Below are 144,179 nucleotides of genomic sequence, written 5' to 3'. Positions count from 1 at the left end.
TGTTCTGAAAAGGGGAAGTAAAATATTCCTAATACACTCTGAATAGTATAACATCAACGGTGCTGTCCTAGTAGCTCAGGCAAAGGACAGGTATACTCATTTCCAAACATTTCCTTTTGGATGACTTCTGTTCTCAGATAGGAAAAATATATCACTTGATCCATGGAGGTCACCATAATTTTAACCATATCCTTAGCCTGTCTAATAATGTAAATTATTTGAAAAAAAATATATTTATGAATTCAATCAGTGGAGACTAAGCTAATTGTCTTACCTCTCCATATTATGCAGCTTGCACAAAAATGGCATTCATCATGTCTCTAAGCCAATATTGTAGTGTCAGAGTCCATTTTCTGCAGCTATAATAGAATACCACAGACTACGTAATTTTTGAATGATAATAAGTTTATTAGCTTATAGTTCTGTAGGCTGAAAAATTTATTAGCTTATAGTTCTGTAGGCTGAGGAGTTGACATTGTCTAATGGACTTCTTGTTGTAGTATGTTGTAGTGGAATGTGGAAGGACAACAGATCGTAAGAGGGACAGACTTGTCCTTACATGACAGCAGCAATGCCATGCATAAGTTGGACCCCTTATGACCTAATTGGCTCTTAAAGGTCCTACTTCTTAATACTGCTACAGTGACAAATTTCAAGATTAGTTTTGAAGGGGACAACATTTAAATCATAGCTTTCTGCCTCTGATTCCCCAAACTCATGCCGTGTTCACATAAAGACTACATTTATTCTATTCCAATAATCTCTAAATAATTCTTCTTCTTCTTCTTCTTCTTCTTCTTCTTCTTCTTCTTCTTCTTCTTCTTCTTCTTCTTCTTCTTCTTCTTCTTCTTCTTCTTCTTCTTCTTCTTCTTCTCCTTCTTCTCCTTCTTCTTCTTCTTCTTCCTCTTCTTCTTCTTTCTTCTCCTTCTTCTTCCTCTTCCTCTCCTCCTCCTCCTCCTCCTCCTCCTCTTCCTCCTCCTCCTCCTTCGCCTTCTTCTTCTTCTTTCTTTTTCTGACAGAGTTTCGCTCTTGTTGCCCAGGCTGGACTGCAATGGTGAGATCTCAGCTCACGGCAACCTCTGCCTTTCGGGTTCAAGCAATTCTCCTGCCTCAGCCTCATGAGTAGCTGGGATTATAGGCAACTGCTACCACGCCCGGCTAATTTTGTATTTTTAGTAGAGACGGGGTTTCTCCATGTTGGTCAGGCTGGTCTCGGTGACTCCCAACCTCAGGTGATCCACCTGCTTTGGCCTTCCAAAGTGCTGGGATTACAGGTGTGAGCTACTGTGCCCTGCCAGTCTCTAAATTCTTAGCTGAATCCAGTATCAACTAAAATATCCAAAGTTCAGAATTTCATCTAAACTGGATACAGGTGAAACTCAAGGCACACTTCACCTTGAGGCAAATTTCTCTCCAGCTGTGAGCTTGTGAAATCAAACCAAATTACATATTTCCAAAATAGACTAGGAAAACATATATAAGATAGACATTACTATTCCAAAAGGAGAAAATGGACAAGAAAAAACCCCAGCAACTTGTTCCAAGTAATTACAAAGCTCAACGGGGAGAACAAGATTAAATCTTAAGGTTGGAGGACAATCTTTTTTGACTCCGTGTCCCAACCTCTGAACACAATGGGGTAGAATTGGGGTCCACAAGACATAAGGAAGCCCCATCACTACAGTTTTGCCAGGCAGAGCTCATGCCCGCAGTTATCATACACTGAAGGCAGGTGCCTGCAGCTCTCTCAGGCTGGAACTGAACACTGGAGACTCTACATTTCTGTTGTCTCAAGGGACGCCCCATTCCAACAGCTTTCCTCAGCCCAATGGAGATTCGCTGTACGGATCCAACTCAAAAGTTTTGCTAGGTATTTCTCCAATAGGAGCTTTTTGCAGTGGTTCTGCCCTTATAACAAGTCTTTTCCCAGGCCACCAGGCTGTGAGCAACATGCTATGAAATCCAGGTGAAGGAAACCATTACTGGCACAGCTCATGTGTTTTGTACCTGCAGACAATACCACGTAGGTGCCACCAAGATTTGCTGCTCGCGCCTTCTGGAGAAGTGGGTGGGATTGATCCCCAGCTGTGTGTAGCCGATCCTGGCAAGCCTGAGATGAGGCTGGGGCCGCTGATGAGCCCTGTACTAGAATGTAGGAAACTGAGACTTGAGTTGGCCCTGGGCAGTAAGTCCCAAGTTCCTGAGAGCACCTGAAACCTCTCCTTTGACATGTTTCCTTCAGTCAGGCCTTGACACTCTGGGTCTGTGATGGGAAGGGTCATACTTGTAAGCGCCACAATGCCTTTATGGCCATTCTCCCATTGTCTTGATGAATAGCTTCTGGCTTTGTTCTATTCCTACTAATCTCCTTATCAAATAGGTCACTTGGCCGCAACCTTGGATTCCTCTCCTGAAAATGGTCTTTTATTTTCGACCACACCACCAGGCTCAGAATACTTCAATTCCCTAAATTCTGTTTTCCTTGTATTTATTTTTCCATTTTCTATATGCAGTTAAAAGAAGTCACACATCATCCTGAATGCCTTTCTATTCAGATATTTCTTCCACCAGGCATCCTAATTCATTGCACTTAAATTCTGCCTTCCACAAAGCCCTCTGGCATGGACACAATTCAGCCAAGTGCTTTGCCACTTTATAACAAGAACTGTCTTTACTCCAGTTTCCAATACCTTGTTTTTATTTCTATCTGAGACTTCATCAGAATTACCTTGACTGCCCATATTTCTTCCAACATTCTGTTCACAACAACTTAAGTAATCCTTAGGAAGTTCCACTTTCCCTAAAGTTCTTCTCTTCTAAACCCTCACTAGAATTGCCCTTAATGCTCTGTTTATGACAATATAGGGTTTTTCTAGCCTACTCCTCCAAATTCTTTCAACCTCCACTCACTATCCACTTCAAAGTTGCTTTCACATTTTTAGGTATTTGTTAGAGCAACAGCCGCACTTCTCACTACCAATTCATTATCTTAGTCTGTTTTGCCTTGCTATAATAGAATACCACAGACTGACTTATTGTTAAGAACAGAACTTTATTGGCTTACAGTTCTGGAAGTGTGAAGTTCAAATCAAGTGGTCATCATCTGGCAAGGGCCTTTTGCTGCATTATCCCATAGGAGAAGAGTAAAGAGATAGTGAGATAGAAGGAAAGAGAGCGAGAATGGGATGAACTGAAGTCACCCTTTTATAACAATACCAATCCCACCTCAAAGTGTGAAGTCTTCATGGCCTAATCAGGTCTTAATAAGGTCCTAATTCTTAATACTGTTACAATGGCAATTAAATTTCAACATGAGTTTGGAAGGAGACAACATTCAAACCATAGCATGTAGTAACCTGGGATTGAGAAATTAATGAAGCTAAGAGCATTTTGAAACTTATGTGTTGGTGAATGAAAGTGCACTAAGCAAGTGCATGAAAATCAATATGGTAAACAAAATAGCAAAATAAATAACAAATATGAGATGTAAAAATTCACCTAAGTGATGGAAAAGGGCCTGTGGCATGAATTAAGCCAGGTGATATTTGAAAAGTACTATAAATTATAAAATGAAAAAATAATTTACATATAATAGTCTTCTTATGTATACTTATCATATGGAAAGCCGAAAGAGAGACAAAGGATACAAGAGATAATCTAAGCCTAAAGCCACAAACAGTCCACAAGTGTATTAATGGCAGAATAAATAAGTGTTGATTTATTTATTCAGTAAATTGTATTAACTGTACAATTTCAGCAAACAACTAATACGTGTTGTTGCATCTGAGTGAAAAGGTATAACACTCAAAAAAACCACACATTGTATAATTTCATTTATCTAAATTCCAAAGACAGTCAAAATGAATATATGCCGAGAGATTATTTATTGTTGCGTAATTGACTGGAAAGTTTACAGAATTATTCTAAATCTTGTTTAAGGTGATAGTAACATGGTTTTCTATAACTGACAAACTCATCAAAATGAAAAATTATAATCTATGTATTTTGTTCTGTGAATATTATATCTTACTAAAATCATTTAATTCATTAACTATACATGTCTTTACCTAACTTCAATGTAAAAAGTTAGGCATTATGTACACTTTTAAAAATTAATAGGCCCCGATACTTACATAATATTTTGCTTTAGAGATACATAACAAATGTATTACTTTACTTAATAACAAAATAGGAAATTAGATTTGTTTGATGATAGTATATATTTTATACTAGGGCCTTCTCTTTCATATTGATAATTGCTATTTCTAGTGTTGATATTAAAAGGTAAATATTTTCACTGATGCGGCTGTTGGCTTAGCCATGCAGAACCAATACATATGCACGCATTATTCGAATGAGATTTTGAACCATTTCTGGCTTCTGTTTGTTTGTGTGTAAAATTGGCATTTTACAGTAATTATGCAAATACAGTTTTTCAGTGAGAATTTTTTCATTTTTATTCTATCCTTTAAAGAATTTTATGGAAAAGTTTTAACCCATGATAATTTTTTAATTGAGAAAAAAATGATGCATTACTTTCTAGAATGTGAAACTATGTATAAGCTTAACTTCTATGTTTCTATTGTAGTTAGTTTAACCCACATTAGTTTATCTCTTCCAAAATGTACTTAATTAAACATTTTATGTACCCTTTATTCTAGTTCTAAATCACACACCCACAAATTAAATTCTATTTACTGAAAGGCAAAACATGTTCAGTCATATTGCTTCCAGCAAGATGTAAACAAATACTGTTAGAGGAATAAAAACTGGAGAAAGGAGGTATTCAGGAATGGTCAATAAACACTATTAGCTATTTCACTAGGCATAATTAAAGAGGAAGAGCTTTAATTTTAAATTTATATTTATATTCTGAAACGAACAAAATAGAAACCAAGTTTGGATTATTTTGAAGTGCAACAATAAAAGTCTTTATCTTTTGTCTTTTGCACAAAAACATTTCTGAGGATCTGTATTATTAAAAATAAATTATAAATTTAAAATACATTTAGAAAAAAGATAAAGAGATAAACATTGTGCAAATAATATGAAAGAATGTAAATGTTCCAGCCATCACAAAATTCACAAGAATAAAACTGGTTATTTAATTAAAAATATTTTGTGTTTACATTTTAAAAATTCATTATTACGTAATTTACAAAAGATGTGCCTAAAATATAAAACCTGAGTTTTTAAAATAAGTTAAAAATTAATTTACATCATGAAAACATTAACACAGGTAAGCTGATTCAAATTAATATGAGGAAAATTGACCTTAAGGCCAAATATATCGGTAGATACAAAGAGGTTGCACACAGCAAGTCCTAATTTATCAAAGACTTAAAAATACTAAATGTATATAATAAATTTGTGTAGCTCCAATTGCATAAAACATATAACTCAGAAGTGAAGTAGAGACTGAATTATCTAAAACCACTCTAGTAGTTTTAAGCAATCTCCTTAGGTAGTTTCTAGATCATGTGGACAAAACTATGATGATGCCATAGAGTAATAATTTTAATACCACAATTAAAAATTGCTGTCTAAAATATATGTATGTATGGTCCTGGTACAATTAATTCCCAATCTTCTTAAATGAATAAATTCTGTATTAATGTTGACCAAATTCCAGAAAAGAAAAAATATGTAGAAGAACTACTGTAGAAAAAATAAAATAAAATAAAAAGACACAGACTTAAACAAAATTAAATATCAAAATATATAAAAATGTTTACTGGATTCATCCGTAGATGACTCAATATAATATTTCTTCCAAAACTAACCATAAGTTAATCAAATATTATTCACAAATGCATTAGGGCTTTGTATGAAATGTGATTGCATTGAGTATTTTTTAATTGTAAAATGTTATTTGCCACAAAATATTTAGCAAACTTTTGAAATTGAAAGAGAAAGAAGTAGTAGAAAGAGTTTTGGAAGGAAAAGGAGAAGAATGAGTGAGAAGAAGAGGGAGAAAGTGAGAAGGTGAAGAACATCAGGACAGCAACAACGTGTCTTAGAGACATGTCTAAGAATATTATTATGTTCATTGTTTGTCGTAGCTAAAAATTCAGAACAACTCAAATGTCCAAAAGGAAGAGACTGAACACGTACACTGTGGAGGGTGCGATATGCATAAAGGAGCATTAATGAAAGCAGGAAAGAGAGAAAAGGAGAGGAAGAAGAACAATAGCAAGATGTCAGGGATAATGGTGTACCGGACACCTCTATAAATCTTAATTAATTAAGTTAAGCCATGTAGTATAGGTACAGAATGAAAAATAGAATATTGGAACAAAGCAGCTGAGAAACAGAATTACAAATATTAACAAAACATCAATTTATGAAAAATATAAGGGTCAAGATTTGTCCATTAATATTGCTTAGACAGTTCTCTAGGAAAAAATAAACCAATCTTATAATTTCTGTAAAAGCAGTATCAGTTCCCTGATATTAAAGAAAACCAATTTTCTGCCATTTGAAGTAATTAAAAACCCCATGATGCACACACATAAATACACACCCTCTTATAGATCAACTAGACAAAGACAAAAATTTTAATGGCCGTCCTGTGGAATTCCTCTCCAACAGAAGAAATATTTTTGAAAAGACAATGAACAAAATGGGAAACTTAGTTACAAATGAATATATAAAATAATGATCAAATGCCAAATAGGAAAATGCAAAATAAAACTGCAAATGGATATCATTTTACAAACTTCAGATGAGCAAAGATTTTAGAATCTGACAATATCAAGTAGCATGAAGACTGAGAATATTAGAATGTCTTATTTATTCTTGTTATTAGTATGTATTGATATTATTTCACAACACTCACTCAATTATGAAGACATGCCTAAAATATGATATAGCAATTCTGTGACCAAACGTATACTCTAGTAAAAGGTTCATGCATGCTCATGGATACCAGTTCAGGAGTATTATCAGATGTAAAGCTTGTAATAGCTAAAAATTAGAAGTAATTAAGAAATCTAATAGCAAAAGATTGAATGTGTACATTGTGGAAACAGATGACACAATGTGCACAGTATTATTGAAAACAGGTGTGTTAGTTCATTTGCATTCTGCTATAAGGAAAGGCAGGCAGGCAGGCAGGCAGGCAAAGAAAGAAGGAAGGAAGGAAGGAAGGAAGGAAGGAAGGAAGGAAGGAAGGAAGGAAGGAAGGAAGGAAGGAAGGAAGGAAGGAAGGCAGGCAGGAAGGAAGGAAGGAAGGAAGGAAGGAAGGAAGGAAGGAAGGAAGGAAGGAAATTAAAAGAAAGAACTGCCCAAGACCAGATAATTTATAAAGGAAAGAGGTTTAATTGACTCATAGTTCAGTGTGGCTGGGGAGGTCTCAGGAAACTGATAATTATGGCGCAAGGCCAAGCAGAAGCAATGCACCTTCTTCACAAGAAGGCAGGAAGGAGAAGTGCCAAGTGAAGGGTGAAGATCCCCTTGTAAAACCATCAAATCCTCTGATAACTCACTCACTATCACAAGAACAGCATGGGGGAGACCGCCCCCCGATTCAACTACCTCCACATGATCTCTCTCTTGACAGGTGGGGGTTATGGGGATTCTGGAGATTACTATTCAAGATGAGATTTGGGTGGGAACACAAAGCCTAACCATATTAACAGAATAGTAGCATTTATATATATATATATATATAATAATATATATAAAATATATATTATATTACATTACACCATATATATGTGTGTATATATATAGTGTTAAAACATCTAGTGAGACCCTACACTTTGTTGATAGATATATAAATACGAAATTAGAATTTAAATTAATACATGAGAATGATTAATAAAAATCTAGGATAGTGATATCTTGTGGAGAAAATCCATTATAAAAGGGAGCACATTTTTTAATGCTTTATTTTTTAAGATTGGTGGTGTTAGATACATCACTCATTGTAACCTCACTACATTGGAAATAATATCACACATTTTTAAGTTGATGAGCCTCCACTTTTTTTCTTACTTGTAGCTCCTTCAGTGTTTTTTTTTTTTTTTTTTTTTGAGGCGGAGTCTTGCTCTGTCGCCCAGGCTGGAGTGCAGTGGCCGGATCTCAGCTCACTGCAAGCTCCGCCTCCCGGGTTCCCGCCATTCTCCTGCCTCAGCCTCCCAAGTAGCTGGGACTACAGGCGCCCGCCACCTCGCCCGGCTAGTTTTTTGTATTTTTAGTAGAGACGGGGTTTCACTGTGTTCGTCAGGATGGTCTCGATCTCCTGACCTTGTGATCCGTGTTTTTTAGTAAAAGTTATCTACACCTTTTTTACAGTTCATATTTTGATAAAAGTAATTTCACTTGATCAAACCAAATCAGCATACTTATTGAACAAAACAGGAAACTTAGTTACAAATGAATATATATAATAACGTTTGAGCTCTATTTCTCTGCTCTGAAGCTTGTAAGAGCCATTTACTTAGTGACTGAGTTTTTCACTACATAGGTATAAAAATTTCGTTATTTCTATTAAAAAGGACCATAGTATAAGTAGTATAATGTCATGCTTCCGAGAAAGAATACAACAACCAAAGGAAATTCACAGGGTGGTTTGGTGGGTAACACACACATATTTCTAAAGTTAAAAATATTCACTCTAATGAAAACAGTAACATTTTAAAAATGGACCAGGCCTGGCAGCTTAGGCCTGGTGGCTTACTCCTGGTGGCTTATGCCTGATGGCTTACACCTGTAATCCCAGCACTTTGGTAGGCCAAGACAGGTGGATCACTTGAGCCCAGGAGCTGGATACAGGCCTGGGCAACATGGCAAAATCCTATCTCTGCAAAAAAATACAAAAATTATCTGGGCATGGTGGCATGCACCTGTAGTCCCAGTTACTTGAAAGGCTGAGGTGGGAGGATCACTTGAGCCTGGGAGGTGGAGGCTCCAGTGAGCCGAGATGGCGCCACTGCACTCCAGTCTGGGCAACAATGTGAGAGGCTGTCTCAAAAAACTAAACTAAAATAAACTACACTAAGATAAAATAAAAATTAAAAACTTTTTGAAAAACAATTTTTTTCTGAATTTTATTTCAGAGTTTAATAACTCAAACTTTATTGTCAATCTTCAAAAGGAGATATAATGTAGGGCACCTCCCAAATTACCTGAAAAGAGATTATTTGGGTGGAGAGACAGGGTGTCAATTTCGAACACAACCTTGGAAGTAGTGCTGTGGAATTGCAAAAGAGGAAGTGTTTTTTGTGCAGCTTCATGAAAACATGATGGTTTTTTATGAACACTTCGGAGAAGAAAGGATAAACATAACAACAATTTCTGACCATTATTGGTAGACTAATTAAACATTACATAAATGTCAGAGAAATTAAACATATCCAGCAACTTTTCCGTAGCAAATTAAGCTTAAAATATGTGACTTCTTGTCATTACATTCTCCAAAACTTATTTAAAATTTAACATCTTTAGATTATTATATTTTATCACGATGAAAAGAGTTTTCTGTGCAATATTGACTAAAATGTTAATATTTGACTAGAATATTATATTCAAAAGGAATAATATAGAGACAAAAATATTTACTTTGTTTTCTGATAAATATCCTTTGGGATTCATGGGTATGTCTGTTATCTGTTTTTTTCCACTTATTTGAACATCTGTTTGCCTAGGTCTCTTTTTTTTTTTCTAATAAGGATTCTGAACTTGGAAAGTAAACGCGAAATGAAGGACCAACTGTTCGTAAGACACTCAAGCCTGTTTTGGAGACCCTCTGGGACACCAGGGCGTGTGTTGCTGCTTCCAGGCTGCAGACAGCAGAAAAGCTGACAGATGTTACTGTTAGTCCTTAGATTACTCCTAACAATCACACACCTCCAAAGATGCCAGTCCTTGTTTTCTTTAATGGATTAAGTGGAAAGACAAGAAAAATAAAATGAGAATGTTCAGCATCTTATATAAACTGCCTGGAATGTAGATAAAGCTAAGATATGAACCATAGATTGTCTTCTTAAAATTTAAAATACATCAAGAACTGCATTACACATCATCTTGGTATTATTGTGTGATCATTAATAGCTTTTGGATTTACTGAGATCTATGGGCATATCAAAGAAAGAAAATATACATATCACTCTCCTATTTACTCTTCTAAGGTTGATTTCTTCAGCTGTTTAATCAGATAATATAGTTTCAACACACTTAAGCAACGTGATTTAAGACAGAAGTTCTAAGGAATAGTCCATTTTTCGAATACACAATTGACATTTGATTAAGTTAAAATTATTTAAAATAAATTCTGTTTATATTAATCTTCATGATCCAGATAACTATTACTATTATCACATCTTGGGAAATATAGCAGACACATTTTAAAACTATAAGTCAAAAGTTCAGTAATTAATTCAGTGGGCTGTCACATATAGCAACATCTTTTGTAGGAACTTCTTTTAAGAAAAGATTTTTGTAGTTAAGTGAGAAATGAAACTTTATTTTATGAACATATGCCTGGGTGATATTTTCAATTATTTGGAATTTTAAATGTTTATCTTTGATGAGGGAACACAATGTAATATTACATAGATGTAACTTTTTGCAACTTCAAAGTTCTTTCAGAATTTAAGTTTTATTTAAAATTTATAATACCCCATGGTAGATGTTATTCTTCTCCATTGTAATTATATAAAATATTAGGCCTAGCACTATGAATAATGAATCAAGTTTGCATAGTTATTTTAAAAAATGAAAAATTCATCTTCTAACTGCATCTTTTTTTTTTTTTTGAGACGGAGTCTCTCTGTATGGCCCAGGCTGGAGTGCAGTGGCGCGATCTCAGCTCACTGCAAGCTCCGCCTCCGGAGTTCCCGCCATTCTCCTGCCGTAGCCTCCGGAGTAGCTGGGACTACAGGCGCTGCCACCATGCCCGGCTAATTTTTTGTATTTTTTAGTAGAGACGGGGTTTCACCATGTCAGCCAGGATGGTCTAGATTTCCTGACCTCGTGATCCACCCGCCTCGGCCTCCCGAAGTGCTGGGATTACAGGCGTGAGCCACCGCGCCTGGCCACAGCATCATTTTTTATAGCATTAAGATTTAATACCTTCCTATATTCTTAATTTGTCAAAAAGCACTGGGCCCTTTCTAGTAGCTGACTTTTAGAGGCACATACAAAAAATAAATAAATAAATAAATAAATAAATAAATAAATAAATAATAAATTAAAAAAAAAATAAACACCAGGACCTTTCGTGGGGTTGGGGGCTGAGGGAGGGATAGCATTAGGAGAAATACCTAATGTAAACGACGAGTTCATGGGTGCAACAAACCAACATGGCACATGTATACGTATGTAACAAAACTGCACGTTGTGCACATGCACCCTAAAACTTACAGCAAATTAAAAACATAAATAAATAAATAAGTGAAAAAAATTAGTAGTCAAGAAGAGAATATCGAGAAAATTCCAATAAAACCTCCTTTTTCTTTCATAAGTTAACACAAGGGAACTCATCATTGCCACCAAAGTAAAAAGTATTCAGGTGAGTTGTAGATTATAATTCTTATTTTTGAAACTTTAAAAAAGTGTTTTGAATATTATATTTATATTAAATACCACAGTAGTTTCCAAATGTTAAAATAGTTAAATTAACTAGAAAACAGAAAATATAATTATTGCATCGGCAATGCTGCCATATCATTAATGCTCGTAGAGAATCACTCATTGTTTTTTAAATGGAGGTTTTCTCCTCCATACATTTTATAGGTTATAGATTTATGTTTTAAGCTCTTTTTCCAGTATTGAACTTCTACGTACATTTACAGTTCAGAATGTCGACAGATTCCAGACAGCTCATTAGAATGAAAATGAAATTTGGACATTTTAAAATTTACTTATCTTTGGACTTCATTAAAATAACCTTATTTAAATGTTTTACAACCAAGACTTCCCCTAACAGACTGTTTATACCACTAAAATATAATTTATTAATTTAACACATTAATATTTATAAACAGAAGTTATACAGGCAAAATCAAACATTTAAACATATTTTATTTGTTAATGTCCCTTTTTTTTTCTATTTTTATTTTAGATTCCAGGGTTTAGATGCAGGTTTAGATGCAAGTTTGTTACATGAGTAAATTTTTTTTTTGTTTTTGAGACAAAGTCTCACTCTTGCCCCCCAGGCTGGAGTGCAATGGTGCATTGCAATCTCGGCTCACTGCAAGCTCTGCCTCCCAGGCTCCAGCGATTCTCTTGCCTTAGCCTCCTGAGTAGCTGCAATTACAGGTGCACACCACCACGCCCAGATAATTTTTGTATTTTTAGTAGAGATGGAGTTTCACCATGTTGGCCAGGCTGGTCTCCAACTCCTGATCTCAGGTGATCCTCCCGCCTTGGCCTCCCAAAGTGCTGGGATTACAAGCGTGAGCCACTGCGCCAGGCCATAAATTGTATTTTGTTGAGGCTTGAGGTACAATACTTACCCAGATAATGAGCATAATATCCCATATATAGCCTTCCAACCCATGCCCCCTTCCTACCCTCCCCTCTAAAGCAGTCCCCAGTGTCTACTGTTCCTATCAGATTCTAAGAATTTTAAATATTTCAGCAAGCAAATAAAATAAATACAAACCATAATTGGATAAATTATGACCTCTCGTTAAACCTGATTAAAAGCCCTAACGCACCTAATTCAGGTTTTTCATTGCCTCTGTGCTCATCCTTGTTTTGAACATAGAGACAATAATTCCTCCCAGCTACTAAAGCTGGTAGAAATTTTATAGGATATTACCTTTATATCTGTGTATGGTGCAGTGCTTTATCTTACACAAAAGAAAAACAGGAAAATAAATAAATAAACAAAACAACCCAAAACACCATTGCAGACCAGCCAGTCCAAGGTTGCAGGATCTGAGGTGTTAACCAACTGAAGCTTGGTTAGAGAAGAAAACTGTTCTACTTGGTAAATTTATTCAACTCTATGCATGAAGTCATTATTTCGTTGTTTCTACTGTGGTGTCAAAAGAAAATTGAAGTCCCTGTTTTCACAGAATTTTAGTTTTGAAGATTCGGATGTGTAGTGTTTAAACAACGTAAACCGAATTCATCTTTAGCAGGACTGTGCCCTGCTAGAATAAGAGAAAGATATCCTACATATCCACTAATGTTAACCACATAGTGTTATATATGAATAAGTAACACAGACTTTTAGAAGTAAAAAATAAATGAAATCTGATGAATCACTGCAATATTTAAATTTGCTTGACTGAAAATACCAACCCATATTGGTATTCATATCTATAACATTATATTATTTTAGTAAAATGCATGCACATTCAACTATAATATGATTTAAGTGATACATATTTTATCACATTTACATAATTAAAGATCCATTACATTTTATATGTGAAATCTATATTCTACATTACAGGTTGGCAATGTACATTCATTTACATATTGTCCCTGGCTGCTTTTGTGCTACTTTGGCAGGGTTGAGTAGAGATGACAAAGACCATTTGGTGTGCAAAGCCTAAATGTTTACTTTCTTTAACTTTGTAGAATAAATTTGCTGACCGAGTCTCTCCTATATTACACAGATTTATATAATATTCATGTATATTACATAAGCACATATTCTCCCTCTCTTTCTTTCTCTGTCTCTATCTTTCTCTCAAGGTAAATTGAAATGGAGACCAGGCCTGAAAAATCCTTGAGCACACAAAGCCAATTAGGCCTTTAAATTAACCTTAATCTTACTTGAACTGCAAACATAAATGACACTTACTTTAGTTATAAGTTACAAATATTTACAAGCTGTTTCTTGTAAATATTTGTATTATAGAAAAACTAAACTTAAGCTCAACTAATCAAAAACACTCACTTACGGGGGCGGAGCAAGATGGCCGAATAGGAACAACTCCAGTCTCCAACTCCCAGCGCGAGCGACACAGAAGACCGGTGATTTCTGCATTTTCAACTGAGGTACTGGGGTCATCTCACTAGGGAGTGCCGGACAATCGGTGCTGGTCAGCTGCTGCAGCCTGACCAGCGAGAGCTGAAGCAGGGCGAGGCATCGCCTCACCTGGAAGCGCAAGGGGGAAGGGGATCCGTTTTCCTAGCCAGGGGAACTGAGACACACAACACCTGGAAAATCGGGTAACTCCCACCCCAATACTGCGCTGTAAGCATACAGGCATTCCAGGAGAATATATCCCACACCTGGCCGGGAGGTTCCCACGCCCACGAAGCCTCCCTCACTGCTAACACAGCAGTCTGCCGCGATCTATCCGCAAGGCAGCAGCGAGGCTGGGGGAGGGGCGCCCGCCATTGCTGAGTCTTAAGTAGGTAAACAAAGCCGCTGGGAAGCTCGAACTGGGTGGAGCTCACAGCAGCTCAAGGAAGCCTGCCTGTCTCTGTAGTCTCCACCTCTGGGGACAGCGCACAGCTGAAGACCAACAGGGGAAGTAGCGGGAGCCGGTGCAGACGCGAACGACTCTGTCTGACAGCTTTGGGGAGAGCCGCGGATCTCCCAACGCGGAGGTTGAGATCTGAGAACGGACAGACTGCCTGCTCAGGTGTGTCCCTGACCCTGAGTAGCCTAGCTGGGAGAAATCCCCCACTAGGGGCAGTCTGACACCCCACACCTCACAGGGTGGAGTACACCCCTGAGAGGACACTTCCAAAGGAAGAATCAGACAGGTACACTCGCTGTTCAGCAATATTCTATCTTCGGCAACCTCTGCTGCTGATACCCAGGCAAACAGGGTCTGGAGTGGACCTCAAGCAATCTCCAACAGACCAACAGAGAGTCCTTCTGACTGTCAGAAGGAAAACTATCAAACAGGAAGGACACCTATACCAAAACCCCATCAGTTCGTCACCACCATCAAAGACCAGAGACAGATAAAACCACAAAGATGGGGAAGAAGCAGGGCAGAAAAGCTGGAAATTCAAAAAATAAGAGCGCATCTCCCCCTGCAAAGGAGCGCAGCCCATCACCAGCAACGGATCAAAGCTGGTCAGAGAATGACTTGGACGAGAGGAGAGAAGAAGGCTTCAGTCCATCAAACTTATCAGAGCTAAAGGAGGAATTACGTACCCAGCGCAAAGAAACTAAAAATCTTGAAAAAAGAGTGGAAGAATTGACAGCTAGACTCATTAATGCAGAGAAGATCATAAACGAAATGACAGAGATGAAAACCATGACACGAGAAATACGTGACAAATGCACAAGCTTCAGTAACCGACTCGATCAACTGGAAGAAAGAGTATCAGCGATTGAAGATCAAATGAATGAAATGAAGCGAGAAGAGAAACCAAAAGAAAAAAGAAGAAAAAGAAATGAGCAAAGCCTGCAAGAAGTATGGGATTACGTAAAAAGACCAAATCTACGTCTGATTGGGGTGCCTGAAAGTGAGGGGGAAAATGGAACCAAGTTGGAAAACACTCTTCAGGATATCATCCAGGAGAACTTCCCCAACCTAGTAGGGCAGGCCAACATTCAAATTCAGGAAATACAGAGAACGCCACAAAGATACTCCTCCAGAAGAGCAACTCCAAGACACATAATTGCCAGATTCACCAAAGTTGAAATGAAGGAAAAAATCTTAAGGGCAGCCAGAGAGAAAGGTCGGGTCACCCACAAAGGGAAGCCCATCAGACTAACAGCAGATCTCTCGGCAGAAACTCTACAAGCCAGAAGAGAGTGGGGGCCAATATTCAACGTTCTTAAAGAAAAGAATTTTCAACCCAGAATTTCATATCCAGCCAAACTAAGTTTCATAAGTGAAGGAGAAATAAAATCCTTTACAGATAAGCAAATGCTTAGAGATTTTGTCACCACCAGGCCTGCCTTACAAGAGACCCTGAAGGAAGCCCTAAACATGGAAAGGAACAACCGGTACCAGCCATCGCAAAAACTTGGCAAAATGTAAAGACCATCGAGGCTAGGAAGAAACTGCATCAACTAACGAGCAAAATAACCAGATAATATCATAATGGCAGGATCAAGTTCACACATAACAATATTAACCTTAAATGTTAATGGACTAAATGCGCCAATTAAAAGACACAGACTGGCAAACTGGATAAAGAGTCAAGACCCATCAGTCTGCTGTATTCAGGAGACCCATCTCACATGCAGAGACATACATAGGCTCAAAATAAAGGGATGGAGGAAGATCTACCAAGCAAATGGAGAACAAAAAAAAGCAGGGGTTGCAATCCTAGTCTCTGATAAAACAGACTTTAAACCATCAAAGATCAAAAGAGACAAAGAAGGCCATTACATAATGGTAAAGGGATCAATTCAACAGGAAGAGCTAACTCTCCTAAATATATATGCACCCAATACAGGAGCACCCAGATTCATAAAGCAAGTCCTTAGAGACTTACAAAGAGACTTAGACTCCCATACAATAATAATGGGGGACTTCAACACTCCGCTGTCAACATTAGACAGATCAACGAGACAGAAAGTTAACAAGGATATCCAGGAATTGAACTCATCTCTGCACCAAGCGGACCTAATAGACATCTATAGAACTCTCCACCCCAAATCAACAGAATATACATTCTTCTCAGCACCACATCACACTTATTCCAAAATTGACCACATAATTGGAAGTAAAGCACTCCTCAGCAAATGTAAAAGAACAGAAATTATAACAAACTGTCTCTCAGACCACAGTGCAATCAAACTAGAACTCAGGACTAAGAAACTCAATCAAAACCGCTCAACTACATGGAAACTGAACAACCTGCTCCTGAATGACTACTGGGTACATAACGAAATGAAAGCGGAAATAAAGATGTTCTTTGAAACCAATGAGAACAAAGATACAACATACCAGAATCTCTGGGACACATTTAAAGCAGTGTGTAGAGGGAAATTTATAGCACTAAATGCCCACAAGAGAAAGCAGGAAAGATCTAAAATTGACACTCTAACATCACAATTAAAAGAACTAGAGAGGCAAGAGCAATCACATTCAAAAGCTAGCAGAAGGCAAGAAATAACTAAGATCAGAGCAGAACTGAAGGAGATAGAGACACAAAAAACCCTCCAAAAAATCAATGAATCCAGGAGTTGGTTTTTTGAAAAGATCAACAAAATTGACAGACCGCTAGCAAGGCTAATAAAGAAAAAAAGAGAGAGGAATCAAATAGATGCAATAAAAAATGATAAAGGGGATATCACCACTGACCCCACAGAAATACAAACTACCATCAGAGAATACTATAAATGCCTCTACGCAAATCAACTAGAAAATCTAGAAGAAATGGATAATTTCCTGGACACTTACACTCTCCCAAGGCTAAACCAGGAAGAAGTTGAATCCCTGAATAGACCAATAGCAGGCTCTGAAATTGAGGCAACAATTAATAGCCTACCCACCAAAAAAAGTCCAGGACCAGATGGATTCACAGCTGAATTCTACCAGAGGTACAAGGAGGAGCTGGTACCATTCCTTCTGAAACTATTCCAATCAATAGAAAAAGAGGGAATCCTCCCTAACTCATTTTATGAGGCCAACATCATCCTGATACCAAAGCCTGGCAGAGACACAACAAAAAAAGAGAATTTTAGACCAATATCCCTGATGAACATTGATGCAAAAATCCTCAATAAAATACTGGCAAACCGGATTCAGCAGCACATCCAAAAGCTTATCCACCATGATCAAGTGGGCTTCATCCCTGGGATGCAAGGCTGGTTCAACATTCGCAAATCAATAAACGTAATCCAGCATATAAACAGAACCAAAGACAAGAACCACATGATTGTCTCAATAGATGCAGAAAAGGCTTTTGACAAAATTCAACAGCCCTTCATGCTAAAAACGCTCAATAAATTCGGTATTGATGGAACGTACCTCAAAATAATAAGAGCTATTTATGACAAACCCACAGCTAATATCATACTGAATGGGCAAAAACTGGAAAAATTCCCTTTGAAAACTGGCACAAGACAGGGATGCCCTCTCTCACCACTCCTATTCAACATAGTGTTGGAAGTTCTGGCTAGGGCAATCAGGCAAGAGAAAGAAATCAAGGGTATCCAGTTAGGAAAAGAAGAAGTCAAATTGTCCCTGTTTGCAGATGACATGATTGTATATTTAGAAAACCCCATCGTCTCAGCCCAAAATCTCCTTAAGCTGATAAGCAACTTCAGCAAAGTCTCAGGATACAAAATTAATGTGCAAAAATCACAAGCATTCTTATACACCAGCAACAGACAAGCAGAGAGCCAAATCAGGAATGAACTTCCATTCACAATTGCTTCAAAGAGAATAAAATACCTAGGAATCCAGCTTACAAGGGATGTAAAGGACCTCTTCAAGGAGAACTACAAACCACTGCTCAGTGAAATCAAAGAGGACACAAACAAATGGAAGAACATACCATGCTCATGGATAGGAAGAATCAATATCGTGAAAATGGCCATACTCCCCAAGGTTATTTATAGATTCAATGCCATCCCCATCAAGCTACCAATGACTTTCTTCACAGAATTGGAAAAAAACTGCTTTAAAGTTCATATGGAACCAAAAAAGAGCCCGCATTGCCAAGACAATCCTAAGTCAAAAGGACAAAGCTGGAGGCGTCACGCTACCTGACTTCAAACTATACTACAAGGCTACAGTAACCAAAACAGCATGGTACTGGTACCAAAACAGAGATATAGACCAATGGAACAGAACAGAGTCCTCAGAAATAATACCGCACATCTACAGCCATCTGATCTTTGGCAAACCTGAGAGAAACAAGAAATGGGGAAAGGATTCCCTATTTAATAAATGGTGCTGGGAAAATTGGCTAGCCATAAGTAGAAAGCTGAAACTGGATCCTTTCCTTACCCCTTATACGAAGATTAATTCAAGATGGATTAGAGACTTAAATGTTAGACCTAATACCATAAAAACCCTAGAAGAAAATCTAGGTAGTACCATTCAGGACATAGGCATTGGCAAGGACTTCATGTCTAAAACACCAAAAGCAACGGCAGCAAAAGCCATAATTGACAAATGGGATCTAATTAAACTAAAGAGCTTTTGCACAGCAAAAGAAACTACCATCAGAGTGAACAGGCAACCTACAGAATGGGAGAAAATTTTTGCAACCTACTCATCTGACAAAGGGCTAATATCCAGAATCTACAAAGAACTCAAACAAATATACGAGAAAAAAACAAACAACCCCATCAAAAAGTGGGGAAAGGATATGAACAGACATTTCTCAAAAGAAGATATTCATACAGCCAACAGACACATGAAAAAATGCTCATCATCACTGGCCATCAGAGAAATGCAAATCAAAACCACAATGAGATACCATCTCACACCAGTTAGAATGGCAATCATTAAGAAGTCAGGAAACAACAGGTGTTGGAGAGGATGTGGAGAAATAGGAACACTTTTACACTGTTGGTGGGATTGTAAACTAGTTCAACCATTATGGAAAAGAGTATGGCAATTCCTCAAGGATCTAGAACTAGATGTACCATATGACCCAGCCATCCCACTACTGGGTATATACCCAAAGGATTATAAATTAGTCTACTACAAAGACACATGTACACGTATGTTTATTGCGGCACTATTCACAATAGCAAAGACTTGGAATCAACCCAAATGTCCATCTGTGACAGACTGGATTAAGAAAATGTGGCACATATACACCATGGAATACTATGCAGCCATAAAAAAGGATGAGTTTGCGTCCTTTGTAGGGACATGGATGCAGCTGGAAACCATCATTCTTAGCAAACTATCACAAGAAGAGAAAACCAAACACCGCATGTTCTCACTCATAGGTGGGAACTGAACAATGAGATCACTTGGACTCGGGAAGGGGAACATCACACACTGGGGTCTATCATGGGGAGGGGGGAGGGGGGAGGAGGGAGGGATTGCATTGGGGAGTTATACATGATATAAATGATGAATTGATGGGTGCTGACGAGTTGATGGGTGCAGCACACCAACATGGCATAAGTATACATATGTAACAAACCTGCACGTTATGCACATGTACCCTAGAACTTAAAGTATAATAAAAAAAAAAAAAAAAAAAAAAAAAGAAAAAAAAAAAAAAACAAAAACACTCACTTTATAAAAGCCTGTCCAATGAGCTTCCTCATCAGAATCCAAAACCCCTTTTGGTTGGTGTTTACCAATTCATGAAATTCTGTTTGCTCAAATAAACCTTTAAAAGGTTTCTTTGTTTTATTCAATCCACTTATCTATTTATCTTTGTATCTATATATCAATCTGTCTGTCACTTATCCAATTAGCTATCTTTTTGGGAATACATCGAGAAATGAAATACCAGATTTCTTGAGTCATGACATTATATTACCTGTACTATGGTCCTTTTTAATAGAAATAATGAGATTTTTATACCTATGTAGTGAAAAACTCAGTCACTAAGTAAATGGCTCTTACAAGCTTCAGAGCAGAGAAATAGAGCTCAAAGGTTATTATATTATTTTATCCAAAACACAAAAACAACTTTCAGAAAACACTTGATTTTGAAACAAATACTACTAGAGAAAATAATGTATCTACCATACTTGATTATTCCTTAGTCACTTATTCATGTGCTCTTCCAGTTATTTTATATAGACTTGTATTAATAGTTAAAAAATTATAATCACCACAAAAACCCTACTTCTTACCGTAAGTGAGAAAAAAAGAATAAATTGGGGAATACAACCACAAGAAATCTGCATTCAAATAAGAAAACAACACCGACATCAAAACCCACAAGACCATGCCTAAAAAATAGTATACAAGGCTACCATTTCAATATTTAAAATTACCAACAGGAATTAAGTTTATATTTGCATATATGTGCAACAATTTTTATCGATTCTTAGCTTGTATGGCTATACACAAATGAAAAATGACTCTGAGGATGCTATTCTCTGTAATATATAAACAAACGGATCGGAATGGGCTTCTTTATTGTGACTTGATTGGCTTCCATTGCTTTACAATCTTTTTTAACTCTAGGGAAACTCTAAGAAAATCAGTTTGCCTGAAATGAATGTTGAGAATGATTCTACAATTGTATTGATACAATGAGTCTGATACAACAGAGATTAGTCTGATACAATAAGATGATACAACATCATCTGAGAAACATTTGTTGGGGTGAATATTTTATTCCAAATCTGATATCACTTCTGCAACAATATTTGTGGCACTCCTTTTAACTCCACTGCCAAATCATCCTGGCCAAGGTCCTTCTGGATCAACTGTTGTGCAACCAGCCATTACCAGCAGGTCGCAGTGGCATTACTCCAGGGTGAATTACAGTAGATCAGATATTTCCGTGTAGCAGACATAGAGAAAGCAAAGAAAGCAACACAATGATATCCAGATTAAAATCATTTAACCTTACAAAGCATTTAATATCATCAATTAATAAGAATGCTGGTAAAGTTTAAGTCAAAGATTCATCCAGAGACTAAGATTTATCTCTTATCAAGTTTATTGTGCCTATATTTTTGAATTTACTGACTTTTACTGTATAGAAATACTATAGAGAGCAGGTGTTGGCTTGTAAATAGGGCTTTGGAATTTTTTATTTTAGTCATTAAGAATATTATTCAAATTGTTGAGATTCCCTCAAATAGCTTTAAGGCTTTGATAACAAATCTTAAACATAATTTTATGACTACTGATGGAAGCACACATATAGTAAACAACATAAGAGAGAGTTGGATTTCTCTGTAGAGGCACTGAAAGGTAATAGAAAAGATGGATAATCTTCAAAAAATACAGAGATTACTGCAAGGGGCTATTATTGCAATAGAATTAGGCATGGCTGGGCTGAAGGTTAGGAGATTTGTGAATAGCTAGTGAAGGGCAAGATTCTCTTTCTTCATTTTATTCTAGTCAGAGCCTATTTTCTTCCTAGGTTTTGCCTAATAGTCTGTGTTTCTTCTATCCTTTCCACGCAAACCTTCTAGGACCACGTTTCTCACCTAAGTCCCTGTAAGAATCATTGGCTGTCTAGTATTTTATCTTTCCCTTTACCTCACCTCCAACATTGGAGATTAAAGGTAGATATCTATATTTTAACTCCTATTCAGACATTTCTGTTGTGTAACATGGCTGGTGGCCATTGAGAAAGGAACAAAGATACTCAAATGTTCTCCAGGTAACTTGGAAGTCAGCAATGGTAGAAGCATCTCCACTTTTAATAACTTAATTAAGCTTCATGTAAATTATAAAATGTCTCAAATTCCAAAGTAGACAAATAAAACACATACATTACCCTTCTGTATACCTAGGTAATTTTTTTTTTATTTTGGGATTAATTAAGTTGCCAATATGAGATAGAGTTTGGAAAGTTTCCACAAAGGTGAAAATTCATGTTGGGTAGAGAAGACCTGATTATGGACAAAGTTTACTGTGTGGTCTTTGTTACAAATTTCACGTGTGAGTCATCATCTAAACCACAAATTATAGAACAGAATCAACATCTGAGTAAAGGTCAGATAATATACGATTGGAGCCATGGAGTAATTAATCCTGCTTGGCATGTAAATGCCTTCACAAATATTGTTATTTTGGGGTTAACTCTACATTGAAATAATAGCCTAACTGAAGATTAAATTGTTAAATTATATTTTCTCCTTAGGGAATACACTCATTAAACTATTATTAAGATGAACTAAATGGAACAAAAAACCAATAATAATAATAATAATAGCAGTTGTAGTCATCTCTTCAGGTAATCTCCTTTATATATACATAATAAAGGGCATCCAGAGGCTTCTACTAAGTCTGAGAAATTGTTCTTTGCTTTGCACTTGCATATATTACACTTTTTAGTTCCTATAAATATCTTATAGTGTAATAATTAGCAATTCTGTTACATATTAGGAGACCAAACCTGCCAGGGACTGATCGAGTAGTTAAAATCCAAACACATGTATGAATGAAGTGGCTGGAATTTAAATCTAGGACTTCTGAATCTTAAGCCCTTGATGGGTCTCTTGAGTAAACTGAATGACTGAATGAATCAGGGTCATTGTTCTTTGTGGGAAATGCAGACTGTGAAAGATCATGAGCTTGCACATTGGCTCATGCCTGTAATCCCAGCACTTTGGGAGGCCGAGGGGGGTGCATCACCTGAAGCCAGGAGTTCAAGACCAGCCTAGGCAACATGGTGAAACCCCATCTCCACAAAAAATTAAAAAAATTAGCTGGACATGGTGGTGTGCCTCTGTAATCCCAGTTACTCAGGAGGCTGAGGCACGAGAATCGCTTGAATCCAGGAGGCAGTGAATGAAGATAGTGCCACTGCACTGCAGCGTGGGTGACAGAGTGAGACTCCATCTCAAAAATAATAATAATAATAAATAAATTTGACTAGCAAATAAGACATTTTGGGTGGATAGAGTGGTAAAAAGCAAAGAACATACATCTCAGGCAAATCAAGAACATCTGATAACAGGTAAGATACAGGCTTACAAAATGCTATAAAATATGAATGGTGTTGGCAGACACTGGATTTGAAGGTTATATCAAAAAAAATTGCTGTAAAGCGATTGATCAGACATAAAGTGTAACCAGATAGAATCACAAAAGCTAGAGGAAAAAAACCGAACTTTAAGAAGAAGATAATGGTAAACAGTCGTAAATATTGCAAAGGGACTGAGCTGCATCAGAATGTGAAAGAGGTCGCTATGTTTCTCAGATAGAACGTAGGTTATTATGTCTGAAAAAGCAATATTGTAGTCAGAGTGACATTTTGGGAGTGAATGAGTGACTATGTGATAAGAGAGAGCAGTAAAGATAGAATCACCAAAATACTAGCAAATATTAAACAATCATTTTTCAAAATTGCCAAATATATTGCTCTATGACTTTTACAGCATTTCAGACAAAATATTTGCAAAAAGACTAAATTTTCTTAAATGATATTCCTAATGTATTAGTTTTGAATGTCACCCTACATTATTTGACCTTTCAATATATTTGGCCATATAATTTTTACTACCTACTTTTTCTCTAAGAGTGAATGTTTTCTTTTAATCCTAACATAATGTTACATGCATAACATTGTTTAACTAAAATGTCAAATTGTGTTAGCAATACTTGCTCTTACCAAATCTACGTCTACTTGCACAGGTGAAAATATTGGGAGCAAAAGAGACCAAAAAATTGAAATATAACTAGAAAAAAAAAAAGTAGGACTCAACTTCACTACTTTCAAGGTGAAGCTGAGGGAAAATGATGTACTGGGCCACCGGGCTTAAGATAATACAGGTTTGAAAGGGAAATTAGAGTCCATTTATCGAATTAGTTAATTTCCTCTCTTACATTACTACCTAGACATTCTCTGACTTCTGTTTGTACCTCACATTAGACCCCGGCTCAGGATCTAATGAATAAAATTGAGTTATTATATGTTAACCAGAAGCTGAATAAAAATAAGATACTGAGAGAAAAAATGTTGCCATGCTAGAAACAAAGTCAATTTTTAAAAATAGTTTAGAGGTTACATTATAGACATGTAATGGCAGATGTAGTGCAGACCCAAGCTTTAACTGGCACCTGAGTAGAAGAAGCCATCTTTAATGGGAAAAAAAAAATCAGTCTGACATTTCCTTGGACACCTTCCCCCCCGCCCCCCCGCCCTCGCCCAGACTATGAGCACATGGAAATGAATCCAGCCTCCCACGGATGAAAAAGGCAACAAACATAATCCCTTTATGAGGAAGATTTGGCAAACAACGTGCAGAGGGAAGGAGTAGTAGAGGAATTTCTATGGGCAATGGATTTTAGCCTGTGCATTTCTAAATATTAAACTTTATAAAAGTTCATTTGCTGAGTTTTTCTTTCCTAAATAGCTCCATGCCTTAATTTTCTTTCATCTGCAAAGCAGCTCAGCCATGGAACGTGGGGACAGTTGTGACTCCCCTGGGATGGCCCAGCCTGGGCACTCTAGCTGCAAGTGGCAAGACGGAGCCAACAGTCTTCACTGATCAAGAACTCTGTGCTCTAAAGCTCGCCATTCTATCTGTGAATAGCTCTTTTAATAAAATACGTGTTTGAGCCAAGTCTTTCCTTCTGCTACTTCTAATAATTGGACCTAAACTATATACGTAGCAAATAAATATGGCTAATTCATGTTCCAAATTTTTACGTTAGATGACAGCACTCAAACACCTTGAACCATTCTTGTCTCAACCAAAAATAAGACTATTTTTCTCTTCCCTTCTCACATTTAATGCCTTTGAGGTTTTTTTTAAATATAATTCTGGATTCCCTTCTCTACATGCATGTGTGTCTGTGCATGAGTGTTTCAGGTCTTTTTTAAAGGCTGACACCAAGACAGGTACAGTGGACTACTCTATGTCCTGCATGTCTTAATGAGAACCCACAGCGCCAGAGGAAAGATGTCCATGCAATCTAGAATAGGAAGGCTTGAGGTCTCTAAGAAGAGTAAGATATTTCTGCTGCAAAAGCAGCAGAGCTGTATAACCTTGACATGCATTTCCAATACTAATTGCAGTCATACAAGTCAGAATTTAGATGCTTGACTTACATTAAATGGCTTCTTGGGACCATCATCTCACTGGTGAATTTTATTCTACTCCAAGTGTCTAAGAAATGTTGCTCAGATCAAAAGCAGATGTGTAGATGTGTTGAGTACAAATATGTCTCAGTGTTTTATTTACTGGCCATAATAATACAGGGCTCTTCAGAAACACTGTGAGCTCTCACAATATGAAATATCAGACCTGAGCTCTTCCCATTCCATCATCGGTATCCCTCTTTTCACAGTCTGAACTTACTTTCTATCTATAATAATATACCCACAATCTCTATGTAATTACTTATCTCTGTCATACAGTCATGAACCAAATAATATGAATCCATTTTGTGCTACATAATTGAATATATTAGTTGACTATTAAGTAATTGGTTTACTTTTGGGATGTCAGAATGCTTATTTTTGTTTTAAAATAATTATCTTAAAATCTGATTGCATCTTAGTTCTGTATCTATTATAGTATTGCTCCTCTGGTATTCTTGATACTTCTTAGCATGATAACACATCTTAAATCTAAAGTCTAACTTGATGTACACAATAGACCAAGACTTTATTTAAATAACCACATTCAAAATATATTCATACATATATATGTATACACACAGATCTATGTATATTTTTCTCATCTCAGTCAAGGAAAATGCCAGCAAACTTGTATCAAACAAAACTGGAGATTCTGCTGTTTTCTACTCATTTCTTACAATCTTCATCCCAATTAAGCTTATTCATGGCTAGAGCTTTGGATGTTTGCCAAATACCAGGCTGTTTGTAGGACACTCAAAATGCTTAGGTGCCCCACATGTGCTGCAGAGTGTTTGGATTGAAGTACCAGAGCTTGTGATTCACAAACAGCGGGCATCTGGACCAGTTACTTATAGACTTGGTCTTTTTGGAAAGTTAGACTCAGACTTCAGTGCATGGATTAGCCAGTTCTCAATTACCCAAAGAGGGAGACAGAAAACTCAGTATATGGTTTGCTAAGGGGAAATTCCTCTATACCCAGATGGAAGCACAAAGCAGGGTGGGTTGGCTAAAGGAAACATGGGTGCTTGGGTGGGATTGGGATGTGAAAAAAGCTGGGAGGGTGTGTGGAAATAAAATTGTCTGAAACATCTCTCAAGACAAACATGCGACAATTAAGAATTAACCCACAGTATGTCTCTTTTGAGTATAAACCTGCCAAAGTTCACTGCCAGTCCTGGAACCATCATTTAGCATTGGCGGGGCAGGAAGCTTATGGGTACAATGTTATGATGCCAAAGAATCATAAAGGAGTTGACAAGTGAGATGGCCCAAATGTCAGCTGAACCCAGGCTGTCCTCTCTTCTTACTCAGTCCGTGTAGCTGTATCTCCTTCTGTTCAATACAGTGTCCTTGGGCAACCAACTAGCAATGTGTTTCAGTATCTTACAGTAGTTTTTCCATTTATTTGACAAATACAAAATCACTACTCTCAGATGCCCATCAGAGTAAGCCTAGAGGGTTTATAAGGATGAAATGTATCAAATATTTTTGCAATATTTATTAGATGATCTCATTCTGTTGTTTTCTTCTGTTTGTTGGCCAGTGTACATAAACTTCTGCATGTTTGGAAAAATGGCAGCTTTTTCTCTTTTATTTCTCTTCGAAGAATGCCCCAGTGATCCCACCTCCTGATATCCTAGAGGTAGCCCCCTCCCCTTGAGAGTGGGCCTATGTGCCAGACTCTCTGTTAAGTCCAATTCTCTTACACACCACAAACACTTAAAATACAAAGCATGTGCACTGCCAGAAGTGAATAAAAACGCCATGAGTTAGTTTGAAAGCAATCGAGAGATAAAACAAGGAAGCAAGGATTTGTAGCGTACATGGTTCACAGAGAATGTGATAGTGCTATTTTCCTCCAGATAGAACAAGCACCTTCTCCAGGGCTCATAACAATTCCAGGCCACATTGATCCTTAGTGGATCAAAGGAGAGTCACGGAGCACACATATTTTGTTACAGGGGGTTACACCAATTTTTACTTCCACCAGCAATGTAAGAGAATTCCTACTGCTTTATCCCTTCAACAACACTTGATATTATCAGTCTTATTTAAATTCTTGCCAATATGATTGTGTTAGTATCTCATTGTGTGTTTAGTTTGAATTTAGCTTATGAACAGTGATATGAAGGACTTGCTGTCAACATTTGCATGCAATTAAATTATCCTCTTTGTAAAGTGTCCATTCAATAATTTTGCCCATTATTAAATTATAGTCTTTTCTCATTCATGTATAGCTATATTTTATATATTCTGCATATAAGCCTTTGCCAGTTACATAAATTGCATATGTTTCTTTGGCTCTGTGATTTCCCTTTTCATTCTTTTAATGTAGCTTGCAGATGAAAAATAATTTTTCATTTTAATGGTATTAATTTTATCCATCTTTTACTTTGGGGCATTTTTTTTTTTTTTTTTTTTTTTTTTGAGGTAGAGTTTCACTCTTGTTGCCCAGGTTAGAGCGCAATGGCACGATCTTGGCTCACTGCAACCTCCGCCTCCTGGGTTCAAGAGACTCTCCTGCCTCAGTCTCCCGAGTAGCTGGGACTACAGGCATGAGCCACTATGCCTGGATAATTAGAGCATTTCATCTTTTTTAGAAAATATCTTCTTCATGGCTAAACCAATATAATTATTATTATTTCAAGGAGGGTGATTTCTTTTCTTATTTTACATTTAGCTTTCATGTTTAGGTCTATGATCCCTTTCAAATTCAATTTTGTCTATGGTGTGGAGTAGTGTTTACAGCTTACTCACTTACTTTTGAGTGTAGGTATCACTATTTATTAAAGTGATACAGCACTATTTATTAAAAATAAATCTCTTGCCCACCAAAATGCAATAGAGTTTCTTCTCTATTATCAATCAGGTAGTTGTTTATGATCAGTTATGCTTCTTGACCATATATTGAATTCATTTTACCAACTCATTAATTGATATCTAATACCACAATAACTTAATTTACTGTCTGTAAGTTAGTTATGCTACTAGTTACATATAACGGTACATTTTTTTCCCCTTGATACTTAATGTTTTTGAAATGGCTCTCTCCAGCTCTCTTAATATTTCTTCCCTTAAATCTCCATTGTCTGATCTTACTATAAGAGTGTGAGCTTTATTTTGCTTCTATTTTTCATGGCATTCTTTTCCTATTCTATTATTTTGCAATGTTGTGTTTTTAAATGTAAAATATTTTTCAAACTCTATGTAGTTTTTCTTTCAATCGGTTTTGATAACATTTGTGCTTTAATTGTCCTTGGGATACTTAGGCAGAAGTCATTAAGCCTTGGGGCCAAATCTCTTCAGCTGCTTATTTTTGTAAATAAAGCTATATTGGAATACATCCATGACCATCATTTTATGTATTTTCTATGGCTGTTTTTACACGACAGGGACAGTGTAGGGTAGTTGAGACAGAGACCATATGGCCCACAAGCATAAAATATTTACTATCTGGATTTTTACAGAAAAAAATTTGCTGGCCTCTGGATTAAAACATTTACATTCAATATAATACTGGTATGGTTTGGTTTAAGTCTGCCTTCTTGCTGTTCATTATCTCAGTCTTCCATCTGTTAGGTGCCTCAGGCTCTGTTCCCCAAATTAATCTGCAGGGATATTGACTGGCTCACTATCTCATATAAACCTTGACTACATTGTTGATATTATACAGCTATGAATGTAGAAAGCAGATGTAGAAGCTACCTGGTTGCTATATTTAGATGAATATGTACCAGAGACTGTTGAATCAGTCAATCCTATACAAATTTAGGATCTGACATTCAATGACTTTTCTGGAGTGAAACAGTTTGGCAAATTTTAGAATGCCCCCTTTGAAGATAAAAAACAAAAATCTGTAATTTAAATTCCTACCAATAAGAAAGCTAATGGATCATATTTTAGAATTAAAATATTTCACATTTGAGCATATGGCATTCATACCAAAGCAATGATCTCAAAGCAGGTCTAGCCAGCAGTAGAACAGTTCTATCACTTGACCTGGATAACCTCATGAATCCAATGCTTATTTAAAGTATCCCTAGATCTCTAGATATTAAAAGATCATCTCTAGATTATCAAGAAGCTGATTCTGCAATTTCAGTATAAGACTCCAGTAACAAAATTACAGAGGAGAAAGGGACAATTAGAATATTATAGCTGTGCTCATGAATGGTATTGAAGAAAAACAGAAGAGGGAAATCTCCCCCACTAGGCACAATTTAAATAGTACTCTTGATTAGTCAATTTACCAGTAAGACAGATGACCATTGGCATGGCTCAACAGTAAATCAAGATTAAAGCTAAGGGTTTACTTACCTGTTTAGGACATGAAAAGAGCAAGCATGAGAGATTCTTGACAAAGCAGTCATTTCAAGGGGTGTCTATGGACATCTGGAATTGGCTCATAAAAATTCACTGTAAAAGGTGTGGCTGTTGGTCTCTTTCTTTTCCAGTTACCACTATTCTTTCCAATAGTTACACATGCACTCAATCAAGACTAATCTTAACATCACAGGCTATGTCAATATGTCAGCAATACAGATTACAGCTTACGCTCTACATTTGCTTACCTCTAACAGCTTGACAGACTCAGAAGTCTCAAATAACTCAAAGACTACAAGGAGCATACTCATGAAAGGCTTTCAATAAAAGGAAATGATGTCGTTTAGCAGGAGAAAGAATACAACATGAGGGACCCGAGTGAGTTCCAGGCACAGCTCTTTAGAGCACCATCTTATTTACAGGATTCTCTTTGTCTCCAGAGTAGAAAGAACATATATTTTTGCAATGGACTTGGTTTCCAGAGAGCTCTGGCAAAATTTATAGCAAGATATTGTGTGCCATACTGGTCAAGTGGCCAACAAGGCTGTTTATTAGATTATTTAACCCGTTAGCCATAAATTAAAAAACAAACAAAAAGTCCCTGGATCCCAACAAAGAAGTTTTAAAGATTATACGCCTGTACTAGTTAGCTCCGGCTACCACAACAAAATACTACAGACTGGATTGCTTAAACAACAGAAATTTACTTCTCATAGTTCTGGAGACTGGAAAGTTCAAAATCAAGATGTTTTTAATTAGGTTTCCAGTAATGGCTCTCTTCCTGGCTTGCCTCTGGCTGCCTTCCTGCTGTGTCCTTACCTGGTGGAGAGTTATCTGATGTCTCCTCCTTTTTCTGTAAGTGTACCAGCTCCATCAGATTAGGGCCCCATTCTTATCATCTCATTTAACCTTTATCACTTCCTCGCTGGCCCTATCTTTGAAAATTTATACATTGGGGGTTGGGATTTCAACGTAAAAATGTTGGGAAAACACAAACCTTTAGCCCGCAACACCACCATATTGTAAAGTATCACTTAGTTTAGTAGCATTTGCCTTAAATAAGTATCAGTAGCAGTCTCCAAATGTTCCCAGAGATATGGCTTTCTCTGTCCAGTGATAAAATAACAGACATAATAACTAAGAGGACAAGTCACATGTATTAAACTAACTCCAGCAATTTTATTTGCTGAATATATAGTTAATTCTGATTATTTACTTGTGTTTTCTTTCTATACTGCTCCTGCCAACTACCCTATCAGTGAATATCTAACCCTGAATGCCTAATTTTCCATCATTCACTGTACTACTGAGGCGATGTGCTGATCCATCAATGTGCTGATGAGATTCACACGTCTTATCATTTACCCTATCACGAAGGAGCATCTAGTCTTATAGAAGAGCAGATATCAAATGGAAAATGTTTCTACCAGAAAAAGAATGTGAATTCAGAAAGCTAGAATTTAACTCTTCTTCCTGACCATGTTCATATATTCATTTCACCAATCCAGTAGGGAAAAAATAGGAGGACATCTTGTTAAATGGCAGAATTTACTTTATTTATCAAGGGGATATAATTTTATCACATTTTGATGGAGGCGGGGAGAAGTATTCTGAATCCCCATGATTCCATGGAACACATCCAAATATTCTGTATTTTCAAAAATAAAAGTTAATAGACTCATCCCGACATAAGTGGAAACACCAAAGGACACAGCTAGAAAGGTTCCACTATCTGATATGATATGTACACGCTAAGTCGATGCGGTAAGGCTACCGGAATAAGACAGTCTAAATGTAAACTACGAATTCATGACTAGTACACCAAAAGTACAGTAGGATGTCCCACAGTTTCTTCTTCATACTGATATGTGGTTCAATGTTCATGTTCCCTCTATAGATTTCACTAAAATATATTATGATTGGATTCCTCTCAGTTTAACTGTAACATTTCACCACTGACTTAGGAAATTCAAGATGAGATTGGGATTTAACTAGAAAATACACTGACAATTTATGAAAATTGGGGCATCGTTTTATAGAATTATTGTGCTTGTGTGTGGGGGGGTTGTGTGCATCTGTGTGTGTTTAGGAGGAATAGTTGCATTAGGCAGATAATGTTACCTTGATATTGATTTAAAGTGTGGATACTGAGTACTTAAGATGTAGGTTGCTGCAGATGCTCTAGATAAGTTTGCTAAACATCCATTGCATATCCTTTCTAAACTGGATCTGTACAAAGAAGTGGACATACTAATAATTACCTTTTCTACAGTCCCTTGTAGGTCAGCAGATGGGGTTCAGGTCACACCAAATGAATGTGCAGGAGATTAATTTGGTATTCTTTTGGCAAAATTGTCAGGCATCTATTTTTTTTGGCATATATTTTCAAGAGATGTCCTGTCTTGGACACTATCAGCTATTGGGATGGCTCCTTGATTAGTAGCAGGTATTCGGATTGAACAATTTATTGACTATGAAAGAGGTGGCATGGATGTGGGTTCAACAACTGAGGTTGGTGATGGGAGAGACTGGTTCTCTTGATGAATGTGGCGCATATGTAGGATTTTTTCTTTTTTTCTAGAATTGCCTGAGCTCTCCAATTGATTTTACACATCTTAGTAATTTAATCTATATGTTAAATAATGATAGTGAAATCTGATGTTTATAATTAAAAGCAGTTTGCAATACATAACCTTATACAATTCACTGATAACTTCTTTCCATTTTTGTCACCCAGTTTGGGCAAAAAAAAATTTTTAATTCCTCTCCCACTCACATTGCCTAATTGAACTACCTGATTCTCCATAGTCTTCTTCTTCTATAGACTCCAATTCCTACCTATATTCAAAAGGCATTTAGTTGCTTATTGCTTATATTTTATCTGACTTGTAGCTATATGTCTGAAGCTAGGACAGTGATATTAGTAAATATTATAGTAAAGATGACTGGCATATGCTGCAAGAAACTGTCAATGAAATGGATTTATTAAGTAAAATACAGAGCCCCTTTCAAATTCGTCAGTTAAATGTAAATTTGATTCATACTGTTTTTTTCTTTTAAATTTTATTTTTACAGACATTTCAAAACTAGGAATGAACTTTGTAACGTTATTGAAACCTATAGTGACATTAACTTAAATTCTATTCTAAACATTTCTTCACCTCTTGAACACTAGATTTTTTAAAATTTTGTCTGACATTTAGACTGGCTTTTACAATATCTTTTGGAAATGTCTTCATAATGTCTTTCGTTATTGTAAATATGTAGCTAATGGGATCATGAAATAACTCTCTGTGCTCTCATCTTTATCTCTGAGGCATTTTATTACTCACCAGATATGTAAGGAAGCCATAGCTGCACTTAATATGTTATCAGGTTCTTTTCCTGTTGACTATTTTAAATGCATGAAAGCAAACTTTTAAAAGACAAATACAGTGAAAGTCTTCAAAATTAAGTTTTTCGTTAAAGCATACAAGAAAGAATGTTGAGCACCCTCTCTGTTTTGTTAGCTAGGTGGTCCAAATAGAATAAAATTTATATTTCTTGCCCCAAAATATCTTTCACATTTTTCTGCTGTCTTAAGAGAAAAAAAAAAAAAAAAAAAAAAAAAAAACCAAAAACACAGACAATTATACTACAACACATGATTATGTGAAACGTGAGTCTGTCTATAATAAAAACATACTCAAATTCAGAAACCAGACCAGAGACACTTACTCTGTTTTAACTGTGGTTCCTGGAATCTTAGTGCTAACACCACCTGCAAATTCTCAGGCCTAATCACAGATATACTAAATTTAGATATACTAAATTAAGTAGTATGGGGATGTTTAAAAACCATCTGTGTTTAAACAAACCTTTCAAATAATTCTGAGGCAGGTTCAAGTTTGAAAACCACTGGCATAGAATATTATCTCGAAAGATTATCAAAGTCTGTAAATGATGTTAATTTAAATATATTAATTATACCAAATTATCTTAATTGGAATCTATAAATTATCTCATGTTCTGTGTTAAGATATTAAAGAGAAACTGGAATGACCTATAAATCATAATGATTCTAAGAAGTTGTGAATAGGTCAAGACTTTGGGACCATACAAGGAAGCAGAGTTGCAAGAGATAATGCTGAATCTTTGTTCCAATGCTTGTTTATGAAGGGTCTTTATGTTGTGGTAAAAAGCTTTAATGGCAAAAAGCTTTAATGGTATCATTTAGGTCAATGGGATTTATACTTTTGAATGCAATCCACAATGAACAGTAGTTTTTACACTTCTATACAGTACGGATGTGCATGTGTGTATATTCACAAAATTATTTTTACCTTTATTTCTTCTTTTTTAAAAATTTTATTAGTTTCTATTTCATTTTAAAAACTGCTGGTCTAGACACAATATAATTCCATGCATGTATTTTGTAATGGCTACTAACAATGTACAAGGGTTCCCTTTTTTCCACATCTTCACTGAAACTCTTTATCCTTTATCTTTTTTAAAAAGTCATGCTAATCACACACACCTGTGTGATTATATTTCATTGTGGTTTTAATTTGTATTTCCCTAATGCTTAGTGATATCAAGCATTTTTTTCATGAACTTGGCAGTTTGTAGGTCCTTTAAAATTTGCCCACATTTTAATTAGTTTATATGTTATTTTTTGATATTGAGTTGCTTGTATTCCTTATATATTTTGGATAATAACTTTTTGTTGTGAAAAGTGAAATGTGTGGCTTACGAATATTTTCTCCCACTCTATGAGTTGTGTCTTTAGTCTGTTGATTGTTTCTTTTGCTGTTTGGAAGCTTTTAATTTGATGTATTCACATTTGACTATTTTTGCATTTCTCGCATGAGCTTCTTGAGTCAAATCCAAAGTATCATTTCCCAGACCAATATTGTGAAGCTTTCTCCATTTGTTTTATTCTGGAAGTTTTATAATTTCATGTCTTATATTTGTCTTTAATTGATTTTGAGTTTATTTTTGGATACTATATGGGATAAAGATCCAATTAATTCTCCTACCTGTGTATATATAGTTTCCAAACACCATTTTTTAATGCTTGTCCTTTCTCCATTGAATATTTTTGGCACTTTTATTGAAAATTAGTATGATCACATCAATAGATGCAGAAAAATCAATTCACAAAAGTCAATATCTTTTCACGATAAAAACTCTCAACAGAATATGTATAGAATGAATGTATCAAAGCACAATAAAGTCCATATATGAAAAGCCCAGAGTCAACATCATATTCAAACGTGAAAAGCTGAAAGAGTTTTCTCTAAGATCAGGAAAAAAACATGGTTGCCCATTCTCACTATTTGTTTTCAACATAGTACTGAAAGTCTTAGAACAATTGAGCAAGAGAAAGAAATGAAAGGCATCCTAAGAGAAAAAGGAAAAATTTATTTTTTTGGGGTTTTATTTTTTTGACAATCTAGCATAAAAACTCTAAGTACTCAACCAAAAAAACCATTTTTTGACATTTTATTTTATTTATTTATTTTATTATTATACTTTAAGTTCTAGGGTATATATGCACAACATGCAGGTTTGTTACATATGTATACATGTGCCATGTTGGTGTGCTGCACCCACTAACTTGTCGTTTACATTAGGTAGTTCTCTTACGGCTATCCCTCCCCACTTCCCCTACCTAACAACAGGCCCCGGTGTGTGATATTCCCCGCCCTGTGTCCAAGTGTTCTCATTGTTCAATTCCCACCTATGAGTGAGAACACACGGTGTTTGGTTTTCTGTCCTTGCGATAGTTTGCTCAGAAGGATGGTTTCTAGCTTCATCCATGTCCCTACAAAGGACATGAACTCATCCTTTTTTATGGTTGCATAGTATTTCATGTTGTATATGTGCCACATTTTCTTAATCTAGTCTATCATTGATGGGCATTTGGGTTGGTTCCATGTCTTTTCTATTGTGAATAGTGCTGCAATAAACATATGTGTGCATGTGTCTTTATAGTAGCATGCTTTATAATCCTTTGAGTATATACCCAGTAATGGGATCACTGGGTCAAAGGTATTTAGAACTTATAAACAAAGGCACTAAAGTGATAGTATATAAAATCAGCATATAAAAATCAGTAGCAGTTCTATACACAACCACAAATTATTGGAAAAAATAATTAAGAAAGCATTCCCAAATAAAAAATAAATAAAATATTCAGGGTCAAATTTAATCAAGGAAGTGGAGAATCTGTATATTAAAAACTGCAAAACAATAATGAAAGAAATTAAAGAAACATGTAAGTAGAAAGGTAGCTTGTGTTCATGGATTGGAAGAATTTATATTGTAAAAATGTTCAAACTACCCAAAACAATCTATAGATTCAATGCAATCCCTATCAATATTCCATTGTCATTTTTCACAAAAATGAGAAAAACAATGATTAAATTTGCTTGGAACCATTAAAGACCCCAAATAGCCAAACCAATTTTGAGCTATAGAATAAAGCTGGAGGCATGATACTACCTGATATCAAAATCAACTACAAAATTACAGTAGTCAAAACAGCATGGTATTGGCACGAAAACATATGCATCAACAAATGGACCAGGATCTAGAGTTCATACATAAATCCACAAATTTACAGAAAATTGATTTTCAATAAAGCTGTCGAGATTTACCTTATCTTCATCTCATTCTCCTTCCAGTCTCATTTTTTCAAAATTATCTTATAAGAAGCTACATATCAAAGTCCTAGTTGCTAAGTTTAGTATTAAGGGTTGTGGGACTATCTCACATCAGATGTAGTACTGGCAACAAAGGGACATTAATTCTAGCATTAGATTCATAATTATTTGTATTATTATATTTTCAAAGTTTTGAAACCTTAGCTTAATCACTTGAAAATATCTAATAGGTTTATTGCATAGCTGACATTTAGACAATATGTGTACATGAGTCTGCTTTTAAGTAATATTAATATGTATAATAATCAGGAAGTAATTACCTGATACTAGTATCATTTAGATAAATTATCAATATTATACCATTATTTCTCATTTTTAACATTTTGATGTAATACAGAATCACACTTTTAAGATTTTACTAGGTCAACATTGATAATCCAAAAATTACATATTTGTTTCCTCAGATATTAATAGTATATGGATTTATATTGAAATTATTTTATTTTTAGTTATGTTCAGTTTAATTCTATCATTTCATGTAAATTATAATTACTTACATAATGGTTGTATAAATAAATGTATATGTATGCATAATTTATACAGAAATGTACATTGATACATAAACGTAATTTACATAGAAGTGTACAAATTATGTATAAGCAGACATATCAACCAATGAAATAAGAGCAAGGGTCTAGAAATAAATTCATACATTTACAAAAAATTGACTTTCATGTGTTTTATAATTGTATACATTATACGGCCACCAAGTGGTAAGCAGAATAATGTCTTCCAAATATGTGCATGTCTTAATTACCAAAACCTGTGAATGTTACCTTCTGTGGCAAAAGGAAGTTTACATGTATGATTAAGTTAAGGATCCCAAGATTGGAAGGTTTTTGTGAATTATCAACATTGGTCCTAAGCATCACAATGGTACTTACAAGAGGGGCACATGAGGAATCAGTGGGGAAGGTGATGTGATAACTGAAGCCAAGTGATGCCCATTCATGGAGGGATGACAAACCAAAGACTGCAGATGCCACTAGAAGCTGAAAAAGCTTGGAGACATACTGTCTCTTCAGCACCTGCAGAAGCAAACAGTCCTGCCGGCTTCTTGAAGTTAGCTCAGTAATTTTGGACTTCTGACCTCCAGCACTTTAAGATAATAAATTTTTTATTGATATATGTTACTAAATTTGTGAGTATGCATTTGTGAGTATAGCAACAAAAGGAAACCAATGCTCATCATAAACACATTCTTCTTAGGTTATTTGTAAACAATAAATCTGGAAAAATATTTTTCAAATAACAGATTAAATGCTGATTTTAAGTCATTTTATAGTATTTCCTGAATGTAAAGATCTTATATATTAAAGTTCATTTATTCCATTTACCAAGAAGTTTACTTTGACAAATACACTATCTCAAGGCTGAAGAGGTAACTTTTCTTATATGCATTTGTGTGGGCGTTTATATACATGTATGTATTTCTTTCTTTTTTTTTTTTTTTTTTGAGACGGTGTCTCACTCTGTCGCCCCGGCTGGAGTGCATGGCCGGATCTCAGCTCACTGCAAGCTCCGCCTCCCGGGTTTACACCATTCTCCTGCCTCAGCCTCCCGAGTAGCTGGGACTACGGGCGCCCGCCACCTCGCCCGGCTAGTTTTTTGTATTTTTAGTAGAGACGGGGTTTCACCGTGTTAGCCAGGATGGTCTCGATCTCCTGACAGCGTGATCCGCCCATCTCGGCCTCCCAAAGTGCTGGGATTACAGGCTTGAGCCACTGCGCCCGGCCACATGTATGTATTTCTAAGCTATACCATAGGTAGAAATATAACTCAGGGAGACCTGCTGCTGAAATCTGTTAGTACGAAGGTAAGCCTGGCAAAATGTCCTTAGGTTTATTCATTCCTATAGAGATTATAGTAGGGCTAACCTCTACCCGGTGGGCTGACACACACAGGGCTTTAGATTGAACAGTTTGAAAGGCCAAACAGATATAGATACCTCCTAAGAATGTGAAGTGGAGTTTCTAGAAGGACTTCCACGTCTTCACAATGAGAGTAGTGTTAGTGCAGCAGTAGTGTTAGCTTCACATTCTCCTAAGAATGTGAAGTGGAGTTTCTAGAAGGACTTCCACGTCTTCACAATGAGAGTAGTGTTAGCTGCAGCAGTGGTGTCTTGTGGAGGACTTGAGGAGAAGACTGGTCTGTACCCCTTACACTCAACCTTTGTACAGAAAGTTATCTCCTGGGATTAATACAATTGATAATCTTTGTCAGTATCCCATTTGTACAGCAGAATGTCATGATGATTTATTTAAATATATTGTTGAAAGAAACAATAAATTAATGCATGTAGATTTTCTCTTAATATTAGGGAACTTTTATAGGTCACTTTATTTTGGTTATTCCTCATGAACACCAAATGTTACCTAAAATCAGTATTTTATATCTAATATGATAGAAATAATTTTATTTCTGAGATTTAATGAGAGGATATATTTGTGTATGTGTATAAAAGTGTATATATGTCTATATAGAGAGAAATCTATTACTTTGAGTATGAACACAGAAATGTGTGTGTCTGTATGGATGTGATCTTTTGTGCATGAAGTTTAGTTTTGGAAAGCTAAGCTAAGAACCTGTCAAAGAATTGTTCTTGGCCGGGCGCGGTGGCTCAAGCCTGTAATCCCAGCGCTTTGGGAGGCCGAGACGGGCGGATCACGAGGTCAGAAGATCGAGACCATCCTGGCTAACATGGTGAAACCCCGTCTCTACTAAAAAATACAAAAAACTAGCCGGGTGAGGTGGCGGGCGCCTGTAGTCCCAGCTACTCGGGAGGCTGAGGCAGGAGAATGGCGTAAACCCGGGAGGCGGAGCTTGCAGTGAGCTGAGATCCGGCCACTGCACTCCAGCCCGGGCGACAGAGCGAGACTCCGTCTCAAAAAAAAAAAAAAAAAAAAAAAAAAGAATTGTTCTTTGCTCTTTTAAATCAGTAAAATCATATTTGTATATCTTGCAAATATGAGAACTGTGAAATGTTAAATGTATTTAATGAGACTTCACGTGTTTTCATTACATATTTTATGGCAATAATATGACATTCAATTATTAATTAATTTATGTATTCATTAATCTCTAGATACTTTTAAAATCAAGTGATTTTGCATCTCTCTAAAACATCACATTATATTACTGGATTCTTTTTTTTTAAGTGTCAAGGTTAGGCAACTAGATACTGCAGGTTACCTCAGCTAAAATAGGTACTAAAATGAGGCAGGAGAGGCAATGAGGAGAGCTTTATTAACTACAAGAGGCAGTTGACTGAATCTAGCTGGAAACCAAATAAAGAATATTAACTAGTCTGAAGGTTGCATCATTTTTCTTATCACCGTCAGAGAGAGGAACCTCTGAGGCCTGAGATGATTTAACAACAGATACCAACATCTAGGCAGGAAACAACATTCAGGGATGCATGCTGAAGCCCATAGTCTGAAGTCTAGGCAGAATGGCATCAAGGGTTATGAGTCTTATTAATGAACAACAGGAATTCATTGACAGGCTGCCATTGAAGGTCAATATTCAATATTCCAGCAACTTGGGGATAACCATAGCACAATATACAAACTAGACATTGAGTACTAAGCAGGTAAACAGGAAAGAACGAAATCAACAGAAGCAGACACTGCAAAACCTGTTCTTTTTTTTTTTTTTTTTTTTTTTGAGATGGAGTCTCTGTCACCCAGGCTGGAGTGCAGCGGCACAGTCTCGGCTCACTGCAACCTCCACTCCCCACTAGGTTTAAGCAATTCTCTGCTTCAGCCTCCTGATTAGCTGGGATAACAGGCACATGCCACCACACCCAGTTAACTTTTTTGTATTTTTAGTACAGACGGGGTTTCACCATCTTGGCCAGGCTGGTCTTGAAATCCTGACCTCATGATCCACCCGCCTCGACCTCCCAAAGTGCTGGGATTGCAGGTGTGTGCCATTGCGCCCAGCCTGTAAAACCTGTTTCTTAAATTAAGATCCACAGAAGATCTTGGGCTCAGAAATTTAGTGTAGGAAAGGGTGGAATGGTAGCAGTTCAATGAAAATAACCTCAGTGATCACAATTATACAAAATATTAAGCATCTGATTTAGATTAAAAGTGAATTATTAGCTCAGTGATTAGGGCTCAAACATCATATCACTTCTCCATCAATTTCAAAGGCAAGGTTAATAATAATCTTTCATCAAGCATTTCATTTACAACTCCAACCTGCTTAGTCTTTTAAAAACTGCATCCCTTTGGAAATAGCTCAAAAGACAAGACAATTTTTAATAAATGGTCTTGAATTCACTTTGGATAAATATAATAAACCATTACACTTTCAAATCTTCCTAAAACAGTTCCATACCAAGAGAATGTTTAAACCCACTGTAGAAGCTTCAAAATGGGCCATAAAAACAGAAATCTCTCCTTCCATAGTTTCTGCTCAGACTAGTCTATAGCTCTTTTCTGTGCTTTTTTGCCAAGTAATTCATGAGCATCATATTCTCACTGATCATCATTTATTACTAATACACACAGCTTTTTATAGATGCTTCATTAGGAAGTCGATGAGGACTTGAATATTTTACATATTACTAAATACGTTGTCATCAAAACAACTAATAGTGTATTGACTCCTTAGTAATATTCAAACAGTTTCCACAAGTGGTAACTTAACAGTACTGTTTTAGAGTTACAGGTTCACAGATTTACAGCCTTGAAATAATTTAGTGTTTTCATGTTGTGTGAGTTTTCACCACGTAAAGTCTTCCTTTCTTCTGAAGGCCTTGTTTTTTAATGTGAACTTGAAATGCTGCCAACTTCAAAAGGACAGAAGAACACTTTCTATAATCATATACATTTTATCACTGTAAGAAAATTTCAGACAAAAAAAATCACTTTTCCTTTGGATAAACTCAGATTCGCTCCCCTCAGTGTTTTCCCTACAGTATGACTGAGTCAAAACTGAAGAGTTTAATGTGTAACGAGAGCTTTTCTATCATCTCTTTTATGAAAAAAAAAAAAAAAGAAAAAAAAACAGTTTATAATCATTACTTGGATTCCCCAGGCAAAAGACATTTAAACTGAAAAGATGGATATTTGCAAAGAGATTAAACGCAACTAAAGAGACTCAAATCAACCAATACGGAAAATTATAAGGTAAAAGGATAATTTATTAAACTGCATTTGCAGTTTATAAGTTGAACTCCCATATTTCTGTAGTTATAGAATCAAGTGAAGCACAGATAGTATTAGATTTGTTATACATTATTTTTCATTATATTTCTCTATTCTCCTTTATGTTACCCCACAGGGCAATGAAATATTGTGGTGCACTCCAGGGTACTGAATGTCATAGATCATACTGTAAGCCCTTAGAGACAAGGGAATATTTAGTTTGTAAAAATAATCCAGAGACAAAAAGAAAGTCACGGTGAAAAAGACAGATTCTAATATATCTTTCCATATTAAAACACATTCAGAAATATGCACTTTCACACATGCCCCAAATAATATTGTCTGAAACTATATTAAAGCACATAAATATGTAAAGCAAATATTCATAGATCTAAAGGAAGAGATAGACTGCAGCACAGTTATATTGGGAAGTTCCAATATCCTACTTTAAACAATCAACCAGAACATCTAATCAGAAAATCAATAAAGAAACACCAAACTACAATTTAGACTAAATAAATTAAACAAAAATATACAGAGCATTCCATTCAAATGGAATTCTTCTCAAGTACACTGGACATCTCCAGGATAGATCATATGTTAAGTGACAAAGTAAGTCTTAACACATTTAAGAAAACTTTAATCACACCCAGTATCTTTTCTGATAAAAACGGTATAAAATTAAAAATCAATGATGGGAGAAAAATTCACAAATATGTGAAAATTAAACAACATGCTCCTGAACAAGCAATGGAATAAAGAAAACATTAAAAGAAGCCTTAAAAATATCTTCCTACAAATGAAAATAGAAACACAGCATAGAAAAAAATGTATGGCATACAATGAAAGGAGTTGTAAGAGGAAAGTTAATTGCAATAAAAAGCACCACCAAAAAAGAAGAGCTCAGACAACCTATTGTTACACATCACAGAATTACAGAAAAAAGAACAAACTAAGCCCAACATTGGTATAAGGAGGAAAATAATAAAGAAGTGAAGCAATAAATAAAATAGAGACTAGGAAAACAATACAAAATATCAATAAATCAAAGAGTTATTTTTTGAAAAGATAAAATAAATCTCTAGACTAGCTAAGAAAAAAAACAAGAGAAGATTTAAATAAATCATGAAAGATGAAGACATTACAAGTGATATTACAGACATACAAAGGATCATGAGAGACTACTATAAACAATTATATGCCAACAAATTGTAGAACCTAAAACATTGATATATTTTGAAAACATAAAACTTGTCAAGAATGAATCATGAAGAAATAGAACATTTGAACAAATTATTCAGTAAGACTGAATAACGGCTAAGGAAATTGAATCAGTAACAATTATTCCATCAAAGAAAAGCCTAGAACCTTACAGCTTCACGCTGTATTCTACCAAATATTTCAGGAACCGATACAAATCCTCAGAAACTTCCAAAAAATCTAAATGAAAATAACACTTCCAATGCATTTTCAACACGAGCATTACCTTGAGACCAAAGTTAGTCAAATACACCAAAAGAAAAGAAAATTGCAGTCCAATATCCCTGATGAATACAGATGTAAAAATACCCAGCAGCTATACATTAAAAGTGATCTATCACAACAAATAATCAAAAATCAATCCCATCTGCAATAGCTACACAAATAAAATAAGAACAAACTTAAAAAGATAAAACATCCTCACAGAAAATTATAAAACATTGGTAAAAGTAATTGAATAAGACAGAAATCAATGGAAAGATATCCCATATTCATGTATTGAAAAAAATAATTTTAAATTTTCCATACTATTCAAAGTGATTTACAGATTCAGTTTAATTTCTATCAAAATTCCAATTATATTTTTCATAGAAATAGAAAAAAAGATAAAATTAATATGGAAGTACGAAAGACCATGAACAGCTAAATAATTTTGAGCAAAGGAGCAAACCTGGCAGCATCACACTAATTCAATGTAAAGTATATGATAAGGCTATAGAAATCAAGATAGTATGGTACTGGCATAAAAGCAAGATACATTGACCCAGGGAACAGAATAAGGGGCTGAAATTCAAACATGCATACACCATCAAAATGATTTTCACCAAAGATGCCAAGAACACACAATGGAGAAAGGATAGTCTCTTCAATAAACGATGTTGGGAAAACTTGATATACACATGCAGACAAATGGACCTTTCACCAATACCTTACATTCAAAAAATTTCAAACTAAGTAAAGACTTGAACATAAGATCTTAAATTATAAAATTCCTAGAAGAAAACGTAGGGGAAAGCTCCATGACGTTAGTTTGGGTAGTAAATATTTTGAATTTCACCCCAAAAGTTCAGGCAACAATTGCAAAATAGACAAATGGGATTGTATCAGACTAAAATGCTTCTTCACAGCAAAGGAAATGATGAGCAGAGTAAAGAGAAAGCCTTTGGATTAGGATAAAATAATTTCATTGGATTAGGAGAAAATAATTTCAAACCATACATTCAATAAGGGGTTAGTATCCAAAACATATAATGTATGCAAACAACTCAATAGTGAGAAAACAAATAACCCAATTAAAAATGAGCAAAGCATCTCAGTAGACATTTCTTAATAGAAGACATACAAGTGATCAACAGGTAATATAAAAAATAATCTACAGCACTAATCATGAGGGACATTTAAATCACAATGTGTTGACGTCTATGGAGATGCCATATTATTATAATCTAGAAATGAAAATAATATATTATTAAATTATTAACTTATAAGACATTACTTTAGAAATGAAAATAATATATTACATACTTAATATAACTTATTAATAACTTATAAGTTCTATAAGCGACCCTCTTTGATATCCTCTCCCACTGCCCTTGCTTTGCTTTCTTAGCTCCAAGCAACCTAGTCTTCCTGATGTTCCTTGTGTACACCAAGCATATGGCACCTCTAGCCACTGCCTCAATCAATCACTAAATCTAGTTAATTTATCCTTTGCAACTTTTGTCGGCAGTCATTATTTTGATCATTTTATCACTGCTACAAATACAGATTTGATTAGTTGCTAGGTTCACCTATGCTTTCTTCCTTTTTAAATTTGTATGTTTCATTTAAAATTGTATTAATTGTGGCAAGAACATTTAACATGAGGTGAACTCCTTAACACATTTTTAAATGTACAATACAGGGTTGTTGTCTAGACTAAGAAAAAAAAGAAACAAAATCAGAAATGAAAGAGGAGACATTACAACTCATGCCACAGAAATAACAAGTATCATAAGGCACTGCTATAAATAATTACACACCAACAAATTGGATAAGGATAACTAAGAAGAAATGGACAAATTCCTAAAAACAGACAATATGTAATTTCTATTTCATGAAGAAAGAGAAAACCTAAACCAACTCCTAACTAGTAAGGTATTTTAATCAGAAGTAAATTATAATCATAAAATAAATACCAGAACTTTCTAACAAAGAAAAGTCCAGGAGTAGGTGGCTTGCTTGTTCATTCTTAATTCCTACCAAACTACTTGGCACCTAGAAAGTACTAATCCATGATTTTTAGAATAAAGGAAAGGATTACCGAACAAATGAGTGGCCTCGCTTTATCTCTCATAATTCTGCTTCCTTATCAGATTTTATCCTCCCAAATCTTTTTGGTATCCCAAAAAGTCCCAAACTTTTCTGCAGTTTTGTGTCATGAGTTTTTAGTATGTGATGCTATCCCTCTTCTTTTTTAGTATGTGATGCTATCCCTCTTCTTTTTACAAATTCGACATAGTTTTCAATTCCTAATAAACTGCTTTATCCTTTATGATCATTTTACTGACGATGGAGCAAAATGTCATTGCTTCATATACTTTATTTCAAAACTACTTTGCTGCAATTCTGATAAATTTTTTCTGATAAATGTCTACTTATGAGCAAGAATTATAAAATTCATATATTAGACTATATGAGTACTTAGAAAATATTTTTATTTTATTTAATTATATTTAATTATTGATTATTGAAATTAATAATTATTAATTGTTTTGTTTAATTATTTTAAAAAAATAATGAATTGCTGTTAAAGTAAACCTATTAGACTTACTAAAAATAGTGTGACTTGAAAAGATATATCCATATTTTCAAAGTGGACAAGCTTTGTGTTTGGTTTTTTGAGTTTTTTGTTTTTTTTTTTCTTAATAGGGTCAGAACTCTGTGGGTTTTGTTCTTTTTTTTTTTTTTCCATTTAAAACAGTGTTAAGCAATATGTTTCTCTGATTTGTTCTATTTTCTTAATCGATGTGATAAAACTACTGAATATATGTTAAATAAGATATGATTCAGACCCAAAATAGAAAGTGCATCCCTTGAGATAATAAACTCTTTAAATATAATAATTTTAATTTTTAGCAAGCCTGGAGTCCTTAATTTCTTTCTAAAAAACGCTCTTGCATAATACTATTTTTTGGCCTGGGCAAGAGGGCAAGACCTTGTCTAAAAAAAAAAAGAAGAAAATAGAATGTCATTATGATTAAATAATATAATGTAGGTAAAAATCAATGCAAGTGATTGCCACATGTTATGGATCCAATACTTATTATTGTGCTGATGGTATTATCATTGATTCATACTTATGAGTCAATTATAACTAAAACATATCTAATATAAATTTAAGTGGAAAATTGAATAGTATAAATTATACACTTACCAAAAATAATAGGAAAAATTGTTCTGAAGCAGTCAAAAGGATTCTTAGATGTTCAAACCAAAAGAGAATCTCAACACAGCCACATTAATAGGTCACGAGTATGAAGTGGATATATAAATAAAGGCAAACTGGATTTTTAAAAAGTAACTAAAAAGCAAATGGGAGAACTATTGTTTTTAATTTAACTACAATTTTAACCAGGATAGAAAACAAAGGAACAACGTAAAGGGGGGAAAATGTTTTAAATTTGAGAAGGTGTGTGCCAAAATAATGAAACAGACTAACCTGCTTACATAAGGTGATTTATATTATAAATAATGAGGTTAACTTTGGGTAAATGAATCCTGAATATGGAAGACCTTGAAATAGAGAATTAGAAGGATGAAATATTATTCAAGTTTATGGGAGGAAAGGAAGAAAATAAGGATTTAAGATTGTTAATTTGGTGGCAGGTAATAAAACACATTGAATTCAACAGCAACTGGAGATTACTTATTCTGTTAACTTGCAGACATTTGCAAGCATTTGAAGATATTTGTAGTAAACAATGGAGGAAAGCGCTACTTTAAATTAAATGTCAGCTAATTAAATCCTACAAGTACTCTAATCAACAAAAAGATGCTTTAATACGGTACCAAATTCCTGACCACCAGGAAATGTAAATAGAATGTCTTCTTAATTCTTAAGACGAGATTAGTTAAAATATGGGGATAAGAGGTACAGTGATTCAACAAAACTCAAAATCACAACTCAGTTAAGGTTATCATTAGAATCATTTAAGGAATTTATTAAAAATCCAGATTTCTAGGCCTTGAACCCTCTGAAATTCCAATTCATTAGGTCTGAGAGAAGATACAAAAATTGTTAAGTTAAATTATGTTCCTGAACTCTGATGCTGTCAATTTACTGAATACATTTTGAGCAATGTTGTCCTTGAGTTAAGAGTCAAGCCATTTCCCTAATGAAGTGTCAGTCTACTGAAGTTAGTTTGTGAATTTACTTAATTCTCTACTGGTCCCACAGCTCTTACTACTTTACAAAAATATAACATATAAATTTGGGAAAAAATACTATGGCATATTAAGCCAGAAATTGGAGGTATTTTATTATGTTAGGTTTTTTGAAATAGAAATAATGGCATCTTCACTTCGGCTAAACTTGGTATTTATTATTTTGTTTAAAACAGTTTACATAATAAATTTAATAATTGGCTGTTTACAACGTTCATGTTGCCCTTTGTACATTCATGTTTACTACTTGTGTATATATGGTTCGTTCAATATACTTCACATTCCTTTGTTATAGATTATTGATTCACTCATCAATGTGTTTGGAGCCTATTTAAAATAATTTTCACCACTTGGAAATAAAGGTAGGGAATCAGGGAAGTTGAAGTGGAAAGAACTTTCAACAGTTACATTCTATAAAAGCCAACTCAGTGGGGACTTGGTTTTCAATTTTAGTCCTGTCAGTACCAATGACTTTTCCATGTATTTGTAACAAAGAATAATAAATAAAAAACCTCCAGCAATAATAATCTTTTGCAGTTCAGCATTTTTTTCTAATCATATTATTTTTAAATAAATATAATAGTTTACATTATTTTGCAGAGTGAAATTTAAATGAAATGAAATTAAAATCTTTTAAAATCTATTGAATGTACTGAATCTTTCAGCAATATTCTCATAATAAAAGCCAAGTTCATGTTTAAGAGATTGCATATTTTTAATTACAAAAGCATTACACTAGTCCTAAAATGTTAGGCAATAACTCTACAATAAAAGAAAGAGCACACCAACCAACAAAATATTACTACCTAGAAGTATCCAATGTTTACTACTGGGAAACATTCTTCCCAACAACTTTTGTTGGTTTTTTGAAGGAAATATTAGAATTTACAATTTTTAAGTTATTTTTTAAATAATATTAAGTATCATTAATATTCAGAGCATGAATTGACACTGTCACACTCACTATTTGTACGTTAGGTTATCACATGTGTTAGATGTTAGGGAGTTACCAAAGGTAAAATGAAAGAGCTACAGTTAGGAAAACAAGATTCACTCCCTATCAGGTGTCTGAAATGCATTACTTTCAGACTACTACAAGTCACTGGTCTTTTTTGTGTGCATGTTAAAAGAAAAGACATAGACATTGTCATTTTGTTTGAAAAATATTTAAATGGTAGACTATTTTAATGACTAAATAATAACATGGAGAATTAGATTAAATTAACTTATCATACACAGACATTTACTGGCTGTACACACAAAAAAACGGTAAAACTTAGAAAGTCAGTCAACTATAGACGTATTCATGTCTCAACATTTACAATATTGTAAAATAGTATTTTCTAATTTGATAAATGAAATATATTAAATAAGACTGAGTAATATTTGACACTGGAGAAATGGAAATTTACTAACTTTGATTTTAAAATTGTTTTCATAGCTCGAAGTTGGAAATGGAGAATGAATGAGACCATTTAAGCAAGCACCACCAAAAAAGCTTTTGTTCCATTTATATTCAAGTGTCCTTGGAATATATTTTTTAGTTGTAATCAGAACAAAATTTTGAAATACACTGAAATGAAAATCACTTTCACAAATAATTATATTATCATCTTAAACTAAGTGTTTTAAAGATGAATTTGAATATATGATCATAACATTACATTTAATTTGTGAAAATAAAACATTTAAAATCGTACATTTATCTCAGTATTTTTAAACTTTAATACTTGTATCTTTTTATATTGTTAAAATAGTATTGAGAAATGACACGTACAAGTAAACATATGTTAGTGGCAAAACTCAATGTTTTCATATGTATGTATGTATTTATTTATTTATTTGAGACCGAGTCTCACTCTGTTGGTTAGACTTGAGTGCAGTGGCACTATCTTGACTCACTGCAGCCTCCACCTCCCGGGTTCAAGCAATTCTCCTGCCTCACCCTCCCTACTAGCTGGGATTACAGGTGTGAACCACCACACCCAGCTAATTTTTGTATTTTTAGTAGAGGTGTGTTTTCATCACATTGGCCAGGCTGGTCTCAAACTTCTGATGTCAAGTGATCTGCCCATCGTGGCCTCCCAAAGTGCTGGGATTACAGATGTAAGCCACCACACCCAGTCAAGCTCAGTATGTTAAAATTGATAGTAATGTTTTATCAGAATCACTTGGAGATGAAAATAACGTATTATATAATCCATTGCTCAAACATTCATTCTTTTTTTATACAATTTTGAAATTCCACAAGAAGTTACGATAAAATACCTCATGTAGCTAAAATTAGATATGTATATTCTGCTAAGAAATTTACATTATATTTTTTCACATAGGTTAAAAAACATAAATTTTATTTACGCAAAGTAAAATGTACACAGTTTTTACTGTGTGTTTAACATACTTTATATTAACAGTAAAAAGATGAGTACCTTAAAGTCGAGTCAAATTTAAAATTATAAGTGAAAGTTTCATTGTTGTTACCATAAAATAATGGAAAATAATTATTTGTTTCTTTCAAGTCAATGCTTTAATAAGATCCCAGCTTCAGCAGAATGAGGACTGTGAGGACCATGACTTCTACCACTTATGTAAGGTTTTCCAGTATGTTATGAGCACACTAAAGCTAACTGAGAAGGAATCACAAATAAATGATGCATCCAAAACCTTTCTAAATGGCTATGAATTTTGAATCCATCTTACCTATTATGTAAGTAATTATTTTGCTCTTTTACTCTATTTCATGATTTAATATTTGCATTTTATGTTTTCCAGATTGCACTATTTATGAATTCAAGTGGTCCTAGAACTTTTCTCTCAATAATTAACTTCTGTGTTGGTGTATCAACGAATTATGAGCTAAAAAAAAAGAAAATATGAGTCTGGGTAGATTAACCCATGACGTTTAGGTAGACAACAAGAATTTCTGATCATGAAAGAATGTATGCAAATATTGATTCATTCTTATTATGTATCCTGTTTTCCAGAATTATCAGTTTCTGCTTGGTAGTGCCATTTATCGAGAACCACAGTCTACAAATTTATTCCTATGAAACCTCCGGCATATAAAAAAGAATCCTGGCCACATATAGATATCTCTGATCAGCAGCAAGCAGTGTCTGAAACTAGTTAACTGTGTTCACTAGTTCAGTTTCTAGCACCTGCCTGAAACTGGGGCTATCACACCTGTAAATGGGCTTAACCTCACCTAATTAATTAATGAGTTGTCTTATTTACAGATGTTCTCATAGTAAAGCATCTTTTCATTCCTGGAATACATACCACTTGCCAGACAGATTATTCTATAAATATATATTAACCTAGGTTTGATGATATGTTTTGCATATATTTTGACAAAAGAAATAATGTATTCATTTTGTTATATTATTCTTAAAAGTTTTAGCTACTGATATTAGCTTTCAGAAGTAATTTATAACTTCTTGTATACTTAATATCTGTTTAGAGAGCATAAATTTTTTCTTTATTTAAATGTTTATATTAACCAGGCTATAAAAGTATCTGTAATTGAAGACTTGGAGGTAAAGAGATGAGGGGTGGGTTGCTTTTTCTTCTGTTTTGTTTTACTTCACTACAGTTTCATTCATATTTTTTCTTGTTTTAAGGTTAATTAGACTTCAATTTTTTTACTACATGCTTGAAATTTTGTTTTTATAAAACATGTCATTAATTCAGTCAAAATTATCTTCATAGATATAAAAAGACTTTTTCTTATGACATTAATTAATGTCATAAGAAAGTGAATGCCTTATATAATAGAGGCATTTTAATTATTTATATTATAAATGCAATGTATATATGCTTTGCTTGTTTGTTTGTTTTGAGACAGAGTCTTGTTGTGTTGCCCAGGTGAGAGTGCAGTGGTGTGATCTCGGCTCACTGCAACCTTTGCCTCCTGGGTTCAAGTTCTCATGCCTCAGCCTCCCAAGTAGTTGGGATTATAGGCATTCACCACCACACCCAGCTAATTTTTGTATATTTAGTAGAGACAGGTTTCACCATGTTGGCCAGACTGGTCTCAAACTCCTGACCTCTGGTGATCCACCTGCCTAAGCCTCCCAAAGTGATTACAGGTGTGAGCCACAGCACCTGGCCTGATAATACATATTTTTATTTTTAAAGCTTACATAAGTGGAAATAATGTTCCTTTAAAATTTTTCTCAGTCCAGTATGCTTCCCAGAGATAGTTATTATTATAGTACTGCTTGGTAAAATTTTTCCCAGTCTAGTATGTTTCCCAGAGACAGCTATTATTATAGTACTGTTTGGTTTCTTTCCAGAGTTTTTTCTACCTACACAATTACATATATACGCATATGTGACCTGAGATATGTCATTGCTTGGTGACAGGATGTTTTCAATACATTTATTATTTTAACACATAATAAATAGCTTTCTCCTTTATAGTATATCTCTTAATAGTATAGAGATATACTATACTATCTATACTATCTCTATAGTATCTCTTTATAGTATATCTCTTTATAGTAATTCTTAATATCAGTGCGTATGAATGATATACTCCATCCTATTGCATTGAAGTCTAATGGATAATAAAATCATGATATTGACAATCCTCAAATTATGTATTCCCCTTTGCTAATTATTTTTATCATCCTTTTCGGGGGTCATTACGAATAATTTATAATTAACCTCCTCCTCATGTCTATATTTGACTTGTTCTCGAATATAAAATAAGTAGAATTGCTAAGTTATGGAATTTGTGCCGCTGATATTTACTAGATTCTCTCAATCTGTTCCACCAAGGTGCCTTTTTGTTATGAATTTTATGACTTTGAGCAACAAAAAAACTCTTTTTCTGATGTATATGAATTTAGCAAGGGTAAAGAAGGGTTATGCAAAGAATATAAAACAGTGCATTTTACAAAATGAGCTCACAATAATTGTTAGCTATTATGGCATCCCACAGAACACTTTTTTTTCACATATTCTGCTAGATATAATTTAGTACCATTTAAAATAATTTTCTTAATTGTTTTTACTCCCTTTATGGAATAATACAGGCACATAAGATAGCTCTTAAGTTGTTAAATAAATCATATATTGATCTTGCTAAACTGTCTATGAGTACATTCAATTTGTCAGCTGATTCTTTAGATTTTTCAGACAATAATACCATCTGAAAACATCAAGGATTTGTTACTTCCTAACCAATTTGTCCTCCTAATTTATCTTTTTTTTTTTTTTGCTTTTACTTGTATGTTGGCTCAGAGTTTCAGAATGATAATGCATAATGTGGTTTATAATGGATGTTTTGCTTGTTACTGACTTCAATAGAAATGTTTATCCTATTGACCCTTAATTTGATGTTTAATTTAGACTTTTGCTAATATATTTTCTAGCTTATAAAAAGAAGTAAGGTTTTTCCCATTCCAATTTAATATTTTTATTATTTTGACTGTGCATTAAATTTTAGTGAATGTTCATTGTTTTAATCTACTGAGATTACCATGTGGCACTTTTCATTCCTTTAATATAGTAACATAGAGAACTATTAAATTTTCTAATGTAGGTGTACATTTGCAGTACTGCGAGGTCCTAAATGACACCTCATTCTCTTCCCCTAAACCCATTAATAGCCATTCCAAAGGACATTCACTTGCAAAGGGAGGAGAATAAATGGTCAGACATAGATTGGTGGTTTATGGAGTTAATATGTGTCAACTCTAGGTTTACAAATTATGTTATTGTATCAAATGAGATTATGTATATGTATATATACATACACATACACATATATATTTGATATTCATGCATACGGACATATGTATCCGTAAGTATATGTATGTACATTTGCATACATAAATTAATACACACACACACAAATGCATACACAGAGAATGACAGGGATATTCACATGTAAACTATTTGACCCCAGTGTTTGACATGGTATTGTTGTTCAATAAATATTAGTTATTATCCTCGGAACATCTGAGGATAATAGCAACTAATACATCAATTACATAATTACATAACTAATGCATGTTTATAAACTTTGATAAATGATTGTAAAGAAAGCTAGTGAGTGATAAGAGATCTTACAAAATTACAAGGGAATGATCCTGTCTCTGAAGTTGTAAGAGGGACCTTTGAGAAAGTGGGTCTCAAAAGATGAGTAGAGTTGACTGAACTATAGAACTGAAAAGATGTTACAAACAGGCAGAATAAACAACACTAGCAAAGTCCTTGGGGCCAGAGGAACCCACACATTGTAATTACATCGAATACTATAATTCTGACACCAATAGTGAGAGTACTGCTAGTTTCTATTGTATGTAAATTAGGCTACTGCTAATCAAAGTGTGGTTCTCATTGAGATTAGGAGAATAAGTACATTGCTTATTTCTCATTATGTTGTTTTTTAATAGTAAGTCTTTTCAAGTGAAAGAAGCAATGATTAATTTACATTTTGCTGAAAGCTACTTACTCATCCCAGGCCTATATTATTAATAGCACTTTTAACTGCAGTAAGAGAAAGAATCTCATTTGCTTGGTGCACTATTATCAACCCCCACATTAGTGAAATATCTGGAATAAGTTAAGCACACAATTAATACTGTTTTTGGCAGATATGTATAACATAAGCACCCAGTAAGTTATTTAAATTGTCCCAATAACTATTAGTTTAAGATACTATTTTAAACAATCTCTTGTTGGTCAATTGTATGAGAAATAACATGGTTAAAATCTTTCAATTAGAAAAATCTGAGGTATCATTTTTTAAAAAAAATTATAAGGATATTATTATTTAAAAATGACAGGGAGTGTGCATTTCAAAATAATCATTATATTCTAATTCATTTTTATAAATTATGCACATGTGTATTGACACACAAATTATTGATATACTGTGATTTGAGAGCATGAACTCATTGAACTAAACATGCTAATATACTACATACTGGCTCTTAGCTTAAATGAAATCCTATAGATGCAAAATACCACTATGGTCCACCTGCTATACACACACAGACACACACACACATGCACGCACACACATACTACACAAAACTTTTATCACCTGATCTTTGCAGATAGGGCATTTATATTAAGAAAAGTAAAGTGGACGTCCCCAGAAATACTCCTGCCTACTAAAATATTAAGCCAAAAACAATACTTTATTCTTGGATGGATTGCAAGTGCTGGTGTCCATCAGGACTTGCAGGACGGCTGGGCGCAGTGGTTCACATCTATAATCCCAGCACTTGGGGAGGCTGAGGTGGGCGAATCACATGAGGTCAGGAGTTTGGCCAACATGGCAAAACCCCTGTCTCTACTAAAAATACAAAAATTAACTGGACATGGTGGCAGGTGCCTGCTATCCCAACTACTCGGGAGGCTGAGGGAGGAGAATCACTTGAACCCAGGCAGTGGAGATTGCAGTGAGCCTAGATCGCACCACTGCACTCCAGCCTGAGTGACAGAGTGAGACTCCATTGAAAAAAAAAAAAAAACTTGCAAGATGTAAGACTAATTATTACTATCTCATGTCCATTTAACTCACCTACTTGACCTGTACAGACACTAGAATAATTTTGGAGAATAAAGACAGAATGTCATTAATTAAATTAACTGGTGATTTACATCACACTTGCCTGTCCCAATGTATCTTTACTAAAGCATACATAACATGCAAGTTTGTTTGCTTGTTTGTTTTTTAGACAGGATCTCACTCTGTCACCCAGGGTAGAGTGCAGTGGTGTAATCATAACTCATTAGAGCCTTGACCTTGGGCTCAGTTGATCCTCTCACCTCAACCTCCCAGGTAACTGGGACTACAGGCTCATGCTACAATGCCTGGCTAATTTTTTGTGCGTTTTGTAGAGATAAAGTCTTGCTCTCTTGCCCAGGCTGATCTTGAACTCCTGGGGTCAAGAAATCTGCCCACCTCAGCCTCCCAAAGTGCTGGGATTACAGGAGTGAGCCACTGCATCTGGTCTCATACAACTTTTAACACCTAGTGTATGGCTGTTGATCTGGAGAATGCTTTTGACTCTATGTTCATAAAAAACATAAGAGGCAGTTTGTTTCAGCTTTCAATAGGAGGAACACACCTTATTTGCCCAAACTTAGGGATAGATCAACTATCCTCCCCACTTTCACCATCTGTTCTCCATGGACTTTGAACATCTCTCCATTACCTGGAAAATCATGCTGGTCTATCATATGAATGATATCATGCTCCTCTGATCTTTTGAGACATCTGCATTCCAGAGGATAGAAAGTAAATCATATAAAAAATCCAGAAACTCTCAAGTTCAGTAACATTTCTAGAGCTTCAGAAATATGGAGCCTATCAAGATATTCCTTCTTAGATAAAGAATAAATTTTCTGTATCTGGTGTCTTCCAATAACAAGAAAGAAACACAATGACAATTGGACCTCTGAATTTGGGAGGCAACATACACTTCATGTGGGCATGCTACTCCATGTCATTTACTGAGTATCGTAAAAGCTACCAGTTGTGGGTGTTGCTGAAAGTAAAAGTTCTCTTCTGCTGTGCAAGCTGCTCTGCCCCTGGGTTTCCATGAACAGCTAAAATAGTTGGTGAGGTATCTATAGCAAATAACCATGCTCTATGGAGGCTTTGGCCAACTGTCATGGTAAAATACAGCACAGTGAGAGAAAAGATACGCCATTGTTTGAAGATAAGTATCTCATTTTTAGAAAAAGCATCTACCTTATTACTGAATCGTATACAGGCTTAACCATTCCCCACCAAGTTACCATGTGACCTGAGCTCCCCATCATGTACTGGGTGTATCTTGATCCATCACTCTACAAACTCTATGTGCACAGTGGCTGTAGCACTGGGTCACCACATGGTAGTGGCATATACAAGAGTCGTTCTTGAAGGTATAAGTAAATTCTGTGATTGAGAGTCTTAGATTATCTTGGTTCTGACTCTTACTACATTGAGTCCTGTTCTTCACCCTACATTTATAGCCTTTTGGAAACTACTCTATGACCGAATGACTGATAAAGCAAACCTTTAGTCCTGATTTACAGATAGCTATGCATACTATACGTAAAATGCTGGTACTACCAGAAAGTGGAAAATTGCCACACTACAGTCACACTCAAACACTGCCCTAGAAGAAAGCTGCTAGTGAAAAAAGGAAAATCTTTTCAAGGGCCAAAGCAGTAAACCTGATCATATGTCTTCCTTAGAAAGAGAGCCAGAGGTACACAATCATGGTTTGTGAACAACAGATTGAATGAGTTCACCATATTGGAAAATATAAAAATTAATATGTGAGTATTAAGATATTTTAAAATTTAGCCAGATTTATGAATATTAGGTGTTATTTGTAAAGACAAATGGCACATCATAATGAAATTAAAAATCAGGTAACATTGCAAGGCTTTCCAATAAATATTTTTTAAATAAAAGTATACCAAAATGAAATGTATGTTTTGGCTACAAGGAAGACAAATTAGTGGTTCAATCTTAAGGATTTTTAAGAAATGTCATAAACTTCTGAGAAGGCGAATTGAATCATTCAAGAAATATTAATTGAGCATTTTTATGCTGTTCTTTGTAGTTACGTGTGCATAGCTTTTTTTGGAGTATATAAGGCAGATTAGATCTCTTTCAGGTACTCTGGAAATCTTTTAACAATGAGTTTTAGTAAAGTTTAGATGTTTCTAAAATTTTTACTCTTTTAGGATTGAAAATATATCTACTTTTAAATATCATAAGAGTCTTGATATTTTTTTCTCTTGCTTGGATAGCTGTAGCAAAATAAAATGAATTTGAATGAAAAGTATTTTCCCCTAAGCCAAAAAATCACTCATACATATTGGTTCAATAAAGCATTTCAGAAGAAGTGAAGAATATCCATGAAAATAAAGTTCCCTGTAAGTTAAATAAAAGAAAATGTATTTTGTTTTGTAAAGAGGTAAAAAATAACTTTAAAATATTCATCTAACAGGCCCTCGGTGAAAATACTGTTCTTTATCTGGCTTAGGTGATGCCATTGTGTTGATTGAAAGAAAACCATTTGTAAAATATAGCTTGGGTATTCCAATATGAACTTATATATTCCAGAGATATGTGTCGCTTAAGTTCTATTGTAACAGATACTATAGAAATGCAAAATTCAATACTTGTATATGGAATATGTGAAATCAAGAATTTTTTACATATCTGGTTAGATTTTCTTAAATAAGCAAAGCAAGTATCCCTGATTTTTTATTTATTCTGCAACTACTATCATACTCTATATCCCTCTTCAGCTGTAAATGTCACCATCTATTCATGTAGTTTGCCTAAATTGCAGATATACCAATCTTGATAAGGGTCTTCCCAAATAATATATGGAATAATAAACCAAACTGAGTATTTTCTCTTTATTACAATTTTCTTGCATTTATTATTATAATCGCTGCTCTAAAACTTTGCCCTTCTTTCTTTTGTGTAGGGAACGATTGGGAATGGTGACCGGAAGAAAGAGCAGCATGGGAGAAGCGACAAGAACAGGGTAGCTAATAGTAGAGTGAGACTATGTCCACTGAATCAATTAAACAGGAACTAATACCTGCAATAAAGTGAAAAGCTAAGATGGATAGTTACATAAAAAGGTTTTAATGAGAGAATTATTATGACAATATTCTAAACTCAGCAGGCTACAGTCAGAAGCCAGAATGTAGCTCAGAATCACGGAATAAGTAAGGCCCAAAATGTTTATAAACTAGAAACTGAGGCAGAGTTTCTAAGACAGTAATGCTTTTCATAGCTCTAGGCTATCACTTTCTTACCTTTGCAGTGTTCATCTCAAAATAGCTGTACTAATTGGTAATTATCTACAACCCGCTGCCCAGATACCTTGCCAGAATGGCATATTTCTGCTGCTTTTAGTCCCTTCTCCCATTTCAAATTGTTGCCATGTGTATTTTGAGACTCAAGACTTCTTTATATCTAACACCTTTGTACTGTAATTTGTCAGACGCCCAATTCCTATGCTGCTCTTGTCTGAGCCTTCGTTGGTTCCAAATCCTTGAAGTGTTTTGGGGTTGATTTCGTTTATTGTTCATCCTCCACCCTGCACTCTGCTGGGTCCTATATCTCCAACAGCCAGCATGCAGACCATGCTGCTGATTTCTAAAGGCACCAAATATTTGCTTAGGAAAATGTTTCAATGTAGATAAAGGAAAGCATTTGAGGACTGTATTCAAACAGACGGAGAGACAGTCCAGGAGCTTAGAGTGGAAACTTAGATCGACTAGTACACGAAATCTCTAATCTTTAGTTTGTACATCTCTAAAAACTCAGAGTTATTACTCTGGTTTTTCCAAACACTCAACTGTTTTTGTTTTTGGTTTTATTTTTTTTCTGGGGGTGGTGGGGATTCATTGTCATTCCCACCTATGGAGGCATGGACCACTGTCTCCACTTAGCAGTGTGTTGTGTCAGACTAAGAGATAGTTAAGATAACATGGACTCTTGTATATGACAAAAACTTAGCAGTTTACGAGGCTGAGGAGAAGAATTTACATCATACTCATATGAGAGCAATGAATTACAAATGGCGTTTTCCATCTGAGCTAATGTCTATCCTCCTGAGGGGCTGAATGTCTAAAGCAGATTGTGAGGGAACTTCTCTGATTAAGATGGAGCTATGAATGCAATGGACAGTGACTGTACCTTCCATTCATGGAGGGAAATGCAGCATGTTCACAGAGTGAATTCTATTCATTGGCCAACTCTTCTTATAAGGCACCATAACATTGTTTAAATTGTGCTAATAGTACTTTGTAAGTGCTCTCAGTTTTTTGAAATGTTATTTCACATGATGTCATGGCTGGGAATTATTTTTAAATGGCCCATTAATGTGGTGTGAAGAAAACACATGAAACAAAACTGGCCATGTGTCAATAAGTAGAAACATGGGGATTTGTTACATAAAAATAAAATAAACAAAAGAAAGTAAAAGAACAGTCTGCAAATGACTGAAAATATTTGCAAGTTAGATATCAGATAAGGGATTACATCCATAAATATAAATAACATTTACAAGTCTACAATAATATAATACACAACCCAACTTAAAAACAAGTAAAGAGTCTTTATAAATATTTCTTTAAATAAAATATATAAATAGCCATGAAGCACATAAAAAGATGCTTAACATCAGTAATTATGGAAATACATCTCAATACTACAACGAGATATTATTCTAATACACTATCATGTCTATAACGAAAAGACAGACAATAAAAGGTGCTGATAACATGGTGGAGAAATTAGAATGCTCATACATTTTTGGTGAGAATGTGGAATACTTTAGACTCTTTGGAAAACAGTTTTTCAATTCTTCAAAATGCTAAACTAAGATGTTTATGGACACAGCAATTTCAGTCCTGGGGAGATTTTTGCAATATATGAAACCATACATTATTATAAAAACTTGTACAAAAATATCCAGAACATCTTTATTTATAATACCCAAAACTTTTGAAAAACACCCATATGTACATAAACCAATAAATGAATAAATAAAATGTGGTATATTGATTAAACTGGCCATGATTTTGCAACAAAGTGAATGGATGACTGGTATATACCAAAATATAAATGAACTTTGGAAACATTATGGTAAGTGAAAGAAGCCAGTCACAAAGTCAATATATTATATGATTCCATTTATATTTAATGTTCATAATTGGCAAGTATACAAAGACAAAAATGGATTAATATTTGCCTATGCTTAGTAATGGAAAGCACAATAATTATGAATATCTTTTTGGGGTGATGAAAACGTAAAATTACATTTTGGTGATAGTTGCACATTTCTATGTATATACTAAAAACTATTGAATTATATACTTAAATAATTTAGTTTCCTGGGATGTAATTTGTAATTCAGTAAAACTATTAAACAGAATTAAAAAGGAAAAAGATTACTAGCTGGATTGATAAAGAAAAAAGAGACAAGATACAAATAAGCATAATCAGAAATAATAAAGGTGACATTACAACTGATACACAGATATAAAAATGATCATCACAGAATACTGTGAGCATCTCCATGCACAAAACCCAGAAAACCCACAGGATATAAATATATTTCTGGAAAAGTAAAGCATCCCGTGATTAAATCAGGAATAAATAAAATTCTGAACACACCATTAATATGTGATGAAATTGAATCAGTATAAAAAAAAACACAGCAAAAAAAAGTTCAAGACCCAATGGATTATCACCCCAATTTTATCAGACATACAAAGAAAAACTAGTACCAAACATACTGAAATGTTTCCAAAAAGTTGAGGTGGAGGAATTCCTTCCTAACAAATTATACAAAACCAGTATCACCCCAATACTAAAACAAGGCAAGGAAGCAATAAAAAAAAGAGAACTGCAGAACAATATCCCTGATGAACACAGATGTAAAAACCCTCAACAAAATACTAACAAACTGAGTCCAAAAGCACGTAATAAAAGGTAATACTCCATGGTCAAGTGAGTTTTATTACAGGGATGCAAGGATGGTTCAACATACACAAAACAATAAATGCCGTTCACCACAGAAACAAAATAATTTTTAAAAATCCCATAAAGTCATCTCAGTAGATGCTGATAAAGCACTTGGTAAAATCCAGCATCTCTTCATGACTATCTTCAACCCTCACAGAATGCCACTGCTTTCACACATACACATATATTAAAAATATTATATAATGAAATCAAGACATATTTTAAGACATGCAATAAATCATATCGAATAAAATCAATCAAATTAGCATATAGTTTTAAGTCAAATCAGTCTTATGAGTTAATAACTCAAAAAGTGAATTTTAAATAACTTTAGCATGTATTAACAGAACAAAAGTTCTGAATGTCACTATTAAATTACCTAAGCATAAATACCTCAAGCATTTATTTAATAAATAAAAAATAATTATTTATTTTTACTTCAAATAGCTGTGAGATATTAAGTTTATCTGAAGAATTGCTAGAAAGGCAATATGAAATATTAATAAGCACCCCAATCGCTACTTGGGTACCAACTCATTATTTGAACTAGGTTAGCTATCCCCTAGTTTTCGGATTTTGTTATCTAATCTAGAAAGAAATATAACTCAATAAATTCACTGCTTTTACTGTTAAGATAATTCCCTGCCAAACATACTCTATTATGTCAACCTCACAGCCTTACAAATGGTGACTTGTAGTCCCCAGCTCTAGTCTCTATATCAACCAGTTAGTCAAAAGCCTTGATTTACATGCTAAAATTGAAAAAAAAAAAGTTGTCATCAAATTTATTTATGTTATCTTTGAATTATTTTGGTTTTTACTAAATATCATTTATTTTATTTGAAAATGGTAATTTGCTTTTGTTTGATATACTATTTGAATTTTATTTCCAACTTAAGCCTGAGGAGATTTGAAATCTCTAGTGGCAAAGAGTTTAGAATTCTCAATTTTAAAGCTAGGTTTGTTTAATCTTTCAAAAATAAGGAACTACAATACCACAAAAGCTGTTTAAAGCAGAGAATGAAACTAATATAATCCTGATGCCAGTTCCTAAGGAGTTAAAAGAAACTGAAGATATACCTAATGTAAATGACGAGTTAATGGGTGCAGCACATCAACATGGCACAACAAGTACATACATGTATACATATGTAACAAACCTGCAAGTTGTACACATGTAACCTAGAACTTAAAGTATGATAATAATAAAAAAAGAAACAGAAGAAAATTATACATCATTATTATGTTTGTATGAAATTGTTATATATAAACATATTGTTATATATTTATAAAATACAAATAAATAAATGAAAACACTCATGTTTAAGACTGTAATTAACAAGTAAGCTTCATTTGGTTTAATAGAAAAAGCCATCCTGTTGACCTTGATTTTGGCCCAATGACACGCTTTGTGGATTTATGTACAACTGTAAGTTAATACATTTGTGTTGTTTTAAGCCACTAAGTTTGCAGTAATTTGTACAGAAGCAAGAGAAAACCAGTACAGATGCAGAAATAATTCTTAAAACATTCAGAGAAAAAAGACAGCTTTCTACAAGAAAAAAATGAGTCAACTGACATTTTACTTGTGAAAAACATCAATGGAGTTCAAAAGTACGTGGAATAATATGTACAAAGTTCCAAAAAGCATATCTAAATCTAGAATTGGGAATACAGTGAATGCATCATTAAAGGATAAAAGCAAGTAGAGATATTTTCACATAAACCAGAGGCAAGAAAGTTTACCATTAAAAAAAAAATCTTAACTGAAGTAAATTTTCGGTAAAAATCTTAACTGATGTCTAAGCAGTGGTTCTCAAACTGTCATCTGTGGACTTTGGCATTATCTGTGAACTTCCTTGAGGTTAAAAGAAAATGATTAAGTAATAAAAAATAAAATAATTATAAAACTAGATACAGGAAAAAGTAACAGAATTGAGCTATTCACTCATGATAACAGCTTTCAGCAAACAAGGAATAGCAATGAACTCCATAGCTAGTCAAAAATAATCCATAGGAAAACTGTTGCAAATGCTGTATTTAATGGTAAAACTTTCCCATTCCTGTTTAAGACGAGGGATCAAGTTTGCCTACTATTAACACTTACGTAAAACAAACTAGAGGGCTTAGTACAAAAATTCACAACAAAAGGTGACATATGTTGGTAGATGATGTGATTATATTCATAATCACTGCACAAAGGAAATTGCTTCTTACTTTAGTGCATATTTCCAAATTAATTTCTAATTGTAATGAGTGCTTACACTGTATTCCAAGAAGTATTCCCTGTTCTCTTCACATCTGTGAAATGAAGAGACATATAGAAGAGAATAATTTTCCCCTAACTACCCCAAGTATCCTCTTGAGAGTGTAACTGCTCGACACTGTATATTCTAGTTGCTTTAATACTTATAATAGACCCTTTTCCACATGGTAACTAAATGAAAAGGCATGTAAAATCCAAAACAAAATTAAGTTACTTTCAAACTTGGTTAGGCAACAACATTGTGAATGCAGAACAAGGACTCTTAAAAACCTCCTTTGACTAAGAAAAGCAAGCCCCGGATGTTGTGAATGGTAAGTATGAATATTCAGTTGGATTGGTTTTTTGGTAAAACAATACTGTGGGGAATTCTAAGGAATGATTTTTATCCTTGAAAACTGTGTGCTTGTGTGTGTGTGTGTCAAGTAATTAGAGTGATGCAATTATTTAAACAAAGAAAACACGACTATTTCATCATGAAACTTTTTTAGATTGAAAAATCTATTCTCTTCTTGTGTAAAAATATATTTCTATTCTTGTGTAGATTCTGCTTACAATTTAATGAAAACTAAATATGTATAACTGTGCTTCATAAAAGTATAATAAATATTTAATATGGGATATACATCACATGAAACTGTAGATGCAGTTTGGTGTACAAAATAATATTTGTGGATATACATTACCTGTATTAAACACATAAATATAAAGGGCCATCCTCTGTTGTAGCAAAGCGGCAGGATTTGGGGCATTAATAAAATTTTAAAGAAAGCAAAAGCTTAAGGCTCAAATGCAATTGTGGGAATAAAAATCATACAAGTTCTTTCTCTGAGCAATTCTCTAATCTGGAACCCAGGAACAAAAATCTATTATTTTTTTTTCTCACTGGCATAAATATTTTAAAACTGGCATAAAAATTTTATAATTTTACGAAGACATCAGATATAGCTCTATTGTATAGATGGCTCCTGTAGTTATAATGTGATTGGGGTTGCCTTATTGGCACTGGTTAATTTGAGAGAGGTCAAGTTAATCTCTCAGTAATGCAATATATATGTGGTAATAAGAATCCATAGATCTAGTTCAGTAATTTGAATAATAGATGCTGAAAGTCAAATTCTCTAGTGGAAGCAATTATTTAAAGTATTGTGTAGTAAAAAGCTTGAGCTCTGTTATGTTACTAAGATAAAATTCACTCTTGCCAAGTATGTCTAATATCCTTTGTTCAGTTGTTTTCTTTATGGTAAAATATGTTTGCTATTTCCAAGTAATATCTATTTAAATTTGACATCTTCCATATAAAAATATGTTTTCATAAATTTTTTAATAATGTATTATATACTTTTTTGAAGCATAAATTACTGATAAAAGATTATATATATTTTGTCTGGGGTGCTGTTTATTTGGAATTACACTAGTGGCAGGAGAACTGTTTCATTAGTAGTTTTTACTTTAGAAAATGTTTCATCTTGGTACATGAAGGTGAAAATATAATAAAGCTGCCTTCTGAGAAACATTTCTGAATTCATCTGCTGAGTGAACTAATTACCTACTTGCAGACATCTCACCTAATTAAATCCAACAGAGGAATTTTCTAATGTATCACTTTTGGAAGATAAAGTGCTTGTTCAGTTTATTGAACTTCATTTCAGAAATGAAGAAAGTGAGAATTAATGAACACTTTAAAAATGGTTCTAAAAGATGAATGAAGTAGTCGGATTTAGGTTGCATTGTTTTATTTGTTTACATTCTGACCTGAGAGAATGTCACATTTGTGTGGACCTCTTCTAAGAGAAAGACGCAATAGTCATAAATCCTCTAAATTTCACAAATACAAGCAATCTTTCCAAAACAGTTCTTACAATTTATGTGTTATTATAAACGCATTTTTATCTCATGCAAATGCATAAAATTCAGTATCAAAGCATATAATGTAAGATGTTGTCACTGGAGGGGTGAGAGTTCTCCTATAAGATCTGTTTTTCATAGCAACTCCCCCTCATAGATGTCCTATTAGTCACAAACAGCAAGTTATTTTTATAAAGAGAAATTATACAGGAAAACAGAACACTGAAACTAGTAAACATCTTAAGAAACACATCCGTGTATTAAAAACAGGTAAACATTAATAAATTTACAAAGTTTTTTATTTAGCATATAAAAGAAAGGAATTAACTAAGTGTTCTTAGAGAAAGAATTTTCCGGAAGGAAAAAAAACTCTGCTTTAGAGATTGCTGGCATTCTTTGTTGAAAGTCCCCAGAAAAGGAACTGTCATTTTTGGGTAAGATAAATATCTATCTATCTATCTATCTATCTATCTATCTATCTATCTATCTATCTGTCTGTCTGTCTGTCTGTCTGTCTATCTATCTATCTGATACACACACATTTATACACACACACATCCATATATCTTTGAATATATAAGCATATATTAAATATATATAAGTACATCCATATACCTTTGAATAAATACATTAATATACAGGCACTCCAGCCTGAGCGACAGAGCAAGACTCCGTCTCAAAAAAAAAAAAAGAGTATGATTTCTTACTTTAACAGACAACCATTTTCATACTCAATCAAAATACTGAAGACATGTTTTATACTTGCTTTTCAGACTGAGATTGTGCAGTGCCATTACAGATTCTGAGATGGTAACAGTCTCAACAGTCTATTACTAAAATAAAAGCACTAAAATTTGCAGTTCAATGGCTGTCACTTTATAATTAACTGCTTTTCTTTTTTTTTTATTATTATACTTTAAGTTCTAGGGTACATGTGCATAACGTGCAGGTTTGTTACATATGTATACTTGTGCCATGTTGGTGTGCTGCACCCATCAACTCGTCAGCACCCATCAGTTCATCATTTATATCATGTATAACTCCCAATGCAATCCCTCCCCCCTCCCCCCTCCCCATGATAGGCCCCAGTGTGTAATGTTCCCCTTCCCGAGTCCAAGTGATCTCATTGTTCAGTTCCCACCTATGAGTGAGAACATGCAGTGTTTGGTTTTCTGTTCTTGTGATAGTTTGCTAAGAATGATGGTTTCCAGCTGCATCCATGTCCCTACAAAGGACGCAAACTCATCCTTTTTTATGGCTGCATAGTATTCCATGGTGTATATGTGCCACATTTTCTTAATCCAGTCTGTCACAGATGGACATTTGGGTTGATTCCAAGTCTTTGCTATTGTGAATAGTGCCGCAATAAACATACGTGTGCATGTGTCTTTGTAGTAGAATAATTTATAATCCTTTGGGTATATACCCAGTAGTGGGATGGCTGGGTCATATGGTACATCTAGTTCTAGATCCTTGAGGAATCGCCATACTGTTTTCCATAATGGTTGAACTAGTTTACAATCCCACCAACAGTGTAAAAGTGTTCCTATTTCTCCACATCCTCTCCAACATCTGTTGTTTCCTGACTTTTTAATGATTGCCATTCTAACTGGTGTGAGATGGTACCTCATTGCGGTTTTGATTTGCATTTCTCTGATGGCGAGTGATGATGAGCATTTTTTCATGTGTCTGTTGGCTGTATGAATGTCTTCTTTTGAGAAATGTCTGTTCATGTCCTTTGCCCACTTTTTGATGGGGTTGTTTGTTTTTTTCTTGTATATTTGTTTGAGTTCTTTGTAGATTCTGGATATTAGCCGTTTGTCAGATGAGTAGATTGCAAAAATTTTCTCCCATTCTGTAGGTTGCCTGTTCACTCTGGTGGTAGTTTCTTTTGCTGTGCAGAAGCTCTTTAGTTTAATTAGATCCCATTTGTCAATTTTGGCTTTTGCTGCCGTTGCTTTTGGTGTTTTAGACATGAAGTCCTTGCCCATGCCTATGTCCTGAATGGTACTACCTAGATTTTCTTCTAGGGTTTTTATGGTATTAGGTCTAACATTTAAGTCTCTAATCCACCTTGAATTAATCTTCATATAAGGAGTAAGGAAAGGATCCAGTTTCAGCTTTCTACTTATGGCTAGCCAATTTTCCCAGCACCATTTATTAAATAGGGAATCCTTTCCCCATTTCTTGTTTCTCTCAGGTTTGTCAAAGATCAGATGGCTGTAGATGTGTGGTATTATTTCTGAGGACTCTGTTCCGTTCCATTGGTCTACAGCTCTGTTTTGGTACCAGTACCATGCTGTTTTGGTTACTGTAGCCTTGTAGTATAGTTTGAAGTCAGGTAGCGTGATGCCTCCAGCTTTGTCCTTTTGACTTAGGATTGTCTTGGCAATGCGGGCTCTTTTTTGGTTCCATATGAACTGTAAAGCCGTTTTTTCCAATTCTGTGAAGAAACTCATTGGTAGCTTGATGGGGATGGCATTGAATCTATAAATAACCTTGGGCAGTATGGCCATTTTCATGATATTGATTCTTCCTATCCATGAGCATGGTATGTTCTTCCATTTGTTAGTGTCCTCTTTTATTTCATTGAGCAGTGGTTTGTAGTTCTCCTTGAAGAGTTCCTTGACATCCCTTGTAAGTTGGATTCCTAGGTATTTTATTCTCTTTGAAGCAATTGTGAATGGAAGTTCATTCATAATTTGGCTCTCTGTTTGTCTGTTGCTGGTGTATAAGAATGCTTGTGATTTTTGCACATTAATTTTGTATCCTGAGACGTTGCTGAAGTTGCTTATCAGCTTAAGGAGATTTTGGGCTGAGACAACGGGGTTTTCTAAATATACAATCATGTCATCTGCAAACAGGGACAATTTGACTTCTTCTTTTCCTAACTGAATACCCTTGATTTCTTTCTCTTGCCTGATTGCCCTAGCCAGAACTTCCAACACTATGTTGAATAGGAGTGGTGAGAGAGGGCATCCCTGTCTTGTGCCAGTTTTCAAAGGGAATTTTTCCAGTTTTTGCCCATTCAGTATGATATTAGCTGTGGGTTTGTCATAAGTGGCTCTTATTATTTTGAGGTACGTTCCATCAATACCGAATTTATTGAGCGTTTTTAGCATGAAGGGCTGTTGAATTTTGTCAAAAGCCTTTTCTGCATCTATTGAGATAATCATGTGGTTCTTGTCTTTGGTTCTGTTTATATGCTGGATTACGTTTATTGATTTGCGAATGTTGAACCAGCCTTGCATCCCAGGGATGAAGCCCACTTGATCATGGTGGAAAAGCTTTTTGATGTGCTGCTGAATCCGGTTTGTCAGTATTTTATTGAGGATTTTTGCATCGATGTTCATCAGGGATATTGGTCTAAAATTTTCTTTCTTTGTTGTGTCTCTGCCAGGCTTTGGTATCAGGATGATGTTGGCCTCATAAAATGAGTTAGGGAGGATTCCCTCTTTTTCTATTGATTGGAATAGTTTCAGAAGGAATGGTACCAGCTCCTCCTTGTACCTCTGGTAGAATTCAGCTGTGAATCCATCTGCTCCTGGACTTTTTTTGGTGGGTAGGCTATTAATTGTTGCCTCAATTTCAGAGCCTGCTATTGGTCTATTCAGGGATTCAACTTCTTCCTGGTTTAGTCTTGGGAGAGTGTAAGTGTCCAGGAAATTATCCATTTCTTCTAGATTTTCTAGTTGATTTGCGTAGAGGTGTTTATAGTATTCTCTGATGGTAGTTTGTATTTCTGTGGGGTCGGTGGTGATATCCCCTTTATCATTTTTTATTGCATCTATTTGATTTCTCTCTCTTTTCTTCTTTATTAGTCTTGCTAGCGGTCTGTCAATTTTGTTGATCTTTTCAAAAAACCAACTCCTGGATTCATTGATTTTTTTGGAGGGTTTTTGTGTCTCTATCTCCTTCACTTCTGCTCTGATCTTAGTTATTTCTTGCCTTCTGCTAGCTTTTGAATGTGTTTGCTCTTGCCTCTCTAGTTCTTTTAATTGTGATGTTAGAGTGTCAATTTTAGATGTTTCCTGCTTTCTCTTGTGGGCATTTAGTGCATTAGCAGTTAACAAAGCATTTTAGCAGCGAAGTATTGATGAAGATACACAGAACATCTTCATATTGTTTGTATGATAATTAACTTATGAAGAACTGCTCAAATATTTTAAATGTCATAACAATATTAGTATTTTTATCCTTCTTTTTTTTTTTTTTTCATTTCTGCTGTATGTTCTAGCACCATGGAATACAAAACAAAAAGAGACTTGATACTGGAAATCAGTTTAAAGTGAAGACCCAGCCATTATAACAATTCATTATTTACATGCCTTAAAAAGGATTGGCTCTAGTGGTTTGCTTGGTTGACTGACAAAAATTAAGCTCAACTAGTCCCACATTCAAGGAGGATGAGATACCATCACTCCCTTGGTAGCATACAGGGGAAGGTATCAAAAAATATAGAATTATGACAGTGGATTAATCAGGAGAGAACTTGTTCCCTCCCCACATTGGAGAGTCTGAAAGGTAGGTCCTTGCAAAACCACTGATACCTACACTATAATAACAGAGAGTTTTGGTGGCTCTCCTAATGGTGGAGGATGCTGCTGAGCTCCCAGGTATTACTGTACATGATAGGACCCTGGAGTTACAGAGGCCAGTGATCACAAGAGACAAGTTAGGCACAATGACTACCATGCATCGCAGAACAAAATGGAATCCAGAATGTTCGACATATTAGAGTCTGTGGAACAGGATCTTTTTTCTGAAATCTTAGGAATAAAAGAGATGGGAAACCTCTCATTGTACTAGTGAGTTTACTAATGTTTCTGGACTATTTTTTCTATTCCATTATCTATTTGTCTTTCCACAAATTTTACACTTTCTTAATTGATTTATCTCTATATTAAGTCAGAATACTTAGTAGAATATGCCCTCCTACTATGTTCTTATTCTTTAATGCTTTTTGGCTATCACTGACCTCATGCTTACCCCTACTTCCAAACAAAAAATTTCTATGGTTTCAAGGAGAGAACGGCATTTAATCTGTATATATATTTGGGGAGAAATAGAATCTCTATTTTATTAAATCTTCTAATCTAAAATTATAATATAACTCTTTAGAGATCTATGTCTGTGTAATTTCTCTTGATTTTCTTTGTATTTTATTTGAACCTGCCTCTATTTTGTTAAATATATCAATAATTTATTCGTATAAAATTTTAAAGTCAGCACAATTAACTTGAGTCCCACTCAAGTTTCTGGCACCTATAGGTTGTGAAAGTTTCGTTGAAATAAAGTTGTTTGTTCATGATGATATTTTAGTGAAAATCAAGCATATCTACATGTCTACACACACTTTGCTTCTGATTTTATATAGACAATATAGTATGATGTTCACATCTGTGATGAGTTTCCCACGTTTGCAATGACAAAAAAAGACACATCTAAGAATTAAAATATATTTATTCTGACACTGTCTATTGTTTGGAACTGTAGCAACTCTCATCAATAAACCATTGAAGCTTTTTTTAAGTCTATTTACAATTTCTTCTACTGTCTGCTTTAAAGAGTTGTGCTTTGTTCCTTTCTTTGCATTTCTTGTAATTTCTTATGTGCTTGGAGCAGTAGCAAACTTCTCCCCAAAGTTTCTATAAAGTCCTTGGTGTATTACACTTTGTATTAGTTCATTCCTTCATTGCTATAAAGAACTACCTGAGACTGGATAATTTATAAAGCAAAGAGGTTTAGTTGACTCACATTTCCAAAGGCTATACAGGAAGCATACCTGGGAGGCCTCAGGAAACCTACAATCATGATGGAAGGTGAAGGGAAGCCGGCATATCTTACATGGAGGGAGAAGGAAGGAGAATGAAGAGGGAGGTGCTACATACTTCTTTTGTTTTTTTTTTATTTATTTATTTTTTTTTATTTTTTTTTTTTGAGACGGAGTCTCACTCTATCGCCCAGGCTGGATCACAGTGGGGCAATCTAGGCTCACTACAAGCTCCGCCTCCTGGGTTCATGCCATTCTCCTGCCTCAGCCTCCCAAGTAGCTGGGACTATAGGTGCCTGCCACCAAGCCCAGCTAATTTTCTGTAGTTTTAGTAGAGACAGGGTTTCACAGTATTATCCAGGATGGTTTCGATCTCCTGACTTTGTGATCCGCCTGCCTCAACCTCCCAAAGTGCTGGGATGGTGCGACACACTTTTAAACAACCAGATCTCATGAGAATGCACTCTGTATCATGAGATTAGCAAGGGGAAGTTGGCCCCCATGATCCAGTCACCTCCCACCAGGTCCCTCCTCCAACAATGGGGATTGCAATTTAACATGAGATTTGAGTGGGAACACAAATCCAAACCATACCACACATCCTCAGATAATATTCAAGAATGCAAACCTTAAGATTTCAGAATGATTTATAGAGCTTTAGCCCTCATACACTCTTGAATATTTTAGAAATGTGTTTGAAGGCAAAATCATAAACAAAAAATAAACATGAACTGAATTTAACAGAGGTATTTATTTCCTCATATACCAAGAAATCAAGAGATAACAGCCCAGGACTTCAATGGTTTAACAATACCGTCTCCTCCTTCCTTTTGTGATCATTTTACTTAACAGACTATCTATCATTTAATGATTTTCCACTGAATCTTCTGAAAAAATAAAGGCAGGCTTTATTTTTTATTTCGTATCAGTAAAATGTGGTAAGAATCATCACCTACTTCAGGCTCTTGCTTTTATAAGAAAACAGAAGATTTCCTAAGAACTCTGCATCCTACCCCAGGAAATTTCTGTTAAAATTTCATTGTTTGTATCTGTTGTATGAAAACTAAAGGGGAAAAAAATTGGAAGGAGATGTATTTCAGCTTTTTCAGATTCCATTGTGTGGGCCACTAAGGAAGCATTTTGGAATTGGTATGTGATTAGCCAAACTATGCTATTAGCTGAAAGCCTTATGATCATTTACATAATATCACATGATTTTTTTCCTGTGGTCAGCTTTTTTAAGTAGCATTTCCTCTGTGTGGTAGTGCTGGGTGTCTCATTTCTACAAATTATCTTAATCCTTTCAATGTGTCTTTAGTTCTGGAAATGGTTAAAGATCAATTAACAGTCACTTGGTAAGGAACATTTTATTTTTACTTTTTGGAGACAGGGTCTTACTCTGTCACTCAGGCTGAGGTGCAGTGGCATGACCTAGGCTCACTGCAGCCTCAACCTCAGGGGCTCAAGCAAACCTTCCGCCTCAGCATCCCGGGGAACTGGGACTACAGGTATGAGCCATCATGCCTGGCTAACATTTTTTAAAATGTTTTGTAAAGACTGGCTCTCGTATGATGCCCAGGCTGGCCTCTACCTTCTGGGCTCAAACAATCCTCCCACTTAAGCTTCCTAAAGTGATGGGATTAAAGGCATGAGTGGCCATGCCCAACCAAGGAATATTTTTATACTTAATACGCATTTATTTCCAGAGTGTATGTGAAGCACCACCATCCACATTTTTCTCCCAGCAAAATTTGTACTTGGAGTTGGAAATAACTATAAATTGTCTCAAAAAAAAAACCTTTTCTTAATTTGCTATAGAAAATAGTATAAAAGTAGACAGTTACGTAATTCTAACAAGAATGTCCATATAGTCTAATAACCTTATAACTACTCAGTCATTTAGTCCTGTTATTAAACTGTACGACTGCAGCCACACAGAACTTAAGTGACCTGCCTAAGGTCATTTGAGTAGTACTTGGCAGGACCAGAGTTCAAACCCAGGTAACTTTGCTCCCAAGCCCACACTCTTCAGTACATTTAACTGCACTATATCTACATTATGTATAGCAGGGGTTCTATAATTCTTCAAAAGATGTTGCAGAGAATTCCCCAGAGTCCTATACTTCTTCAATGAACCTAAAGTGATTAAAAGGAATTTATGTCACACATACACTTTGTGGATATATGAAGAGAAATTTGAAGTCATCAAATGAAAACTAAATTTTAAACATCTTTCCCATTCTATTTTCAAGGGCATTAATGCAATACAAACATTCAGCTGTCTTTTCATGGCAGTATGAATTAATTAAACAAATGTTTCAAAACCCATTGGGGCAGATTTGGGAGTGAAAGAATCTGTTATTAATAAGTAAACCAAGACAAAAGTATAAAACTGAATTATCTCCCAGTAAACCAGGACTTTCATCACCCTAATTTTAAGTCCTCGATATATTCAGTAGAGTCATCTTATATTCTTTCAACAAACTGAAAATTCCAAATTAAATGATTCATCCAGGTTTTTCTGAAGCATAAGCTCAATTTTAGAAATATACCTTTCATTTCATGTACGTAAATAACTGTCACTCTATTCAACTAATATCCATAATTGTCAGCTTGTTTCTGATTGTCCTGTCACATTCCCTACTGCTATAATTGTATTCATTATTCAATCTCTGGGATGAGAATACAAGCAAACTCCTGGAACAGCACACTATGCGACGAAATAATGAATCTCCAGCTTTGAAAATCATGGTTTCAAGATCTCCTTAATATTTGTTTTCTGACACTGCCTCCACTTTGTACTGATGTGTCTATTACAGTGGGGAACTATTAGCATGGGTTTGTGGCTGCGGGTAATATTTCTTGGAGAAGTAAATACCTGAATAGTAATTGGGTAAACTAATATAGATTACTTAAGTAGACATATTTATGTTTTCCTTAGCAATATGCTCCCCAAACCCAGCCAGGCAGGCTTTTGTACTCTTCCATTCCTGGGAGAAGATGGATGTTGCAATACATAAAGCTCATCTCTCATCACATTGCTCCCCTGCTCAGAAATAGTGAATTCCAACCATCCGCAAATCAAACTTCACTTGTTAGCCAGACTCTCAAGTCTTTCACAATCAGGTCCTATTTAACCTTCTTTCGTAAATTGTAAAACATGCTTTTTTCCTACACTTTAACATTTATGAACAGGGGAAGAATCTCTCAATCACCATTGTTCAGTGGGAGTTTTTCTTTGCAGTTTAGAGTCTGTTGTTATGTTTCTATAATAAGTCCATTGATTTTTCCTCTGCTTTGTGTAATTTGCTGTTAAGAATATCCAATTTTTTTTTTTTTTTTTTTTAAGATGGAGTCTCGCTCTGTTGCCCAGGCTGGAGTGCAGTGGTGCCATCTCCCGTTCACTGCAAGCTCCGCCTCCCGGGTTCCCGCCATTCTCCTGCCTCAGCCTCCCAAGTAGCTGGGACTACAGGCGCCGCCACCACGCCCGGCTAATTTTTTTGTATTTTTTAGTAGAGACGGCGTTTCACCGTGTTAGCCAGGATGGTCTCAATCTCCTGACCTCGTGATCTGCCTGCCTCAGCCTTTCAAAGTGCTGGGATTACAGGCGTGAGCCACCACTCCCGGCCTATCCAATGTTAAGTGTATATATTCATGGGATACTTGAGATGTTTTGGTACAGACATGCAATGTGTAATAATCACATCATGGAGAATGAGGTTATCAATCCCCTCAAGCATTTATCCTTTATGTTACAAACAACCCAATTACACTCTTTTAGTTATTTTTAAATGTACAATGAAATTATTATTGACTGTAGTCACCCTGTGGTGCTATCAGAGAGTATGCCTTCTTCATTCACAAAAATTATAAATTAAAAAATTAAAAAACATAAAGAATACTCAATGTTATTTTTGAGAATTGCTGTTTCCAATTCAAGAAGTTTCACCTGCCTCCTTTTCATAGCTATCTTTTCTCTCCTACTACATTAATATTTTGATTTAAATCCACTATCATGTATATAATGACTATTTTGAAGTTCTTATGTTCCAATCGCAACATTTCTATCATTTCCGGTTTTGTTTCCAATGAATGATTTTCCTGTTTATTAAGGATACTATTTTTCTTATTCTTTTCATTGATAATAATTGCTATTTGATGTCAGTTTGCTTGCTGTATTTTTGAATGCCTACTCGATTGTATCTGTTTTTAAAGGTTTATGTTTTGTTTTATTTTGTTTCTGACATGTGCTTGAGTGGTTTGAGGATCAGATTGACCTTTTGAGACCTCTTTTCAAAGCTTTGCTTTGCAGGTCTAGAACGGCTTTTATTCTGGCACTACTTTATCCTTCACTGTTAATGCAGGATGCCTGCAGAGTATCTGCTAATGTCTTAGGTGTTTACCAAGGCCTCTCTGCTCACTCCTACTGGAACCTGATTATTCCTCCAGTGTACATGATTGCTGGGGAAAGCTACACTACAGCACCCAAGAAGTGGTTATTTTCTAGCCTCACGGAGTTCTCACTTGTCTGTGCAGCTTAGCATTCTGCAAAAACTTGAATGTCCTGTACAGTCTTGTATTTCTTTATCTGCATATTCCTCTTCTCTTTGGAACTATGGCCCACAAGTTTTAGCCATCTCAGCCTCCTTCCCATCTCTTTCTCCTCAGTGAGACTGTGTATTAGACATTTTAGGTTTCTTCTTACTGTTCTTCACCCTGGAAAGTCCTTTTAGGTTGAAAGCCAGGATAATCTTCAGGCTCAACTCATTTGTTTCAGTCTTCTTAGAGATCACTCTCCAAAACTATCTGAAAATAGTTGATTCATAGATGTTTTTCAGATTTCTTGTGTAAGGTGTAAGGAAAACTACAGCATGTTTGTTGGTCATACACCAAAGCAGAAGACCTCAATATGGTTTTAGTGGAAAAGAATTTCTGTCTTCAACGTAATTCCCTTTAAACATTTTAATTTACGGTTTGCTTGTTTTCTTGTTATTGATGATATACCGTTATTGATGATATACAGAATTTTGTTTCTTTGTAAATATTTTTATTTTAAATATTGTATTTCATACTTTTTAAATTATTATTTTCAATGTTCTAACATTATTACTAAATGTTAGGTTTTAATTCTTTGTGTTATTCTATTAAAACAATAATTTGTGTGTGTTTCTGTTTTTGTGTTTTGGGTTTTTTGTTTTGTTTTGTTTTGTTTTGCTTTCCAATATTTTGCATTTTCTCTCCTACGCTGCTTTGTGTCTTTTTTCTCTATCCAGGAGACTTCTGATTAGATTTGGTCCAAGGTAGGTCCTTCTGGGAGGTCAAATAGAATGGGTGAGACAAGAAATAAGCAAGTGTATTCACCTTCTTGTCACTGTTTCAGGTGTTGCCAGACACTGATGACATCTTTTTGGCTCCAGCTCTTACAGAAAAGCCCCCATTTCTGTGTTTCTTGCTCCTGTTTATAATATAATTTCTTCAATCTGCTGTCTTGAAACCAGCTGTGGTACTCAGCCTCTTCATCCATGTCAATCAAAGATGCATTTATATTTATCTTGTCAGATAATCTGATATGGCATAGAGCATTTAATTAGGTATCAGAATAATTTCATATTAATATGACAAAGTAATTGATGATTTTTAAAAGCAGCTATTTTCTTTTAATTCTTGCCTGTATTCTAAGCATGAGAAAATTACATACTGTTTTTATATCCAATTGGGCACCTTTCACGGTTCTTGAGAGAACAAATTCCTCCATAACATTTTAAAATCAAAAAGTGAAGTTACTTTGCAACACAGGAATCCATTATTTTCTGAAGTGATCCATCTCAAAGTACCAGTAATTCCTTCCACTTTTACTAAAAGTGTCATCAATTACACATTCACTGTGGAAACTCAATAAATTGAATATTTGTCTTATTATTTAATATAATTTAACAAAACATGAAAGATTTTCCTAATAATCATGAGGTTTGTGGAAAACTGAACAAAATTAATGTTTGAACCTTGTTACAATTTATACATAAAGTATTTTCAGGAAATCTCTTAAAGTTTACAATTATATGGGTAGTTTATTTCTTGAGAAATATCACAAATAAATAGTACAAATAAACCAAAAAGCAATTACTTAATTTGCTATAATCTGCAACAGATTATTGTTACTATGTCATATTTACATGCAGCTTTTTCTGAAATAAAATATATATAGCATTATATATAGTGTTAAATCCCCTTTGGAATCAAATCAAATTGCCATTTATATCACGGAGTCTCTCAAATCAACAACTGTCATGAAATTGGTACATGTAGTTTTGTATAGAGCACTTTCCATCCTTTCATAAACATTTATACTTCACATGAGCATGATAAAATATTTTTGCATTTTTGATGTTTTAATAAATCACCTCAGAATATGCATACAGTTTTGCTATTTGTTTTTACATTTAATATTATGATTTAATAATATAAATATATACAATAGATCTAAATCAGTATTTTAATTAGGTATATATTTTATAAATCTTTTATTTATGTCCATATTAATGAGTGAGTATGTTGGACCTTGCACTTAAAGGATACCGAGAGTCTATTACCATGTCTCATCTGAAATCCACTTTCAATGACCTTACATTTGTTGACTGAAGTTGACTATTTAATGGACTTCTTGGTCATTTTTATATCCTGTTTGGACAGATATCTATTCAGGTCTTTTGCACATTTTTAACTGGGTTATTTATTTTTCTGCTATTGTATGAGTTCTTATAAATCTTGGATATTAACTCATTATTAGATACGGTTTGCAAATATTGTTTCCTAATTGATAGGTCACAGCTTCATTTGGATGATTTTTTCCTGTGCTGTGCAGAAGCTTTGTACTTTTCTGTGGCACTATTTATTTATTTTTGTTTTGTAGCTAGAGGTTTTGATATGATACTAAAAAATTACTGCCAAGGCCAATGGCTAAGAACTTTCTCTTACATTCACATCTAGGAATTTTAAAGTTTCTGGACTTAAAATTTGATCTTTTATTCATTTTTAGTAGTGTTTTGTGCATGGTATAGATAACAGTCCAATTTTATTTTTTGCATGTGCAAATTCAGTTTTTCCAGCACCATTTATTGAAGAGACTATCCTTTCCCCAATGTGTTTTGTTTGTACCCTTATCAAAAATTAGTTGACCATATAAGTTTGGATGTATTTCTGGGCTGTCTGTTCTGTTCCCTGGGTGTATGTGTCTGTTTTATGTCAGTAGTGTACTGTTTAGAATACTATAGATTTGTAATATAATTTTAAATTTAAAAGTACGGTTCCTCCAACTTTGTTTTTCCTTTGCAGAATGTTTTTTACTCTTCAGGATCTTTTATGGTTCCATCCAAATTTTAGTACTGTCTTTTTTTTTTTTTTTTTTTTCTATTTCTGTGAATAATACTATTGGGATGTGGCCAGAAATTTCATTGAATTTGTATGTTGCTTTGAGTAGTATGGACATTTCAACAATATTAATTATTCCAATTCATAAACATGAGATGCCATTCCATTTATTTGTGTCCTCTTCAATTTCCTTCATCAATGTTTTGTAGCTTTTAGTGTATATATATTCAAATTCAACAACCTTCGTTAAAGTTATTACCTATTATCATTTCATTTGTTTTTTAATGCTGTTGTAAATGGGATGGTATTTTTAATTTTTTTAAATTAGGTCAAAATATTTGCATTGAAATGCTACTAAATTTCATATGTTGATTTTTTGACCTTCAGTGTTACTGAATCCATTTATTAGATCTCACAGTTTTTTGTGGAATCTTTGGGGTTTTTTTCATATAGGATTATGTCATCTCTAAATAAAGATAATTTCTTTAAAGATAATTTCTTTTTTTCTTTCCAATGTGGATGCTTTTTTTTTTCTTGTCTGAATGCTGGAGTGGCAGAGCTGAAAGATAATTCACATATACGTGAGCCCACATAGTTCAAACCTGTGTTGTTCAAGGGTCGACTGTAAATGTAAAATTAGCAGGAGTAAGAAAATAATAAAAAATAACAGATTCTTATTCTTTTATTAAAAATCAATAAAACTAAGATTTTTTTCGATACAGTAAACAAAATTAGCAAACTCTTGGCTGGTCTTAAAAAAGATCAGGCTTATAAAATCAAATGCCACCCCTCTTCCTCAGCCTTCTCAACCTGAAGATGGTGCAGATGCAGTTTGTTACAATAATTTGCTACCACATAATACATAGCAACTGTATTTTCTCCTTCTGATTCTCTTAATACCATTTTCATTCTCTAGGGTACTGTATTGTATGAATACAGAATATAATTACATAAAGTATGAAATATATTCTAATTGACTACTTATGTTATCAGTAAGGCTTCTGGTCAACAGTAGGCTATTAGAAGGTAAGTTTTTGGGGAGTCAAAAGTTTTATGTGGATTTTTGCTTGGACAGGGTGTCAGCACTTGAAACCTCCATGTGGTTTAAGGGTCAACTAGTTTTTTTTTTTTTTTCCTTGAGATGAAATCTCGCTCTGGTTTGCCCAGGCTGGAGTACAGTGGTGTAATCTCGGCTCACTGCAGCCTCTGCCTCTCGAGTTCATGTGATTCTTGTGCCTCAGCCTCCCGAGTAGCTGGTATTACAGGCATGAACCACCACGCCCATCTAATTTTTGGTATTTTTAGTAAAGACGGGGTTTCTCCATGTTGGCCAGACTGGTCTCAAACTCCTGACCTCAAGTGATCCACATGCCTCAGCCTCCTAAAATACTGGGATTACAGTCATGAACCACTGCACTAGCCTGAAGTTCTTTGGGTTTTTTTCCTAGTTTGTTGTGGCAAAACATTAAGCTATTTCTTAGAGATCTTTCTTCTTTTTTAATGTAAGAATTTTTTGCTGTAATTTTCCCCTTAGAATTGTTTTTGTTGCATTCCATAAGTTTTGACATCTTGTATTTATATTGTTGGCTGTCTCAAGTATTTTCAAATTTCCTTTTGTTTTCCTTTTTGATCCATTTATTATTCAGAAGCATGATGTTTAATTTCCACATATTTGTGAATTTTCTAAGATTCTTTTAGTAACTAAGTTCTAGTTTCATATTATTAGGGTCTAAAATAATATTAGGTATGAATTCAACTTTTAAACTTACTAAGATTTTTCCTGGGGCCTACCATACATTCTATCCTGGAGAAGGTTCCATGTGTGCTAGAGAAAAATATATATTTGCTGCTGTTGGATAGAACTGTGTTAGATTCATTTTATCAAAGGTGAAATTCAGTTCCAATATTTTGTTATTAATTTTCTGTCTGGTTGATTTATTTGTTGCTTATTCATTGTTGAAAGTAGGGTATATGAGTCTCCTACTCTTATTATATTGTTATCTATTAATCACTGTGGTTATTAGTATTTGCTTTATATATTTAGGTGCTCCAATGTTGGTTGCATATATATACAATTCATGTGTCCTCTTGACGAATTAACCTCTTTATTATTGAACAATGACAATTTGTTTCCTGGACAATTTTTGACTTGTCTAATAAAATGTACTTCATAAGCATAACCAAGAACCCTTACTCTATTATGGTTACCATTTGCATGGATTATCTTCTTCCATCTTGTTGCTTTCATTGTATGTGTATCCTTAAATCTTAGTGGATCTCTTGTAGGCAGCATATACTAGAATATTTTTCATTTATTTTCTCAATCCACTTAACCACTTTATGTCCTTTGATGGGAGAATTTATTTTATTTTCATCCAAAGTTGTTATGTATAGAAAGTGTTTACTACTATCTTTTTGTATTTGTTTTCTAGCTGTTTTGTAGCTCCCTTATTCTGTTTTCCTCTCTTGTCCACCATAGTGATTTAATAATTTTTGTAGTGTTAAGCTTTGATTAATTTTTCTTTGTCTTTTTTATATCTGCTATTTTCATCTGGTTTTGTAGTCATGAAGCTTGCATAAATAATCTTATATTTAAATCAACTATTTTAAGGTAATAACACCTTAACATCTATCACATATAAACACCAGAATTGTACCCTCCTCTCCCATTACAATTTATATTTTCATGTCACAATTTACATGTTTTTATATTGTATAATTGTTAAAATGATATTTTTACCTTTAGCTTATTTTGACTGCTTTGACTTTTAACCTTCATACCAGAGACGTACATAATCAATATACTACCATTAAAGTACTGGTATGTCCTGTATTTGACTATATATTTCTCTCTACCAGTAAATATTATCCTTCCATATGTATCCACAATAGTAATTTTCTCCTTTTATTTCTGCCTGAAGAACTCCTTTAAATATTTCTTATGGGAGGGATCCAGCAGTGATAAATTCCTTCAGCTTTGCTTGTCTGAGAAAGACTTTATTTTTTCTTAACAGCTGTGCTGGATATAGTATCTTAGTATTCTTGGCCTATAGGGATTGTTTTTCTTTGTTCTTTAGAATTTCAAGTATATCATCTCATAATATCCCTGTAGGAAGGTTTCAGTAATAATCTAAGGAGATTCCCTTATATGTGAGTTGATGTATCTCTCTTGCTGCTTTTAAATTTCTCTCTTTTAATTTGACAGTTTGATTTTTTTTTTTTTTTTTTTTTTTTTTTTTTTTTTTTTTTGAGACGGAGTCTCGCTCTGTCGCCCAGGCTGGAGTGCAGTGGCCGGATCTCAGCTCACTGCAAGCTCCACCTCCCGGGTTTACGCCATTCTCCTGCCTCAGCCTCCCGAGTAGCTGGGACTACAGGCGCCCGCCACCTCGCCTGGCTAGTTTTTTGTATTTTTTAGCAGAGACGGGGTTTCACCGTGTTAGCCAGGATGGTCTCGATCTCCTGACCCCATGATCCGCCCTTCTTGGCCTCCCAAAGTGCTGGGATTACAGGCTTGAGCCACGGCGCCCGGCCTGACAGTTTGATTTTAATGTGTCTTTGAGAGGACCTTGTTGGATAATATATGCTTGGGACCTTTTGGGTCTCATAGATCTGTGTTTTCATATTTCTCCCAAGACTCAGGAAGTTTTCAGCAATTATTTTATTAAATAAGCTTTCTGTTTACTTCTGTGTTTCCTTTCTTTCTGGAATTCCCACAATGCATAAATTAGATTATTTAATGTTGTCCCATTAGTCTTGTAGGCTGTCCTCCATCTTTTCATTCCTTATTTCTTTGTTTCCTCTAACTGGGTCATTCAAAAGGACTATCTTCAAGTTCACAGATTCTTTCTTCTAAATTTATTCTGCTGTTTAATCTCTGTTGTATTTTGGTTATTATTTCACTGAATTAATACTTAAGTTCCAAGATTTCTGTTTAGTTATTTTATATTATATATGTCTCTTTGTTGATTATGTTATTCAGATCATAATTTGTTTTTCTGATTTTATTGAGTCATCTATCTGTATTCTCTTGTATCTTGCTGAGTTTCCTTTAAAACATTACTTTGATTTTCTTTGCAGGCAATTTCTAAATTTCTATTTCTTTGGGACAGTTATTCAACAATTATTGTGTTCCTGTGGAGTGTTATACAGGAAGCTTGAGATCCCCATGGGGGCTGGGCACCAATTTAGTGTGAGCCTAAAAGGAGGGTGAATAAGCAACTGAAACAAGGGGATGGGGCAGCTTCCCACTAGGTTGGCCCTGTTAAGCAGGTCATAGCAGCAACTCAGGTCAGGGCAGGTGTGCTTTTGGGCGAGTGTGCTGCAGTGGCAGCAAAATCGCAATAATGGAGAGATGCAAGGACTACTTGCCTCTGAGATAGAATACACTCTACAGTGGGTCTGGTTTCAAGATGGTACAATGCAGTAGCAGGGCAAGTCACAGGGTGGAGGTGGGGAGGTCATAGCATTGACTCTTTCTCTGGTAGTACCACAGAGTGAGGACTCCAGAGAACTCTCTCACCTGGGCTCAGAGACTGTGAGGATTGCAAGAGTCTCTGGTAGCAAAGACTGCATGTGTCTGCAGTGGTAATGGAGTCTGCTGGGTTCCTTTTGCAGAAAAGAGTCTTGCTGATTCTGACTGAAGGTGGCTGGGTAGCAAAGGCAAGGTGTTTCCTTCCCTTCTCCACGTGGCCATACTCTGTTTCTGTGCTTTACAGAATTTGTGCTGATTCTTTGCTGTTCTCTGGAGCTCCCCCTGAGTTATTCTGGTCAAAATGTGGTATATTCATTTTTGTTTGTTTATTTGTTTTTTGTTTGTTTTATGGGAAGGAAGAGCACCAGAGCTTCTAGTCAATAATCTTGTTGACATCTCACCCCAAAAAACTTATTTTCTTTATTTTCCATTAATGATTAGTTCTAATGATCATTATTTATTAAACAAGCCTATTTATTTCCCACAGTTTTTAAATCAAGCTCTATCAAATGCCAAGTTCCTAATTCAGCTACTGAACTATTTATCTTTCTCTATACACATACACTGTTTTTATCTGTGGTTACTCTGTAACAAGCCTGATATCAAGGAGTATGATAAGCCTTTCATTTACTACTTTTTCTTACCTTTTAAAATTATATCAGTCTCATCATTCTTTACTCTGTCAAATGAATATTAGAATAATATTTTTAGGTTACATGAAAAATTCTAGATATTATTTTAAATAAAATTTATTAAAATTATATTAAAGTTACTAGCTAATTTTGAAAAAATTTACCACTGTGGTATTTACTCTTTTAATATTTGGATATAGTATTTTATATTTGGATATAGTATTTTATATTTGCTCAGATTTTCTGTTATGGCTATTCATAATCTTAAAAGTTATATTCACATTAATCATGAACAGTTCTTGGTATAACAGTAGGCACATTATGAGTTTTGTTGATATTAGTGATTTTGTTGCTCCATTGTTTATTGCTGATATATAGAAACAATGCTGATTTTTAAATATTGGTATTTTACCAAGAATCTGGCTGAACATTGTTATCTTTATTAGTTTGCTATTTTATTGATTTTCTTGGACTTCTAGCTAATTAAAATTACCTAACAAATTGACATAACTGTAGATTTATTTCTTCTGCTCAACTCATTTTCTTTGTTGTCTTGTTTTGTTTTCTATCTACTGCTTTTCTTAGAGCATCCAATTAAAATCAAATGTTGAACTTCATAGAACACATACAGTATTTTTTGAAAATGGCAATGCTTTATTATTTTGGTTTTTGTAAAGTTTATTTGGTAAATACTTTTTAAAATTTAAGAAACATATTAAAACCTTAGATTTTATGTCTTCAAATTATTATTTTATGATTATATATGTTATTTAATAAGTCATACATTGATTATAACTGTCATGTAGATGTTCTCCTTTAATCATATTAGTGGGTTTGGATGTACTTTATCTTATGTGAGGAAATGTATTTTGTTGACACTATTTTACTCATTTCTCTTGGGTTGGCCATCTCTCCTTGTTGGTTAACAAGGGAAATGAGAGTTATCTCTGCAGTAGACTGTCTGGATGCTTTAGTTTTAAGTCAACATTAAAGTGGTTACTTGGTAGATTGCACCTCTAAGTAATTTCCCTAGTAAGAAATGTAATGTCAACTAAAAACACATTTTTAAAATAACATAATTTATGACCTAATATGACCTGACTGGAGTTCATAGAAGTAAAAGGTGGTGTATTGTTTCCAATAATTTCCCCAAAAAAACAGTTTGGTTTCTCATATGTATACAAAATCCAAAAATTATCTTATTTTCTTTTTAATTTTGCCGTTCACACAGATTTCCTCAGGTTGCCTACCTTGGAATGGTCTTATAGTTCCATCTCCCAACGAACCATTTTAGATGGAAACACTGAGGTGCCTTATCATGTCTTTCTTTTAAAAAAAATTACTGCAGAATATAATAGTAATAGAGAACAGCCTGCTTTCACTAGCCTTGTATTATTATATTTTGTTAGCAGCCTATTTTATTTTGCTTTCTAAATAGAAAAATAAAACTTTAAAACCTACATTATATTTGTTTCCACTGTCCATCATACTTGATAATGCTTTATTATTTTCATAGTCTACTAGGATATTTAGTATTTAGTTTTGTGTTTCTGTGATATTGGTTGTTGGCTATATTACAGAACTGTACTATCTTCATAAAATAAGCAAATTATTCTGTTCTGCTTTTTTACTCTCTATTATCAAAAAAAGTTTGTATAAGATATATTTCTTCATTACTTGTCAAAACTTTCTATGACATTGAGACTATTTTATTTAGAATAGAAAGATTTTTGTTACCAAATAACATTCCTTAGTGGATATTATGTTTTCAGATATTGTGTTCCTTTGTCGTATTTATTTAATTTCCTCAGATAATTTACATTTGTTATTTAAAAATATTTGAATGTATTTATTATTTAATAATGATGTGTTTTGATTTTCCTCTTTAGTTTATTGAAATATTTTAATTGTTTCACTATTCCTACAAAAATGTTTTATGCTTTATTCCTTTTAAAAAAAATGAAAAATTATTTGTTTTGTTTTCTCTTTTATGAATTTTTGTCTCATGTCCCCTACCCATGACTTACTCTAGCTAAGTTACTCTTGTGTTTTTTAACAAAATCCTTTAATGTTTTTTATTTTTTATACATTTTGTTCACTTTTTTTGTTTTCTGGTGTTTCTTTAAAGATTCAAATGACTTCCTAATTATGACTCTACATGAATCTCATAAGTTTTGTTATATAGTTCTCATATTAGTGTTTTTTTTTTTTTCCCCACAGAGACAGAAGTAGTAGCAAGGGTACAGTTTTTCTGTTAAGAATGCCATTTTGGGGACTGAATACAGGTATGAAGTAAATGCCTCAATGACAGGGACATCTGTACTATAAGCATTTTACAAACTGTGTGATTGGAGAAACACATGGCCTCTGCTGCAGTGATCAAGAGTTGCACTCCAAGTCTCGGAAGCAACATGACATTGAAACTTAGCTTCCAGCCTACTTCTACCTAATCAGCATTCATGGCTGGAAAAGAATTGCCCACTTTCATGACCACAATAGCTGAAGGAATTTCAGCCAGGGTTACCTTTAGCAACTGTTTATAGCTGATTTCCATAGAGCTCTGTAGAAGGTCAACTCTCTGTGTGAGATGAATTATCTCTTATTATCATAAATACTTTGTAATTTCAGAATAATTGCCCTTTAACCTGTCAGCTAATATTGAGAGAGTTATATGATTACAAACTAGGAGTTAGGAGATATTTTATGTTACAATTGTATTGTTTATATATGCCACAAAAATAAAGCAAGGTAAATGGAATTGGAAGTGTGAATGTGATGTGTTTTCTTGTTTCTTTATTTTTACTCTGTCAACTAAGAATTTATACCTCTTATTTCAAGTTTCTATTGCTTATCTTAAAATTTCGAAATATACCTTCACAGTTGTATTGTGGTTATTTTATCACAGTTTAGGACTAACTACTGTGTTTCACTAGCATTTTAAAGAGAAGCTAAATTTTGTGCCTAATATGTGACACTATTACTGTATTTGTAATAGGATACTTATATGTATACTTATATATAACTACATATACTATTATATGTATAGTATATGTAGTTATAGTACTAGTATATGTAGTTATATATATATTTATTTATATAGCCTATCACAAATACAATATAACTATATATACTAATATATGTAGTTATATATATCATTATAGTATATATATAGATAAGTACATATAGTCATATATACTAGTACATACAGGAGCATATATATCCTATTAGTGTGTGTGTATATATACACACACACACACACACACACACACACATATGCAAGGGAGCTTATTAACTATTAACTTACACGATCACAGGGTCCCACAATAGGCTGTGTGCAAGCTGAGGAACAAGGAGAGCCAGTCTAAGTCCCAAAACTGAAGAACTTCGAGTCTGATGCTCGAGAAAGGAAGCATCCAGCGTGGGAGAAAGATGTAGTCTGGGGGCCTAGGCCCATCTTTCCTTTTCATGTTTTTCTGCCTGCTTTATATTCACTGGAAGCTGATTAGATTGTGCCCACCAGATTAAGGGTGGATCTGCCTTCCCCATCCCACTGACTCAAATGTTCATCTCTTTTGGCAACACCCACACAGACACACTGAGGATTAATACTTTGTATCCCTCAATCCAATCAAGTTGACACTCGGTATCAATCATCACAAGTCCACTCCTTGTCAACTTGAAACCACACACATCATCTGAGATCAAAGTCTTCAAATAAAGACAATAATGAGGCCATAATTAGGCCTAACATAATACAACTATGTTTCATGAAACAGGAAACACACTAATCACCAAACCAACTATTACTACATAAAGTTAACGATACTTAAATGCTGATATGAAGTCAATAAATCTTACGTTCCATGATAAAGGAAAAGGAAACACAATGAGGATATTTTCTTAGTACAAGTGTTTACATGCAAAAACATGTTTTTAACAAAAGAAGGAGGAAATACAGTTACAGTCCTCATTTCTGCAACTAGTCACCTGGTCAGCACTGCTAGTGATAACTGCCTTCTTCTACTATTCATTCTGCAGCCCCTTTGCCTTCAGCAAGCACCTCAGCAGGTTGTGTTTTTTTTTCTTTTTTTTCCCTAGTGGAGTGACCCAAACTTTCATTCCTGAAGGGTCTGCATCATTTTCAGTCCTGCCTGGCTTGGGATGTTGCCATTTCCCATTGACCTTAATCACAGTGCATGGTAATACTAAGAGACGCCCCTAATGGATCTCCTGTATTCCATGCATTCTCTTCCTTACTTCCATTGTGGAGTAGTAGACTGATTTCATCTTGATAGCCTGGGTCAATCACCCCAGTCAACACTGTAACTCCCTTCTTAGCCTGTTGACTTAAAGGTAGGAGGAGTGGTAATCTTAATCTCTAGTTTAATGGAATCATTGTTGTGTCTCCTGGTGGCAGCGTTCCTCCCTCTGGAATTAAGACCTGTAGGCCAGCAGAATGTAATGCTGCAGGAACAGAAAGCAAACATTTTGCTGGTGGATCACTAGGGGTGATGGTGATTGGTGCCACTTCCACTTCCACCCTTGATTCCTGGACCCATGAATTCTGGTTATGGGAGAAACAGTACCATACATTGGACACTGATTCACAGCATATATGGCCTTCTGGAGAACTTTGCCCGAGCTCTACAATGCTAGTTGGCATTGTAATTGTGACTTCAAAAGGTGATTCCACTATTCTATCAATCCAGCTGCTTCAGGATGATGGGGAACAGGGTAAGAACAGTGAATTCCATGAGCATGAGCCCACTGCCTCACTTATTCAGCCATAAGGTGAGTGCCTTGGTCAGAGGCAATGCTGTGTGGAGTACCATGATGGTGAATAAGCCATTCCGTGAGTCCATAGACGGTAGTCTTGGCAGAAGCATTGTGTACAGGATAGGCAAACTCATATCCGGAGTAAGAGTCTATTCCAGTGAGGACAAACCTCTGTCCTGTCACTGATGGAAGAGGTCCAACATAATCAACCTGCCACCAGGTGACTGGCTAATCACACTGAAGAATGGTGCCATATTGAGGGCTCAGTGTTGGTCTCTGCTGCTGGCAAATTGGGCACTCAGCAGTGGCTATAGCCAGGTTAGCCTTGGTGAGTGGAAGTCCATGTTGCTGAGCCTATGTGTAATCTCCATTCCTGCCACCAGGGCCCTTTGTTCCTGGGCCCATTGGGCAATGACAGAAGTGGCCGGGAAAAGGGGCTGAGTGATGTCTACAGAATGGGTCATCCAATCCACTTGATTATTAAAATCCTCCTCTGCTGAGCTCACTCATTGGTGAGTACTCACATGGGATACAAGAATCTTCCCAGTTTTTGACCACTCAGGTCCATCCGAATACCTCTTCTCCACATTTTTTTGGTCACCAATTTTCCAATAATGCTTCTTCCAAGTCCCTGAACATCCAGCCAAACCATTGACTACAACCCATATATCAGTATATAATCACACAATTGGCCATTTCTCCTTCCATGCAAAGTGCACAACCAGGTGTACTGCTCAAAGTTCTGCCCACTGGGAAGATTTCCCTTCACTGCTGTCCTTTAGGGATGTCCTAGAAAGGAGCTGTAGTGCTGCAGCTGTCCACTTTCAGGTAGTACCTGCATATTGTGCAGAACCATCTGTGATCTATGCCCTAGTCTTCTCTTCCTCTGTCACCTGATCATAGCAAACACCCCATTAGGCCATCAGTGCAGTCTGGGGAAGAGAAGGCAGGGTGTCAGGAGTGGAGACCATGGGCATTTGAGCCACTTCCTCATGTAACTTACATATGCCTTCAGGACCTGCTCAAGTCCGATCACATATACCATTTCCATTTGATGACGAAATGATGCTATGCAGACCCACTTTATGGCTAGATGGGTCAGAAAGCACCCAATTCATGATAGGCAGTTCAGGTAGCGTGGTGACTTGATGACCAATAGTCAAACATTCAGTTTCCACCAAAACCCATTAAGAGGCCAAGAGCTATCTATCAAAAGGAGAGCAGCTATCTGCAGAACATGGCAGGGCCTTGCTCCAAAATCCTGGAGTCCTCCGCTGTGATTCACCTATGTGAACCTGCCAAAGGCTCCAAACAGCATTCCTATCTGCCACTGACACCTCAAGTCCCATTTGATCTGCTGAGTCATATGGCCCAAGTGGCAGAGCAGCTTGCACAGCAGCCTGAACCTGTTGCAGAGTCTTCTCCTGTTCTGGACCCCATTCAAAACTGGCATGTCGGGTTACTCGATTTATGGGCTGAAGTAACACACCCAAATGAGGAATGTGTTGCCTCCAAAATCCAAAGAGGCACACCTGTCATTATGCTTTTTTCTTGGTTGTAGATGGGGCCAAATGCGGCAAATTATCCTTTACCTTAGAAGGAGTATCTTGACAGGCCCTGCACCACTGGACCCTTAGAAATTTTATTGAGGTGGAAATCCTTGAATTTTAATTGGATTTATTTCCCATCCTCTGGCAACAGATGTCTCATCAATAAGTCCAATGTGTTTGCTTCTTCATGCTCACTGGATCCAATCAGCATAATGTCATCAATGCACTGGACCAGTGTGATATCTTGCAGAAGCAAAAGGCAATCAAGGTCTCTTCAAATAGGATTATGACACAAAGTCAGAGAGTTGATATACCCCCGAGGGAGGACAGTAAAGGTATACTGCTGGCCTTGCCAGCTGACGGCACATTGTTGCTGGTGGATCTTACGGACAGGAACGGAGAAAAAGGCATTTTCCAAGTCAATGCCTACATGGCAGGTACCAGGAGATGTGTTAATTTGCTCAAGCAACGAAACCACATCTGGTACAGCAGCTGCAATTGGAGTCACCACTTGGTTAAGGTTACAATAATCCACTGTCATTCTCCAAGATCCATCTGTCTTCTGCACAGGCCAAATGGGAGAGTTGAACAGGGATGTGGTGGGAATCCCCACCCCTGAGTCTTTCAAGTCCTTGATGGTGGTACTAATCTCCACAATCCCTCCAGGGATGCAATATTGTTTTTGATTTACTATTTTTCTAGGTAGAGGCAGCTCTAATGGCTTCCACTTGGCCTTTTCCACCATAATAGCCCTCACCCTATCAGTCAGGAAGCCGATGTGGGGGTTTTGCCAGCTGCTAAGTATGTCTATGCCAATTACACATTCTGCCACTGGGGAAATGACCACAGGATGAGTCCAGGCACCCACTGGAACCACTGTAAGTTGGAGCTGAGCTAAAACTCCATTAATTACCTGACCTCTGTAAGACCCTACTTTAACTGGAGGACCGCAATGATGTCTTGGGTCCCCTGGAATCAATGTCAGCTCAGAGCCAGTGTCCAGTAGTCCCCAAAATGTCTGATCATTTCCCTTTCCCCATTGCACAGTTACCCTAGTAAAAGGCCAGAGGTCTCCTTGGGGAAGGATGGGAGAGAGATCACTGCATAAATTGACAGTAATGTAGTGGTGTCCTTCCTCAAAGGGTTCTGGTCTGTAAACTGGCTCAAGTCTGGAAATTGATTGAGGGGCCATGATTCTCGGTTTTTAAAATTCAAATTAGTCTTTTGTGTATTCAACCTAGAAGTTTTCTGCTTATATAATTTAAGTAGGAATGCAGTAGGCTTCCTATCAATTTCACTTCTAGGAACACCATGATTAATTAACCAATGCCAGAGCTCTACATGAGTCAGACTATTCTGATTGCCACTTTGCCTCTGCTGCCCGTTAAAGTAGCTACCCTTTCCTCGCCTTTGATGGCCGAGTGCTGCCACTTGGTCCCTGCCATCTCAGGGTCCAATTATTCCCACTGTATTTAATTTTATATTTGAGTGACTTAGGCTCCCACCATTAGATCTGACATAAAGAGAAGAGCAACTGCAGGCCTCTTCAAAGACACAGGTGCTTCTCTCACAAATCTATTTCACAAGGCATTGGTCAAGGGTGTATCCTCTGGACCCTCCCAGCTGGGATGAGTTGGTCTAAAGCGACTAATCCACTCCACCATCCCAAGCTCCCTAAACCTTTGGATCCCTTCCTCTGCATTAAACCAAGGGAGATCAGGTATTTGCAGCTCACTCACAGTGGGCCATCTTTTAATCCACATTTCAGCTAACCAAGCAAATAAACTATTAGAAACTTTTTTAATTTCCTGAGCTGCAACATTACATGCAGAGTCACTACCTAGTGGGGCAAAACCAATAAATTCAGCCTGATCCAACCCTATGTTCCTTCTACCATTATCCCATATCCTTAATATCCATCCCCATGCCTGTTCTCCAGATTGCTGTTTATATAAGTTAGAGAACTCAAACAGTTCTTTTTGAGTGCAGCACACCTCCTCATGGGTCACATTTTCAACCTCACCTCCAGGGCACCATCAGGACTTTAGTCTAGTTATAGGCCTAGAAGCAAACAGGGGTGTAGGGGTGGCCCTGAGGAAAATTTACATTATCTTGCCTGGCAACTGCCTCAGGGGAGACCATCACTGTTGCCTCAGCCAGCATAGGGTTTATCTCCTTAGACAAAGGTGGAAAGGGTGATGGCAGCATGGGTAGGGGAGGGGATGTTGCCACTACTGAGTATGAGGAAGCTGGGTATTTTGGCAAAAAAAGTTCATCCAAGTTTACAAACTCTTTGTCCCCAGCTTCATCAGGGTCCTCCCACACATCCCCATTCCCAGCTTCGGGGTCCCATTCTCTTCTAATCAATGCCCTCACTTTAACAGTAGGCACCTGGTGAGGCTGTGCATGCATTTTTCCTTACAAGTCAGCCACTCACAGGATAAGAGCTTCTGTCTGTTTGTCCACAATTTCAGCTCTTTCTCTAAAGGAGATAAGACTTTCACTCAGGGCAATCTTGGCAGATTTAGGCTCAGTATCTGCCTCTGAAGCTGGGAGACAGAATCCCTGAGTTCATCTTTTTTTTCATCACATTGTCCACTGAACTTAGGGGCAGCCAACCAGTTTCATTATGTTCCTTGGTTCTCCACACATAGTCAAAAGTATTATGTACAGAGTCACCATACTCCTTGCCTCTCACAAGTGGTGAATCAGGGGTGTCAAATGTATCTATTTTGCATAACTCTCTAAACAGTCCACAGAAAGGATTATCAGTGTTTTCCATATTATTAGAAGTAGAGTCCTTAGCATTTTGGGGTCTAATCATATTAAGCAACTAACTCCAGAACCCCCAAAACCAATGAAAGAACTCCATTATTAATATTCCATTCCTCTAGAACCACTTCTGTTACCAAAATCTGTATTTGTTAGGGTTCCCTTTGAGGGACAGAACTAATAGGATCTATCTGTCTGTCTGTCTATCTATCTATCTATCTATCTATCTATCTATCTATCTATCTATCTATCTAAGTATTAACTTAAATGATCACAAGGTCCCACAACAGGCTATCTGCAAACTGAGGAGCAAAGAGAGCCAGTCTGAATCCCCAAACTGAAGAACTTGGAGTCTGACGTTCAGGGTCAGGACACATCCAGCACGGGAAAAAGATGTAGGCTGGGAGGCTAGGCCCCTCTCTCCTTTTCTGTCTGCTTTATATTCAGCTGGAAGCTGATTAGATTGTGCACACCAGATTCAGGGTGGATCCTTCTTCCCCAGCCCGCTCATTCAAATGTTAATCTCTTTTGGCAACACCCACACAGACACACCGAGGATTAATACCTTGTATTCTTCATTCCAATCAAGTCGACATTCAATATTAGCTATCACAATTATTAATAAATAATGAAGTCAATTAACTTCCATATGCTTAATCAAATGCATAAGAAATAAGGAAAGATGGGTAACCCCTCTCAAAGATAAGCCATCTCATGAGAAAACACACAAATGTAACTCACAATGATTTTGTTTGCATAGACGATGACTTCATATAAAACTTTTCTAAATGCTAGGTTTATCTTTCATAATTGAAGGAAGTTTGTCTTGATTTTAAAATTTAAAGGACATATCTATAAACATATTGAGGATGCTAAATACTGTGAATTGGTTAAATTAACAGCAGATTTCTATTGATCTACTCAATTTAATTTTAATGAGTTCAAGTGTTTAAGTTTAAATTCTGTATGTCAAAATGAGGAGAATTGTAGCAGTAATTCTGACCAATAATTATGATATGTAATAGTAACATGCCATGTATAAATAAATTCTCTTGATATATAATTTTATTGTAGCAAAACATAAGAAATATTTCAGAATAAATAATATATTTAATATATTATTGTCAACATTTGTGACAATACTATATGATTTTGAATTGCTCTCTACGCATATGTAGTAGATATAATGGATAATTACTATAGTAAATGATTTTATATTGTGTGATTAAGTAGGATAGAATAAAGATGTCACACTCTTCTTCACAGGATTAAAAAAATTCTATCTCTGTTAGCAACAATTCCCTATATCCACCATAACCAAGACAAAATGTTATATACTACTAGAATTAATTGCATTTAAACCTCAGTGCCACAGATGCCACATTAAAGAAACGTTTGAACTATCATTTTTAATTGACTTACAGGCTTGGTGTTAACTGGATGTTCAAAACCATTAAAAAACATGAAATTGTATAAGAATCTTCTTATTCACTCACAAATATACAAAAATACTCAGATGCATTCCATGGTGTATTGTCATTGTTTCTTGAGGAATATGAGTATATGGAAGAGACGAAAAATACTTTCTGATTTTAAGCCTGCATTTTATTAGGGTGTGTGGGCTATAAACAGTAGAAAAGTTACATCAGTAGATTATATTATGGTTAGGAGGTTACATGTACTATAGAAGAATAAAGCCAAGTAAATGAATTTGGAAATGTCAACATGCAGAGGGATTGCAGGTTGCAGTATCAAATAGTGTGGTCAGATAAGCCACACTGAGAAATGACTTAAGTATAGATATAAAGGAGAGATAAGAGTTTGTTATGAACATATCTGAGGGAAAGATATTTTGGCAGAAGAAATAGCCAGTGTAAATACTCTATGGCAGGAGCATACGTGAAATAGCAAAAAAGAGAACACGCCTGGAATAGATGAGCAAAGGAAAGAGTGGTTTGTCAGATCAGGGATGTAACTGGAATTTCCATTATGTAGAGTGTGTAAGCTTTTGTTTTTACTAGGATTGAAATAGGAAGTCGTTGGACGGTTTCTAGCAAAGGAATGACGTAATTTGGCTTACGTTCAAATGGATCACTCTGGTCGCTCTGTAGACAATTTACCATACGGGGCAACAACGGAAGTATTGCAATCAGATAGAATGTAAAATAGGTGAAAGATACTGTCATTTTGAATCAAGATGGTTATGAGTACTTGAGAAATGATTTAGATCCCACAAATTATATAGAGAGTGTGAGTGACAATTATAGTCAAAGATGACCTCAAGTTTGGCTACCAGTGAAAAGATAAGCCACAGACTGGGAGAGATCCTTGAAAACCGTGTATTTGATAATGGTCTCATAAAGGAAAGACCGTAGAAAAATTAAATTTAGTGGAGTTTATCTGAGCAAAGATCATGTAGCACTCAGAGCCAGGAAAGCTTCATTCAGAGAGCTCCACTCAGCAATGCAGGCAGCCAGTATTTCCAGAAAGAAAAAGAAATTCACTTATAAAAAAGTCTTGATTGGCTAAACTTGGTCATTTGCTTTATTTGGGTATGATGTGTTAAAGAATTTTTTTTTACTTAAATGTACCGTGTTGTATCAGTTGGCAGCCTGTGATTGGCTGAAGCTCAGTTGCTATCATTTGCGGAGACTCAGCTATCCGTTAGAAGAATGTATATATTCATATATATATATTCATATATTCATATATATTTATATATTCATATATATTCATATATATGTAATATTCTCTCCACATATACATATATACGGAGAGAGAGAGAGAGAGTCTTTTGCCCTGTTGCCCAGGCTGGAGTGCAGTGGCACAATCTTGGCTCACTACAAACTCCACCTCCCGGGTTCAAGTGATTCTCCTGCCTCAGCTTCCTCAGTAACTGGGATTACAGTCGCCCACCACCACGCCCGGCTAATTTTTGTATTTTCAGTAGAGATGGGGTTTCACCATGTTGGTCAGGCTGGTCTGGAACTCCTGACCTCGTAATCCACCCGCCTCGGCCTCCCAAAGTGCTGGGAATCCAGCCGTGAGTCACCGCGCCTGGCCAGAAGAATATATTTTTAAGTTAGCTTGCGGTTTGTTTTACATACTAAGTTAGGTTGCAGTTTGCTACATATGGAGGCAGCTTTAGACCCAATTTAATTTAATTTAACAGGACATATATTCAGATTTTAAATACAACAAGAAACACCTCAAAATTTAGCAAAAAGACAATAACACAATTTAAAAATATGCAATATTTGAATGCCACTTCACCAGAGAAGGTTATGGATATCAAATAAGCCTGTGAAATGATACTCAATATCGTTCATCGTTAGGCAAATGGTAATTAAAACAAGTTTACATTGGACATATATTGACTACAACAGTAGCACAATTCTCGATTGCAAAAATATGAAACCAGCCTAAATGCACATCAATCAATGAGCGGATAAAGAAAATACGGTATATATACATGACGGAATACTACCCTTACATAAAAAGGAATGAAATAATGGCATTCACAGAAACCTGGATGGAGTTGGAGACCATTGTTCTAAGTGAAGTAACTCAGGAATGAAAAACCAAATGTCACATATTGTCACAAGTGGGAGCTAAACTATGAGGATGCAAAGGCATAAGAATCATACAGTGGACTTGGGGGAGTTGGGGAAGTCTGGAAGTGGGGTGAGGGATAAAAGACCACATACTGGATACAGTATACACTGTGTGTGACGGGTGCACCAAAATCTCAGAAATTACCACTAGATAAATTATTCATTTAATCAAAACCACCTGTTCCCCAAAAACTATTGAAATTTTTTAAAAATGAAAAAAAAAGACTGGTCATTATTAGTGGTGGCATGAAAAATAAAAACTGAAATTCTTACTCACTGCTCATAGAAGTGTAAAAACGTGCAACTATGAAAGCTAGAAGGACCGTTTCCATAATACACACACTTCCCACATGACCTAGACCCTTCCACTCCAAGGTATTTATCTCAGAAAGTCATATGTTAATGTTGATATTTATATTTGAATGTTCATGGTAAATTACCCATAGGTAAAAATAAGAAAAAACCAAAACTTTTTCATCCAGGCAGTTGGACAAATTTTAGAATATTACATCATATGATAAATACTACTAAGCAAGGTAAATAATAAATTACTTATACATGCATAAATCTCAAAAATATCTTGATCCATGCAAGAAAAAATAAATGGCTTCACATTGTATCATTCAACTTATAGGACATTCTTGAAAAGACAAAACTATAGAGACTTAACAGAGATCGGTTTTTTTTCTAGGAGCCAATAGCCAGAGTTGGAGGTGAGTTGAAGGTGAGCTGACTGAAAAGGGCTCTGTGGGAAGTCTATGGGGTAATAGGTGAATTCTGTATCTTGTTTGTAGAAAAAGCTCTGGAGCTGTATCTATTCATCAAAGTACATTCAACTGTATATTCGGAAATTGTGAATATTATTATATGTGAACTATACCACAATTTAAAATAAATATGCCCACGTTTTTGAGCAAACTATTCTTTCTCATTGAACTGCTCTTTGTTATATTGTGTCCTTATACTTTATTCTTCCTTCCTTTACATTATTATTAAAAGTATACTTCCTTTTAAAATCTGCCCTCTTCAAACAGAAAATGTAAGAATTATTTTAATAAAAAGCTATCTCAAATATCAATCTTCTTTTCTTACATGCCAATTTATCTGCAAACTCCAGCTTTTGTTAGTACATGTCAGACACTGCACTCAGTACAATGAGGTATTTCTCATTGTCTTAATTCTCTGTAAGATATATTTTATGATAATTTGTGTAAACCTTCAATATAAAAATAAATTGAATTGAGCTTGTTATAGCTCTATCAAAGAAGCACCCATTTGGAAAGAATGTTGGCTGAGAAGATAATGAGCAGGTACTTAGTTTGCATCACCATTTTCAGAATGATGCAGAGTGTTTTCTTTGATAACTATGAATATAAAACATAGTACATTGTTGTCCCATGTGGGAAGTATGATAGTTTAGATTCCCCATTATAATTTTTTCTCACACTACCTTTTTCCTCAAGATTAATAAAGATTAGAAACCTAATTTCTAAATTAAAGTTTTATGTAAACAATCTTCCAGTCATTTTTTCCATAAAAAACGTAACTTTGGAGTAGAGATTTTTAAAAATGTATAAATCAGCCAAACATTACTTTTATCACATTATACTCATCTAGTCAGTGTCTTTCTTTCTGAGATTATACTTCTATCTCCTGCAATAAGTAGCATGTCCTTCACACTATGATTTCCAAAAGAAAGGGGAAATGTAAGTCTGGTATAGATACAAAACAAATTGTATATAATTTATTTTCAAGGAGCTTGCTTGTGTATCAAAATTAGAGTGACATCGTTATACTTGGTATAACGATAAACATACAGATAACAACAGATAACATACGATAACATACAGATAAACTCTGTATGTTTAGAGTCAAGTTATTTGTAGAAGTTATTTTTGGAAAATATCTACATGATGCTTAAGGGACTTGAGGTGTTCTTAACACTAATCTTTATATTTGAGAAAATTGTGGATTCTTATTCAGCTATAAGAAACAATACAGAGGCATACTATATATCCTATATTTAGTTCAGAGGTAGAGCCCTTTAAAAGCAAGGTTGTCTTATGTTATTTTTGTTTATGTCTCTTAAGTCATTTGATCACTTATTGTTAGGTAAGACTATTTTCTGCTTCATGAGGTCTTTTGATAGTTGAAACATAGTTATACAATTACATACTGCCATGGAGCATCTCTTGCATTTTTCAAGAAAACAGGCATTAGAGAATCTCTCAGTTACAGGTGATTACAAACCCAATTAAATCTGACTTAAATAAATTTGGTTTTAGTGACACACATAAAACTAAGTGTAAACTGACTTCTGATTCATCTAATGTTGCTAATACTTCTGTTCTTTTCATCACTCAATTTTCCCAGTGCTGTGTTAATTATTAGTCAGACCTAGATTTTCATATTTACTCCTTAAATAACTACTGTAAAATTAATAGATTCACTTCTACAAAAGGCACTGACCTCCAGAGTGGAAACTCATCTGAGTTATTTATGTTTTGAGCATTTTTGTGATATAAAGGCTGCACCAACATATACATGTGAGAAGAAATTTGGCAATTAAGTTTAATAATAACATTTATTTCTATTTAACATGTATCCCACAAAACTGTAGGCATTTTTTCTCATTTAACAGGTATAACAAATCAGCCATTATTTTACAAGAGTTTAGGATTATAGAGTTTCTAAGTAAAAAACAAAAATCCACTATTGTTCACATAGGTCATTTATGTTATTATTTGTTAAAGTTTTTCATATGCCTTTTCTGGGACTGTTTGTCCAAGAAAATCATGATATCTCCATGATATCTTAATAACCTAAAATAAGATAATAATGTTACATTTTCATATATTTAACTGGCTGGGCATGGTGGCTCATGCCTGTAATCCCAGTACTTTGGGAGGCCGAGGTGGGTGGATTACGAGGTCAGAAGATCCAGAACAGCCTGGCCAACACGGTGAAACCCCATCTCCCCTAAAAATAAATTTAAAAAAAAATAGCTAGGCATAGTGGCGTGCGCCTGTAGTCTCAGCTACTCGGGAGGCTGAGGTAGGACAATAGCTTGAACCCGGGAGGCAGAGGTTGCAGTGAGCGGAGATCGTGCTATTGAACTCCAGTCTGGGCGACAGAGCGAGACTCTGTCTCAAATATACATACATACATATATATACACACACACATATATATATTTATGTAAATGTAACTAATCATTTGTTCTATATAATGTTATCTGTGTTTTGTAGGAAAAATACACAAATTCTCTTTTTCTTCACTAAACAAATGTTTGAACTGATCCAAAATTTTAAAAGAAGTTAATTTAAAGAAGCATCATATTTTTGGTCTGCTGTGGGAGCCCAATTCCTCCGAACAAGCATGAGATAACTATTTAAAGACAGGCAGTTCCTAATTGGGTTATCGGCCTTTGCCAGAGATCTTAATTTCTTGCCTTTACTTTCTGCTGAAAACCATGATTTTTTAAAAAGGAGAGGAATTTCTGTTATGAATTTTTTTTTTTTACTTCTTTCTATTCAATCCATGTTTATCAGTTTCATTTTTATCTCTGCATTCTCCTTCATATTTGTGACCTAGTTACTTTCTTTCTTATCAGAACTCCTCACTACTGTGCAGTATCTACTTTCTTGCTCTGTCAGTGCTTGAAAATCTAGATTGTTTTAATCAAGAATGCTGACAAAAACATTTTTAAAAATGTGGTTGCCATGTAAATTTCTGATTATGTCAATATTGTGATTTCGCAGTTGCAAATGCCAATTTTTAATCCTCAAATCATGCTAAACAAAATGTGAAATTTTAACTTTTAATAAAAGAGGCTACACTTAACACCCAGGTGTGAATTAGCATGAGAGATCAAGAGGTGATTGAAACTGGTTTAGAAGCAGCTGTCCTGCTGGGCTTCTGTGTAAATACAAGAAGACCAAATAAGTAATTGAAATGATTTTGTCTGAAGGCATCTCTGCTGGTCTCTTCCCTGGAACTGCACTTTAGTATATATCTTTAATATTAAAGAATTTAGACTCAAAAACATGCCAAGTGATAGGACTGAGGCATCCAGGTGCTTCTGCCTGGATGAGAAGCATTGGAGAAAGCACTGGAGAAAACTGGAGAGATTTTAAGGGCCAGGCTACCTGCTACTCAGAGGATGGACATGCACAATTTTCAGACAACCATCCTCAGGCCTGTATTAAGGAGACTAGAGGTGTGGATGTGGGTAGAGGTAGTCTTATAGAGACAGGGGATTATTTAAAAAATAAAATGTAAACTCCTATATATATCTACTAACCTCTCCACATACACGAAAACATACAAAACATACCCACAGATAACACTATTCTTTATAGTATTGTGATATTGTAATTTCTTTTATTTTTTTTTCAAATTTAGACATTACCTTAGCATTGTACACCTGAAAGTATTATAATGAAAAACTGAAATTTGCTGGCATTGTTTGGGAATACCACAGAGATACAAAGTATGAATTTAGAGAAATTAAATAGATTCATGTAAAATATTCTTATCTGAGCAATTTTTTTTTTTTTTTTTTTTTTTCTTGAGACAGAATCTAGCTCTGTCACCAGACAGGAGTGCAGTGGCACAGTCTCGGCTCACTGCAACCTCCACCTCCTGGGTTCAAGCGATTCTCCTGCCTCAGCCTCCCGAGTAGCTGGGACTACAGATGCATGCCACCACGTCCAGCTAATTTGTTTTTATTTTTAGTAGAGATGGGGTTTCACCATGTTGGCCAGGATGGTCTCGATCTCCTGACCTCGTGATCCGCCCGCCTCAGCCTCCCAAAGTGCTGGGATTACAGGCGTGAGCCATCAGGCTTAAGGCTCATGTTTCACTGATTTTCCTGATTTGGCATTTAATTATGAATTAATAAAAGATTCACGGATATTGTTCTTGCCTTGGTGAAAAGGTATTAGCTAAGATTATAATTTATTATTGCTGCTATACAAAATGTATATTGTATCACATATAAATATATATTAGTTCTATACTTGTGAAATATCAAGCTGTAGAGAAATAACTCGAATAAAAACGTCCTCATGTCAAATATCCTTGCCTTTATATTACTTTCACTCAGTTACACAGTATAAGCAGTTATGAGTAATACACTGTAGTCTTTTCAAATATTAGATCAAACTCAAAAATATATATTTATTTATGAATTTATGACATCAGCTCGTATATCTTTTTCAGAGTTTTATTGACTGTTCACTTTTAATGTAGCTTTTTTTTTGAGACCGAGTCCCGTTTTGTTGCTCAGGCTGCAGTGCAATGGCACGATCTCGGCTCACTGCAACCTCCACCTCCCCGGTTCAAGCAATTCCCCTGTCTTGGCCTCCCGAGTAGCTGGGATTACCATGCCTGGCTAAGTTTTTTGTATTTTTAGTAGAGACAGGAGTTCACCATGTTGGCCAGGCTGGTCTCGAACTCCTGACCTCAGGTGATCCACCTGCCTTGGCCTCCCAAAGTGCTAGAATTACAGGCGTGAGTCACCACACCCAAGCCTAATGTAGCTTATTTTGATAGCCTCCACTTGCATATGTTCTTGTCTATAATAATAATAAAACTTATTATAAATGATGTCTCCTTTCGAGCAAACTCATTTAACACATATATCTAGAAATATATCTTGGTGATTTGCCTATAATTTTGAAATATATAATGCATTACAATTAAGTGTAAATAATTTAATAATAAACACTTGTTTGTCCAGTCCACCTCAAAATAACAAACAAAAGATTTTCCTTTAAGAATAATTTGGTACTTCCTATTCTGTTTTTAAGTTCATGTTATTTTCTGTGAAATGAATTATCATTGACACATCTTCACATAGCAGTTAAGAAAAAATTGCACTGTTATTACCTATACCTACACACACATTAACAGACAGGTAATTATTGATAGCAATAAGCTTCCATTTTAGTTATTGTCCTTATTAAGCTCTTGAGAAAATATAGTGGACAATACAGGGAAATTTGAAGTGAGAAATGAAAGCCATCAGTCTATAATACAGCTAAAACAGCTCTGAACATCAGGCACAAAAACAGATTCTGCTGATTTGGCTCGCATATGCTCTAGTGTCACTTCAGCTCCAACAAAAACCATTTGAAATAATTTGAAGACATTCTAGAAGCTGTTTTTATCCCTTCCTTCCTTCCTACCTTCCTTCCTTCCTTCCTTCCTCCTTCCTCTTCCTCCTTCCTTTCCTTTTCTTTTTTCTTTCTTTCTTCTTCTTTTCCTTCCTTCCTTCCCCTTCCTTCCTTCCTTCCTTCCTCCTCCTTCCTTCCTTCCTTTCCTTTTCTTTTTCTTTCTTTTTCCTCTTTTTTTCCTTCCTTCCTCCTTTCTTTTCCTTCTTTCTTCTTCCGTCCTTACTTCCTTCTTCCCTCCTCTTTCTTCCTTCTCTTTCTTTCTTTCTTTCCTTCTTGCACCTCTAACCTTTCTTTCCTTATGTTCCTACTCTTGCCTTCCTTCCCCTGCTAATTTCCTTCTCTTCCTTCCTTCTCCTCCTTCCTTCCTTCCTTCCTTTCCTTCCTTCCTTCCTTACTAACCGCCTACTCCTTACCCTACTCCTCTTCTTTCTTTTTCTTTTCTCCCTTTCTTTCTTTCTCTCTCTCTCTCTCTCTTTCTTTCTTTCTTATTTTTCTTTCTCTCCTTCTCTCCCTCTCTTTCTTCCTTTCAACAGAGTCTTGCTCTTTCACCAGGCTGGAGTGCAGTGGTGACATATCGGCTCACTGCAACCTCTGCCTCCCGAGTTCAAGCAATTCCCCTGCCTCAGCCTCCCAAGTAGCTGGCACTACAGGTGTGCACCACCACACCCAGATAATTTATTATTTTATTTTTTTACTTTTTAAAAAATTTTCTGTCACTTATTGGGGTACAGGTGGTATTTGGTTACATGAGTAATTTCTTCAGTGGTGATTTGTGAGGTTTTGGTGCACCCATCACCCAAGGAGTATACACTGCACCATATTTGTAGACTTTTATCCCTCACCTCCCTACAACCCTTCCCCACAAGTCCCCAAAGTCCATTGTGTCATTCTTATACCTTTATTTCCTCATAGCTTAGCTCTATGCTCTACATGCATGCCATCAAGAGTCATTAGTTTTCTTGGCCTGTATATGGCAACCTTGGATTGTATTGTCTCTTCTCATTTTTTATTTGTGCTGAAGTAACATCTAAGATGCTGATTCTTGTCAAAGGCATTCCCTGTGCTGTGATGCTGCCAGAGCCACTTTCTATGCCAGCATCTCAGAAAACTGGACTACTAAGATGATGTCTGTGCTGAGGCACTTTCTTCAGAAGCCCAAAAAATACTGACACAGTGAGTATCCCCATTCTGCCAAAGTCCCCTCACAATGGTGTTTGTCAATTGTACCCTCAAACTTGCAATTTTTATTGAAACATTGTTTTGAGTTTTTTTAATGCTAAAACAAGTTTTAAACTTTTTACTTAAGTTTTTACTATGACTGAGGCATTAATCCACTTAGCACAAAAACTAATAAAGGCAAAAAGAATAAACATTATATTTTAAAAACAAAAACATAAACCTCTTCTGCAATGCCATTACATTAACCTTTATCAAAATGTCAGTATCCATCTGTTTTCTATTGAAATAAATTGTTTCCAGGGTGAATGTTTTCGTTTATATAAACAAGTCCCAAATGAACAAAAACAATCTAAATTCTAGACTTGCCTACACATGGCTAAGTGTACACAGTAGCAAAGTGTAGGTCAAATGTGTATTTCAGGTGTATATATAGTTATAATGAAGTGTATTTTGTTAGACTTTAGCAAAATTATTTCTTTTGTATTGATTTTGGAATGTGTAAATATGTTTTTGTTTGTTCATTGGGGAGAGAGGACTCTGATATCCTTTATTATTAGGACATCAGGCAGCTGCACACCTTTTTCTTCAGCTGCAGGGAGAAAGGATTTCTGAAACAATGAGCATCACAAGTGAGTATTTAGTACAGAAAAGAAATGTAAAACCCACAAATCTTCAAAGTTTCTATTAATTCAGTGGAATTCTAACTATCAAGAAGAAACGGCTCCTTTTAATTATTGAAAGAAATTATCCTCTTTAGAAATCCAATTTGGCAGAAACCCTCTAAAATAACTGTCTTTTATAGACAAATAAAACAAATTTGCATTCTATTAAAAATACATTTTAGGAGTGTATTAGCCCCATTTTCTGCTGCTTAGAACAGAATATCTAAAACTGGGTAATTCGTAAAGGCAAAAAATTATTTCTTACAGTTTCAAAGGCTGAGAAGGCCAAGGTGAAGGGGCTGTGTCTGCTAAGCGTCTTCTTGCTGGTGGGGCCTCTTTACAGAATCTAGAGACAGTACAGGGTAGCACATAATGATGAGGCTGACCACATTAACATGCTAGCTTAGGTCTATTTTCTTCTTCTAAACGCACTAGTTGTCTTCTCATGAAAACCGATTAATTTATTAATCCATGTATAGCTTAATCCATTAATAAGAACAGGGCCTTCATGATTCAATCACTTCTTAGAGGACCCACCTCTCCATACTGACACTTAATATGAAATTAAGTGTCAACATATGTTTGGAAGAGGACATTGAAACCATAGCACAGAGTATATCCACTCAAATAGAAAGTATCTGTCATTTGTGTTATATAAAGGACATCTATGAGATTCAGCATCTCCCTTGACAGCATGACTAGAAATGAAGTTTTGCTGTCTCCAGGGAAAAGCATTTTGGGTGCATGTTCACTCAAATAATGACCATACTCTTTTAGTGATTTTATTTTTATTTAATTTTTTTTTTTTTTTTTTAGATGGATTCTCGCTCTGTCACCCAGACTGGAGTGCAATGGCGTGATCTTGGCTCACTGCAACCTCTGCCTCTTAGGTTCAAGCGATTCTCTCACTTCTGCCTCCCAAGTAGCTGGAACTACAGGCACACACCACTACGTCAGGCTAGTTTTTGTATTTTTAATAGAGACAGGGTTTCACTATGTTGGCCAGGCTGGTCTCGAACTCCTGACCTCAGGTGATCTGCCTTCCTTGGCCTCCCAAAGTGCTGGGGTTACAGGCATGAACCACTGCACCGGGTCTTTTAGTGACTTTAAAAGGATTTCCATAAAAGCCAGCATCCCTCTGGACATTGTGACTGTATATCAATTTTTCTACTTGAGTGGGCTCAATCACAGTTTTGGAAGATCCACTGTGCCCTACATCACTATGAATATCAGAGTAGTAATTATTAATGTTTGAAAACTACAAAGAGTGGAGTAAATAGCAAGATCAAAACATATATATGTATTTACGTTTATGATATATATATAAATATATATACACACACACACGTATATATGCACAACCACACAAACACATACATAGGACTCAGAGAAGTTCACTGTGAAGATGTGAGCATTGGTTCTGTGGGAACTATAACACAGAATTTGCTGCTTTTCAGAGTATTTATTGGCTTTTGTACCTCAGAAATTGGAGGGAAAAAAAAATACACCAATAGCAAAAACAAGAAAAACAAAAATAAGAAAAAGTAAAAAGATGGGACATTTATTTTTTATTTACCAAAGTTGTTTGAAGGTAAACTTATCTAATATATTTGTCACGTCTCCTACTGCACATTAAATACTTTACAAAATCGATTTTTTACAACATTGATCATCGATGTTTTACAACATTGATATATTCCATGTGAAATTTAATTACTTAGGATATGTAGCTAATATTATGCAGGCATATCTGTCATAATGGAACTGGGCACTAGATCAGCTAATATGTTAATATTTTCTGCAACTTGACCTATAATATTGCTCCTATTTCTAAAAGTCTTCTCTCTTGAACAGCTATGGTAGGGTGGTTTCAGACTGTGATAAGGTGATTTCAGAGAGCACAGGGCCAAGGTAGCTGCTTCACACTTGCTAAGTCTTACTAATAAAACTCATAGGACACTTAGAAATATAAATTATAACCAGTCAAAGTCTTTTTCTGAATTCTGCCTCAAGCTGATGAAGTGATTTTGACCCTGGCTCTGTTTTAAAAATTTCACCATGGCTAAATACATAAATATTGCACTCAGTAAGCATGCAGTAATGTTTTGTTGTTGTTGTTGTTGTTGTTGTAGCCTTATGATTTCTGTTTTAATGACAATCAAGTTTAAAAAATCTACAGTTCCACTTACCCATACTATTCCTTTATAAAAGGCAGATTTCAGGTAAGCTTCTAAATGCATGCATAATGTAGAGGCTAATATTTTCTGGGAGTCCTTGTTTCCTGAAATTGAACTTCATATGTGTTTTAAACTTTTGTCAAAATAGTCATGAAAGATATGTTATTTTTGCATAATGAGGTAATATATCAGGGACAGGCACTCATAAGTATAAATCCACTTGTCTAAACTTGCATGAGGCTATGTGCATTGTAAAATGCCACAAAGAGTTTTAGGTCAGTGAATATTTTGCTGAAGGAATAACACTTACAATTAACTCAGCACTATTCTGTAATAAATACCAAAGTAGGTTTTTGTAGCTATAAACTGTGTACCCAGATAACTACAGGCTGGTCTGTCATGGAGCTAAAAGTTTCACCTGGGAAACAGAACCCACCTCTTTGCTAATGTTTTTTACTTCTCAATCTGTTTGTCATTGGTGATTATTTTAACAGAGTTCCCAAAATTTCAAAATATTATTATAACTCAGAGTAAGATAAATATTCTCTTATGTTTGCATATAGATTCAACTACTTAACATTTAAAAATTGTATTTATTTTAATTATATATAATTAATTCTGTTGCATATATGAAGTTTTAAGTTATTATATTTGTCTTGCATAGTCAATAGATGATTCTTCACAACAGTGCAGCACCACTACACACAAGATCTCACATTCCTCTTGCTATTCTGCCTAGAAAAAATAGTATGTTATCCAAGACCTTAAATAATTTTTTAAAGTATAATTATATTATTTAACCTTAGGCTCATGGCAGAGATCAGACACTACACTTTTCTGTTTCTGCAGTGCTAAAATAAAAGTCAAGAAAATTTGAGAATGCAATTAATCACCTATAGTAAGAAGTCTTTTGTAGGAATTTATTTGAATGGTTTGAATTGTTCAAAATTCAACTATATATTAGATGCCAACATAAATATATTTACAGAAATTTCAGCATAATCTAGGAACAGTAGATAGTTGGGAAGAAATTATTATTGAAACTTTCATTGAAATTATCCAATCTCAGAAAAAAAGACAAAAATAGATACCAGTAAACAGAGTTTCAATGACCAAAGGGAAATATCAAGAGTACTAATAAACATGTAACTGGAGTTGGCATTGGAGAGCAAAAAGGATGTGTGGCAAATATATATCTATATATTGAAATAAATAATAGTTTTTTTCTGTCATTTTACAGATTCAAAAATCTCTGACTAAAACCCTCCTACAATAATTACAAAGGCACCACACTCAAACAAAGTCAGTGAGGTAAATCCTGCCCCCCTCTTCCTTATCCTGTAATAACAAGCTGGGTGCTCCTCTCAATTTCAAGCCGGGGCTGAAGAGACTATAGGGTGGAACTTTGTTATCTGAGTGACTCACAAGGTTTTATAAACTTAACTGAAATTTAAAGAACAACTTGCTTAACAGGTTGACTATACTGAAAGAGAGCATTTAAATAGGAAACTGAGACTTAAAACCTAATACTCAAACCATCCAAGATACACCCTAAAAATTTTTTTTCTTACAAAAACTAAAATACTAATAATTTGAATAAGAACAGAGATGAAAGACATAAATGTTAAAATTACTGAAAAAGGATTCTGAAGCAGCTGGCATAACAGTGTTCTAGAAAGCATTTTTAAACACTCTTGAAACAAGCAAAAAAAAAAAAAAAAAAAAGAAAATCTCAGCAGAAATATCTGAGGTTCAAAAAGATATAAAGAGAAACCAAAGAATAATTTGAGAACTAGAAATAAAATAATAATTAAAAATCCATAAAACTTACTGGATAGGCTCAGTTATTACTGAGCTTGTTAGCTGGAAATAAAAGAGGAAAGACTCAGTTAATTAAAGATGGATCAATAAAAAATATCCAATCTAACCAACAGAGAGAAATCAGACAAAACTAAAACTGTGCAGCTAAGCATTATGAGTTAGACATTAGTAGAACATCAAACATATGTTTTATTAGAGTTCTAGAAAAAGAAGAGAACAAATGGGTGACTGAAGAAAAATGTTTGAAGACAATAAGCTAAATATTTCTCCACTTTGGCAAAGACACAAACATGGATGTAAGAACTTGAGCAATTCTAAACAAGATAAACACAAAGAAAATCATGCAGAGATATTTTGCTGGCAAAATTCTTTCTAAAAACAAGAGAATCATCTTGATGCAGACTTAGTGGAAAAAAACATTACCTATAGGAGAATAACACCTTGAAATACAACAGGTTTCTCATTAGAAACCATGGAGGCAAGAATGAACTGACATAACATTTTTCAGTACTCAAATAAAGTGTTATCAACATGAAATTCTATATCCAGAAAGAACAATCTTCAGTAATTATGATTAAATAAAGATAGTCTCCTATGATCCAAAGCTAAAAAGATTTGCCACAAGCCCATATGCTGAAACTTGGCTAAAGGGAGTTCTAGGGAAAGAAAAATATATATATATTAAGGGAAGAAAAAATATACATATTAAAGGACAAATATATTAAAATATATATTGGAGAATTATAAATGAAGAGAGAACAGAAAGAGTAACTATATGGGTAAATATAATATATTATTATTCTCTTATTCAGATTTTAAGATTGTGTTTGACTGTCAAAAGCAAAAATTTTAACATTGAGATGGTTGTCAATATCTGTTAGAGTTAACATTTAATAAAATTTTTAATATTGATAATTTTGATACTATATTGAATTCAATTATGAGATTTCTAGAGAAAAGATCAGAAAGATTATTTTAGAAATGATCACATCAGTTTATCACACACAGTTATTCGCTCCTTGGGGGCAATGTGGTGAAAGCTGGAGACTTATACCTCATGTACAAAGGGGATATATTTTGTGACATAAGAACTCTGAAATTGTAAGTCTGAGAGTTTATGTAGAAATGATACAGGTGACACCATCCTGGGCAGAGTGAAAGAAAATAAACCTTCTTTAGCCTCTCGATTTATTTTGCCCAAAAAGCCAAATTGCAGAAATGTGTAAATTTAATGGAACAGTATTTTCTGATGGTATTTAGGACAGCTACCTAACAATTGTGGTTGGAGCTTAATTTATATTTCTCTTGAAGAGATAAAATGTTGATAATAGTAGATTCTAATATATTCTATAAGTGTATTGCCTTCCCTGGAGCCATCAATGAAAAATATACAGAGACATTTTCAATATAATAAACTACAGATTAACATTAGAATATCAAAAATGTTTATATAACCCATAGGAAGATAAAAAGGAGGAAGCAAAAACAGAAGGAACAAATACTTACTGATAATGATACAATATGTTAGCGTAAGCTAATGTAAATTAATTATTACGTTAAATATAGTCTACAATCCTTAAATAAAAGACAGAGAAATATTATGTCTACCAGAACTCACATAAAATATAATTATGTATGTTGGTTAATGGTAAAAAGATGAAAAACACTGTCATATAAAACTAATCAAAAGAAATCTGGAGTGGCTATTTTCATATCCGGCAATGTAGATTAAAGACCCAAACAAAATTACCAGAAGGCAAAGAGGGACATCATATAAAAATAAAAATATCAACTCATCAAGAAGGTATAACAAAATTACATGTGCATGCACCAAACAACGGCTGCAAAACACATGAAGAAAACCTGATTGAACTGAAAGAAGTAGACAAATTTACTGTTACGTTTTGAAACTTCAAAACCTCTCTGTCAGTTCACTAGCAAAAATTAGCAAGATTGTGGAAGAACTGAATACCAAAAGCAAAATTATATGATGAACATTTATTCCACCTACCAACAGTAAGAATGAATATTTTCAAGTGTGCATGGACATTCATCAATACAGATTATCTTAAGTCATAAAGCAAACACTAACAAATATAAAATAATGGAAATTATATTTAAAATATGCTCCCTGAAAATAATTTAATTGAATTAGTAGTCAATAATAAGAACATACAAGAAAAATACACAAACACTAAGATATTGAATAACACATTCCTAAATAATGCATAGGTCAGATGGAAAGTCTTGAGGGAAAGAAGTATTAAACTAACTCAAAATGAAAATATAATTATCAAAATATGTAATATGTTAGACAAGCAGTGCTTAGAGTATAGAACATTAAATGCAATATTAGAAAGAAAGTACTAAAATCAATAAACCAAACCACCACCATAGAAAGCATATAAAGAAGAGCAATTTGAGCCTAAACAAGTCAAGACAAATAAATAAGAAAAAGTAGAAAACACATTAATGGTACGGTTTTGCTCTATGTCTCCACCCAAATCTCATGTCAAATTATAATTCCCAATGTTGGGAAAAGGACCTGGTGGGAGGTGATGGGATCATGGGTATGCATTTCCCTCTTGGTGTTCCCATGATAGTGAGTGAGTTCTTAGAGATTTGATTTTCAAAAGTGTGTGGCACTTCCCCCTTCTCTATCTCTCCTACCACCATGTGAAGATATGCTTTCTTTCCCTTTGACCTTCTGCCACACTTGCCTCAGCAGCCATGTGTCCTGTACAGCATGTGGAACTGTGAGTCAATTAGACCTCATTTCTTCATAAATTACCCAGCCTCAGTTAGTTTTTTGTAGCAGTGTAATAACAGACTAATACAATCAACAACTTTAAAAAGGACAATGACATAGAAAACAAACTAAACCAAAAACTGTTCACTAAAAATATCTAAAAGATTGATCAAACTCTAACATGGCAAAAGGAAAAAAATAAAGAGCAAAAACACAAATTACCAAGATGAGAAATGAAAAAGGGGTCATTACAGTTGATACTATAAAGATAATCATAATTGACTATTACAAATAATTTTACGGCCACAGTTTGACAAAGTCAAAATTTTTAAATTGCTGGAAAGACCAAAAAACACCAAAGCTTACACAAAAAGAAATAGATAATCTGGGTAGTATTCCTCTATAAAGGAATTTAATAACTAATTAGTAATCTTCCAAAAAGAACATACTTAATTACAGATTACTCGCCAATAAATTCAACCCAGCATTGAAGAAAGAATACCAATTCTCTATATTCTCTTCCCCAAAATAGAAGTATTAAAAGTATTTTCTAACTCATTCTGTGAGCCCACCATTATCTCATTACCCAGCTTTAGTAAACAATTACAAGAAAAAAAATTCTTAAAATATCGAAAACTACAGACCTTGTCTCTCTTATCTACATGTATCTCCTGAACACAAACAGAAACATCCTTAACAAGTAACATCAGCCTGTAAAATTAGCAAGGTGGTAAACCAAGAAGCTCAAGTTTTGGTTCCCCACAGAAATATTTTTTAAAAGTTTGCAAATGAATAAAATAACTATATAGAAGCAGTGGAAAATGGTAAAAAGTTTACAGCTTCAAGTAAATGAACAAACAAGGAAAACTCACTTTTGTGGCATTTTTGCTTCATCTTCTTCCACTTTCTCTCCAGTCCTGGGTTATTTTGGTCTTGGTTTGAAGAAGGTGGCATGTAGGCCCAATTGTCACTTATCTCCCTTGAACCGACCTGGAAGGAGAAGAGCAGACAATATTTACAATTTTCTAAAGGGTCTGGAGCTGTCTGAAGGACTGTCTCTGTCCCAACTAACTTGGAGCTCAGGTTGGGAGAAGCTGGGTAACTGGGATCTCAGGCTGGGTAAAGCTGCTGAAGCATCAGGCATTCCTCATAAATAGAGCTAAATACAGTGTTTTTGACAAATACTAGTCTTTCGGATACTACATTAAAATTGTCATTTTAGTGAGACAAATCTGTTCTATTAAAGGATAAAATTTGATAACAAATCTCTATATTGTGCTTTATCTCAAAGCAAGAGTAAAACAAGAAAAAAGAACTATGTGTTTGTAATACTTTTAACCTAAATAAAATGGCCAATAACTGTAACATAAATATAATTAATTGTCTTAACAGAAGGTTTTAGTTTTTTATTTTCTGGCATCTTGAGATCTAGTCATGGATGTGTCTCTTTATTATTTTATTGTACACTTGTAAACAAAAGAAATCCACTTTAATTTCAGAGGTATATGGCCAAGAAACTAGGAAACTACATCACAACATCCAAATAGCTCATTGTAGAATAGTTCAAGTACTTGTGTTATTTATACATGTAAAATATGCTTTAGCAAATCATTAATTACACCTTTAGCCAGTCAGGAACAAAATATTGCAAATTAGCCCTGAAGAAGAATTTTAATAGAAAGCAAATACCACACAAAACTGTTTCATCTAAGTTTATTTATTTTTTTCTTTACAGATTACAGCATATGCTATCAGCATCAGAAATATTTGGACCATAATTCTTCAACTCTTAATTATTAGCATATTTTTGTCAGTTCTTGAACATCAATAAAATTATAGCTATGTTATCTTACATTTCTTATGGTATTAACTGCTCATACAGAACAACTCACAGCATCAACAGCAAACATATTCTTCAGGCACTGGCCCTTAATTAATCAAAATAAACTTTCCTACTGAGAAGCATGAATGTTTTAATTATTATCAATTTGCAAAGTAAATTAAAACAACTTAAATCATCACAAAAATGTCACTTATAAAGAATTAAAAGTTGGAAAATATAATCCTATTATCATTATGGGAAGCATTTAAAAAATTACTTTTTACCAAAGGAGCCAATATTAAAGATTAAGATTTAGCTATTCTTTGATGCAAGTTGCCATGATGTTATCAAATATATAATTTAGAGTGATTATAGATATAAATAATTAACAAAGTTAATTGTTTTATTTTCACTTTGCTTTTATTCGTCTCCTGCAATTCAAATAACAGAGTGCATTTCTAGTTTTTAAAATTATAATAGGTAATAAAAGTGATATTATTTATAAACTTTCATAAATCCCAAACCAATTCTTGACCATTGCTGTCATTTGCTTAGTAGGATTTAGGCAACTTCCACAACATATCTTGTAGTTTAACCAGTCACTTTTAGAATAAAAAAGCATAGTCAAGTTGAAATCATTCCCCTACTTCCACAAAAAAAGTTTTCTTTAAGTAATTTATAAGAATTGGTTAGGAAAAGTAAAAAGACACTTTGAAATCTATGAAATCGTTTCAATTCAGACATTTATTCTATTACTTCGATTCATATTTGAAAGAAATAATATAAATTAATAGATATGTAAATAAAATATAGTGTTTCTTCCTTGCTTGCCCTGAAATTAACTAGTAATCTAACAAAAATTGGCAAGATACTTGAAGTCCTCATTTACTGTCTTTGATAGGTTCTTGGAAACTTCGACTTTTAAGTGAAATGATGTTTGAGAAAACAAATGTTACCACAGGCGAATTGATAAAAACAAGAGGTAAATTCCTATAGCATATGTCTTGTCAAAAAAAAAAGTAGAATTACTGACCTTTGAAATAAACACCCCAAACACTTCTAAAATTAAACATTAAAATAAATGTGAGCTATACACATTTAAGAAAGATTAATAAAAACAAGCAGGATAATTATTGCGAGACAAAGTAGCAAACGTAAGAAGCCACATTTGCTGGTTTCTGCTTGTTAACATACTTTCACAACCCTTCACTCTCTGATAATGTGCAGCTTTCCAAAAAGATGCTTTGAAGACAAAACTGGATAGAAGACATACTCTCCCACATCCCTTATTTGAGTCATTATATTTCTTAAACAGCAAATGACCTAGTCTTTGCTTTCTCCTATACAGGAGATAACATCTGATGATGTTAGTGATTATGCTTCAGTAATCTACACCAGATCTACTCCTACTCCTACACCAAAACTTCGATGTTCTTTACTTTGATTGAATGTCTGAGAAAGTTGAATGTGGTTTTGCACAAAGTATCTGTTTACCTTTCCTAACCAATTCTAATAAAATTTCTAAAATTTCTGCCACCTGTATGTACACAGGGCTAAAATACTGTGCTAGAACTCTCCAATAGAACCTTTCTAAAGGGCTGCTCTTTCAGAGGCTAGTTCAGTCTATAGTCCTGAGTAAGACTTCGGAATAAAACTAACTTTAATTCTTTAAAAGCTTATTTTTTTTTTCTTTTAATCAGCAATCATGACAACCACAAAGTGACTCAGAGCAGACTATTCAGGGTTGTCTGAAACATTGCAGGGACCTGCCATCTTGGTACCAGCACTTGGTCCCTCTGGTCCTTCTGGCTCCTTCACAGTTACAGACAACTGGATGTGTCTCTCCTATGTCTCAGAATTCCCATTTAGTTAACAAACTTGAGTTTTGTTCAGCTAGTTGCTCTTACTCCTTGACAAGGGATAAGGTCTTTCTCGAGATTTTTTTTATTTCTCAAGAAGGAAAAGTCTCCTAGTTGATAGATAGTAGGAAGAATAAATATGAGAGGCTGTCAGATTGGCTAGGCTGTATTAGTACTTTCCCTTTCAATTTGACTTTGTAAATAAGGCTCAGGAGGACAGAAATTATTAATAATTTATGTGGGTTTGACCTGTGTTAACTCTGCAGACAAGAGACACTCAGAATCCTTTCAGCCGGATTCTGATTTGGCATTTCTGGTGATCAGAGGTCTTGTGGAAGTGTCAGAGGTACAATCTTGATGATGTGCAGTGGTCCTGTGGAAAATTCCTTGTCATAAGTAATGAAGAATTGGTTCTTCCATGGACACACATGTCAGGGTCAGTCACTCAGTGCTTTGAGTCCCCATGATTGCTTTAGGCAACCAGGTGGAGAAGCTGAAACATGTAATGGGAGTGATAGTCATTGGCAACACTCAAAAGAGGACACCTGATCCACCACATTTCTCACTAGTATTCTCACTTCAGTGACATTTCACAATGGGAAATAAATAGTCAACACTCTTGTAGGCTTGATGTATAACTCACACATAGCCTATACTTGCAAGTACCTTCCAAGATGGAAGGGTTTACTACAAGAGATTTAATACTAAATGACATTTCATACTAAATGTCATTTAATACTAAAATGACAAAAAATTGAATTCTAAAACATTAAAACATGCTGGGTTGGCTAGACTTCCAGAAACCTACAAATTATGGTCTGTTCTTATGCATATCTTAAACTGATGGTCAAATTACATCAAGAAAAACTTAGAGTTTCAATGACCAACCTGCAGCTATAGAGCTAATATGTAGAGTCAGCCAAGTTCTCTGTCTAGCTATGTTTTTCTGCTTCCTTTGAATCTATTCACTTTTCTAATAGTGTTGAGTTAAAACTCATTGTTTATGGTGTCACTAATTCAAGGCTCTTTGGAGATTTTGTGTTTTTCATACAGTTCAGCCAGTTGTAGCTACAATGTAAACATTAAAAATTTAAACATAAGCTCATTTGATGAATTAAAAAAAGGTTAAAGAGGTTTTAAAAATCAAATTTTTGTGGGAACAGCTTTAGCCAAAATTTTGGTTCATGGCATTCAATATATTTTCCATCTTAGCAAGAAGAGTTTAGCCACACGAACAGTTCTCAATTTTATCAGACGTAATTTGGATCCATTATTTATAAACAAATGAATTTATATTACTATTTTAAGTCTGAAGCTCTAAAGTGAAAACTATTAGATCTTTGAGTGTGAGTGCATATGTGTTTATATGTTTACATACATGTACATATATTGTGTTATATGTTGTTTTTACATGGTATCAAATTGACTTATACATTGTATTAGTTCATTTTCACACTGCTGATAAAAATATACCTGAGACTGGATAATTTACCAAGAGGTTTAATGGACCTACAGTTCCACATAGCTGGGAATGCCTCATAATAATGGTGGAAGGTTAAAGGCACGTCTTACATGGTGGCAGACAAGAGAAGAGAGCTTGTTCAGGGAAACTCCCCTTTTTAAAACCATCAGATCCAATGAGACTTTTTTACTATCATAAGAACAGCACAGGAAAGACTTGCTCCCATGATTCAGTTACCTCCCACTGAACCCATCCTATAACATATGAGAATTCAAGAGGAGGTTTGGGTGGGAACACAGCCAAACCGTATCTTACTTAAATGAGTACTCATAAATAAGCCCAAATAGTTTCCTAGTTCTCATGACTTAAGTAATTAATAAATAATTTGGTTATAAAATTACTGGTAAAATAAAAGTGTCTTCAAGCTTATCAGCATAGATTTTTCCTGTGTTTACTGGTCAGTTTTATATGTGTCTAATACAATGTATAAGTCAATTTGATACCATGTAAAAACAACATATAACACAATTATATGTACATGTAAGGGGAGTTTATTAAAGAGTATTAACTCACATGATTACAAAGTCCCATAATAGGCCAACTGCAAGAAGCCAGTCCAAGTTCCAAAGCTGAAGAACTTGGAGTCTGATGTTTGAGGGCAGGAAACATCCAGCCCAGTAGAAAGATGTAGATTGGGAAGCTAAGCCAGTCTAGTATTTTCACATTCTTCTTTTTATTCTGCCTGCACAGGGCAGCTGATTAGACTTTTGTCCACCCAGATTAAGGGTGAATCTGCCTTTCCCAGCCTGTGAACTCAAACGTTAATCTCCTTTGGCAACACCCTCAAGATATACTCAGGATCAATATTTTGCATCCTCAATCCAATCAAGTTGACACTCATATTAACCATCACATATTGTATGCCTGAAAAATTCTTATTTGGAAATAAATTGTATTTATCCATTCTATTTTTTTTTCATATGATTATTCCAGTTTAGGGTGACAAATTGCTGGAGCCTACCATGACTGCTCTGGGAACAAGGCAGGAACCAACACTGGCCATTCCATTTCCAGGCACACTCACACACCCACTCACACACTCAGAGGGGGAAAATTTAAACAAACTAATTTGCCTAAAGAGCACATCTGTTTGATGTAGGAGGAAACTGGAGAATCCAGAGAAAAGTTACACAGACATAAAGAGAACATGAAAACTCTACACAGATAGAGGCCTTAGCCATCAGGAATCAAGTTTTTTCTTATCAATGTTATAATTAAACAATGTTGAATGAAACTACATTATTGGAAGATCTTCTGTATGTGTAAGTAATGGGGCTTAAAAATTCAAATAAAATTCTCAGTATTTAATCAAAATACCTCATATGTCCCATAAATATGTACAACTATTATTTTCCATAATAATTAAAAATAAAAACTATTTAAAAAGAAAAGAAATAAATACATTATATTTTATGAAATGTATAATGAGACTCAAAAAGAAGTCAGTGATATACATCAAAACAGAGGTCAGACTTTATTTTCTGGAATAAATAACTGAATGGGTATTGATATGGTTTGGCAGTGTCCCCACCCAAATCTCACCTTAAATTGTAATAATCCCCAAGTGTCAAGGGTGGGGCCAGGTGGAGATAATTGAATCATGGGGGCAGTTTCCCCCATATCGTTCTTATGGTAATAAATAAGTCTCACAAGGTCTGATGGTTTTATAAATGGGAGTTCCCATACACAAGATCTCTCTTGCCTGCCACCATGTAAGATACTTCTTGCTGTTCCATGATTGTGAGGCCTCCCATGCCATGGGGAAGTGTGAATCAATTAAGCCTCTTTTCTTTACAAATCACCCAGTCTCAGGTATGTCTTCTTTAGCAGAATGAGAACAGACAAATATAGGTATAAATAAGTTTTTTTGTCTTTGTTTGTTTTACAGAAGAATTTCAGCTAATCAATGTAGAAGAGATTAGGGAAAAATGGAATCACCACTGGTGAACATCAACAGTCGTAATTGTTATAAGTCAAAATGTAGCAATAGATCTAAAATCAGTGGGTAAAACTTTAAGAAGGAATAGAATATTGCATACTCTCAAAGTACAAAAGTCAGAATAATATATTTATGATGAAGAAATCTAGCAGTCACTATCTTAACCAAGCAATATGGGTTACCACGGATAAGACATGTCAAAATCAGGTATCTTCTGATATGGTACACTAAGAAGAGAAGAAAAACATTATTTGCCAAAAATGAATAACCTCAAACTAATGATAATAAAACATCAGACAAGTACAAAATGAGAGACATTCCAAACTTACCTGATCAGTATTTTTTAAATGTGTCAAAGTAATGAAAAAAAAAAAAAAGAACAAAAAAACTACCACAAGCTGAAGAAAATGAGAGACATTACTGTTAAATGTATTGTGTGATCCTGGATTAAATTCTGGGTCAGAAAACCATATTAGTGAGAATCATAACGGAATTCAAATATAAGTTTGTGGTTTAGAGGATGGTATTGTATCATTGCTCATTTCTTAGGTTTACAATTCTTACATGTGATGTTAACATGACAGGAAGAGGGATGAATGCCATTCAAGCACTTTCTGTAATGTTATTACAACTTTGCTATAAGTCTAAAATCCTTTTGAGATAAAATGGTAAAATGTTTCTTAAAAAGCTGTACTAGAAATGTGTCCTCAAATTAGTGCATAAACTTAATGCAGTAATAATGATTAGATTAGTAATAACTAATGATTTGGTTAGTAATAACTAACCTAATCTCTAATTCACTTAGTAAACAAAAATTATGTGAAAACTCACAGGCCCAAAGTACCAGCGATGCAAATATTTGATTTTAGAAATGTTAACACTAAGGACTTTCATTTTCATCTTTGATTAACTATAACTTTCAGCTTTATTCTTCCTCAGGGAACTTGTCCCAATCCCTCAAACTGTGTTATCCATATAAGCCTCCAATCCCACTACTTATCTTGACAACCTGGAGCATGAATGCATATTTTATGATGCTATTTGAAAATAATGCCTGAGTGTGCTGAACGGTGTAGCTGATGTTACGGGGTCCTCTGCTACCAGTGTGGCAGGACTGACAAGACACTTACTTAAATATCTCCTTTCATAAATGGAAAAAAATGAGAGCGGGGGTTTGTGACAGTCAGACAGAAACACTGGCATTCCTAAAAATTACTCAATTGAGTCATATTTACCAAGCACCTAGGATAAAAAATCCCATTGTGCTAACTGCTGTTCGAACAACATAAGAATATAAGAAAATTTAAAAGTTGAATTTGGTGGTAATAATAATATATGTAGAAAGTGAATTAGACACACACATACACACTCATACACACACACACCCACAGAGCCAGCTTGAAATTTTATGTGCTATGAAGCTTAATAAGCAGTGAAAGTGACAAAGGGTTTAGAAGAATAAGTATTTGTAGATAAAGATGCTTAGAGAAGATTTATCTCTCTCCCACTCTCTCTGTTCATCTTACCCACCTCCAACCCCATACACACAGCACACATACACACGTAAACAGAGGATTTTCACCTGATCCTTGAAGAATGTCAAGCAGGGCCTATGACTCAGGAGAAAATGTTCAAAATGAGGAGTATCCTCTTATCATTCTGTAAGAGTTTGGGAAAGGTAGACATTTCTTTTGATAAACAAAGTCAGAGAACAATGGTATCTTAAAATACTAAGAAATAAAATCACATGGCATGGAGTGCTATGCCAAAGCACTGGTCTGATTAGAAAAAATAGAGCTTAAAGTAATTTCCACTCCAAAATAATTTAGCCACATAATATAAGTCATACTATTTCTAATTTCTTCTCTTAACTTAGAGGTATAAATGATGCTTGAGTTTGTTCTCTAAATGAAGAATTTGGGGAACATGTTTGACATAAATTTTGAAATACAGGACAGTTAGAAATCTGGCTGTTTATACCTATTAAGAGGTTATTCATCAAATAATATATTTGCTTTTTTTTCTTTTTTTTTTTCTTTTTTTTTTTTTGAGACAGAGTCTCACTCTGTTCCCCAAGCTGGAGTGCAGTGGCACAATCTCAGCTCACAGCAAGCTTCGCCTCCTGGGTTCATGCCATTCTCCTGCCTCAGCCTCCCGAGTAGCTGGGACTACAGGCGCCCGCCACCACGCCCACCTAATTTTTTGTATTTTTAGTAGAGACAGGGTTTCACCGTGTTAGCCAGGATGGTCTTGATCTCCTGACCTCGTGATTCGCCTGCCTCGGCCTCCCAAAGTGCTGGGATTACAGGCGTGAGCCACCGTGCCCGGCCTATATTTGCTTTTTAAAGGTGGTGAAATTAGCAATTAAGGACATAATAGTACCAGAATAAAAGAAACGTTGCTATTTTCTTGGAGCTCCACTCTGATTGTGGCTGTTTCTTTCTCTCCAGACATGTTTTGCGCATAGGGACATATGGGAAAGACAAATAAATGGGTGACAAGAACACACATAATTAAAAGTCAAAAATATTGTGGGATACTAAACTGATAACAGAAACTTAAGTCACTCTTTCTATTAAAAAAGAAAAATGTGTGAAATGGATCAATTTTGTTTGAAATAATTATTCTTTCTTGTGCTAATGAACAATATATATCCAATAATACTAGTCTCTAGTGTTGTTATTTATTTTCTTAATGCGACAATACAAATTAAACAGATCTATTTTAATTTCTGCAATAGGGTTTAGTCAACAAGTAAAAAAAAAATGCTGCAGATAAATTGCCTTTTCTTATATACAGTTTTGTAGGCTTTGAACTGTATTATTGGGATCCGCATTGTTTTTAAAATATCCCTCCATTTTGTGTATCTGCTTTCATGTGCTTAGAGCACAGTGAGTCATTGACTCACTGACATGTTACCTTACACTTTTGTGAATAATTATGTTCATATTAACCTTCCTGTGCACTCTGGTTTCTTAATTTATCAATCTGGCTTATTTCTGACCTGGTAATTGTTTGCAATTTTTGCCAGATTCATTCTGGGATGAGTAGACAAAAAGAATATGATCTTGACTATTACACTGTAGCAAAGATTTAAAGACTTTGCTTAACCATAATCACTATCACATACATGAAATAACAATTTATGAATGTAGACATATGGGATTGTTAATAAATTTGACCTTTCTTCTCCACAAGGGTAATGATATTCTCTTGTACAAACAGTTAGATTTGCCAATGTGATTAGAAAACAGGCATAGTAAAAATATCCCTGGATAATTCTTCTGAGGTACAGAATGTCCACGGGGACTTGCTAACTGAATTGGTATAGGCAAGATTGAGCAAGTTAACTGCTGTGGCTCCACGTGTTCAAGGATTAACTGTATTCCATTAGGTCAGCCAAAACTGATTGTCAGAAGAGGAGTACATGTCAGAGTGTAAAACATTTGGTCTCTCTGGGGGTTGGTCCAATGTTAGTGTACTGATAATTGAAGTTTACAGGCAAGGCCACTATGTTCTTGTCTTATTGGATGAATTTTACAATGATTGGGAAGCAAGAATGCTGCCATTTGTTTCTCTGGTTATTTAACTTGCCAAACAAACAAAACCAATTTATCATGAATAATATGTAATATTTTGGTCCATATTCGTAAAGCAAACTCAGTACCTGAGGACCTAACACTAGAGAATAATCTTCTTGATGAAACATGGGCCATTTTTGGTGAAAGTGGATCATATACAAGGAGTTTGAAAGTCACTAATTGAGTACCACTGGATATTTGGATTTAAACAAGCTGCTGTACAATCAGAGCAAATATTTCTAGAAGATACAATAGCAATTGGCAAACTACCATTCTGTAGATCACACAACTGTTTTTATACTACTACATTTTTCAAGTAATCTAGAATTGAGTTCTTGTCTATGATGCTCAGTCTTCCTATAATATTAATCTGTTTTTACTTGGTTTTATGTTACATTGAAATTATATTTCTAAAATGAGTTTACAGTGCTTGTAAATATGTATTTACATACTTGTGTGCATATAGTAGTTGAGGTTTTATATGCTATTTGGTAAAGACTCTTTGTTGTTTGTTGTTTATTTAAAGTCATTTTTCTTGTTGTTATTCACCAAATAGCAATGTATAATAATTTGTGCAATAAGATTAAGTCACATTTAAAATAAACTTCAATTATTACATTTTTATAAGATAGAATAATGGGGTAGAAACTTTACTTATGAACAACTTTTACACATAAAAGTGAGTGGGTTCAAATGACTAATTTCCTAGTGTAACAACTGAATATGCCACTGGGCCTGGATAAAATATTTCAATATAAGACCTGAAACTATAAAACTACGAGAAGAGAACATAGAAGAAAAGGTCCTGGATATTAGTCTTGACAATGATTTCTTTTTAATATCACACCAAAAGGAAAGACTAAAAAAGCGAACATAAATACATGGGACTACTAAATCAAACTAAAAAGCTTCTACACACCAAAGGAAACTATCACCAAAATGAAACTTCAGCCTATGGATTTGGAAAAAATATTTGCAAACCATATATATCCTAAGGGGTTAACATCCAAAATATATAAATGACTCATACATTACAATAGTGAAAAAACAAATTATGCACTTAAAAAATAGGCAAAAGATTGTAATAAACATTTCTCCAAAGAAACATAAAAAGAATCCACCAGTGTATGAAAAGGTACTCAATATCATTAATCACCAGAGAAATGCAAATCAAACTACTGTGGAGTACTACCTCACACCTGTTAGGATGAATATTATCAAAAGGTCAAAAGATAACAAATTGTTTCTCATGGTGTGGAGAAAAGGAACTCATGCACTTTTAATGGGAATGTAGATTGGTGCCACCATTATGGAAAACAGTATGGATGTTCTTGAAGATATTAAAAATAGAACTAACATGTGACCAAGTAGTCCCTCTTCTGGGTCTATATCCAAAAAAAATTAATTTAATTTTCATAAAGATTTCTGCAATCTCGTGCTCATTGCATCATTACTTACCAGAGCCAACACACACAAAAAAAGGAAGAGTCTCTAGATGGATGAATTGATAAAAACATTTTGCTATACAGATACAATGGAATACAATGAAAATAAAAGATCCTGCCATTTGCCCCAACCATGATGAACCAAACAGGCCAAACGCAGAAAGAAAAATATTGTATGCTCTCATTTATATGTGGAATCTAAAAAAAAATAGCCAAATCTACAGAGATAGAGAATAAAATTGGTTACCAGGAGTGGGTGAGTGGGGTGGGAAATAGGGAGATGTAGGTTAGAGGATACAAGGTAACAGATATGCATAATTAACAAATACACAGATTTAAGGTACAACACGCGGACTATAGGTTTGTTTTTTTGTTTTTTTGTTTTTTTGTTTTTTCTGAGACAGGGTCTCACTCTGTCACCCAGGCTGGAGTGCAGTGGGATGATCTCGGGTCACTGCTACCTCCACCTCCCAGGTTCAAGTGATTCTTCTGCCTCAGCCTCCCGAGCACCCGTGACTATAGGCATGCACTGCCGTAACCAGCTGATTTTTGTAATTTTAGTAGAGACAGAGTTTCACCAGGTAACATTTTAATATATGCAATATGGCAGATATGCCCTAAAATAAAATAAACATTGTGTCTACTCAGTTTTTATTTTGCTAGCAACAATATGATGTAGAATTTATGTGTGTTAGCATGTAAGCCTGCTTGTCTAGTTTCAGAAACCTGGCAAGCTACTTAGTTACTGGATGATCTTAGGCAACTCTTAATTATTCTTAACCTGTATTTTTATTGCTGTTTGTCTCACCTTTACATCCTAAGTTTTTTTCTTGTACCAGAGGAAATTATTAATGAAAGTGGCAAAGCACCAACGAATCAAAATTTTGTATATTTTGAAATATAATGAAAACAGAAAAAATAAGTTAAAACTCCCAGATTTCAATTTCTGTATGAATTAACATAATGCTATGTGAAAATGTTGACAACAATCTACATTTTTAGGTGAAAATAAAATTATGCAAAAATGTAGATACAAATGCTAATTCATATGTTAGAAAGATTAAAGGAAATCCTGTGTGTAAGGTGATCACTTTTCTCTAAAAACTCTTGCTTGTTCAACTATTAAAATTATTTCATTGTTCTCAATAAAATTGTAGGCAGCATAATTACTGCTATTTGTTAAACTGAAAATATCAATGAGACCTCCCTTTCCCTCACACATACACACCCTGGAAAGAACTTGCAGAAAGAATAAGTGGTTTGTCATCTAATCACTTAAAATACTGAATTTTCATTTATTAAGATGTTTTAGGGAGGTTTCATGTTGAAGACTGCTTATATGCCTCGAATTTGGCTTGATCATTGCTGAAAAAATCATGGTAGATTTTATTTCTGTAAAATCACCTGTGGGAATGACCACACTGCATTCTAGAATAAATTTCTCCATTCTATATTCACAGTATTTTGCAAGTATACAAGAAGCAGGATGCATGAGACACATCCACATCTTCCAGCCAGAATCAGCAGAAAAATCATACGTGCATGATGACAGGTGCACCATGCACCTGGAAAAATTGCAGGTACATCAGAGGTTTCATGATCTGGGAACATGCTCAATTGGAAACTTCCCAGACATCTCTTAAGTCTTTGAGGATTAAATATTTGTTTAATTTAATTTACATGGAGACCTAACTTTCTGTTTGAACTCTTCTTCAGAATGAACAGGTTTACTACAGACTCTGAAAGGAAAGAAAAACGGAATTTGAGAGCTCTTCAGTATACTGAGGTGGTCTGTGGTTGCCACAGAGAATGCCTGTAACTGTCAACCTTGCACAAAGCTCCCAGGTAAGAAAACACAGGCACTACAATATTTGAAGATTGATCGGTACAGAAATATCTTTGCCATTTTACTGCTAGTCTAATGGCCTCTAGGAGAGTAATAGATGAATTATAAAGTTGAGTCAGTCAACACTTTGAATTCCATTGCTGAAATCATTCTTGTCATTTGGATAAGCAAGCCCAGTCAGAAATATCTCTAATTATCTATGTGGCTTTCTTTCTCTCTGCTTCCTGATTATCTGGTCTCTGTCTCTTTCTGTCCTTCTTTGTCTTTCTTATTTTTTCAGTATTTAAATTACTTCCAATTTAAGTCAGAAATATAAAAATGTCCATTTCAGTGGAGCAAAGCACTGATGACATAAACTTTTATTTATATGAAAATATTTTACATGAAGGATAATTAGTTGGTTTTAAAATCTCATTTATGAACATTAGCAAAAATGATGCAGTTACTCTTTTCTTATGAAATAAAATAATGATTTTTTTGGAATTTATTTTTTATAATATTTTTTAAAGAGAAAAAAACTATAAAACAAAACTTGTAATACTTTATTTCAAATAAAGAGCTATATCTAGACCCTTTTTATTTTAGCAATTTATATTTTTCTGAATCAGATTTATAAAAACAAAATGCAAATAATTTTGATATCTGCTCATAAATATGCATAATGAGTGCTTTATTTATCTACTGGCAGGGCGTTAACTGTATAATCAGACTGAAAAGCAGAAAAACAACACTGTATTTGATTGGAACAGATACAAGAAAACACACAAAGGTATCATTGAGGTTTACTGTTTTTGTTTTTGGAAACTGTCTTATTTTAATTTCTACCCTTTCTAAAATACATCTGTGATTAGGTCCATATTAGTCAGTTATGTTATGACCAGGAAAAATGTACTGTTTGAAAAACTATGTGTTGATACAAAAATAATATTATCATATTTGTGTATGCTCTTTGAAAACATGTTTATTTTACTTTGAAATAAATCATGTTGACATTTCTTCGTTAGAATAACAACTTAATTATATTCACCACTCACTTTATGCATCTTTCTTGTGAATCGCATGTCAGTGAATACCACCACTGTGTGCTCTACAATGATTAAAAACACACCAAACACATATATATACACCAAACACATATATATACACAGCAAATACATATATACACACCAAATACATATATACGCATGCAAACAAAAAGCAAACAAATGTAAAAACACATTTAAAAAACTCTCTCAATTGAATAATTTTTTGCTCTATTTTATTTTGGTTAACTAAAACATTTTTGCTGGTCCTAATTGAGCTTGATTCATTTTATGAAACCAGAGATCTTAATGCACTTTTTTTAATTCATTAGTTCATTTATTCCTTATTCTGCCTATTCCTACCATGATAGAAAAGTGTAGAGAATAAAAATGATCTTTTAGCCTGTCTGAAGAACGTGAGGTCTATCTAAGAAACAGATAATTATCACATAATAAAGCCAGGAGGTGCCACTGGGGAGATACGAGTGTCTCAGCACCGCTATTCATTCTTAAAATATGTTTTTATAGTTGAAGTTCAAAAACTTGAACTTCATTATGTGAAGGGTCAATGTCAAGGTTAATCAAATTTCTTCATGACAGAAAAGTAAAATGAAACATGACTGAATAATTTGAAAAAAAAAATAACAGGTTCTGCTAGTCTTTGGAAAGCATCTCACATATAGGTATATGCCCCTGTGTATGTATATGTGGATGTGTGTGTGCATGTATGTGTGTGTTATATATTTAATATAATTTATTCACATTTTACACATCTAAATCCACATGTGTGTGATTGAAAGGGTGAATACGAAAACATCAACAATGAAATTCTAGGAAAGAGAAATTGCATCCGATATCCCATAGCCCTATGATGAAATGTCTGTTTTTGCTTTCTAGAGGGGAGAAAAAGCTGTTCTTGAATCAAAGAAAATGCTAAGGAAGCCCTAGGCAACACCCCAGTAGACAGCTTCTTTGTGAAATATAGTTATGTTGTTATGCCTCATTCCAGTGCCAGATCAGCCTCTTTGCAGCTAATCTAATCTTGTGGTATGTTAATTTTTACAGATTCTAATAGTTTTTAGCAGCAAAGCACTTATAAATGTGGCTTCCTTCTCAACAAAATATAGAAACAGATTAATGATGATGGTTCAAATAAACATCTGTAAAAAATTCTTAATGCCTAGTAATAGTGAGAATAAAATGCTATTTATTAATTTGAGTTATATTTAAAGTCAGGATCACAGTAAAATCTACAAAATTAATACTGTAATAATATAATAGGAAAACTAAGTTATCTGCAAGTTGAGGCAATGTTATCTCATTGAATTTTGTTACCAATAAGTATGCATTGAATACTCATTCTGTAATTGTCATGATATTGGATTCCCACAGCAAGACCAGTGGGAAAGGCAGTTCACTTTAGAAACTATAGAAAAAGCTGTAAGAAATAAAGATTTTAGGACAAAAAGGAGCAAACCATAATATATGTTCAACCAGATCTCTAGGATAGGTTGATTAAAAATAAAGTTAGAAGGATAAAAAACAGATTTAATTTTTAAAAATTCAATATAAAAATTAATAACGTTAGAGTTAATCTAGATACCCTTTCTCCAGTCCCAGGTTAGAAATAACATGCTTTGGAAAAAGAAAATACTTTCACTGTAGACAAAACAATTATTATACCATGTAAATACACTTCTTTTTTCCTCAAAGTACAGATGCATTCTACTGGAGAAATTTACATTCCTAAAGGACTTTTATTTTAATCAGCAGTAAGCAAGAGAATTTCCCTTATGGTTCATGACAAGGCAACATAAAAATGACAATCCTGATACTAGTATTTTTGTCTTCCAAAATACATAGCTATTAGATGAAATTCCATCTTTTGAGATAATACTCACATGGATTTTAGCTTTACCAAGTATTTACAAATACTTCATAAAGGCAACCTTCTGTCTTCATGGGATTCTGAGTTCAACTTCAATTGAGGCCACAATTACATTCAACAAAATCTGGATTTACTGTTACGTATGCGTGTTTGCATTTGTGTTTGACAGGGTTGTTTTCTTCCTTTCTTTCTCTCTCTCTCTGCTGGTTATATTGTTGTGATATAATGATGGCTTTTATTCCAGTTTCCAATACCTTGTTCCTTGGTTCCATCTGAAACCTCTTCAGAATGTCCTTTCCTGTCTATATTTCGATCACCATTCTGATCATTACTACTTAATAGCTAAGAAATTCCTGAATTTTCTTATAATTTTTCTCTTCTTCTGAGCTCTCACCAGAATCACCCTTAATGCCATTTATGGCAGTCTAGGCTTTTTCTAGCCTGTTTCTCTAAATTCTTCTAGCCTCTACTCACTAGAGGCTAGAAGTTTCAATACCACTTCAGCATATTTAGGTATTTGCTATACCAACACCCTCATTGCTCAGTACCAACTTTCTGTCATGGCCCATTTTGTGCTGTGATAATATACCTGAGACTGATTAATTTATTTAAAAACAAACAAACAAACAAACAAACGGTAAGGACGCAGTGGCTCCCACCTGTAATCTCAACACTTTGGGAGGCAGACACTGAAGGATAGCTTGAGCTCACGAATTCAAGACCAGTCTGGGCAACATGGTGAAACACTTTTTACAAAAAATACAAAAAATAGCAAAGTGTGGTGTACATGCCTGTAGTCCTGACTACTTGAGGGGCTAAAGTGGGAGGATCACTTGAGTCCAAAAGTTGGAGGCTGTACTGGGCCTTGTTTGTGCCACTGCACTCCAGCCTGGGTGACAAAGTGAGACCCTGTCTTAAACAAACAAACAAAACACACATGAAAAAAAACCAAAAGAAGTAAAACCAGAGATTTACTTCTTACAGTTCTGGAGGTTGGGAGTAATAGGTCAAGATGCCTACATTTGGTGAGGGCCTTCTTTGCTGCATCATCTCATGGTAGAAAGAAGAAGGACAAGAGAGAATGAACACATGAGAGAAAGTGATTAAACTCAAAATCTTAAACCGTTTTAAAAGCAGTACTAATCCATTTATGAAGGTGGAGCTCTTATGACTTAGACATATTTCATTAGGCCAAATTCCCAATAGCATTGCATTGGGGATTGAGTTTCCAACACTTGCTTCTTGGGGGACACGTTTCAGCCACAGAACTCCATATGCAAGTAGGTTTCAGCAAAGACACCTTTGCATCCACCTGACAACTGAGGTTTAACCTGACAACTGCCTCTGACAACTGAAGTTTAACCCACATTTCTTTCTACAGCATCAAATTAAGCTTATTTAAACAGTAAAAGTATGGAATTGCTTGAAAATATATATAATTCTACTATATATAAGTATATATGCATTTATATATACTTATATATACACATAATATATACTTATATATACATATATAATATATACCTATATACACATATATAAATATATACTTATATACATATATAAAATATATAATATATACATACAAATAAAGATATCTATATATAATATACACATATAAATATATAGATATATAAATGCACATATATAATCTATCATAAAGTCATACAAATAAAAGGTATATTCCATGTTTCATTATCTGACATAAGTTTTATTATTTATTTTCTATCTTTTTCAACTAAAATCTAAGGTCCATGGTTACAGAAATTTGCATGGCATTTTTGCTTGGCACACAGTATGCTGGTAGGCAAATTAAGAAGATTAACTGTAGGTAAAGAATTGGGCCAAAAATACAAAAAATACTCAATAAATATTGGTTCTGATTGTGCTTAAATTAGAGTGACAACAAAAACCAAATAATTTAGGTTAAATGGGATTTTTACATGATTTACTCTAAAAATGAGAAACTAGGTGGCATGTTGCTGAAAAGTATAGAGAATACAGCTTTTTCTTGGTGCACTGTTTCTGTTAAACACCAGTTCATTCAAAGCAGCTCCTCTAGCTTCAGCTATCATGATATTCCAGCCAGCACAAAGGAAGAAGCAAAAGAAGAGTTTATTCACTCCTTTGAAAGAGATAGAGAAATCAGAAGGAATAAGTAATTTAGGAAAAATGATGGATCAGTTTGGCTTAAGGCATTTTGAGTTCAGGGCACTGGTAGAATATTCAAGTTACATACTCATGAATTAATCAATAAATAAAATCTTAAAAGCCAGTTTTGTTGTGAAAAAAGAGATTTCAAAGTTATTCATATTTAACAGTTAGAGTAGATAAAATTACCAAAGAGTTTTATAATTCCTGCTAGCTTTAAAACTATTATTGAAGAAGAAGGTATTTTATTTCACCTTATGCTATTCACAGTACACAGTGCCTTGTATTTGATGCATTCTAAAGATATGCAGAAATACATATATGCACATGTGATTAATGAATAAAAGTATTTTTAAGCAAGGAGACATTGATTAATACTAAGTAACAGAGTGCATCTCAAACGTTGCACTTTAAATAAGCCATAGAGCGTATAAAATATTCTAATGCCCAGATCACTCCCCTAGACCTATAAATCAGAATCTTTAGGAGTGGAATACAGATATAATTAGAAAATCTCCATTAGCACCACCAATAAAAAATAAAATAACATCTTTGGTGGGTTTTTTTATGTTAAAGGATATGGAGAGACTCAATGTTTATTTGGCATGAGGCTAAAATTTATCTGATTTGCCAAATGAATGAATTCACACATTTCTTAAATATAATTTTATTATGGATGGGCTATATAATTTCTATAAATTTAAAAAAAATAAGGAAAGATTAAAATATAGAATTATTGCCAGAAATTAAGTTTTTCACAGAAAAAGAAAAACTTGCTATTTTAACATGATTTTCTAAAATTTAACTTTGTTAAATGACTATCCAATGACATGTATCATGGCATAGCCTATTAACTAAGTTGCTTCTTAGTTTTTACAATAAAATCTAATACATTACTATTTTAAAAACATCCTCACTGAGCAGATGAACTGTTTTAATGGAATATTTTTAATCTACTTATTTTAAATGGCATACATATATAATCCATTCTATTCCTTGTTAACTCAAATGATATATTTATATATTTTATCCATATTTGTGTTGTCTTTTTTTCTAATTTTACTTTTGGGCAGAAGAAAAATAAATTTTTTCAAATGTTAAAACATATAATTTGATTATATTCTCCAAATAAATAACTTAGGTTACTAAAATTACATTATGTTTGGAAACTGGAATCATCTCCGTGGTTTAACATAAATTATCAGAATCTGTTATGACACATTTTATGAGGCTTTTTTGCATTTTATTTTTCCTGCTCACTTGAGATTCAGATACATCTGGCAACTCATTTAAGTCAATGACATTTATTAATCACTTCTCATTATTTCAGTTATGATGTATGAAGGCTTTCACTCTTGTGAGATTTCAAAAGTATCTAAAACTGATGACTCCCATTTCCTCATTTAAAACCTATTATGAAATGCTCCCCCGAGAAAACAGCCACCTGTGTCCAGTAAGCAGCTTATGGTCATCTAGAATTCCTAACTGTAAATCTGAAATTTATTTACCTTCCATTCCTATGTATTAATTACAATGGTCTTCAAAAATAATTGGCCTCATTTTTTTGTTAATATTGCTTTTAATGTAATGTATCGATTAAGTCGATTAATCAAATAAAAATCTACCTTTTCTGCATGTTAGTTCAATTTTTGAATTGGTTGACATCAAGGAACCAAGTAAAACTGTTATATCACAAACAGAACGCAGATATCCAAACATCCATAAGGAAACAAGCAAATAATATTTGTCATCAATTATGTCTTCAGGATTGTACATTTAAGACAAAATTATTTTGAATAAGAAATTTATAACTATAGGGAATATGTTAACTCAACTGATACTGTATCATACAAGATATTATTTGAGATAGCTTATATCATTTTTAATGTTTTTTATTTTAAGAAAAGTAAAATATAAATGAAAAAAAAAATCACTTCATCAATATTCTCATCTTTACCCCAAAAAAATGATGAATATGTTTTCACATATTTCTCTCTCTCTCACTCTCTCTCTATATATAGTTGAATGTATATATACATATTATATACATATAATATACACATATACAGTACATATATATACAATTATACATGCAATGTATATGCAATGTATATATACACACATATACAATGTGTATATGTATGCAATTATATATACAATGTATATATGCAATGTATATATACACACATATGTGATATTGAATATTGATGAAGTAGCACATTTCTTAAATATAATTTTACTATGATTGAACTATAGAGTGATCAAAGCATTATATGTGTATTATATGCATATATGTGTGTGTATATACATGCATATATACATGCATGTGTTTATATATACATTCAGCTATATATATAATTAGAAAGGATTGATGATAGCTAATTGACTGATTGAAGAAAATCTTTAAAAAATAAGAAATTTCTGTGTGATCTATTGTTTAAATTTTTATCACATAACAATCAAGTCCCTAGTTGGTACATAACTAGTTGCAGCACTTTACAAGTTTCATATGTACAAAGTAAACATTAAGTGATTTTAGTAGACACTTAAGGATTACGAATATTTATAACAAGAGATATGAGAATGATTGAAAACTGAGATAGAAACACAAACATTCTTAAAATATGAGAACATTAGGAACGCAAGAAAAGGAGAAATACATATAAAATGACATAGTGTTCTGCATCAAAATTAAGAATGATCAAAGCATTAATATTTCAGAGTATTTACAGTTGACTAATAAACTTTATGCACTCCAGGTTTTTTTGACCAAATTCATTTGAGTAAACTAATAAAACTTAAATATTCCTCTTACACTGAGCAAATATATAATTAAAATAAACTTATGTTAAACCTATATATAAATATATATTCAGAGTATTTTCAATAGGGAGAACCAAGATGAGTACGCTTAATTTTTAGAAAGGTCAGAAAACTCTGACATCTAAAATTATTATTCAAGATAATTAGATGTGCTCAGCCATCTGGGCAAGGAATGGTTTGAAAATGAGATGGGAGTGCTTCATGAATACATTGACAGAGAACATGATATACTTCAGGAAGGCATCAATTGCTATAATTAAATGATACAAAATATGTTGGGATCTATTTACTTGTAACCTTCTTGGCATGAAATAAGGACATTTTGCTCCTGAATTATTTTCACATTTTCAAAGGATCAAATGGAGGGTCAGTTAATATAGGGATTGATCTGATCCACTCTGTATACTTAGGGCAGCATTAATATTGTTTCTCTTGTTGGTGAAGTTTGAAACAAGTGGAAATGATGACTGAGTCGTACCCTCAATTGTGCATTACATGTTCATCAATGGTAGATATCTGAAACCTGAGAATATGAGAAATTAATCCCCCCCCACCAACAACCCACAATCTGAGGAAGTCTTTGTAAACCTCCCATTAAATATGGTAGCCACTGGTCACTTACAGCTATAGAGCCCTTGAAATGTGACTAGTCTAACTAAAGAGACACTATAAGTGTAAATTAAACACAAGAGAATGTAAAGTATCTCATGAATAATGTTTCATATTGATCGTACGTGGGCATACAATACTTTGGGTATTATGAATTAAATAAAACAAATTTCTAAAATTAATTTCACTTAATTCTCTTTCAGTTTTTTCATGTGGTGACCAACAGTTGTAAAACTACACATGTAACTTTCACTAAGTTCTATTGTACAGAAGTCTTCTAGACCCTCTAGACAGAATTTGCTAAAAGTAAGCAAATTGATATTCAAAATGAACTCAAGAGCCTAAGGAAGATGAGACATTGGCAGAAATTCCCTGAAGAATAGAATTGGTTGAATTTAAAGAAGGTAATCAATAAGCTTAGGGGAAGAATGTTTTGAGACTTCCTTTTTCTCCCTTCCCCAAGCTAATGGAGATATTGAAAAAACAAAAAACAAAAAACAAAAAACACAGTTTAGGAATGATTTCATGAAGGAGAGTTACAAAGACATTCAAGTCCAGTAGCAAAGGGAAGTGTAATGAGGGTGTTATTGGTGAAGGTAGAGATTTTCCTCCTAGACTTGACAATATATATGAAACAATGAACAAAGAGACCAAAGCATAAATCTTCTTGCACAAAACAAAAACTGAGATTCTGGCTGGAGCAGCTCATACCTGGCACAGCCATATTTTGTGAGCATTCTATGAGCCAGAGGATGGCAAAAGCAGGTGCGTTCAAGGTGTTTTAATGAAACACTTCCCAAGAATCTGTGTTGACTCTTTTTGAAATTGAATTATACTTAAATAAAGAACAGGTCTTAGGCTTAAGATCAAATCCATAGGAGGTTTAAAAGAATATGTATGAATATATCATAGCAAGCAACCTCATAAAAACCAGCAGACCGGAAAAAACAAACAAACAAAAAAGATCCTCTAAGTATCTTACGGGTGTATCTTGTAGGTTCACTTTGTTGAACAGTAAGTCTCAGAAGCCTGTCATTGTTGCAGGGAATCCATACTATCTTGAAGGCATGTGTGGGTTTTGCCTTTATTAAATACAGTGAATGATACATTGATATACGTAAAGGTCAGAAATATTGTTAAGTGATCTCAGCTCACTGAAATCTCTGCCTCCCAGGCTCAGGTGAGTTCTCCTGCCTTAGCCTCCCGAGTAGCTGGGATTACAGGTGCCTGCCACCAGGACCTGCTAATTGTTGTGATTTTAGTAGAGACAGGGTTTCACTATGTTGCCCAGGCTGGTCTTGAACCTCCTTACCACCTGCCTCGGCCTGCCCAAGTGCTGGGATTACAGGCATGAGCCACCGCGCCCGGCCAAGGCATTTTTTTTTTTTTTTTTTTTTTTTTTTTTTTTTTTTTTTTTTTTTTTAATCCGCTTGAGACAGAGTCTTGCTCTGTCACCCAGACTGGAGTGCAGTTGCGCAATCTCGGCTCACTGCAACTTCCGCCTCCCGGGTTCAAGCAATTCTCCTGCCTCAGCTTCCAAATAGCTAGTATTACAGGTGCCCGCCACCACACCTGACTAATTTCTGTATTTTTAGTAGAGACGGGGTTTCACCATGTTGGCCAGGCTGGTCTCCAACTCCTGACCTCATGATCCTCCCGCCTAACCCTCCCAAAGTGCTGGGATTACAGGCGTGAGGCACCGCGCCCGGCCAGAAACATGCTTTTTAGCAGGAGAATTTATTAAAACGTATTTGGACATAAACAAAAGGAATTACACTTGGAAGAGGGCCAGAGGGGCAACTTGAGAGCTCCAAATCCGCCGTTCAGCTGTTGACTTCGGGTTTTCGACGTTGGCACGTTTGCGGGTGGGGGATTACCTCTCTCCTCCCTCAAATTTTGCTAGAGTTCACATGTGCAGTGCCTGCTGGCATTTGCAAAGGGGCACATACACAGTGTGTTTACTCAAGTTATGCACGTGCTCATTTGAGCATTTTTCACTTACCAGTCAAGTGTTCCTAGAGGAAAGTCATACACCAGTTACACGCCACCATTTTGCCGCTTAGTGCGCATGCTTGAGCCCACGTATCCACTCCTGAGATCTTACTGGGAAGGGCTGATCACCAGCTTCCAGTATTTTCTAACTATTGGGAGACTGCCATTGCTTGGCGCTGGCTGTGAGCAATTATTATTTAGAGAGACAGTTTAACAACCGCCTGACCCTCTCCTGATGGTTGCCTGACATTTATGGTGGGAGAAGGGGGTTGGGGGAGCTCTGCTGCCCTGCTCACATCAGGCTATCTTCCTACTCTAACAATCACACCTCTCAACATCTCTCATCTAAATTAGTTATATTAATAATTTTATGTCAATATCCTCTTAACAAGTAATATTGTCTCTGTTCCTTTTGTCCAAGCTGAAACAATGCCTTACCTTTATGTATATCAATTTGTCATTCACTCTATTTAATAAAAGCAAAACCCACACATGCCTTCAAGATTGTACGGATTCCCTGCAACCAATGACTGTTAGGATTCTGAGACTTACTGTTTAAGAAAGTGAACCTACAAGATACATCTATAAGATACTTAGAGGATCTTTGGTTTGTTTTTTCTGGTCTGCAGGTTTTTATAAGGTGGCTTGCTGTGATGCATTCGTAAATATTCTTTTAAACCTCCTATGGATTTGATCTTAAGCCTAAGAGCTGTTCTTAAGTATAATTTTCCTTCTGGAGAGACTTGGAATGAGAAAGTGTTTCATTTTTTTAATACAACAAATCCTGGCTCCATTAGTTTTAACTTTTCTTAGTTGATCTTTCTCCTCTCACATTTTTTTTACAGTCAGTCAAACATTAGGTATTATTTTCAATAATCTTCCTGAAAATCCTCTTAGCTAGATCACCACATTTATTTTGTACATTTGTATTTTCTGTTTATAACTACTACCTACAAAGTGTTTCCTTTCCTCCAGATTCCATTTTCTTTTTTTACTGTCTGTTAAGCCATTACTGATAGTTTTCTCAGGCCTTTTAGGCTTCTTCTACTACTAACCCCAAGGGTCTTCCAGCTTCTGCCTTTTTCTTTTCTCCAAAACCAATGCCTCTTGTGTCACATTTCCCCAGCTGCTTGGCACTCTGTTACAAAAGCAGTACTGCAGTAATAAGCCTCCTTAAAACTTAGTCTATTTGAACAACAGAAAATATACACATATTTTAGTCCATGAATTTGAATTTAGGAAGAGTGCAAAGAAGGTAATTTGTGTGTTCCATGGAACGTGAGCTGGGCAGCAGAGGACCATTTACAAAACTGTTCACCCACACATTGGCAAATTGGTGTTGATTGACAGCTGGGAGTTAAGCCAGTGAGTTTTGTATCAATTCTCTTTATCAAGTTGGTGAAATGTCTTTCTTTACCTAAATTGTTGAGGTTTTTGTTTGTTTGCTTGCTTGGTTTTCTGAATGACTGCTGATTTTAGCCCCATGAGCAGGGGCAAATGCAGTTATGGCCCCAACATTTGAAGTGGCACTGCAGTCTATAAACATGTATAAAATATTTTCCCTAATTCATCACATACTTTAAAATTATACTCACAGCTCACTGTGGACTCTACTTCCTGGGCTCAAGCAATCCTCCTGCCTCAGCCTCCCAACTAGCTGGGACTATAGGAACCTGCCACCATACCTAGCTAATTATTTTATGTTTTGCAGAGATGGGATATCTCTATGTTGCTCAGGCTGGTCTCAAACTTGTGGGCTGTAAGCAATCCTCCCACCTGAGCCTCCCAAAGTGCTGGGATTATAGGCATAAGCTACTGGACCTGGCCAAAAAGTATTTTTTATTTATTAAACTTCATTATTTGTTTTCTTATATTCTTTAGCCCCCTTATTATTTCCATAAAATTGTTCACTGCTCATACATCTTTGTATAATCCTTTAAAATATCTTATTTTTGATTCTTCTATTTAAGGTAACTGTTTTGTTAACCTGATTAGTAATTAAGTCATCTTGAATACGAAAATCTTAATTTTATAAAATATATTTTGTATTTTAGGCAAGTCCTTGTTTTCTTAATTCAAATATCACCATTTTGCTACCTATTGTCTATATTGTTATTATAAATTGATTCATTTCTTAGAAAGTATTTATTTCTTAAATAGGAATAACTCACAATTGCATTTTCTCCTCAATTAAGTGTATTCAGATGGAGATTAGACTGTTTTGTGTCCAGCTACACCCCATCAATATTGTCAAAAGAGGCTAAATTTATTTGAGCTTATAGCAGAGACTCTGGTACAAAGAATATTTATAGTTTTCCCACATTTTACTGTGAATACAGATGGTCTCAATATATTAGCTTTCTAAACATACATTGTAAAATATAACAAATGTAAGTCTGTCTGGCCGGGCGTGGTGGCTCACGCCTGTAATCCCAGCGTTTTGGGAGGCCAAGGTGGGAGGATCACAAGGTCAGGAGATCGAGACCATCCTGGCTAACAGTGAAACCCCGTCTCTACTAAAAAAATACAAAAAACACTAGCCGGGCGAGGTGGCGGGCGCCTGTAGTCCCAGCTACTCCGGAGGCTGAGGCAGGAGAATGGCAGGAACCTGGGAGGCGGAGCTTGCAGTGAGCTGAGATCCGGTCACTGCACTCCAGCCTGGGCGACAGAGAGAGACTTCGTCTCAAAAAAAATTTTAAAAAGTACAAAAAATTAGCCAGGTGTGGTGGCTGGTAGTGGTAGTGTGGTGGTGGCAGACGCTGGTGTGGTGGTGGCAGGCGCTGGTAGTCCCAGCTACTCGGGAGGCTGAGGCAGGAGAATCACTTGAACCTGGGAGGCGGTGGTTGCAGTGAGCCGAGATCGTGTCATTGCACTCTAGCCTGGGTGACAGAATTTGTATTACTCTTTCATCACAGCCTTCCTTTTTTTTTTTTTTTTTTTTTTTGACGGAGTCTTGCTTCCCGGTCACCCAGGCTGGAGTACTTAAACCCAGGAGGCAGAGGCTGCAATGATCCAAGATTTCTCCACTGCAGTCCAGTCTGGCGACGCAGTGAGAGAGACTCCATCTCAAAAAACAACAACAAACTTCCTCTCTACATCCTTTAATTTTTTTTTTTTTTTGCTCTAATTGTATTAAGTTTCAGTAATATTTTTTTAAAGGATGCACACAATTCAAACTAATTCCAAAGTTATCACTCTTCCCCTATTTTAACCCATATTATTAAAGTGTTTATTTATTTATTTATTGAGGCAAATACTTCCCATCTGTTTCTCTAGTACCTGTAATTGGCACTTTCTGTCAAATCAGCCTGCTGGGTAAAGTGCTCAAACTTGAAGAGTCTTATTTAAAGTGCTCCCAGGAAATTCAGTTATTATAAATAATCTACAGAATTCAAAAGGCGTGTATGACCCAATGTAAAAGAGACAACATCAGCTTGCTGCAAAGTAGAATATGTTTGAAGAGAACACCCGTAGTTGACTGAATTTTTTTCCGTCTTTTTTTTTTTCCTGCCTAATAATTGGTTATTTGTTTCCTTTATAATTTTCCTCTGGTATACATGACACTTAGTGAACAAGAGTGAAAACAAATCACAAACAAGATTATGGTAAAATAATGAAAATTACCCCTATTCTGTTTTCATTTTCTCTGTAGTCTTTAATCAGGTTTATTTCATGTGGCTTCTTAAATGAACTATGGGATGTTGTTCAATGCAATGTGTGGCAGTGAATATAAACAGCAAACCATACAAATGAACTGTCTTTCTTAATCTTTTTGACATGCTCAACTAGGAGGGTTATGAGGGAAAATAGAACTAATGCAGTAAACATAAGGAAATAAAAAGAAAGGAAAAGAAAACAGGAACAATAAATTCAAAGTGAATCAGACATGTGCTCATAAAGTGCTTCCTGGCAATTTCACTACCACTCATCAGAATGTCTGAAGAGCAGCAAAATTTGAGATGGAGTCTCTCTGTGTCGCCCAGGCTGGAGTGCAGGGGCGCCATCTCCACTCACTACAACCTCCGCCTCCCGGGTTCACGCCATTCTCTTGCCTCAGCCTCCCCAGTAGCTGGGACTACAGGCACCTGCCACCACGCCTGGCTGATATTTTTGTGTTTTTAGTAGAGACAGGGTTTCACTGTGTTAGCCAGGATGGTCTTGATCTCCTGACCTCATGATCTGCCCGCCTCAGCCTCCCAAAGTGCTGGGATTATAGGCGTGAGCCACCATGCCCCGCCTGGAAGAATATTAAATTCATTTGTTCATTGTGATATCTCTTTACTAACATAATCTCAAGACTGAATAAAAATATTTCAGAATGATAAACAGCATAAAAATGTAAATATAAATTAATGAAAAAATTTATGTATTTATCAATTGTTCAGCCCACAATATTGTGGTAATTATTATGTTAAATGATAATTAAAAATACTATGATATTGGCATTATCAGAAGAGCAATCATTAGATCCCTTACATCATCATAACCATCAGATACTTGATTGATACATTGAGGGTAACTGGTTTTAGGAACATGAATATTAAGGTCATAATTAGATAATTTGTCTTATGGCAATAGTCAATATCTCTTTTCAATTCCAGAATCTTACAATAGACAATATTTTAAAATATTTCTGTAATCTATATGATAAAGTAAAATATTTGTGCCAACCATCTGAAAAGTTTACTAAATTCTACGTGGTTTAATAATTTATATGGAGAATTGATGTTTTTCTCATATTTAAGTATCACTGTATGTAATATTCACAATATTGTACATCATATTTAAAGCTGTGCATGAAAATCTGGCTCAAGTGTGCCAGAAAGCTGTTGACACTCTTATCTTCCTGCTTTGGTTTAGTTTTTGCTAGACTGTTGATTTCCTTATACAAGTAACTCCATAAATCAATGCAGATGACAAATTCAAGCAGCATTGCTACTTCATGTTCTCACTCTGTCTATTTTCTTATATTTGACTCATGCTTACTATAATATTGGGAGCTGTTTTGATATAAAGTCTTATTTCTTCCAAAGTCTGTGATTTTAATATAGGAATACAAAGAACTAAAGTGAATTATAACATCTACAAAACCGTCGGGCAGTACAGCACATTTTGAAGTCATGTTCAATATAATAACAAATTCATCAAATGTTTCATTTAAAAATCATTCAGTGACTGACTTCTTTGGCATTGCCAGTGAAGTACTTACTTCCATGGTTAGAATATGTTAATATTCTTCTTCTTACAGGAAAATCTTCCTATTGCAACTTGAGAGGCTCAGAAATAACCCTTTCTGTGTTTCTCATAAAATATTAAAGTTTTAAAATATTTTCTCACCTGGTTTCAATTTGGGAAAAAAGTAAAAATGGAAATCTTATAAGAAATCATTAGAAATATGGAGATTATTGTTATTTGTGCAAACTCAATTGAAATCTATCTGTAAAGGTAAAACTGCAAGGCTGTCAATTAAAAAGCAATAAACATATTCAATTGTACATAAGAAGTGTGGAGAACCCACTTTAGATGTTTAGATTAAAAAAGAATGAGGAGAGTATGGTAGCTCAGAGTAAATAAGGGTTTGAGTGATGTCTTTTTAACCATTCTAGGACTTGTTAGCAATGTGATCCTACTTCTACTTAATCTTTTCTCTGATTAGAGGCCTTTGAAATTAAAAAATAGGCATTTCTCCAGTCCATCTCTGAGCTCTACTGTGTGTTCTACAGTAAAACACATTTTTCATTCCCTTCAAACACTACTGCTAGTGCAACATATCAAAATATAACTTAAGTATTTGATTAGCACTGTATTGGTTTCTTATTGCTGTTGTGAAAATTGTCACAAATTTAGTAGCTTAACACAAATCATTATCTTACAGTTCTGGAGGTCTGAAGTCTTACAGGCATCTCACAGTGCTAAAATCAAGGTGTGAGCAGGGTCAGGTTCCCACTGGAGACTCAATAAAGAATCTGTTTACTTTTTTCAGGGGTGGCACCTTCTATCCCTTGGCTTTATGGCCCTTTTAGTCAGCAACAGCATCACTAAGACCTCTGCTCTGTCTTTGTTATCTCCTTTTCTGATTTCCTATTTCTCTCATAAAGACTTTTGTGATTACTTTAGTCCTATCTAGATAGTCCAGAATGTTCTCCCCATCTCAGGATCTTTATATTAATCACTCCTATAAATCCCCTTTTGCTGGAGATTAGGTATTAAACGTCTTTGCAGAAGTTAACACTATTCTTACTACCATGTAAATTATAAGTTAACACTCTTCTTAATACCACATGAATTATATGTTTAATTTTATTTACTAAGTCAGTGTAAGACGCCAATGGTTTGTACTCAACAGATCACACCTGATCTTGTCTTTTTTTAAAAATTTTTTCAGAGACAGGGTCTTACTGTCTCACGCAGGCTGTGATCATGGCTTACTACAGCCCGGAATTCCTGGGCTCAACGAATCGTCCCGCCTTAGCCTCCCACAGCCTGCCTTTTTTCCCCCCTAGGTGTTTTAAAAAATATGTATTTCATAAACTTTGCCTTTCTACTAAATTTCTGTTTTTAAGATGAGAGGTTTGGCAGAGTTAAGCTATTAACCAATTAAGATATTCTTCAGGGTTAGAAATAATGACAGAAAAATTAATGATTATTTATCAAGATTATTTTAACCTCAAAAAACTAGCTGTTTAACCATTCAAGTTATTTCAGAAGGATCCCTTAGTTCTCTTTATTCTTTCTGGTTCTCTCTCTCTGTCGTCTTAGAAAATTATCTTTTACCAAATTTTGTAGATACAGAAGCAATACATATAATTAGAACCAATGTTATTATCTATTTTTATGATCATATCATTCACATAAACTATAAATTATGAATAAAATAATTGCATTGTAAAGTAAAAAAATTAATCTAAATAAAAAAATAAAGATTCACAATATTATGTCATTATGCCTTCCGAATTCTAAGAAAATGAGAGTTGCTTTTGATCAGACCCTATCACTTGGATTTTCTTGCCCTTCTGTGTTTGTCTTTCCTCCAACGCCCTCTTCCAGCATCTCAGTAACTAGTATACAAAGGACTACGAGCAATTCTGAATCCAACAGAGTACGTCTCTTCATTTCAGCCATGTTGCATTCAAGTAATTGTCATTTCTCCATAGTAATTCCCTAAAACTAAAAGAGTCACCTTAATATTCCACACCTTTTAAAGAGCAGAACAAGTTCTATTTCCTTGATAAAAACTTCCACACAGCTTCTAAACTGCATCAGTCTCCTCTTTCTTGGGTCTACTTCAGAAACACAACTTATTTTTTTCCTAGTTAAATACTTTCTCACACTGTATTATTACTGCTACGACTCTTTCTCTAAACTCTGAGGACTGAGCTCTTAAAATGTGCTTTTTAAAATCTGAACTAACATCAGTCAAAAAGTTAGGTATGTAGAAAACCAAAAAATCTCATTATATATGGTAAGGAAATAGACCTCATTAATTTATCATTTTACATAGTGTTACTTTCTCTCCAAATATTTTTCTGTGGTGTTGAGTAATACACTATCAAAAACAACTTTTCTGGAAGTAATTTAATTGCCTTTAGTTGATTAATGTTTATTTTTAATAAACATATTACTCATATTCTGAACACAAAACATTTTAACACAATCGTAATCCTATCAATATTTTTAAAGACAATAATCCTTTCTTTTCTACTAAAATTGCCATTTTATAAGTCAATATTAATATTTTAAAAATATTATTCCATTAAACATAAAACTGACATATCTTTAGATGAAAGCAATGAGAAATATATACCTATTAGCATAAAGAAAATGTCAATCACTATTTCTAAAGAAATTTTAAGGGGGGGCAGAGCAAGATGGCTGAATAGGAACAGCTCCAGTCTCCAACTCCCAGCACGAGTGACACAGAACACCGGTGATTTCTGCATTTTCAACGGAGATACTGGGGTCATCTCACTGGGGAGTGCCGGACAATCGGTGCTGGTCAGCTGCTGCAGCCCGACCAGCGAGAGCTGAAGCAGGGCGAGGCATTGCCTCACCTGGGAAGCTCAAGGGGGAAGGGAATCCCTTTTCCTAGCCAGGCGAACTGAGACACACAACACCTGGAAAATCGGGTAATTCCCACCCCAATACTGTGCTTTAAGCAAACGGGCACACCAGGAGATTATACCCACACCTGGCCAGAAGGGTCCCACGGCCACGGAACCTCTCTCATTGCTAGCACAGCAGTCTGCGATCTAATCCAAACGGCAGCAGTGAGGCTGGGTGGGGGTGGGGGGGCGCCCGCCATTGCTGAGGCTTAAGTAGGTAAACAAAGCCGCTGGGAAGCTCGAACTGGGTGGAGTTCACAGCAGCTCAAGGAAACCTGCCTGTCTCTGTAGACTCCACCTCTGGGGACAGGGCACAGCTAAACAACAACAGGGGAAGCAGCAGAGGCCTGTGCAGACGCAAACAACTCTGTCTGACAGCTTTAAAGAGAGCAGTGGATCTCCCAACATGGAGGTTGAGATCTGAGAAGGGACAGACTGCCTGCTCAAATGGGTCCCTGACCCCTGAGTAGCCTAACTGGGAGACTTCCCCCACTAGGGGCAGTCTGACACCCCACACCTCACAGGGTGGAGTACACCCCTGAGAGGAAGCTTCCAAAGTAAGAATCACACAGGTACACTCGCTGTTCAGCAATATTCTATCTTCTGCAAACTCTGCTGCTGATACCCAGGCAAACAGGGTCTGGAGTGGACCTCGAGCAATCTCCAACAGACCTACAGCTGGGGGTCCTGACTATTAGAAGGAAAACTATCAAACAGGAAGAACACCTATACCAAAACCCCATCAGTACGTCACCATCATCAAAGACCAGAGGCAG

This window comes from Rhinopithecus roxellana, chromosome 13 (assembly GCF_007565055.1).
Source record: "Rhinopithecus roxellana isolate Shanxi Qingling chromosome 13, ASM756505v1, whole genome shotgun sequence".
Lineage (NCBI taxonomy): Eukaryota > Metazoa > Chordata > Mammalia > Primates > Cercopithecidae > Rhinopithecus > Rhinopithecus roxellana.
Note: the sequence above shows the minus strand (reverse complement) of the source record.